At 35.4% G+C, this 113535-nt stretch overlaps 4 protein-coding genes and 1 long non-coding RNA gene across 10 annotated transcripts; 2 read left to right on the top strand and 3 right to left on the bottom strand.

Annotated features, from left to right (window-relative positions):
- Positions 1-15147: 15147 nt before the first annotated feature.
- On the top strand, positions 15148-16083 carry LOC128246400 (ganglioside-induced differentiation-associated protein 1-like). Its single transcript, XM_052964586.1, has 3 exons — positions 15148-15247; positions 15509-15715; positions 15902-16083. Exons 1-3 carry the CDS (start codon positions 15148-15150, stop codon positions 16081-16083), a joined length of 489 nt encoding a protein of 162 aa, XP_052820546.1.
- A 7602-nt stretch (positions 16084-23685) lies between these two features.
- Positions 23686-32156, bottom strand: LOC128203044 (uncharacterized). The gene is made up of 11 exons (XM_052904293.1): positions 32018-32156; positions 31244-31286; positions 30726-30743; positions 29643-29945; positions 29056-29391; positions 28472-28546; positions 27500-27853; positions 26033-26311; positions 25458-25742; positions 25047-25118; positions 23686-24864 (listed from the first exon to the last, which is right to left on the bottom strand). Exons 1-11 carry the CDS (start codon positions 32051-32053, stop codon positions 24689-24691), a joined length of 1977 nt encoding a protein of 658 aa, XP_052760253.1. The 5' UTR covers positions 32054-32156; the 3' UTR covers positions 23686-24688.
- A 4639-nt stretch (positions 32157-36795) lies between these two features.
- On the top strand, positions 36796-89574 carry LOC128246851 (uncharacterized). Of its 6 annotated transcripts, XM_052965335.1 has the most exons (41): positions 36796-36904; positions 37608-37656; positions 37944-37995; positions 49168-51779; positions 56140-56269; positions 57999-58114; positions 58652-58877; positions 59388-59473; positions 60012-60044; positions 61882-61914; positions 62637-62750; positions 64070-64156; positions 64426-64515; positions 67457-67648; positions 68245-68347; positions 69149-69276; positions 69559-69693; positions 70149-70246; positions 70739-70925; positions 71212-71316; positions 72122-72338; positions 72832-73007; positions 73334-73503; positions 74207-74357; positions 74770-74902; positions 75169-75375; positions 76236-76379; positions 77017-77219; positions 78130-78220; positions 78708-78825; positions 79485-79629; positions 80065-80155; positions 80518-80688; positions 81155-81247; positions 82756-82876; positions 83139-83283; positions 83552-83780; positions 84121-84269; positions 84497-84632; positions 85424-85534; positions 86152-89574. In XM_052965335.1, the coding sequence occupies exons 4-41, from the start codon at positions 49315-49317 to the stop codon at positions 86491-86493; spliced, it is 7671 nt and encodes a 2556-aa protein (XP_052821295.1). In that variant the 5' UTR covers positions 36796-36904; positions 37608-37656; positions 37944-37995; positions 49168-49314; the 3' UTR covers positions 86494-89574. The 6 variants fall into 6 exon arrangements, with proteins under 6 accessions (XP_052821295.1, XP_052821299.1, XP_052821300.1 ...); XM_052965339.1 differs by lacking the exon at positions 60012-60044; XM_052965340.1 differs by lacking the exons at positions 60012-60044; positions 61882-61914.
- A 1526-nt stretch (positions 89575-91100) lies between these two features.
- LOC128246399 (uncharacterized) lies at positions 91101-107625 on the bottom strand. Its single transcript, XM_052964585.1, has 10 exons — positions 107154-107625; positions 106382-106462; positions 104655-104735; positions 102061-102306; positions 101434-101522; positions 99563-99641; positions 97434-97533; positions 94695-94863; positions 92060-93191; positions 91101-91442 (listed from the first exon to the last, which is right to left on the bottom strand). Exons 1-10 carry the CDS (start codon positions 107623-107625, stop codon positions 91303-91305), a joined length of 2589 nt encoding a protein of 862 aa, XP_052820545.1. The 3' UTR covers positions 91101-91302.
- Positions 107626-108788: 1163 nt separating this feature from the next.
- Positions 108789-109841, bottom strand: LOC128203408 (uncharacterized). Its single transcript, XR_008255941.1, has 3 exons — positions 109783-109841; positions 109299-109409; positions 108789-109098 (listed from the first exon to the last, which is right to left on the bottom strand). It is a non-coding gene; the product is annotated as an uncharacterized LOC128203408 (long non-coding RNA).
- Positions 109842-113535: the final 3694 nt, after the last annotated feature.

Here is a 113535-nt window from a genome sequence, read left to right as displayed (position 1 = left end):
AACTTATGATACAAATTAGTGACACCTAATGAAAATCAAGTTAGCGGTTGTTGACTTCCTTAGTAATTTTGAATGACGACAGGCGCGTAGCTAGGGCCCGATGATTTTGGGATTAAGCAGATCGATGACGGACAGCATGTTAACCCTTTCACCCCCTATCCCCTTCGGTTTTTATTTCAAATGCGGGGGTTTGGTATGACAAAAACGTTGACATGTAAATATTTGCGCATGTAGTCCGCTACGCGCCTGGACGGTTACCCTTGTGAAAATATTGCGCAAGGCTTTCCGGGTATGCCTAGATGTGGCTAACCGTCCAGTTGACCCTTTCCATTATGCTTGCTAGCAATTCAACAGTGCATGACCATTCAAATGGGCATGCTTAGGCCGAACGGTCTTTATTCAGTGCTGCGACGGGGTAAGTCATATCTCAAAAGTATGACCTCATGAAAGTGTTAAGGCAGACAAGTGCCGCAGCAAAACAGATGGCTTGTGTTTTAGAGTTATGTTTGTATTTTTTCCTCCAATTTATCTGATAAAGTAGCTTCCAGATATACATGGCATTGTGGCGGATCCGTTGTCTAGTGGTAACACAGTGGTAACATTGTCGATCCAGGGGTCGCAAGTTGGAATCCGGCCTACCGCACCACTAAAATACTAATTCCGGTAGGGACGTTAAATGGATGCCCCGCGTGACAATGCTATTCACTGGTACACGTAATAGAACCAAGGTAGCCCTAACCAGGGTTATATTCTGTCTGTGCACTTGCTCCAAAAATTAAAACTTGCCCCGAGGACCCCGCCCGACACACACACACACACGTGCGCGCGCGTCTACGGACCCACGTGAACACTCTTGCTTAGTTAGATTTAGATCTGTATCATCGTGTTTGATATAGTAGATATACATAATACATATTGCCGATTGCTACCCATCTGTGTATGATTTTAATGTGTAATGTCTGAAGTTTAGAAATATCTTTTATCTTATTTTTTGTTATTTTAATACAAATTTCCAAATAAATTAAAAAATATCAGATAATCTACATGTATGTGTAATGTCTTAAACGTGTTTTCTTAGTTAAAATAAACACAACAACAATTGTTCATACACGAGTTTGTGTAACGGAGTATGCAATTACTTTTAAAAAGAAATTAAATCTATATGCATCAAAGACGCACAATATAGGTAGACTCAAAACAAATAATAGATTGATGCATTATCGTGCTTAACTTATTTCACTTGAATGATCAAAATAAACAAAAACATATATTTCGTGGTACAGATGATAATATATTAGCCTTTTTAAATATGTTGCCTTAATAAAAAGCTACGTGGCTAGATATATCCCAGTTAAACTCGGTAATTTTCTTTTCATCTGAACACAAATCACATGCATTTTTGTTTTGCAGTAAATTCAAACTAGTTAATGAATACACTTTTTGCACCAGCTTATAATGCGCGCATGTCTTGCGAATATTCATCATTTAGCTAAACTATATTTAAGAAATATAACACACCACTGAGGGCCATATGACATTATAAGGACCGGCCGGTAAGCCAACGAAGGTTTATATGGACCGAGGCGTAATGGGCATCATTGTCGTACTCTTTTCTTTTCTTTTGTAAACATTTTCAAAAGGTGACCATAATGTTGACTTCAACCTTAAAATATCGATAAAAAACCTCCAAAATCGAAGTTCTTTAGAATAGTTCATCATATATTGATGACGATGAGCAACGATGCCAAAAGCCTAACACAATCTACAGATATCAGCAGCCCTGCTTAATTTGAGTTGCTAAAATGTTAATAATTGTTGATAACACTGAATCCATGCTTTTCTTTTTATATTTGAAATTACCTATCAGATATACACAGAGGTCCCGGGATCGAATCCTCATGCCGACCTAAAAATATATTTCTGTGTTCTTCTACTACTTTCTTATTCAAAATTCTTTTTATTTGCAACGTTCATGTATATATAAATGTATTTCAAAGTTTCGAAAAATGGTATTGCTCATGCTTCCTTCTGAACATTGCGGTTGTTGCGCACAATGTTGTTAGTATTCAAACAACTTTTGAAATGATAAACACTCACAATAAGCCTTATTTCACCCGTTATTCCTTCCAGATCAAATCAAAATATAAAGTTATGAACGTTTGGTGGTGGTGGTGTTAGTAGTTTATACTCTGGGTCCCGGCGTGAGCACATTGAAGGGTCCCAGAGTGACAATTCAACCACTGCACACCTATCCTGGGCAGACCATCTGGCGGTTTACCAGTACTAGGTGCCTTCACCTCTGCAAGGAACTGACAACTTCTGTACATGCCAAGGCAGTGGTACAGTGCAAATGGTCGTAGAAAGGATTTCATAACCAATCACAACAGAAGTCACCTGGTCCGCCCGGGAATCGAACCCGGGTTGTCTGATTCACAGTCCAATGCTCTAGAACGTTTGGTTTCACATTGCAGGTCCTTATGTAGTGCCAGCTGTTAGACTAAACTTGGTGCAAAAGTCTGCTGTCTGCGCAATATATTGGCCGATGACGTAATCTTATACGGCGTGAGCGCTCACCGGGAGTCCATCACAAACTACGAAAATCAACTATACCTGATTAACCTTTTTTAAACGAAAAACGTTTGGTTAATATCTCTTCTCAAAACATGAAAGGTAAAATATTTCAAACGAAAAAAAATGTAGGCGTGACTTTCCAGTAGCGTTGGGAATCGGACAGAAAAATTACTATCGATAATCGGTTTCTGAAATCGATCAATGATCGATTATTAATCGATTTAATCATTATTTAATTATGTTTGGTCATGATATTTTAAGCATACATATACAGTGCATGCACCAGTTAAAAATTCTCTTACAATATTGTTTGTACATTTAAATTACATTATTTATTTAGAACGCAACTATCCATTTCTAGTGTTTATAAGTTACTATTATAGGACATGAGACCACAGGCTCTATTTTTTGTCTTACATTTAGTATACATGTTTAAAATAAACACAAATAAAGATATCAATTGCTTTTTAATAATTATTCTTTAACAAGAACAACAAGCAGTTGAATATTCTTTATGTTTTACAGAACATAACCTTTTAGAAAACTGAGAAAACTAAATTCTTAGATGGTAGAAGTAAACGGTAACGTGTTTTAAAAATCACTTTCAAACCACAAAAATGAGAAGTTGAAAACTAACTCTTTAGCAGTTAAATTGCAAAGAAACTTTGTAATAAGGTACTGTTGTGACATACTGACTTGATAAAATTATGACTAGATAACTTAACATAGTAACACTTTAACATTTCAACATTAACTAGCATTAACCAGTAAAAAGAAAATTAGTCGGTAGCGGTTTTGTCCCTTGTTTCTATAATCGATTGTTCAAATTTCACTATCGCTTGTCGCCGACGCAGGCCTTTCCGATCAATTGTCGATTATAATCGATCATCGGCACAACACTACTTTCCAGTATTAAACAAATGAAAAACATCAACACAAATTACATTTTTCCAAGGCTCGATAGGACGATCACAGATGACAACTGCTCACACGTAAGCCGGAACTGCGGGAATGCTTCGAGAAGAAACCGGACATCTCCAGTAGAAGACATGCACGTGTTCTCGATGAAAACGATGTTGGGAAATGTCTCGACAATCTAGAACTGTGTTTGATAATCTGGAAGTTAGATTTCAGAAGACAGAACGGGTGAAGTATATACTTTTAATAAGCTAATTTGCTTCCATGATTTATTTCCGGATGAGTTATATGTTGCCTTTGAACAGACTTGTATTCTATAAAGCAGGCTCGTACATGCATTATCTAAAATACAATATTTCAAGTATGTGTATGGTTTTTTTTGCCTCGGATAAAGTTGACAAAATACACGACGGGTAATCATTGGAGCCATAACATTTTGTTATGTGTTGAAAATGCTCCAACGCGTCTTCCGTTATAGTGCCAATGAGTGGAATATGGATGTAAACAATGAGTATGGTTTCTTATTTTTCATTTTTAGAGGTTTATTTGAGTAAATTTAAAAAATGGAGGATGTAGTTCCACATAGGAATGACCATTAGTTGTTCTAAATGTAAAAGTTCTGAATAAAATTTAATATCTGATCGTCTAGAACTTGCGTAACTTGCTAGACGTTAATGTTGACAACGTAAAAATCGATTTTCGTAAGAATTGTTCTCGTACCTTAGGTTTAAGCATTTTCTTTACATATGTGTGGCTTTTTTATTGACAAAAGGTTGCCGCGTTACAACTTTTTGAACTTTATTAAATAAAGTTCTAAAATTTGTAACGCGGCAACCTTTTGTTTTACCTGCTGCACTATGCTCGATATTCTGAACGTTGTGGTGCCAATGAATATGTTGTGGTGCTCATGAATAGTAATTTAGTAGGAAACGAATTGTGAAAAAACTGTAGCAATTTCATAACATAAAAATTAACAATTAACTGCATTTATATCATTTTCGATCTTTTTAAAGTATGACCTACTACCACACAGCTTCGCGGACTTTAAGGTTCATTTAGTGTCTAATTAATTAATACTTGATAGCAAATGGTCGTCGTAATTCTAATTTTGTATTTCCAGGTATTATAAGGCAAAAATCTAACGATTGTGTTTACATATTTTCAGATGGGTGTCTTTATAGGGAAAAGGAGGCGGGGCTATTCATGTCGAGAAAAAATCACTCCGTAGCTCAAAATTTGCAAGAGAAAGTATTTTACAGTCATTCACTGAAATAAACAAGCACTCCCTTGCCGTCTCAGAAAAAAAGATTCCTTCGTTTGCATTGGATGATTTCACTTTTGTGGGTAGATAATTCAGCATGTATTATCGGCGAAAGAAACCGTGCTCGTTTAGTAACTATCTTTTTTCCAATGCTGCACGGGAGGAATCTTTTTTTCTGAGATGGCAAGGGAGTGCTTGTTTATTTAGGTGAATGACTGTAAAATACTTTTTCTTGCAAAAAACACCAGTATTGAAAATGATTTATAGTACATTATGAAATACAATCATATGAAAATATATGTTTGCGTTATATGGATATGCGGTATATGTGTATAATTGTGTTTATGCAACGCTACATTGATCAAGAAGTTAAAAAAACGCATTTAGCGAAAACATGATATATCCACGGACTTATAAACCATATAGGTTAATTGGTCTGTGATATATCTAAAAGAAAGTGGAACATTCTGCTCTAAGTTTGAACAAAATATTCACAATTACCACCGTTTGTAATTGAATAATACAATAAAAAAAATACAGGGACAAGCCCAACAGTCGAAAATTCAAAGGGCCAAAACGGTAATTAACTATAGACTCATGCATATTAACCATGATGGGATGGCAATAACCTCACACTTTTCCCATCGTTTATCAATGATTTCTAAATCAAAATATAAACCTCATCAGAGCACGCATCAGCTTGAAAACAATGAAGACCCCCCCCCCACCACCACCAAAAAAATAAATAAAAAAATAAATATTTAAAAAAAAAAGTAAAATAAAATAAAATAAATAAATAAAAATAAACATATAAACTGATAAATAAATTTAAGTACTTAACGAGCGGATCGCCTGTAAACGAAGGAATCAAGCTGGAGCAACAGTGATATACATGTATGTACGAAAAGTCATTCAAAGACAACTATTAGTCTAACGTATTCATGTGTGCGCGGTCTCATCAGTATGACATTGCCCACCAATACCGATTACACTGAAGGAACCCATATGTGAATCAATATTTAATCAAATCCAACCACCCATGTGCCAACATCTGCGTCCTAATATTACAAAAGAGATTCCACGAAAAACGTTTGGCATGATCTTATCACTTTATCAATATTTAATATATAATAAAGTTTAATTGTCAACAATACCGATAACTTATAATATTGTAGCTGAACTATGACGAGATGACACATTTTTAATAAATACTTATCTACAAACTATATGGACAGAAAATTGTTTTCCCTAAATTACAACAGTCATGTCATAGCCTTCTTGGCCCTTCTCGGGTTGTCCCGACTAATGACGCAATACAGCCATAATTGGTAAATCTTGTCCACGAATGACTCGGTAACAACCATTGCTATGGCAACCAGACGTCATTTGCATACTGAGTTTGTAGCCAGACGCTGCTCTATGGCTCCTCTGAATTAAATTGTGGTCTGATCATTTATCATAGTATTCAAACGAGGTCGCCAATCCTTTAGGACTGATTCAGAGCGCTAAGGGACTTTAATCACGCAAGAAATGGAGACGATAATGGCTGGCATTGCTGACAAAAACTGAGGGCTGCATGAAAAGTATGTAACCAATTCTGGGGAAACCGCGAACCTTGTGATTATCTGTATATAGTAACTCACCAATTGCATGTCATAGGCTATCTGAGTTTGCTTGCTTGGAATCCGCAACAAATCTAATATTCAATGATGTATGACCTGCATTTCGTGGCACTAATGAGCAAGTTAAACATGCTAAGAAGCAACGATTTTAAAATCAGCTACATATTTATTTAAAACATGATGATAGTTGGTACCGATGAGAATAATTACTTAACCAATACGTCATTGTCATTGACCATTGTCCGATACAAAAATGACATGCTCAGTGTCGAGGCATGTTTGGCTGATACGTTTGATGCTACAAAAAGCTAAAATCTGGAGACCAAATGCTTCTCCTAGTTTTGTTTTAATAATTAATACAATAGCAAAATTAATATATAACCAGATTGTTGGTTAAAATGTATTGATAAACGATTTATTTAATTTGAAATGTATGTATTCTTACGTTTACATGCAGCCTTTTGGGGGCTTCTGCCTACTATCACGACCACCAACGCAACGAGAGACTCGAAAAACCATTGTCATGGCAACAAGACGTCATTTATTTCAAAACCAATAACCAGATTCTGCATCTCTGGATTAAATTTGTCTCTATTCAATAATCATGGCTGCCAAACGAGGCCGTCAACCTTTTAGAACTGTCCTGAAGTGCGGAAAAAAGATTTCAATCACGCGAGAAATGGGAAAGATAATGCTGAAATAAAGTTGTATTAGACATTCGATCAAGTTTTGTCCAGGAAATTCATTGCGTTGCTCTTTTTAACGTGTCACGAAGCTTGCATATTGAGATTAATGCCAACAGAGGAAGCATAACCGCGGGAATGTTTAAGAAACGTTATTGGCAACAAGTAGATACATGGACGTTATATAATCCTATTCCATTAATATATTCACATTTGATATACAATGTCTCCCATTATAAAGCACTTATTTTGACTTGTTAACAAGGTTACCTTAAATGTGTGAGTATATGATTTAGGAATTGGAGAAATCTCAGTGTACCGCTACACCGCCATAGGATTGAGATACACGTTTAATGTATGCATCTCAACTTTTGTGAAAAACATTATTTATATAAACGCATCAACGGGTTGTAACTCATCGAAAATTATACAAAAAAGAATATATGCTTATGTAGCCGAGTGCATGCCTTGGACCATGTGAGTTTGGTTGGTTGTCACCAAGTCGGAAAAGTGGGTTGTTACCGTCTTCTCCGATCTCCCGAACAGCACACGAACACTCATGAGTTGCTTTTAGCTATATATCGTGATAAGGATAATGCTGACAAATTGTTTCACAATCGTTATAAAAAAAAGTCTATCGTAACCACTTAAATGACCACATCTTTCCTTAGTAACAAAAGTTTCCTAAAGTTGGCTTCAAAGAACATTCCTGAAGCACTTCGAAGAATCTTGTCTACGATACTAATTTTTGTATAAAGTTTATTTATGGTCATACCTAACTGATAGATTAACAAGCGAAATCAACAAATACGAAAATCCATGTCATAACAAAGTATTTACAAAGTTTTGTGGACATTTGCTATAGATGGGAGCGTGCATAAACGATTTGATTGGCGTAATCGATGACATATTTGAAGGACCTTTACTCGGTAAAATCGTTGAATGGGATTCATATTTTGATGTATGAATCTGAAATTTAAAACAAACGGCACACCCATAATCTATTCCAATGTCTGAATTGACATACTGCAAATTACATCCAAGATAAAGATTTTAGTGCTCACATAATACATCCAAGGTAGGGTTGTAATAGTTTGGATGTAATTTGGGATCAATAAAACTTTCTGGAATTGTTTCAGTCTCGGCTTGATTGATACCAGTCATTGCTAATAATAGTTAAATGCGCAACATTTCAATGTCTCATATGTGGTTGTATATTATTGAGAACCAATAATATACACGATTCCGAAGATGTCTAACTTATGATAGATGTTTATGCATTTAGAAACAGAATTAAATATAACGACTGTAGAATTGTATTTCCATGAGCACTATACTTTTGGTGAAAGTATGCAAATTTCATTTTTAATGTAAATTCAAAAAATGCTGCTGCAATCAGTCTTATTTATACAAATACGTTCTAAAATCTGCTCGCTTTCCCCATGGACTCGTATTACAATAATACAAGATAAACCAAGTAGCCAAACCGTGGATCTTGTTTAACGAAGATACATCACGCAAATAGTCATTTGCATCAAGAGTGACGCAGCAGGAATAAAAAATATACTTTATATGTTATGCAGGGGTTCGTATAGCTTATTGTTTTAAATACTGAAAAAGTATGGGGTTTCTGTTATTATAAGGGAATGATACCAAACGCAGGATAAAATGACTTTTTTCTCAAAGTCATTTATATTAATTTCAAGGATTTGCTGCAAATGCTTGAGCAGAACACAAGCTATACAATAATCTAAAGATAAAATCTCTCAATCCCGAGAATCAGAATCACAGTCGTATAAGGTATTTTCATTATTGTATACGAAACTTTATTGTAATAAATAATAAGTAAGTAACTGTTTAATCATCAAAATTGGGAATTTAAATATACTACAAGGGTCAGTTTTCACTTGCACATTGAGTCAACAATCTCAATTTAAATGCTTCATGTTATTCTACAATTATTATTTAATGAGCAAAAATGGCCATATATGCTGCTTTAATATATGCATATTATTTACTCCAACTATTATTTACACATTTTGGTAAAAATAATCAATCAAATTTAAAATTCTCTTTTTTTAATCTGAGTCTTAAACCTAGAAACAAGACGAAAGTGAATATGGCCCAGTAGAAGATATTAGTTAATTTGAGGGGCGAAAACCATTGCATCCACAAAAACATTTTATTTGAATTTCTCAATAACAGTTACTTTTATCAACATGTTAGAACCACATTGTCAAGTTGACCATACATTTCTGACCCCGATGCTCTCCCGTCCCTCCTGTAGCCAGATTCCTATATAGGAATAGCCAGGACCTCCTAGTTTTTTACGATAACCGTTTTGTACGCAGTTAGTAATGAAGCTATCGTTTGTACATGGAAAACAGTAGCAGTACATGCGAAACTGAAAGAAATATTTAGAATGATTGCAATTGTTGTTTGACAACAACTAAGGCCTACAGCTCAAGTGACCTTGAAAAATCGGAGCTGTCGTTCCGTTGCTAGGCATTGGTCGCCTTGGCTTCAAACAACTTAGCAAAATACTCTCAAAAGTCTAGACACGCTGCGTTTGAACGGACTTAGATATTATTTAGATTGTTGTGGTCAGCTCAAACATGGGTAAACCTTTTCAACACCATTATTATAAAAACTATAACAGTTATTCTTTTTTAAACGAAAAGCTACTTTATATGTGCTCGTATCTCTTGTGTTCGATTTTACTAAAAACAACACATGGCAACACATAACTGTGTAAGGCCGATTGGTCATCTTATGTTCTATTCGAATCTGAATCACCTGACAATCTGATTCCAATTCAAAAAACGAAACAGTCGATGACAATATGCATGTTAACGAATGTAACAGCAAAAGTAAGGCGTACATGCCTAGCCATGCAAGTACCATGTAGTGCTCATTTATGACCTTTTGGGAAGCAACTCATAATTGCCTTTTAGCAGTCTGCTGGATATTATTCAAATAAATTGTGAAGACATACTAACAATGCTGCAACGACTATAGATACACTAAAGTGTAACCTTACTGTGGTGTTTGTGGTTATTAGATATCGAATTATATATAAGATGGATTGATTTGAATGTTTAACGGTTGTATAATACTCGTAAATAACTTAATATAATATGCAGGATAAAACATTTCAAATAATGCCAATAATACTTTTTGTATTGAACTAAGATGAAAGCAATTGCGTCCATACAGGGGGACACGATCACTAAATGGGTACAGATGTAAATTAAATCAAACTCGGATTCCTTCATAAGAACCATTGTTGTCGACACTTACTCATCCTTTCAGTGTTTCGAGTGGATGTTTTTATTATAATGATTGTACCTGTTTCCTTCAACAGTTTTATGTTATAAGAATACATTTCCAGCATAGGTAGACGATAGGGTTACATCTTATCATAAAACTAGTATTGAAAAGTAATAAAATAAAATTATGTGAAAATATGGGTTTAAATATTTGGATATGCGATATATGTGTAATATTGTCTTTATGAAACATTATATTCATAAGAAGCACAAAATCGAGCCTATCTAGCAAAAACATGCTATATCTAAAGTAAAGTTGAAAATATTTAGATTTAACACAATATACATCATCACCAGAAATGGTAGATAAACTCATTAAGCCCAACTAGGATACTCCTGTGTTCACGGCAACATCATGACGACATTACCCATCAGTACGGGTTAAACTGAAGTAATCCATATGTAATTCAATCTATACTGAATCATATCCAAGAATCATGTGCCAAACTCTGCGTCTTAATATCCACCAAAGATTCTTTGGCGTGAACTACAGGAACTAATCATACACGCTTTAAAAAGGAATATATATTTGAGTGCCATCAAATGCATGTAATGGGCCCATGTGAGGTTGGTTTGTAGGCACCAAGCAGGACAATTGGGTTGTGTTCGGCTACTGCGGTCTTCCCATCAGCACACGAACACTCGCGAATAAAAGCGTGGCCAGAAAGCGATTAGAACAATGTTAAAACAATTGTTCACAGGCTAATTAACATCTCAAGCTTTCCGTCCATAAACTCATTTATGGTCGTATACATCAATGCTAAACCAAATTATTCAGTGGGCGCTTTCAAGCCATAACAAAGTTTAGTTAAAATTAGTCATGTATAGAAGAAATGCATGGTGAAAAGAAGATTTGGTTTGTATAATTAATGAGATCAACAGACTATAATACGGGAAAAGCAATTGGTGGAGTTCATTTTCTGATGTACAAGTTTTCAATTTAAAGCAAACATAAGCGGAATCTGTTGATGTAGCAGTAATCGTGTTAAAAGGAACGGATGTCACGCCAAAGTTTAATATATCACTTGAAATGATAAATTACCTTCGCTAAATAAAAGGTGAACGCCATCAATAACTATGAACATTTAAACAAGGCACCGTCATAAACAGTTGTTTTGCATATCAGGTGCATGTCAGGTGTTTTGGCGTACAAAACTGGCGTCGTTATGTTTTGTTTAGATACCGGGATGACACCACTACAGACTATTGACCTTCTGAAGATAAATGAAATATTTATGAATGTCTCAAGAACGGTAATTTACAAATACCATTGAGCGTCTTTATGCATGGAGTTATCGGAGACGAAAAACGGATTGTCCGAAGTCCATAACAGAAAATGTCGCACAAAAGATTAAAACGTGTTTATTTTCTGATCGAAGGCAGACTTTTCGGAATTACAGAATTAACTGATTTAAGTAAACCTCGGTGTATCGAGTTCTTACGGACGACATGACTATGAAACGTATATGACCCAGAAGATCAACGGGTGGCAGCGTCCGTCGAGTTTCTTGCGAGGGTGGAAGCCCACAAATCCTTCACAGAATGTATTATAACTACAGACGATGCTTGACTACATACGTTGAGCCGGAAAAGAAGCAACAGTCACGAATTCCGGAACTTCACCTCAAAAACAGTATTGGTTAAATGATGCAAATATCTGCTTTAATGTAAATTCAAAACTGCTTCGCCGATCAATCTTATTTAGATGCATACTATTTAAGACTCATCAATATTTACAACTAGAACAACATCATATAAAACACATAATCATGTAGTCATTCTTTAAGGATATGAAATGTATGCTAGATTGTTTATCGTCGACTTTGATTTTAATTCCTAATATATTTCCAACACCGATATAGTAAACTCCCAAACGCAAGAACTTACATTGGACGGACACATTCAAAACACTTATATATTATGTGACACCTAGAAATTAGAAGGCAAAGTTTTCTTACAAAAAATACAGCATTTGTACTTACTAACATAAACAAAAAAATCCCTATAAACCAATCAGACGCCTCGCACATTGATAAGAATCATGAACCATGATGATTAATAAAACATCTTCTATTTTATCTGACAACGCGCACCGTGAATACTCGGTATAAATACAGCGGGCTTTCACCTCAATGTTCAAAGGTTAAGGTCAATTGTTAACACATACTGTACAATAAAATTATCAGAAAATGTCACAGAAAGTGGTTTTATATTATGCACCGGCATCATATTACTCGCAAAAGGTAATCATTGTAACGTTTTATTTTTTTTGTGTCATGAAATATGTTGTTATTGTTGATTTGTTATATAAGCTCAGTATTGATTGTATTTGTTGCAGGGTTCAAATTCAATATCGCTTCATTAATAAGTACATATGCACTAGACTGAGCTCACAGGTATAAACCGGGCCCCTTCCCCGACCCCGGTTGCATTGCGAATTTTCCTTCACCCTTTATAATCGTATCATACATAAGTTGTTAAACAATAACACTTAACAATTTCTTAAACCTGCGTAGCCCCCCCCCCCCCCATCCCCCACCACCCTCCTTTTCCCTCTTGATACCCATGAGCTCCTTAAAAAGCCGTTGAATGTGGCGGGTTAACAATTAAGCAGCCACTATGCAAGATACAAACTAAGCTTTCTAAAAAATGAACATTGTTTTTACGATCGCTGTTTACAGCGTACAGGTATCATACTTTTCACACTGTATACACTGTGTCACATCCATACAATGTTGTCGAATATTCGTAGTGTCAACATCATTTTTATTAGCAACTCTGAGCCGCGATAGAAATAAGCCATAAACTGATTCCGTAACAATAAAAATCTAATATTTGAAATATTTTTTCTTTACTACAAATCAATGATAATGATTTATTACTGCTGCGTTTTGATGCGTTGATTTATTTTGACTCTAGTTTTTGCAAATTTGGATTTCATGCGGAGCTAGCGGAGTGAAATCAAAATCTGCACAAATCCACGAGGGTCAAATACGACATTCTGGAACAAAATCCAATACCAATAATAATATATACGCTTAACATAACATATATAAATCACTTAAAACACAAACTGCATAGTAAATGGAATTTAAATGACGCACTATTTTGTTGTTGTTTTGCGTCACTTTTTGACGCCAGTAGGTTGAAATACGGTCGTGCATGCAGATTTATTATGGGTATAAAAAATAGGGGATTAACATTTATTCCTGACTCGGGAAGTTTGTTATGAGCAGAGTTTACTGCAAATCACTTACAGTGTCTGTGTATACCGCGTGATAAATTGCGTCATAAATGCTACGTCGGAAGGCACTAATTTGATTTGAAAAATACTTTAATAAAGATAACTTCACTATTTCTTCACCATTTTAAATGAAACATAGCGCAGTCTACGCCGCCTACGGAGCCACACTTTCGGTCTTTAACCAGAATTTGATTGAGAGTTTAGTTTCTTAAAACACTTCGACAAACCTTTTCACAATACGGCCGTCTGACGGAGCATTGTCAAAACATTATTTTGGAAACAGGTTTGTCAAAGTGTTTGATGAAACTCAGTGTGTGTATACCACGTGATAAATTGCGTCATAAATAATCGGAAGGCAATATTTTGCTTCGAATGAAGACTTAAAACAACAAACTTCACTATTTCTTCACCATTTAAAATGAAACATAGCGCAGTCTACGCCTCTTACGGAGACAGAGCTTGATTGAGAGTTTAGTTTCTTCAAACGCTTTGACAAACCTTTTCACAATACGGCCGTCTGACGAAGCACTGTCAATTAAACTATATTTTGGAAACAGGTTTGTCGAAGTGTTTGATAAAATTAGTCAAACTTCGGTAACAAAACGAAGGCGGGGCTCTTTAAACGGCATAGATTGCCCTTTGTTTTATTTAAAATGGTGTAGTAAAAGAAAAGTTGTCTTTGATTTAAGTCTTCATTTTAAGCAAAATCTTGCCTTCCGACGTAGTATATATGACGTAATTTATCACGTGGTATACACACACTGTATCTTAGTCTAAAACATTGAATTGTTTGAATTATGCAAAGAAGACTTAAGATAAGCTGGTTTTGAAATTTAAATGAAAGAAGGGAAGTTAAACACTTGGACTGATATGGTATTTTACTCGTTATGAAATGTTCCAGGTGTTTTTGTCCCTCTTCGAGAAAGGCATTGAATGAGCATATTATAAACATACTGGCAGAAGAACAGAATGCGGAATGGTATTTAAAGATCAACTCCTGGGGCGGGGTTCCGGTTCTCAAACTTGGAGACACATATTCCACAGAGTCAGAGAATATCATCGATGTTGTGGATTCAACATTTAATTCGGGTATCTCTTTATTTGTTTTAGATATCTTTTATGGAAATATTAATTACGGATAACAAAAGTGTGACCTTGTATTTAATAGCTGAAAATGCACAAATATTAAATGATTGGTGCGTGCTAAAATATTTACTGTGATCTACTATCATCTATTAAGGTAAAAATACCGTGTTTTCTGCACCTTTCTTTCAAATTAAACTCGGTGTCCTTCATAAGAACCATTGTTGTCGATATTTACCCATCCTTTCAGTATATTAAAACAATTGTAACAATTGTGGTAAATCTTATTTGGGAGCAAGAGTGCATTGTATCTTTAAACGTTTCGAACTATAAACCACACAGCAAGTCTATTTTTAACCGCTGTGTACTATGGGTCAAAGAAATATTTTATGCCACGTTAATAACGTTTGGTTTGCAGGCCCTCGTTTGGTGCCAGATGTGGAGACTGAACTTGGTGCTGATGTTCGCCATCTGCGCGAGCTTTTGGACGATATTCCCGTTGACGTCATCTCTTACGGCGTTAGTGCTCACCGAAAGTACATCACAAATTACAAAGATCGACCGTGGCTGATCAACCATTTTAACCGAAAAAGAATAGTTAAAATCCCTCTAGTCCGAATCTGACAAGTAAAATATCCAAAACGAAACAAAAGATTTGTTTTACAAGTATCATCTCAAATGATACGATTTTAATCCGCTTTTCCTAATATGGGTAAATACCGGTACTCATGTCCTTCCAGTAGTACACAAACGAAAAACAAAAAGAGTAATTCCATCTCAATTCTTTTCTCCGAAAGATTCTTCTTGGACCGCTCGAGAGGACGCATACAGACGACAACTGCTCACCTGTAAACCAGAACTACGGGAATGCTTCGAGAAGAAACTGGGCAGGTCCAGTAGAAGACATGCACGTGTTCTCGATGAAAACGATGTTGGGAAATGTCTCGACAATCTGGAACCTGTGTTTGATAAACTTGAAGAAAGAATTCAGAAGACAGCAAAGGGTATGCGTATATTTTAATATTTAAGTATGCTTTGATATTTGTTTGTTTTTATGAAAACGACATGTTATTTGAACTTTTTTGGAAAATAAACTAAATTTGGTACCATTGATACCTCATGCGTGTAAACAATCGTCTTGATGGTCTGTATGAAAATTTTATGACATCGAAACATACTTTATTTCGCAGAGAACGGAAGTGGACAGGAAACGTGGCTGTTTGGTCCTGAGTTTACAGCAGCTGATATTACTCTCGCCGTATTAATGATTCGCTTAGCAACAATTGGGGTCAGTAGACGCTATTTCTCGATAGAAAAGCGTAAAGGTGTCTTTGATTACTACATACGGATGAACAAAAAACAACCATTATAAAGGCGAAGGAAACGATGTATAGAATGACTGGCATTGTTGTTCGACAAAAACTCAGGGCTGCAGGAAAAGTGACCTTGAAGATAGGAGTGGTCATTGCGTTGCTTGGCATTGGTTACCTAGGTTGCAAGAAAATACTTTCAAAAGATTAGACATGATGGTCCTGTGCAGAGGCTTCAAATAATTGCAGCTTTACCAAACAAGTTTCAAAGGGTAGAATCATGTTTTAGTGATTTATGGTACGTGTAACTTTCGATCAAACTCTAGAGTTACCTTTTGTATTTCCTTCTTTGATGCTTTAGGCCTAACAAAAATACATTTGGTTCGGGTAACCCGACCCTACCTACGGAATAGGTGCCGACCCTACCGTTTTTATAGTCAGTTTGAAAAAAAATTAAAACCTAAAAAAACACACAAACCTACCGACTCTCAATATGTAGTTTAAAACCTTAAATGCTTACACTGAAGATAACTTTAACCCTATACTACTTTGATGAAAATGACATTCTTATATAAACCTAATAAAAAAAGCCTTCCGACCCTACCTATTTTTGAAAAGGATGTAACCCTAACCAAACATATTTTTTTAGGCCTTATATCGAAAATGAAAATGTAAAAATAAATCTGCCATTTGAAAAGCTTGGTTCCATCTTTTTTTTTGGTCTAAAGGTATTCAAATCTGCACCGAATGAAACTACAATCTTAAACCAATTTGTAATTGTAATTGACCACATTCCAATTCAACAGTGGCATGGTCATTGTCTAGGCTCGTTTTGCTAACACGGTTAGTTCTGCACAATCTGAGTCATCTTAAGACCCAAAGGTTATGTAGTTTTGTAGTAACATGTAATCAAATAGCAAAATACATCCATACTCTAAAGTTTACTTTAAATGTATTGAAAAAGAAGCAAATAAATTAGAAAATTATGACCTTTTCATTTACATGTAGCCTTCTTTGGGCCTTTGCCTTTTATCCCGACCAATGACGTATTGTATAGCCATTGCCTTTGTCATAGCAACCAGCCGTCATTTGCACACTGAGTTTGCAAAACAATAACCAGAACCTGCTCATCTAAAGCAAATTTGTCTCTGCTCAATATTCCTGGCCTCAAAACGAGGTCGTCAACCTTATAAAACTATTCTGGAGTGCGAAAAAAGATTTCAGTCACGCGATAAATGGGAACGATAATGGAATAAAGTTGTATTAGACATGTGCTCAAGGTTTTTTCAGGAAATTCATTGCGTTGCTCTTTTTAACGTGACACGAAGCTTGCATATTGAGATTAATGCCAACAGAGGAAGCATAACCGCGGGAATGTTTAAGGAACATTATTGGCAACAAGTAGATAGATGGGCGTTATATAATCCTACTCCATTATTGTATTTATGTTTAATATCAAATGTCTGCCATTATAAAGCAATTATCTTGACTTATTAACAAAGCTTACCTTAAATGTGTCAGTAAATATTATTTTGGAATTGGAGAAATCTCAGTGTAACGCCATACATTGGCACAAACAAGATTGAGATAAACGTAAAATTTATGCATCTCAAGTTTTGTAAAAAATCACGAATGTATTATTCATAAAAAAGCATGAACGGGTTGTAACTCATCAAAATGCATTGCTTTGGTCCATGTAAGTTTGATTGGCGGTCACTGATCCGGACAAGTTCGTTGCATCAGTTTACTCCGATCTACCGAACAGCACACGAACACTCATGAGTAGCTTCGTGCCAACGATCGTGATATCAAACTTGTTTCAAAATCGTTATCAAAAGAAATTTAAACTAACCACTCTCATACCCACATCTCTCCATACTAACAAGGTTTCCGAAATTAGCATTTCTCAAGCGATTTCGGAAATATTGTTAAGTTGAATTAAGATATAACATACATTATTTACCGAAAACAAAACCACAAAGTGAGACATTCCACGTCATTACAAAATGTTTACAAAGTTTCGTGAACAATTGTCAAGCGCCATAGATGGAAGCGTGATTTGCGTCAATCGATGATATAATCAAAGGTTGTGAACTCGCTAAAACGATTGATGGGACTCCTACTTTGGATGCAGTTTAGGACCCCAAAGACATTCTGGAATTATTATAGTCTCGGCTTGATTGATACCCCTGTCATTGATTATCATAGTGAAAAGCGCAACATTTTCTACGTTTCACATGCGGTATTTTATTTTCGAAAAACATTAAGGCGCATGGTTCGAAAGATGTTTGATTCTTTATGCATCGTAACTTAATTTAAATAGTTTGAAAGATACTGTTTTGTTATTAAAGATGACTAGCTCGTGATTGTTGACTACAAATTTATTAACAATTTTGACATATATGGAATAAACTCAATACATTTGTTGAAATGATACACATATTTTTTTATGTAAATTCAAAACTGCTTCCGTCGTCAGTCTCATTTTGACGCATACGATCTAAAACCTGCTCGCTTTCCCTTTGCCCTCGAATAACAAAATCAAAGTGCTGAAAGCACTGATGGACTAGGGCTTCATTTAGGGGAATGTTGACAACCATGTTCTAAGCATTGAAAAAATCGGCTCACATCACAAGGGGTCACTGTTTAATGGGCTAGCTTAAACTTTTGACTTAAATTGCTTGCAAGCTGCAAAGGAAATTTGAAAAATCTCGTGAAGTGTGTGTAGAGTGAGGGGGGCGGGGTGTGGGGCTAAAGCGTTAAATCAGATAAAGTCATAGTTCTTTTGAATTTCTCAAAGTCGTTTAATCAGACTTGTACAAATTAATTTACGTGTTTGGCGTATGTTAACCAAAGTACACATACTTCTTTAATTTGATCAAATCTTTTATATCAAAGGTCTGTTATTTGCAGTTTCAGAGAAGATTTTCAATGATGTAATTATATACTATATAGAAAACCCGTCACCTCTTTTTCAGGGGAGCTTTAAACCACAGGGCCATACTTTGAACAATCTTTGTAAAAGACATCTACATTGTACACGTATGTCAGACTCCATGCACAATGCTATTAGGAAGTAGTTTTTATTTGAAAAGTGAAGAATTATTTTCTCACTCTTAATTAGTGATTGGTATTCAATTAATATAAAATGTTACCATGATAACTTAGTGCTGTTGATAAATATTAGGCACTGCCTTCTGTCTCATGCTATTCTTATTACTGCTGCAGACTTTTGTACAAAGCAATTTGAGTAGACTAAGATGAGATGAATATCGTTTATCAAGTATGAAATATTGAAATGTCTTTTAAATACATTGACCATCAAATTTCATAACATGGTGTCAGCAGTTCATCACACTGCTTGTGAGAATGGAATACCAAACATAATCATATTCTTTATTATATACCCATCATAAATCCACATGCAATACATATCACAAAATACTTGAACCCATATTCCGCTCCAGTGCAATACGGCCATATACCACTCTTGTGACGTCACGTCATAACAAGTATGTTGCGCAATATTAAATTGATGTCATTAAACCAATGAGTGCATCCTAAAAATGCAATTTATTCTGTAAAGATGTGGCTTCTAAGTGATCTAATCAGTAATGTATATAATAAAAGAATTATTAGTACTGCGTTTTGATCCGGATATGGCGGAATGTCATATTCGATTCTGGTAGTTTTTGTAGATTTTGATTTTACTCGGCTTGTGCCTTGTGAAAACCGAATCTGCAAAAATCTACTTGAGTCGAATACAACCTCCTGGATCAAAACGCAGTACTTATAACCCTATTATGTACAAAACCTGTTACCCCATGGACAGAGCATCTTTAACCCACAGGGCCATTGTAACTTTGAACAATCATTGTAAAAGACAACTACATGTTAGACTACATACAAGATGCTAAGGAAGTAGTTTGGAAAAATGAGAATTATTTTCTCCGTCTTAATTTGTATGCATTAGATAACTCAATAAATGCAGCAGTTGACCATTCTTGTATTGTCCTCTGTCACTGTCCTGATAGCTCCCTATCTCAATAGTTGCAAAAGGTTGTAGGTTCATGATTCCCTGGTCCAAGATGTCATACAGAGAGATGTTGAATGTAGAATCAAGAAGCTTTCTTTTCAGGCAATTCGAATTGAATAGTACTGTAAGATTTGGAGTGCCTAGAATTTGTTGTATTCGTAGGCAACATGTACCAGGTGTTGCAGTACATTTGGCAAATACTTTTCACCCGTCCTTGTAAATCTAAAAAAGCTTTCATTTTGCAAAAGTAGTTCATATAACTATAATAAGGTTGCTAAATCAGAGTTTGAATAATTCTGAAAAATAGATGTGCCTTTAATTGCAGCAATTTGAACTCCAACTCATAATGTTAATTAAGCTGGTTAAGCAATACTGCAGTTCCTTGGTATGAGGATTGCTGTATTTACTTGAATAAACAAACATTTTTTGCGTTGGATAGTACAATGTATCTTTGATTTGGACTGTAAAATATAACTTGTATAAATAAATTTATATTCTTAACGTTTAATATGGAATTAGACAATTAGTTAATTTTTCAACTGCGCACCAAAACCCTGAATCTGAATACACAAGCTAATGCATCAGTCTATTGTAACCATGCCCCCCCGGTCCCGGAATAGCGGGGACTTTTATTTTCGGTCCAGCCAACCCCAGCTAAATTCCCCGCCCTGCGGAGATAATCCGGTGGATATGTCCCCACCAAATGCACCCGCACCCAAGGGACATTAGGTTAAGCCCCATCCACACTGTATTTTCCGGGAAGACCCGGCACTGTGGGGCCTACTGGTAAAAACATGGCCCATTTCGACGGCTATCCCCGGTATACCCCCGGATGTGGGAGCCTTGGTTTCAATTGACTGGTGCATAATGATCCTTGTGATCCAATCCCATGCCAAGACGATTTCTGTTCTAACATTGCCAGGTTAGTTATTCTTAAGCATAAAAAAGCCTGGACAGTATTTGAGAAAATTTGAGAAAGACTCTTGTGATGTTAAATCTTCATTACTTCACTGTTCCACAACATTGGGTGATAATGGAACTTTATTAAATATTTTGATTTTAATTTTGTTCCCTAAACGCCACAAGTCAACTGATTAATACAAATTAAATCAATTCTATCACCACAATATTCGGCACTGCATTGTTAAATAAAACTCAAAAGTTACACTTGTAAATTATATAACCAAATACCTTTCCCTCAAATATTTCAGAAGTTTATATTGATATATCAACAACAATGCATCACCATACTGTATCTCTGACTGATTATTGATTTTCATTCTTGGCTAGAAAACAAAAAGTGAGCACAAAGCGTCTTCAGAAAAAGAACATGTAAAGTATGCACCAGTCAATTGTAACCACGCCCCCCCCGGGAACATCAGGTACTTTGACTTTCGGTCCAGCCAGTCCCCGGTAAAATCCCTGCCCTGCGGGAACGAACTGGTGGTAAAATCCCGTGAATAACCCCGCACCCCGGGGATCTAAGGTAAGAGCAATTACCTGATATAATTTGCGGGAAGACAAAACCTCCGCAATCTCCCGGCATTGCGAGGACACTAGTTCTGGCTTCCATAACTTTAATGTTGATATTTTTTATGTTTACAATATGAACAAGTCCCAAAAGGTAATATATAATGTGTTCGCTGAAGTTCTTTAGCTACGAGGACACCTGAAAGGTTAAAACACAGCCCTCCCCCCCCCCCCCCCGGTATGTCCCCAAGGGGCCGTGGTAACAATTGACTGATGCATTATACGAGAGGAAATCAAAATTGAGCAGGCAAGATTGTTTTACCTACGGCGATGGTTTATCACAATGTCATTGAACAAATTGTACTTACACTGAGAGTGGCTCCAAGACTTTTCTATGCACATAGGTAAACAATCATCTTATTCATAAGCCAGATGCTGTGCACATATACATACATTTGGCTTCATTTAGAATGAAACTTCATAAATAAGTATGCACATATTTGATATTTTTTATCTCCATTTTGCAAAATTGAAATCACATGATTTTATCAAACGAACTTGTATTGCTTGAAAATTTACGTGTCAAATTAAAAATGCTACCCACGGTAAGATGAAAATAAATCCGTTTGATGGTGATAATCATTCAAAGGCGGTTTTATTGATAAATTTCTTCAATAAAACACGTATGAAATTCACATCATCAGCATCCGGAAGTAGTGATAACATACATGTCTGAATCATTCGGCCGCTCTGATCAGAGTAAATGAGGTCAATACAGTAGACTGGTACCCTGATTTACTTTTCCTCAAAAATATAAAGTTATACAGGTACGCGGTATATGGGTTTTAGTTAACATTAATAGTATTTGAACAATAAATACCAAAAATCATGTTGTTTTTGAAAAAGTGCTTAGTGCCATGCAATGATTAGTTAAAAAACAGAGACCGACTTCGGATTTTTTTTATTAACAATGGATATCGTTTTTATAAATAAATACCAACATTCTATACAAAGGATATCAACAATACTTTTTTAAACAAACTTTCCAGGTTGTTTTCTACTTAGACCGCACACTTTAGTCGCTTTACGTATGAATTCACAAGACATTTCGAATGCGCGAAGGGCACCGCGGTTATCTGATACTGTTTTTTTTTCGAATAAAAGAGAAAGAGGGTACCAGTCTATCAATACAGAGCATTGAACGGGAAAATTTCGATGCGTACTTTTCCAATATGTTCATATTCATATTGCATATAATCTGACCGTATGCAAGAACATTCATGTAGTTAACCCGATTAACTCACTCGCTACGTATGAATTTCTTGTGCTTCATTAAAAGAACATACGGTTAGCTTGAATTGTTAGGAGAACTATTTTTATTGGATTTTTTCATTGTAATCAGTTCTGGTACTACTTTGATTATTTAAATTCGCTAACGGCAATCCAATCAAAATACAGCGCATGAATACATTACGTCAGTAAACCCCCAGATGCGGCTTGAGAATGCAGATATCGTGAGTATCGCTATGAACTAGGCCACAAGTGCCCTAGTCCAAAAATAGGATGATAGACACCCCGCATCAAACACACCGCAGATGGAGTACGAAATGTTCGTGCATATCATACAGGGGTTCTAACAGTTGATAATTGTCAATTCTGAAAAGCAGCCGGGTCTGTTTATGTACAAGGAATGCATGTCCAAAGTAAAGTAATGGTAATTAAATCCGTTTTGATTTGCTTTCCAATGTCATTTATATTAATTTCAAGAAACGTCCTACTATTTTTTATGCAAATGTCCGAGAACAACAACAACTTTTCAACTGTACAATAGTCTGCAGTTAAAAGCTCTCAATCCAGATATCCTGTCCATATATGTTACAAATACCATGGTTAACAACTACATATGTTTTTACACATTTTTTCAAAAAAAATACTACATTTTAGATACTTAATCAAATTAAAAAATATCGCTTTTCTGAGCCTGAAACACAAACTCAGACTCAAGACGTGAGAAGGGCCCAGTAGTAATATATATATATATATATATATTGTCATTTGAGCATGAAACTCATGGCATTCACTTAAGGCTTCTATTCGAAGTTCTCATTAAAATTTACTTTCATTTAAAATATTTATATGAAAAACTACAGAAACAAGATCAGTAGCCAAAAGTTTAAGTATAAACCCCGTTGGAAGGGACAGGGTAAACGACAAAAACATAGAACACAAAAACAAAAAATCACAAACAAGAAACATGGAATAATAGCACAAAACTCCACAAACAACACGGTGCATATATACTATATATAAAGGTATGTTTATCAAGTATTGTTAGGTACCGCCTTGGAACGGTCTGTAAAATGTAAATTTACTGGGGGTTTAAACCAGTTTACGTACAAAAACCTCACTCAAATTCCAACAATCCTGAATAAATAAAAACGTAGAAGGTAAATCTTATCAAAATAAGTATGCATTAACTTGAGGGAACTAAATAATAAAACAAATAATAAAAAAAAACTTAAAAGTACACCCCAAGTACTTCAAAGATAAGGGATCCCAAATCTATCTGCAGACGAAGGAATACAATTCAAAAAAACTTTTCAAAGATACGATGCAGTTATTGTTTGAAACTATTAGCATCACACACTTCGAAAAATAGAGTTTAAGACTGTGTGATAATAGAGTTTCATAATAAAATACATCATTGTAATAATACTGGGAACAAATAAAGAAAACATTATTAAAAATAAAAACGACATGCGTTAGCTAAACTTTTCTTCCATATGATTACCTATGTAAAATATTTAAGAAAAAGATGTCAACCCGGAACATTTCTAGCCAGCCAAAGACGGTTTTAAATATAACTCTGCAAAATGTTCATAAAATCAAAGGACTGTAAGTTAAGTTATGTAAGGACGCTTTATATTTTGTTTGAAAAATTCATCTTTAAAATACAGAAGTCAAGTACCCTGTACTCTTCAAAGTTTTGCAGTTATATCCACGGTTTAAATAAAATCCAAGCGATTCATTGAGTCTATCTGCCTAACTACCTGCTGAAAACATTTTAATTTTACGAATTTTCTTAAAAACATCACCATAAAAATCGGGATGAGCAATAATATTAGCAATCAGCGATTTAAGATTATTATTGTACTACATTTTTAATGTTCTTCGATATCAAGTTGAACAGATATTTCTGATCCCGATGCCCTCCCTTCGCTCATATAGCCAGATTCCCCGGACCTCCTGCTCGTCACAATTTCAGTTTTAGGTTGGTTAAATTGCCGTTGATACATGGGAAAGCAGTCGCAAAAACCGGATGATTTGCGATTTGAATCTGAAACATACACAAGAGGTTTGTAAGTTACTCAGACATTCTGATGCTTACACATTTTATATAAAAAGTTGCAATCCTGAAGTGAATACATTCTGGTTGAGAGAATAGGCCGTTTTTTTCTATTTTAGATTTTATTATTCTTTTGTTTGGTACATAATTTTGTATCGAATGGTGCCACATACCCTTCTCTATGAGGAACTTCCCGAGGTAGGATGCGACACGCATTTGCTGTAGCTGAGCATCAGTATCAACACCTAATGAAACAGTAAGAAAGTAAGCAGAGGGTGAGTCAGTTTTCGTCACAATCCAATTTAGGCATATAAGTACAAAATAAATATTGTTACTAAAATGACAGTTTCCATCAAAAGTACTTATGCTGCTGTTGGTTCTGGGTTTGTTTTCATAGTTTCGTTTAACTCAAACTGGTACTTAATAATACAAAGAAGCAGAAAGATAAAAAACTTGGCCAATGACAAAAATACCATTATTATGATAATGAAATAATAAAAAAACCATCACAGACAAAACTGCACAATCAAAACGAAAGTAACGATGAAAAACTATCAAAAACGATGAAAACGTAAAGCTATTACCTTCGTCGTCATCTTCTTGAAGTGCTATCTCTTCTAAAAATGAAGGCATCATGCAGTTTTCTCTCAATGTGTGCACAAATCTCACAATGTCCGCCTCATTCCGTCCAATCACAAACTGCACTGCTAGCTTAGCAAGTTTTGCATTATCAGAATATCTTTCAACAAGATCCTTTAAATGGTCTTTCAAAAGGCTTGACGCCATGTAAGGTATTAAAATAGGCAGACATATTTCGCTCGCCAACTCGTGGTAAAAACGCCTTACGTCGTTTGCTATCCGAATGGTGACTGCAATATTTAATAAACATTTGTTCAAGAGTTAGATTTAACTACATGTATTTTATATGTTAAAACATGGATATAGAACATATCATTTGCATCTATATAAATGTGGTTGTGCAAATTACAGTCTATATAAAAATAAATAATTGCTGCTCTTTATAGAAATATAACACACTTTATTTTCCTCGCGCAAATAAGAAAAAAAAGGTATTAAAAAGTGCATAGAAATAATTTTGAAAAATCTATTTGAATAGCTCCAAACATACGCATAAGTAATAATGTAAGTTAACCTTTACCAATATCTGGCCATAAGTGGTTGGTCACGAAGTCGCTTTGCGTTTTCCTAATTTCATCGAAAAACACATTTAGCGCTCTCAGGTCCTTTCGCAACAAAAGATCCAGCAACCTCTCCATTCTTCTACTTCTAGACGTCTCTGACAATACGATCATTTCAACTTCAGTCTGTGTAAGGACTTCCTTGATCAGCAGAGCTTGTGTAAAAGCTAAGGCATCTAGCTCTTCCTTCAGAAATTCTCTATTCTTCTCCAGCAAATCTCTGCAGTCTGTGTACATACCTGAAAAAAACCCCAGCTGGGTTGAGTAATTGTATCGTTATTTCTTTATAAGTTCTCATGCATTTTTTCTGTATGCTGTTTTTCGGTCTTTCATACGCAGGGTTTATTTTTGAATTTCCGACTACTAGGCTTGTCCCTGTAGTTTTCTTTGTGTTATTGACTTGACATGTAATGAAACTGGAATGCTTTTTTCGAACATGTTAAACTTTAATAACAATGTATTGCTGAATTCGTACATATTTGGCAAAATACTATCAAATAATACAAAAAAGTCATAAGATAATGAATGTTCATTGTCTGATTTTTCTTTTCTTCCCATGGATGTTGTTAAAAACGACTTAGAACATTTATTGTTGAACACATTGTGGATATATAAACTTAAACAATTAATACCGAATGGTCTAAATAATAAACTTGTATGCGATATTCAATCCCGTCACATACTTGTCATAATTGACTATGTCTACCTATTACTATGTTTCATTCTAAGAAGATATTGTATCACTTTAAATGAATTGGTCCATATTTATTTTTGTTTATAGGAATGTGTCCTTATCATAATTTTGTTTCAAACGACGTCTTTTGTTTTGCTGCCTTACGACATGCCGTCAATAAACAGTCTTTAACGTTGACATCACTTCCTTTATAACATTGCTTTTTATCTACGGCTGTTGGTAAATCGCCGAGACTTTGAGATATAACAGTTTTAAAAACATAATGTGATTGTGTAAATTTTTATTATTAGCATGATCAACATACTATTACATAATCAAAAACTGTTTATATTAACATAAGCTGATCAAACTACGCACTGAATCTTTAGAACTAACATTGTTATGCTACCAATAACGAGTTCATAAGGGGCATCCAGCGCGGGTCCCCCCTAAAACTGTCTAGTGAACATTTAATGTCAATTACATTTGATGTCAGATGTAGAAAAAAATACATAAATTACACCCCAATGCATCATTTCAGACAAATATTTTTTCAATCTTTCCTTGGGGTAGACATGATAAGAACCTATTTTAGGGGTTCCTGAGAAGAGGGGCTGCGTATTCCAAGGTGCGCCCCTTAAAGTGCGCCCATCTTATGTTAAATCCTGGAACCGCACTTGATTAACTTCACTAAATGATCATAAAAAACACAAATCTGCATTTTCATAAATTAAGCACACCTGACTTTATTTACCTGCATTGGCTTTTGATTCCTCATCTGCAGTCACCGGACGTACATACACCCCGCACAAAATTTGCGATGACGGAAGCAGGACTGAAAACTTCTCAATTTTTAGCAAGGCTTCTAAAAGTGATTGCACAATTCCGGATATACCTTTTGATCTTACCAAAACGTTGTACTTTGCACCACCAATGAAATCGATCGTCAGTATAATCGATCCTGTCTTCACCTTAACGACAAGCAGTTCTGCATCAACAAGTTCTTCGTTAAGGTTTCCAAGAAATTCTTCGATTGCTCGAGCTAATTTTCCGTCTGTGTTCTTATTTCTCATTCCAAGTTTTAAGGTAATTTCAATTCTTGATGAATCTAAATACATATTAATTATAAAGTTCGTTGTGAGCTGGCTGAGGTCAAACTATCAATAAGGCAAGCCAAAAGTATGGTGGCATATAACTGCCGTAAGCTAACCTGTTAACTTTCGCGAATTGTTTCTTGGTAACCACTTATATTTTCGCGATTATTATCTAGCCATCTAGTTAATATTAGTGAACACGAATCTTATATAGTTAGCCAGTTATTATGCTACTGATTAAGTAGTATTTGCAAACCATAAACCTGTTAAACAGTATTGTATAGCTAAAAGGGGTGATAGGTGACAGGTCTGGGCATTTTCAAGCCTGATTTCAGTCTTATGATATTTATCTTTACAAAAAAGAGGTAATCTTAATGCAGTAATATGTCACCATACAATAGTGAGTATATAATCAAAATAAATCTATATAATATATAGTAATATACTGATCTTTTTCTTTAAAACTTTTCTCTGAAAAAGGAACGAAACCAGGGACCGCTCTGTGTAATGTTTTAATGTTATTAAACTGAGATTTTCCTAGAGTTATAGTACCAGAAGAAAGTGGATACGTTTAAAATAGGTTATTTTTTAAGAAAATAATATAATCATTTGTGAAAATAATTGTGTTGTACCTTGAATTTGGGCCTGAATCGCGCTTTCGTCTGTCACATTTTTGCTTTGAACTATTTTTCTCTGCGTTTCCTGACCTGAAAAATAGCATAAGTCTCTGCAAACTTTTCTAAATAAAGCGGAATTACAGACACCATGTACCAGATGTTTGACCATTCTCGTAAAATGACCTCTGTTATATCATCTTTCATCCAGCATTGTATTATAGATAGTCACTGCTATTCTTTGAAGATTTTGTTATTAAGTTAATCAAAATATCTAAATAAAAAGTCGGCATTGGCTTTGCAGTTAAGAGAGGCACAAAAGGGCATTGCTATTGGCATCATTTGAAAGAGTATTGCATAGACTGATAAAAACGTTACAGATGAGGCAGATTGTATTTTTGTTCTTTATTTAAACTGAAATCGGAAATGAAATTATCAAATTTTTTAATCTTTCAAGGTCAAACAGAGTGTTTTTAATATTGTACTATCTCTCCTCTACACCCTATTAAATTATACCAGCACCGCAATGTCCCATTCTTGTATATCGGATACCTTAATAAGTTAATATACACAGAACAAACACATGTAATTAGTAGCTTTACCAGGTGAACAAGATGCTTCCTCTGTCCCTACCCTAGATGTTCGCCCGGTTTGCAGGTCATACAATAAAATCAAGTATTTTCTTTCTTTCAGAGCGGTAACATAGATATCATAGTTCGATTCTGGACATCGAGAAATGACATTAAAAAGCTCTTCACACTTCTCGCGTGCTGTCTTTGAAGTTGACGTTATGGCTTCGTATTGATCATGGGAACATCCACCGAATGCGAACAAATATGGTGCCACTTGATCCGGATCTACATGTGTTACCATCAATTGGTGATGTTCAAGAATGCGTTGAAGTTTGGTTTCCTTGGAAAGGTTAGAATATTGCAATACTGAAAAACGACAAATTGGCATGTCATTGGTTTCGTTCTCTCAAACTTAGCTTGAGGTACAAAATGGACATTGAACATTGTAGACATAATACCCGCTTTGGATTAGATTCCGAGGCTTCGAATGCGGTAGCTGCATTGATTAAGACTTTATGTTGGCAACTTAGCTGACCAATTATACCAGGTCATAAGTAACAAGTCAACTGTATACAAGTTCTTTTAACCATTTACAAGTACCGTGTTGTTGATCTTACCATGACCTTGACCTCCAAACTTCAGAGTCTGTGAAAGGTAGTGCTTCTGTGAATCGCTTTCAATGGCTCTTACAAAGTCATCAAATGTATCAATGGGGAGGCGAAACATCTTCAAAACTACTGCATCAACCTGGTGACGCCTTGCTTTACTGCTGATCTCCTCGAAGAAATCTGATTCAACGTGATCTCTTTCGATAAAGAAATCCACAATGGTTTTCAAGTCCTCAACTGCAAGCTCTTCGCGAAGATATAAAAAATTCTTCCGAATTCTTTCTTCGTTTTCAGGTGAAATTCCTGAAAACTCTGTAAATATAAGACATTATCGAAGACCTTTTTACTCAACGAACTAGATCATTTTAAAGAAGAAATGCTTATAAAGACGACCAAGGTAGTTTTATATTATCAGAATATTCCTATCTTGAACAAGCAGATTCTTAGAATTATAACTGCTAAATAAGTTTTATTTACTTCGGCAACTATAAGTCCTTAGTTTAATCTAATGGATACAAAATAAATATCGCTAATTGTGAATAAATCTTAGCTTATGTTGTCTCGCCTATTTTGACTATTTTGATTAGGAACAAAATGGTCTACTCACCGTCCTAGTAAGTAAAACACATTCAAACAATGTATTTAGATTAATTGGGAGCATGTTTTCATTAGATAACACCAGTATGCGTGTTTATATAGGCTTAAAAAGAAAGATAACTCAAAGAGAAACAAAAGTCACAGATTCTGTTCGTTGCCCTTGTTTTTTTCAAATAAGATTTCTTCAAATAAAAAAAAAAATATATCGAGTAACGTAATAAAATGAACTAAATATCTGCAATTATTACATAATCGATTATGAATAAAATTCATTTACGGAATATTTAAACTTGAAAAATGATATAGTATATCCAATTTACACATGCTATTTTCGTGGTTTACTTTCATTTATAGATTGTGTATTTCCTACATCGACTGAATTAGCTAATTATCTTGAGCCTAAAAGATATTGAACATACCGAATGCATAAAACATAAAGTTTAAAACGTGACTCATGGACATTGAAAACAAATATTAGAGAAAAATGTCGCTTACCATGATTGTCGTGGTAACCTTAAAGACAGAAATACTGTTGAACGATTGATACCAGTAAACAGAATGAATTCAAAAATGAAGAAAAATTAAACATAATGTCATTGCACATATTTTATATAATTTTCTTTGTAAACAAGGATCACTAAAAAACAATTTCGCACAATATGATCGTCATAGAACAATGTTAGTATTTCCTCATTGTTGGAATTCGATATTGGATGCAAAAAGTTAGTAAGTTGTTTTCAACATTTCATCTTCGCCAATGTCTATCGTATGTACTAGTGTATCAATCATATTGTTCCTCTGGTAATGTAAAATCAAAATCAGAAACCATCCAAGCATACAATAGCATTTTAACGCAGAGGCAAGAAATACGAAACAAATTTAAAATTACACATATAGGACAGAACATTGAAAGTACCTTTCCAAATAAATTACTTATGGATGAAATGGCTGCAACCTATATCAGTAAGATATTATCTATGGCAAGCTAAAATCAGCATCCAGATCTGTTTTACCTGAATCATCATCCAATTCTCCGGTAGACTCAACCATTTTGACCTTAAAAGAGTATTGAAAAGTTGTATTTTCTTTTAAATAGAAAATGAGTATGTGTAATCTTTACATATACAACCACACAACAAGAGCATGTTTTCTTTATGAGAGAAACCCATAAGACCGACATAGGGTAGGCAAAATTATGAGACATGTTGTCATCCGAGACAAAGTGTATTAGTGAAATAGAAGAATGCAAATGAGTGAAATATAAGAATGCAAATTTTCTATATTACAGACACCAATGGCTATATAACAGACATGATGTCATCTAAAACAACGTGTAACAGTCAAATGTAAGAATCCAATAATATATAACAGATAACCCAGGACATACACAGGTTCTATACAAAAGTACAAAGTGATAAAGGCCATATTTTTACTGACGCTTAATTTAAAATACTATCAGTATGGTAAACATTTCTCTAGATTTCTATTCTTGAATATATCAGTAATACTTAGAGGGCCTTTTCCTTTATAACGAAAGCCACACTTTATCAATTATCTTGTTCGGAATCATTTCCCCAAAACACTGACTGGTTTTCGGGCGTCCAACCCTTTTCATACAAAGTTGTCGGTGACGTCACATTACGGCCACCACATGCTGCCATATATATTCACAATTAATTATCATCTATGTCGAAAGAATAAAGTAAATAATAAACAGTTAATTTGTTGTTACAAAATTTAAAATACAAAAAATAGTAATTGATCATAAATACACTTTTATAAATCACCTTTTTGGCTCCGCTTTTCGGTGGTAAAGATGCCATATTCTCTTTAGAAGAACAAACACACTTCCTGTTAAACAATTATTCATTTGATCACATCAGTCTCCACCATAAAGCTTATATCATTTATCTACATGAAACGTTAGTTTTCTTGTTATACCTCAGGCTGCGGTGAGCTAATTCGATACTTACTAAATATCCTATTACTGAAGTACGTTCATTTATGTATTTTATCAGTATGATTTTAAAAGCGTGTCATCAGAATTGACCTGATGTAAATCCAAATAGAACAGGAAGTCACAATTATCTATCAGTGATGTGTTGTGTATGCGTTCGTCCGTATGTGAGCGCGCGCGCATGTATGTGCGTGTGTGTGTGTGTGTGTGTGTGTGTGTGTGTGCGCGCGCATAATCCAGCGTGTATGTGTACCTGTTGCATGAAACAGACGCAGTACTCGCGGTGGCATATCAGTCAACAGTCTCAATCAAACCAGGCATGTCATTTCTCGTTTCTGCAACAAACTATTCAGGTTTAAGGCTTGAGACGTGGCTTAAATGTGGCGAGGAGGGTTTGGGTGCCCCAAATAGAAAGGGTTGGCTAATTCTCTCACAGCGACATTAAAGTTCACCTGGATATTTTAGGCATAAGGTATACCATGGTCTTTACGTGGCATGTTGCCAAGAAAAGTTCAATCAAAAGCTTCACCGGACACAACATGGCTTACACCAGTGGCCAATGTGACGGTGTGCACAGATTTGTACATGCGTATCTTGAAAATTATATGAGGTATTAAATAGTAGTCTGCATACCGAATGCTGCCAATAAGTAATACATTGTACCATCTCAGCGCTTATCGAACACTCATTTAAAACCCTTTGACGGAATACTGCGTTTCGAACGAAAAAATATTCAATATAAACCGGATTTCTTGAAGTGTCATGCTCTGAAGCTCAGCCAATATACTATAGGGTGTGTGCGAGGTTAGTTGATTGAATTCATAACTTTTTAAGTAACCCTAGTCGGCGAGTTTGAAGGCCGGAGAACTTCTCGGTCTGCACCAGCAACAGCAGTGTCCCGCAAGGAACCGTTCTCGGACCTCTCTCATTTTGGTATACAACAAATGCCTGCCTCCGTGCGTCTATTGTGTAATTATCAAGGCTACTGCAGTTATCAAGTTCAATATGAAGTATTTAGAAACTAAGAGGTGAATAAAGTGCAACCTTGGCATATGCAAGGTCCTAAGAATCACCTGAAGCTGTAGAACATCAGCGCCGAATACACCATCCATATTACAAACAAAGTGGTCGAAATACCTCGCAACGTTGCGACGATGTCACATGCGAGGCCCTGCATAGACACTTGTAGAAGAAGAAGAGCTCCGGTATAGGACACCCATTTACGTTTAGTCGGTTAATATAGTTACAAGTATGCATACATGTAGTTAAGGTTCTCGGTTCTTGCCTTACTGACATATAAAATTTTTTTTAACTAGAACTTGAACCATTAACATTTATGTCAACATTTAAGTACATGGACAACTAAAATCTGTACCTTCAATTCATATATTAAATTCTATATACAACGATATTGCTAAAGGTACGTCACTTATAATAAATTGAAACCCATTGTTAATAAAAACTGCCTTACCCGAAGTTATAGGAATCACGCAGACGCAGACCGTCAAAAACTCAATAAAAGCATGACAAAACTGCACATTATATATCAAGGCTAAGCCTATGCTACTCATGTAACATGGACTTGACGGACATACTGGCTGAAAGATAAATGAGAATATTATGATACCAGTAAATGGTCGGTGTTTTGTAGCACAACATTATCATGGGCATGATTTTTTTCTTTGTAACGTCAAAATTCTTTTGGAACAAAACTTTAGGGGATGGAGTGGACTGTATCTATAGAATCAGCTTCTACAATGCACTGGTTAATTAATCGAAAGCGGAAAAATAGTTTAATGTAGCCTTTTAAATACGGAGTTGCGTACCCTTTACTTAATTTTGTCATTGATATTCTGTTTCGGTGTCAGCAAGTTGAGTGGAGGGTATGTTATGATATGGAGCCAAACACAAATATGCTCTATTTTGCAAATCACTAAAATTGATCAAGTAAAATCATATTGCATATATCATGACTATGAGTGTGCAGTTCGTTGTTTTTTCAGTTTCACTTTCATGCCAATGCAAGAAATGTCTCAGTACTGTACCTTTAAAATTTGTTCCATCCAAATAAAAAAGTTGCAGGCTTTAGCGATATTTTTTGATTGGACAGACTTTTCCAGTCTGGTGAATTTCATCTGTCTGGAGTCAGTTTTGAACATCTTCGAAGCTTGTGAGTTCTAAATTCCACCAGGATTTGCTGAATTAACAATAGTTGTCCTTCAGATCGGCAATGAATTTCCATTCTGGGTGTTGACCAGTTAATTTTACAAACCATTTTTTTATTATTAGATATCCATCACAATGATATGTTTGTGTATAATTGAATGTGGCCCCTGATCACAGTTTCAAAATAGGTGGCAAGTCTAATCAATTTGAATCAAAATTATTATATTTTCAAAGATGTAATCTGTTTGTACTAATGTGAGTTACCAGATGATGAATGACTGGATCTCTGATGGAAGGCAATTGCAGAAATGCCATCAAGCCAGTCTATGTATTTCCATGGGATATAGGTAATCTCTGGTATTAGTGTTGTGCCGATAATCGATTATAATTGACAATTGATCAGAAAGGCCTACGTCGGTGACAATCGATAGTGAAATTTGAACAATCGATTATAGAAACAAGGGACGTAGCCGCTATTTCTGGTTAATACTAGTTTATGTTGAAATGTTAAGGTCTAACCATGTTAAGTTATGTACTCATATTCTTATAAAGTCAATAAGTCACTACAGTACCTTACAAGACAAATGTTGATGTTTGGCATCAAAGACGCGGGTGAATGGGTTTTATTGAATATTAATATATATCTATTGATGTTCATGAAACATTCTGATTAAGTTTCATAAATATTAGACCAAAGATAATGCTTCTAGTGTGTTCCAGATTGGACCTAGTCACCTAGTTTTTGACCCACGTGAAAAATAAAGTAATGTGATAATATATACAATTGTTAACATTCCGAATAAATACGGACATAGCCGAACTTTGACGGTTTAATCAACTTTCTAGATCATAGTTACTCGGTCGTCTCCGGCATGCGTAAATTATTTAGACTGGTACCTTGCATTATCACCGATAAAATTATTGGTGTCGAGTCGATTCGGCCAAGATATCATTTCGGCCTGATCCTTTTTCGGCCTACTTTTATTCATTAATGTTTGTTTTAAATCGTGTGAATTACGCTTTAAACTTTCATTTTATATCAGTTAAATTTAAATTGTGTTAATTTTGTTATTGCGACCTATATATTTGTTAGTAAAATCGTGTGAATTAATGAGAATTAAGCTTTGTACTTCCATTTTATATCACTTAAATTTAAAATAGTCAATTAATCTCGTGTTAAGGCACTTATATTTGTTATCAAATGCATAGTTTAAACTATTATTCACAATATGCCCGTAAATTCTCACTTGCTTATTTACTACCACAGCGTGTATATAAATTGTTTTCACAGAAAGTAAATTTCTAAAATAACAAACTCCTTTTTTTAATTTCCTGTTTTAAACATTAGGCTCATTCGTTTTATATGACGTTTTGGAAGTTTTACACTCATCACAACGGTTAATGACGACAAATTTTAAGTAAAGTTGAATAAGAGTTGATATCATTAACAAATCTTTTTTTCATAACTAAAATTTATCCGTATACACTTCCCAATTGACAATTGCAAACATGTATCCCTATAGAAGCAGCCTCCAGGCCGCGTCTTATAACAAATTTTGTTTGTAATTTAACTAGTTCCAACTTCTCATGTTTGTGGTTTAAAAGTGATTCTTTAAAATGTGTTACCGTTTACTTCTAACCATGTAAGAATTTAGTTTTCACAGTTTTCTGAAAGAAACTGTTCCTGTAAAAACATATGGAATATTCAAATGCTTGTTGTACTTGTTACTGACTGATTATTAAAAAGAAATTGTTATCTTTCTTTGTGTTTATTTTACACATGTACTTACAATACGAAATGTAAGACAATAATTAGAGCCTGTTGTCTCATGTTCTGTAATAGCAACTTGTAAACACTAAAAGAAAGTCGCTTTCTGAATAAATAATGTAATTCATATAAAGAAATCTGCAAACAATATTGCAAGGGGACAATGGTGCTTTAAACTGGTGCATGCACTGTATCTGTTTGCCTTACATATTATGAGGAAAGATATTCAAATAATAATTAAATCGATTAAAAATCGATCATTGATCGGTTTCATAAACCAATCATCAATAGTATTTTTTTCTGTCCGATTCCCAACACTACCTGGTATTGTAAATTCATGTTGTGTAGGGTAAACAACTCCTTGTAGAACTTAATATGAGTTTTTATGAATAATGCCCCTTTGATGTATTATTCCTACCGAAAATGATTTCAACCAGTTGTTTTTATGTTAAAATGGATTTTTGTGTTGCTATTAAAAAAAAGAAAAAAAGTTATTCTAAAAACAATAAAAAATAACAATCAATACCATATCCTTATTCAGTTTGCATGATTTATAAGTACTGTTAGTTGTTTTACATTATGATGGTATTCAGCCAAATACTTGCTACAGGAAACTGAGCTATGGTGTTATCAATTGCTTCAATTGCTTGTAATGACACTTGGTAATTTGATACTGAAGAATTGCTGGGAAAACTTGCAGTAGTTGATACAAATTGTGCTACAAAGAGAAATAGTATAGTACATTGAGAGATTACAATAACTGTAAACATCAGCGCTTGCATGGTGAGTAAATGTTTATTTTTCATTGTTTATTTGAAAAAAAGAAGTGAGACTGTTGTTGATACAGACAGGAATGGGATATTTCAGATTAATTATGTGATGTTTTCATACAAGAATGAGGAAACAAAGTCACTCATCACACAGGCCATTGAAAAGAGAGGAAGCATATATCCTGTCTTTGTTACTTACATGTATGCTTAGTTTATGATAAGTTTTGGATCCTCATTATGTCATGTTTCTTTTCATGCATCACCTTATATAATTTATGTTTACTGTTAAAGACATTCTTAGATGTCAACAGGTATTTTAAAAAGACTGAGGCCAAGAATTTCATACTAAGTTAAACAAAAAAAATCACTTTCAAGAGAGATATAGTGACCTAAGTGTAAAAAGACTTCTGATAAAAAATGTACAGGAGCATTAAATCAAACCATGATAGATTATTTATTTTGAAAGGTCTTTGAAGTTCCGTTTGCTATCAATATTTAGGATATTTTAATGCTTATCTTACGGTACATTTTATTTCCTTCTTTACAATGTGTGAAAGGCTTATTAGGAATAATCTCCAACAGGTGAGATCATTTCATGCTCAGCTATGATTTATTTTTATGCAGCTGGAATGACATTCGATACTTTTAAGGTTTTACTCAACTAATCAGAACTATTTCTTAACACAATTGTTTTAAATTATTATTTATATTTTTAGATTGGGCGCAGTTTAGAAAATAGTGTAGACAATAGCAGAACAGCAACTGGTGAGATGTTCAAGTTTTTCACTGACATGGTACATTTGCTGGTAAAGAATGCAAACTGAAATTACATATTTAAAAAATTCATTTGAAGTAATCCTGTTTTTGCCTATCTTTAATCAAGTTAATCTACTGATATTGAATTTGTTTCTGCATTCAGCAATTGCACTGTGAATCCAATCTTCATGCTCAAATGCAGAAGTCATTTTCATACACTATCTTATTCTTAATTTCCCTTAAGTGTATGAACAGCATACTTATAAACAAAATTACTTTTATCTTATCATTTTCAGATTAGGCGGCCAGTTTAAATTCCATCACCTGAGGAAGAGTGCCAGTAGAAAGGTAGATAATAGTCGTTCATAACCGGCTAATCGAGAGCACTCATGTACAAGTTGACAAATATTACCGATGAAAGGTGTATTTTCCCTTTTCATGTTTCAACAGGTAGCACTATAATATCAATGCTGCTCTACTACCGTTACTGAGTTCTTTTATGAAGGGGGTGCTAAACCTATTGAATAAATTCAACAAGATCATATCAGATAAGTTTATCTATAATATGGTGAATTGTTAAAATTTGGAGGTTATGTGTACTAGTTTGTAAGTATATTGTTTATTCCTAATTGCTGTCTGTTTTTGTGTAGGTTATTAATTTGTTTATTGAATATACTGTAAAGTTCAGAAATAGTTAAGACTTAATATTTTGTTTTATTAGAGGTTTAAATGTGTTAGAAATTCTATTCTCAATGACAGTGTGGATTTTAAATTTGTGCACTTAAACGGAAAATAATTTTGTCAAGTATGTTTCAGTGTGATGGGATTTTATTTTGAATGATTTAAAACTTTCATGGATTAAAGTCTAATCTCTAGCCAGCTTAAAAGTTGACTTGATCAAAAGAGCTCACTGGCGGTTGCCTAATTTTTGTAACTTCATAAGGGTTAAAGGTTTAACAAATTAAATATTTGTTGATATTTTTGCCATTTATTATACACATCATAATCCAATATAACGTGAAGAAAATAATCATAATAAGAATTATGATTAATTTGTACGTTATACTTTTTTTATTGCATAAATAAAATGTGATATTAGAATATTCAGACACAGTGTTTTAGTCAGCTGCTATAAACATGAAATACCTTATTGCAGGCATATTTAGGTTTGCTGAGATTGAAGATGTATGAGGTACATAACACTAATACATTAAACATTATCTAGCACCGAATCAGTATAAAAAATTGCCAATGATCCTGTTATAGACTTTGAATGTGAAATAAAGTGTGTTAGGTAAACTATTAATGAAAATCAATATGATTGAACTCAACAATATACCAAACACAGGCTTCTATTAGAATTATGTCTCCCCCTCTCTGGGGGAGACATATTGTTTTTGCCCTGTCCGTCAGTCCGGTAGTCCGTCAGTCCGTCCGTACGTCACACTTCGTTTCCGATCGATAACTGGAAAACCGCATGACCTAGGATCACCAAACTTGGTAGGGAGGTTGGTCGTGAGGTGTAGAGGATCCCTATTGTTTTTGGGGTCACTAGGTCAAAGGTCAAGGTCGCGGCGACCCCCAATATAAAAAACATTTCTGCTCAAAATCTTGAGAACAGTTTGACCTAGGTTCACCAAACTTGGTAGGGAGGTTGGTCATGAGGTGTAGAAGATCCCTATTGTTTTTGGGGTCACTAGGTCAAAGGTCAAGGTCGCAGCGACCCCCAATGTAAAAAACATTTCCGCTCAATATCTTGAGAATGGTTTGACCTAGGTTCACCAAACTTGGTAGGGAGGTTGATCATGAGGTTTAGAAAACTCCTATATTTTGGGGGGTCACAAGGTCAAAGGTCAACGTTGCTGTGACCTCTAATGTAAAAAAATATTTCCGTGCAATATCAGGAGAATGCTTTGATCTAGGTTCACCAAACTTTGAAGTGAGGTTGGTCATGATGTCTAGATGATCCCAATTGTTTTGGGGGTAACAAGGTCAATAGTCAAGGTCGTGGTGACCTTCCATGTAAAAATCATTTGCGTGTAATATCTTTATGTCTCCCCCATTCATGGGGAGACATATTGTTTTTGCCCTGTCCGTCAGTCAGTCCATCAGTCTGTCAGTCAGTCAGTCGGTACGTCACACTTCGTTTCCGCCCAATAACTATAGAACTCTTAGACCCAGGAACTTCATACTTGGTATGCTAGTTGGTCATGACTAGTAGATGACCCCTATTGAATTTGGGGTCACTAGGTCAAAGATCAGGGTCAACGTGACCTTGAGGTGAAGAAACGGTTTCCACTCAATAACTAAAGATCCTTTGGGTCCAGGAACTTCATACTTGGTATGCTAGTTGTTCATGACTATTAGATGACTCCTATTGATTTTGAGATCAAAAGGTCAAAGGTCAAGGTTACCTTCAGGTAAAAAATGTTATGTTGGCAGTGACCTTAAGCTTAAAAATGGTTTCTGCTCAATAACTAAAGAAAGCTTGTACCCAGGAACTTCATAGTTGTTCATGACTAGTAGATGACTCCTATTGATTTTGAGATCAGTAGGTCAATGGTCAAGGTCACCGTGACCTTGAGGTGAAGAAACTGTTTCCGCTCAATAACTAGAGAACGCTTGCAACCAGGAATTTCATACTTGGTATGCTAGTTGGTCATGACTAGAAGATGACCCATATTGATTTTGAGATCACTAGGTCAAAGGTCAAGGTTGCCATGACCTTGAAGTGAAGAAAAAGTTTCCGCTCAATAACTAAAGATCCTTTGGTTTCAGGAACTTCATACTTGGTAAGCTAGTTGTTCATGACTAGAAGATGACCCCTATTGATTTTCAGATCAAAAGGTCAAAGGTCAAGGTTACCTTCAGGTAAAAAATGATACGTTGGCGGTGACCTTAAGCTTAAAAATGGTTTCTGCTCAATAACTTAAGAACGCTTGTACCCAGGAACTTCATTCTTGGTACGCTAGTCGGTCATGACTAGTAGATGACCCCTATTGATTTTGAGATCAGTAGGTCAAAGGTCAAGGTTGCCATGACCTTGAGTTGAAGAAATGGTTACCGCTCAGTAACTAAAGAACACTTGCACCCAAGAACTTAATACTTGGTATGCAAGTTGGTTATGTAGATGATCCCTATTGATGTTGTGATCAGTAGGTAAAAGGTCATGGTCACGATGACTGTGAGCTGAAAAATGGTTTCCGATCAATAATTGAATAACGCTTGCGCCCAGGAACTTCATACAATGCAAACTTCGTTTACATTTTCCATGATTAATCAACAACACTTTCTTCTCTTCACTATTTAATATAATCGAATAAACCAAACTTCACTGTTGGTTTGTCTCCAGTCCAAAGTTACAAATTTCATGTCCATCATTTATTTTTTCTCAGCTACGACCACACAATAGGGGAGACAAGCGCTTTTTCAAAAAAGCAATCTCTAGTTTAAGGCTGCAATCCATTGTAAATTACCTTACAAAAAAGAATATGATATTTGTAATCAAACTAGTTAAAATTCATAGTTTGTGTAGATTTCTATATTTGTTCTATTCATGTCCAGACAAATGTTATTTGGGATGCTATCAAGAATTTTATTACACATGAAAAATATATTATATATGTTTATAAGTTTTTAATTTGCAATTATAAAGCATTTAGCAAGGCATGTTAACATGCTGACAAAATCATGAAAATATTGATATTATTTTTTTAATCATATTTAACCTGCATAAAGTGTCTTTCTTCAAAGTATAAAGACTGGCACTATTTTAGTTACAGTTTAATGGCCGATATTTGCACACGCCACACAGTTTAAATAAAATGAAAATCAAATACATTTAATACCAAAGCAAATACTAAATAGAAACAGACCATTCTTCTGTCTGTTGAATCCATGTGCGATGAAATTAAAGAATCAACATTTTCAAATGTTCATGTTATGGAATGTTTCATAATTCTTTCACAAACCTTCAGAAATCTCTAGATATTGTTATGATCATATTATAGATTTATTGGAATTTTCTGTATTTAAATATGCAATACTCTATCAATATGCCTTTGTTAAAAGATGCACAATGCAGTGGTATGGGTTAATTAAAAAATATTAGATTCCCTTCTACTGTTGAATTTCTGTAGTTTACTGAGTGCACGATGGATAGAGTGACGTTGTTTCAGAAAGAAAATATTGGTAAGGACTAAGTTGTGCATAATAATTATGGAGCTAATACATGAGATTGGTAAATAATTATTGAAATAATCTTGTAATAAGTATTGTTGCTATATATATTATGACTAAAAATAAAAAAGTTAATCCTTTACCGGTACTTTGATAGTGAAATCGTGTATAACAACATAGGCCGTCTTTTGTTGTGAATATCAGATTATTTAAAGAAAATCCAATTACTGTATTATACATTTAAGTGACCCAAAAAACTTGAATGTGCCGAGACAGGGATTCCAGCTTGGACACTTTGATGAGAAGGGAAGTGGGCTATCATTTCTGTGGTAAATGTGAGGAGGGAAGTGGGCTATCATCACTGTGGTTAATGTGAGGAGTGAAGTGGGCTATCATCTCTGTGTTTAATGTGAGAAGGGGAGTGGGCTATCATCTCTGTGGTTTATATGAGGAGGGAAGTGGGCTATCATCACTGTGGTTTATGTGAGGAGGGAAGTGGGCTATCAACACAGTGGTTAATGTGAGAAGGGAAGTGGGCTATCATCCCTGTGGTTAATGTGAAAAGGGAAGTGGGCTATCATCCCTGTGGTTAATGTGAGAAGGGAAGTGGGCTATCATCACTGTGGTTAATGTGAGAAGGGAAGTGGACTATCATCACTGTGGTTAATGTGAGGAGGGAAGTGGGCTATCATCACTGTGGTTAATGTGAGGAGGGAAGTGGGCTATAATCTCTGTGGTTAATGTGAGGAGGGAAGTGGGCTATCATCTCTGTGGTTTATGTGAGGAGGGAAGTGGGCTATCATCAATGTGGTTAATGTGAGGAGGGAAGTGGGCTATCATCACAGTGGTTAATGTGAGGAGGGAAGTGGGCTATCATCACTGTGGTTAATGTTAGAAGGGAAGTGGGCTATCATCCCTGTGGTTAATGTGAGAAGGGAAGTGGGCTATCATCACTGTGGTTAATGTGAGAAGGGAAGTGGGCTATCATCACTGTGGTTAATGTCAGAAGGGAAGTGGGCTATCATCCCTGGGGTTAATGTCAGAAGGGAAGTGGGCTATCATCCCTGTGGTTAATGTCAGAAGGGAAGTGGGCAATCATCCCTGTGGTTAATGTCAGAAGGGAAGTGGGCTATCATCACTGTGGTTAATTTCAGAAGGGAAGTGGGCAATCATCACTGTGGTTAATGTCAGAAGGGAAGTGGGCAATCATCCCTGTGGTTAATGTGAGGAGGGAAGTGGGCAATCATCACTGTGGTTAATGTGGGGAGGGAAGTGGGCTATCATCACTGTGGTTAATGTTTGAAAGGTCTGCTATCATCACTGTGGTTAATATTTGAAAGGTAGTCTGCTATCATCACTGTGGTTAATTTGAAAGGAAGTCAGCTATCATCACTGTGGTTAATATTTGAAAGGATTTAGTCCGCTATTATCACTGTGGTTAATGTTTGAAAGGAAGTCAGCTATCGTCACTGTGGTTAATGTTAGAAAGGATTTAGTCCACTATTATCACTGTGGTTAATGTTTTAAAGGACGTCAGCTATCATCACTGTGGTTAATGTTTGAAAGGAAGTCAGCTATCATCGATGTGGTTAATGTTTGAAAGAAAGTCAGCTATCATCACTGTGGTTAATGTTTGAAAGGAAGTCAGCTATAATTACTGTGGTAAATGTTTGAAAGGAAGTCAGCTATCATCATTGGACTCAGAGATTTAGGACTTGTGTACTGGAAGATGAAACTCTTAAAAAGTTTAAAGATTCTTGCATGAGTTTGATTGGAACCAAAACCTTAATCCCTACTACAAACTAAGGTTAGCATTTTATTTCCTGGTTTTCTTGGACTTCTGACATATAGGTGGACTTTTTGTAATCTTTAGAGGTAAAACTGAGGTAATACTGTTGAAATGGCTAGAATTTTTTTTGATTCAATGTAAATTAAATGTAAAGTCTTGAAAGTTGTTAGGAGTAAAGGCATGGTTGGGTAGACATTTTGAACCCGAGTACCTGATTGTCAAATACCCTCAGAGACTGGTGTGTTCATTTTACGCCACAGAATGAACATGAAATAGAATAGTCAATACACTGTTTCTTTCCTTTTTAAAAGCTCCATGAAATAACTATGCCATCTGAAACAAAGATAAGTATTGTTTGGAATTCTTTCATCATGTTTCTAAATGAAAAAACGAAATGCTATCTCTGTTCATGAGAGCTCAGTCACAAATGGTGGACAAACGTCATCTATGAAGAGGCTCATGTTGAAAAAGCATTCCCTTCATTCACTTAAACAAGCATAATGAAAAAATAATTGCTGTATTGGATGGGTACCAGGTGATAAAATTGAACCCTGGAACCCAACAAAACATACCCGGCCCACGTGTACCCGGGTACCCATCTATATATAGATGCCTTAGTTAGGAGACTTTATCATTGTCAAATATATTAAAATATAGCCTACATTTCCAGCCAATGAAATTGCCTTAGTAATCAGCCTTCAATTAGTATTGGCTTGCAGTTTTACAACTTAATTTGGATCCTTGTCAGCAGAAGTCAGTTAGAACAAATGATGTAAAATCTTAATGACTAAGAAGGTCTGTCTCGCTACTGCCGTTCGTTAATCAGTAAGATTTTTCAAAGCATCTATAACTTATGTTAATTAAGATTCATTTGTTTAATCAAAGTATGTATATTTTTCAAATTTTGGCCCACTTGGTAGACATACCGTATTTCAGTAACCAGTAAAACGCTTATTCAGTTTTGGAAGTTTATTTATTTAGCAGTGCCTTAATATTTGTTGTGTCTGATATTTATGTTCCATTAATTTCAAATAGGTTAGTCTGCAATTGTTTACTTATTGAGTATTGATTTTCACAAGATGTGAATAAAGTATGAATAAGAACACTTAAATGAATTGTCTGCTATCTTGTCGATGTTATAGATAATAAAATTAATCATCATGAAAAAAGATGATATTTCAAAGATTGGTGCTAACTTTAGGTTAAATCGTGGGACAATTATGGGTTCCTTTGATATATTGTACTGATATTCTGTCATGGATGTCAGCACCATTATCTAGCACAATTTGCACATGTATGCGTGTTCCCCAGATTGGAAAGATTTATGCAACGCTATGGGGATGAACAAGCATTCAGCTCTGAAGGTTTTAAACAATGACAAATATTATTCAGTCTGAAGCCCCCTTTTTGGGATCTTGAATGTTATTAAAGTTAACAATGTGATTAACAACATCGTTGTTAACTTTTAAACGTGGAATATTTGATGATGTGCTCACTATAACCAAGTACAGCTGAAACAGTTCTCTCAAATCATGTTAGAAATACAGCAGATCACAAGTGTAGCCATTAAACTCCCAGAGCAGTAACGATTTGAAAGTTAACAACGATGACAATGTTGTTAACTTAAACGATGTTTGGAACATTCCATTGATCTGTGGGGTTGTACCACTTTCGAATTGCTTGTGTTGAAGCCATATTGCATAAGGTCTTGTGCAATGTATCTTTAGACAAACAACAAGAAGTGAAACAACCCCAAAAATCAATGCCTAATATTGTATTTCTCCTTCTTTTACTTTTTAAAATGAAAAAAAAATGAAAAATTCTTTACAAAAGCATTTAAATCCGATGACAAACGTCCTTTGTTTTTTACACAGTATTTCTGCAGAAGCTGCAGCAGGTGCCCCTGGCTTCTGTGTGATACGGGATCAGAAAAATGCTGTGTAATACAGAAATTTTGTCGAGCACCAATTCTTTTATGTTTAAGTCATGCAATATTTTAGTCGGAAATATAACAGGAATTAGTTTAATATTATTCACTCCCCTGCCCATCTTCCTTCCCCTTTTTCCCATCATGTTATTTGATACAAAAGATGTTTAATGTCCTTGAAAGCTGAAAAGGTAACACACGTTACGTAAGCTTGTTGTTCAGAAAACTCTTTATACATTTGGCATGATAATAGCACTTAATATGTGACATTTCATTATGTAATTTATACTTTAATTCTACTGAATATTACTACATGTTAATTGGGAAATAATTGGACGTTTTCTGAAATGACATGAAATGGAACTTGATTATTTTGCTTCAGCCGTTCTTTCACACTACATAGGGAAGCTGTGTGGGGGGTGATTATTGATTCGTTACCTTAAAGGCTTAATTATCAGGTAGATTTCATTCTAAGATTATTCTTGATTGGTTGCTATGGCAACGGTTTCAGATCAACTTATTTTATCGATGATAAATTAGTTATAGACTGTGAATACAATTTAAGAACTGAGTTTGCCATTGATCATAAAATAGCATTGATTTTCTTACTATTAAATTGAGAGTGTCAAGTTTGAATACTTGGATTTTAATTGAAAGAGAAGGCAAATGGTTATGAAGTTTATGTAAAAAACACATCTTAAACCGTAGAAATTTAAGATAAATTCTATCACAATTTTTTTCATAGAAACTCACTCTGTTTGCCAAGTCAGAAATCAAATACTACATGTAGATTTGTTTGGGTTTAAAAATGGATTCCAAAATATATTTTGTTTATTCTTTTTTATAACATTGCCAGTGTCCTTGTTATCTGAAATATAAAGTAATTATATTGGAAAATTCTATTTACTGAAATATTTATGTGCTCGTAATGCTGTGTTACATATTTGAGTTCCACTCGATAATAATACTTTCCTCAATGCGGGGGATATTTTCAAATTTGTTTAAAATGTTTTAACCATACATTGTTAAGTGGATAACATGTTGAAATTGTAAGTGATTTGAGGGTCAAGTGCATATTTTAATTGACAAGTATTTAATCATTTGTGGATTTTACATTAAAACGGTGGTATGGAACCATTTTATTGGTAGTAGGAAGACTATTGGTGTGCACCAGGTGAAGTATATTGCGATCTTTAACTGAAACAATTTTTCTTTCTAATATATTCCTAAAACAGATATAATAACAGTTAACTGGTGTTTTAAAGAAAAACGAGCCAAATTGTACGTGAACGTAACGTCATTTCAGATATAATGTCTTTGAAAATGTGTCCAAGTGTGCTGACGTTTGATTTAAAATCAAGAGTGGGCTAAAATCTCAAACATTGACAAATATCAATTTGTTGTATCATTGTTTGAAACAGTGAAATAACTTTTTTTCACTGATAAATCTTATAAATCACAAGAAAGCATATAATAAGTTGATATATTTTGATAAAAAATCAAACATAAGCAAATAAAAGATTAAATGACTTTGGACTTCACTTATTTTTCCGAAATCCCAACCTAGAAAATGGATAAAATAATATTTATTCAGTATTATTTTTTATCAGAAATATATCAAAGTAAACCCACAGATTATAGGTTAGATTATGACTTGTACCAAATAAAGAAATCTCATATTTATAGTCTTAAAATTTAGGCAAAAATATAGGTTGGCTTGAGCCTAAAGTACAAACTGTATTGTCATTATTTGGTTAAAAAAGACTCGAAGATTAAACGTCTCTGCCAGATTATTGAATAGATTAAAATAGTATTTCATTTCAAAAGGTTTTTCTAGGATACCTATGAGTGCTGTGACATTTGTGTTTGCCAAATAAGTAAAGTTTTCAATGTTATGAGTATTTTTTATTTTTTGAATGATATTGCAAATCCTTTTGATATGTTTAAAGTTGTTTTTTCAATGCATTAATTTTATTATGTTTGTCTGAATTTACTGTTTAATGGTCTCACATTGAGTGGAAAGTTTTCATGCCAGATACAAGGGACATAATATGCCTAATTTAGGGTAGCATTAATCTATAACAATTCTGTGACTCAATAGACAAATCACTTGTCTTGGAATGCCTTCAAGCTGATGATCAAGCCTACAGTTAACCTATAGAGTGCAGTACCGCTTACTAAATTTCCAACACATTCTATAGTCAATTGACCAAATTGCAACAGAAATAACACTGAATTCTAGTGATTCACGACTCCTAACACTTTGACTTGTATGAGGAGAAAGTCCAACTTGTAAATAAAATTGGTTGAACATAACCACTATGTATTCGTTTAAGTGACCACATCCTGTGTAGGAGTACCAATGGTGCAGTGAAAATGTAAATAAAATAAAAAAGTAGATTAACTTCCAGCATGTTCATCCTGTTGTTTGTTGTTTTTTTAATTCACAAACCATTCAACTTCAGTACCTATAAAGAGTGAAAGTAGCCTATGGTCTGAGATGGTCTCAAGCTTTGATTCACTGTCATGTGTTATTAAAAAGAAAGAAAAGGCAATTAATAACACTGAGGAGTCACTCCCAAATTTGGAGTTATTTGCTCTAGATTCTTTATAGCGAGTAAATATCAGTCTAAATTCAATGCACTAGCTGTACTCACTGTACTTAGAAAATGATGGTTAATGGCGACCTTGGGCGACCAAGGTCATAAACAATTATTTTATTAAAAGTTGTTTAAAAATCATTCTATCCCTAATGTATATCATGGATAATCTCAGATAAATTTTATGCTAATGTTTGCATCGACTTGTTCAAAGCAAGAACAATGTTAAGCTCCCCTTTAAAGAAAAGTCTTGAGAATTGTCAGGTTCTATCAGGAATCCCTTAACACATCTTTTTCGAGGCATTTATAGGCGTAGTAATGAGACCAAGGGTGATGATTATTAATCATGATGACCTTTGTAAAGTGAGAACTAAGCCTGTTCCACATAAAAAAATGGAATATCACACGCATCTAAGAAATAGGATTTTATAAAACAAATCCAAAATGGAAATGCACTCTTAAGCGTAAGGCTTAAAATTCAGCAAGAAAGGGAAACACTCCTTTTTTGTGGTGATGTCACAAGACCGATTATTGTGCCCGATTAAACAATTTTTGCATTTTAGCATTATTTTTGACAGTAATATGTTATAATCGTTCACTAATCTGTTAACTGGTTTGTTATTTTTGAACACTAGGTTAGCAAAAGTATTAATTATTATTTATTGTAGCGTAAAATCAGACCATAAATGTTTTATAATGCTTTGGAAAGAAAGGAAAACTGTTAAACACTTAACGGATTAATTTGTATGAACTTTTTTAATGATTATCAACAGTTAATGGGGATAATCTTTTAATGATCTAAAGGTGTCAAAAGGGGTTGTATAAAATGTTTCCTCTTATTTTATTCATTAAGTGTCGATAAATCATAAGTTTCTATGCATGACTCTCAGATTTTGATGTTAATAAACAAAAACTGAGGAGTCTGACCAAGCTGAAAGCTTGAAAAGCTAAAACAATAAGCTATACATTCATTGTAGAATTTTGAAAGATTGTGCAAGTATGATGGTTTTGTTAAATATTTTCAGGAAGATGTGGAGCAGATGTTGAGAACAAGTGGAGATGCTGAAACAGGTCGATAAATAATTCCTGTTATTTGAATCATGATGGACTTCGGCTAGTTCTGAAAAATGGGTGTCATATGATATGAATAAGAAAGAATCCATCTGTAAAAAATGGCAGAAACTGTTTCAGAAGCAGTTAAAATTTCCAAACTCCTTGGTCTGAACTCGGAAAATGATTACACCAAGTATGAGAACGTTAAACTGGCGGCTCAGAAAAGAAGACTGGCCGCAGAAAGTAACAAAACAAAGTCCCATAAAATTTTGGTCACCCCTGTTAGAGCTTATCCAATCATAAGCCACTCGACACCTAACCAACATCGTGACCTATTGCAGAGTAGCTCTAGAAAAGCCTCAGATCATGATCACACTGACTTGGTTAATGCTCGGAGGTGTAAAAGTGAAACAAAAGAGATAAGGACATCTCATAGACATAAGACAAGTGAACGCCATGTGGAGAATGATAACATTAAGAGAGGTGAATCTGCTATAGACTTTAGACTAGATAGAGTCAAAGAAAAAATACTACAAAGAGATCCACCCAATGTTGGTGATGTAGGTGAACTGAATGGAAAGAGAAAGGAAGTGAATCAATCTCCTAAAGCAACAAGAAGTGAAAAAAGTAGAATATTGGTCAGAAGAGAATCACCGAGTGTAGCAAAAAGTGGTAGAATAGAAACTAACAATGAAAATGCCTTAACAAATGGGGATGTTCATAGCACAAAAGAAACGCGGAGTTCTGTGAAGCGTGGTGTATCACCAAGCTCACATGAACCAGGGGAAGATGCGAAACATCACAGAAGACAGTCACCTGTAATAGATAAAATCAATGCGCAGAAATTGTTGAAAAAGTCAAATTCAGAACACAAATTTGTAAGGAAACGTAAAGATGAGTCTAGTGAAAGAAAAACTTCGCCAAAAAATAAACCAATGGAAGTAAGAAGACGATTAGATTTTGAAAAAGATGAAACTGCAGATGAACTAGGACCTCTTTCTAGGGAACTAGATTTTACAGACAAAATAGCGGCTCTAAGGTCTTTGATGAACAGAGGAAATGGAGATGGAGATTTTAAAGATATTTCTGACAGAAAGGCTTACTACAATGAATATCGTTCAGGACATAGGAAGGTTATGGTTGGTCGAGCTGACTTAAGGAATCATGTTGATAAACATGATGAAAATGTGCTTATTGATGGTCAGTTAGATATAAATTTCATTAAAGGTCACTTAAAAAGTCAAAGGCTAAGACAGGTTCATAGTGCAGATATTTTTAGCAATGACTTAAAAAACATTGATGGTAGATTATCGGCTGTTGAGTTACAGCTACTAAAAGACAGGCTTGAACTTAGACATGAAAATGGAAAGGACACTGAGACTGAACAATCTAGAGATGCAAAAATAGATACAGAAGATGACTTGTTTCATGCTGGCAGTGGAAGAAAAATATTAAGCAGTTCAAAGAAACCTCGTAGAAAATCAGAACACAAAATGGAGACCGGGGAAACAGACAATAGAGAAAGCAGGCCTAGTTCCAGGCTTGACTCGAAAGAAACTCAGGCAAAACTGTTGAATAGTTCTATACGGAGTGTACAAAGTAATGTGCCTTTTTTTGAAGCCCTAGGTCGACCTATGAGTGCTCCTCTTTTCAATTGTGAAATTGCTGTAGGTAAAAGGAATGTTTACAAACAGAGGAGTGAGCAGTTTGAAGGTATTGAAAAGGGAATTCATGTTAATAATGTTGAAACATCACCTGGTGCTGAGGAAAGACAAACTAATGTTAATAACTTTATGGGAACAAGTGTCACACCAGAAAAACAGAAACATAGACCTAAAATTATTTCCAGAAGTAGGGATTTAAAAGCTGAAAACAATAAAATCCAGCAAGTGCTAGATAACGATGCATTAAAGCGTGACTCTGGAAACCATAGACCCAGCTCAAGGAATAGTCAGGTGGCTCTTGATGATGAAATCAAAGGAATTACTGGTCAATCTAACAAGCTACGATCTTGTAGACACAGTAAAAGAAGTGCTAGTACAGTTAATGGTGTTGATGTAGATAAACACAACACTGAGAGAGAAATCAGTAAGAGTGAAAAGAAGGTTAGAGAATGGATTAAAAAGCAGGAAATGTTGACTAAAGGTAGACCGGCAAGTGCTTTTGATTTTAACTCTGGGCCTGTTATGATGGAAGAGCTGAATATTAGTATAAGTATACCAACAGATCCTAAGGCGGAAATGAAACATAGTCCGTCTGACAGCTGTGATAGAATTCCTGTTAAACTGGAGAAAAAGAAGAATGAAAGGACTCATACCCTCGGGCAGCCGACTACTGCCATTGGATTTTTAGCACCGAAGGATGTGAGTTTAGGGCCTCTTTCAAATCGTCAGGCAATATTTGATAGACTAGAACGGATCACTATGGCTGTGACAACCCAGCAGCATCAGTTTGAAGTTGATATACCAGTCGGTGAGGGAAAGGGTCGCACCAGTACACCCATGCAAGCTTTGTCTGGGCGGGTTACCCCAAGGCGAGGGAAAACTAGCCGTAAAGTAGAGAATTCCGACAGTGCCGATACAGAGTATGTATATTATCTTTTATTTGCTGTATTTATAAGGATGATTATTTTGTTAAATTAACCCAAAATAATATTTGAAAAAAACAAAAGGTGTTTTAAGTTGATTCTATTGTTAATCTAACCTTAATAATTAATCAGTTTGTTTGTTCCTTATTTAATGGTTGGTTTTTAATTTTGGCATGTATTTATGTCTTTATGTCATTCTTTTTTTGTAAATGAATTATCCTGAATTTATTTTATTTGCACACCTCAATTCTTTAGAACTGCACCACCAAAAAAAAAGACGACTAGGTAACAAATAGACACGGCTAGGTGTTTGAAGTGGGATTTTAGAGCATTTTGTTTTCTTTATTTCCATTTTTTCTGCGCAACATCATTTTGAACTTTCTTTCATTTGACCTTGGTAGTTTTCTGCATCATATCATTTCATATGGTTTTCCAATTTTGTATTTGAACATTATAATTTTATATGTTTATTCATGTGCATATTATATGTGTATTTAAATTTGTAGTGCATGAAATATAATCTTGATATTATAAAACAAGTGTTTCGGGGAAGCGCTGGTATTCAATGATATTATGTTATAATGTTTTATAAGTTTGTTTGTTTTTTCAAAGAAAAAAAGGCGAATTATTGTGATAACCTTCAGGTCACAGTTGTTACTATATTATCATTATGCAAAAACCTTATACCTTGGCCATAACTCAAAAAACATTCAAGAAACTCAGATGAAACTTGGTACAAATGTTGTTAGAGATAATTGGCATAAGTATAGCAAGGTCCAAAACTTGGCTTAAGTAATTGTAGAGTTGTGCCATCTTTTACAACAAAAGAGCATTAGAGTTCAATCCGCAACACTTGTATAATTAATTAAATTCGTAAGTTATACTTAGAATATATGGCTTTTTTAACCATCATCCATAAGAATCATGATAGATTAATAATTTTTTAACTAGCTTCAAATAAATAAAATGCACCAAGGTCAAAGACTGATTTATCACTGTTTGTGTGATCTTTGCCGGCACTTTTGAAAATAAGACCAATGGTTATTGAACACGCAGATTGAATGCTTTTTTGCAAGGAATTTCCCAATTCTTTATATTTCAGAGTTTGATGATTGTATATTGATTGATTCAGGACACTACACAATACATACTGAAACTTGATATTTTTAGAAAGAAATGATTGTAGCATTGTACAAGCACTCTAGTTTTCTAGAATAGGTACTTTATGATAAGCCTATATGTATATAAGTCATAGCCCATACGGTAATCTTTATATTTCATAATTATTCATAATTATTTTATCACATCAAGGGACCCTTTTTTTTCTATTAAGAAACTTCAAGCATGGAATTCTATATATCCTTTATACCCATAAATTCCTTACTCATCACGTTGTCAGGTTTAACCGCCCGTTCGGTATTGATTCCAAATTATTTATTACTTGCTTCAGAAGTTTAATTGAATCATTTCAAGTAAGGCTATTGTTGTGTAATCATGTATTCTGATATATTTATTTCTTGTATGGAATGTTTTCATTTTATCTTCAGTGAAGTCAAACATTGATTTTGTTTGTATTTCTTCAGTATTGAATATTGATTATATTGGTAATTTGATTTTGATAGCATTTTCTATGCCCATATCAAACTTTCTGAATGACGCTTTAGAATGTTTCATTAAAGCCATTTAAATTCACTTGGTATGCTTTCACACTTGGAAGTCAACTGCATAACGACCTTGCTAACAAGAATGAAGTTTCAAGTTGCAATGGGATGTCTTATTTGCCAAAATTTTTATTGCTAGCCTCAAGTTTTGGCCTGATGCATCGTCATTGTAACTGACTTAATTTTTTTGGAGCCTGCTTGCAATGGCGGTTCCTTGCATATGTGTGCATGTGTGCGTCTGTCCTGACTGAACTTTGTCCAGGCTGTATCTTGACCTTTTATTATTTGATTCTCCTAACATGCACGATGAGATGGCGCATTGCACACAAGACTGGGATCTTTACTCAAACGTCTAGGACATGCTTAGAGCTCAAAGGTAGAAATGATCAATGTCTTGGCTGTATGTCTTAACAATGTATTATGATTTTCAAAAAACTTGCCATAGAAGGTTCATTATGTAGCAGCAGCGTGTCGCGCACAAGCCTTAGGTCTCACAGAACCTCAGATATAAAGGTCACACTTAGAAGTTCAATGTCTAAATAGTACTGTTGATAGGACTGGTCTGGACTGAGCCTTATCCAAGCTGTATCTTTACCATGTATTATAGGATTTTCAAAAAACTTGCCATGCTGAGGCATTGTTTTACAGGTACAGGTATGGTTCATCTCCATGTTATTCTGTGTTTTCAATTGCCTTATGTCTGTGTCAAAGTTTCTTTTAACGGGCTCGGGCTCGACATGTCACCATTTGGCGTCTAGTTTAATGGTAGTTAGAAGGATAGTGCGCCCATGGAGCTGTGAAAGCACTTCCATTGAAAGAAGGCTGTTACGCACAGTGGACAAATTTAGCATAAGCCCAATTCATTTTGGGCTTGCTCAACTACTGGATGTGGAAGAAGCAGGGCTTGTTAAAAGCACTAGTGTAAGAATTCAGCCTTCTTCATTCAAATCCCTGATTTCAATGTCATTGTACCGGACAGTTTTGCTCTGTGCAGAACAATTATTATTTGTGATTATTGCCATGCTGTAGAAAATAATGAATAGGTTTAGCTTATGTTTGTATTGATATATTAATTTTTAAACAAGCCATTGAGTCTTATTATTATTCTGTGTGTCTTTCTTTCTATGCTAATATTGAAGTTTTAGATTGTGGGCATTGATTATGATCAGGTCCCAGTGAAATTATTAAGTACTGGTATTGTTTGTTTAAAGTTGATTAGATCAGAAACTGTCCACAGAATATTGATTTTTGTTTCAGCTTTGGCTTTGTTTAAGATTTAGCATTTTTTTAAAAAATATTTTTTTTGTGTTTTTTTTTTCTTTTGACATTAGAAAACAGTTTCCTATGAAGCTGTATATATAAAAGCCTTCAAAAAAAAGTTCTTACATATACCGGTACTCAAAACTTGAAAACAATTACTATGATAGAAAAAATCATAACAAAATACTATTGTTTGCAAAAACCTGGTAGGCGAAACGAGCGTTTCAATCAGTTAAACCATGCTGATCGCCATTTTGCACCTGAGAAACAGTCAAATTCTACTTCTGACTATCAGTTAATTAAAATTCAACTCTTCGAAGGGTTTCGTTTGTCATGCTTGTAAATTAAAGTGCATCCTGACGGCAGACCCAGCACATTCATAACCTACATGATATCATATAGGTTATGAATGCACTGGAGTACCAAGGATCAAGTGAAACCAATGCAAACTGTACATGTATGTAAGCTTTCCATGCTTAATGAGCCTGCATTTTAAGTAGGCAGTTAAACATGATATAATTTGCAAAAGACTACACTAAATCGCCGTTGGCGGCAGTTTTTTTTCTTTGCTGTGTGAAGTTGATTTACAGTCAATAGATGTCGCACTTGATTCCAAATGCACTTCGAGTTTTGGGCTGAGCCTTAGCCACAACCATTTAATGCATACATGTCATATCCCCTGGAAATCCCACCCATCCCCTTGGCCCCCGCCGGGGGATCCAGATCCCCTGGAATTAAGAAACAACAACAAAAAATCATTTTTTATTATTTTTTTAAAACAAGCTCAAGGTTGACAGTGGACAGCATCCATAATGTAATGGGTGTGAAAGGACCATGATGTCTAAATCCAACAATTATTGTAATATGAGTGTGTTTCTGTATTTATTCTTTAATCATAGATGTAGATATTGCGCTAAATATTGCTGCATAAAAATCCCCTGATGTAATATCAAAATCCCCTGGAATTTAGACCAAAGTCCCCTGGGAAGCCTCTCAGAAATGTGGCATGTATGCAATGCTTTAAAACCTTGAAATGCTAGTCAGTTCATTTGCAAACAGAGGTGTGACATGCATTTTTTCAGATTAGGCCTTAAACCAGATTACAATAGCAACATTATATTTTATTTTTTAAGAGTATACAACGGTCATTTAGTTCTTTAAAACTATTGCCTCAAATAATTGATAAAATGTTTCCCCTCCAACAACTAACAGAATGTTTTTAAGGCTCAACCTATATACATGTAATATTATTGCTCAAAGTGTGATAAAAAAATTTTTTTATCTTGTACAATACAGCTATAAACAAAAACTAACTGTTTTAACAAACTTTAAGCCTATTTTTTTCACGCTCGCTTCACTTTGATGCATATGGGAAACGCATTGTGAACAAATGTAAAGAGAGTTCCTGATTCGAATCCTTTTGTTTCCATTTGCAGGTCATCTGTGTTCAGTCTTCCATTCTCGATTGATTCAGGAGATTCCATTTCATCAACTGTCCAGGCTGTCAAGTTGCTACGGAAACTCTACAATGTTGACACGGAAACTAGACAAAATCTCGTCCTTATGGTAAGGACTGTTTAATTAATTGACTTTCTTTTAAGTTCAGCATAAAAGACAGTGTTTTTTAACAATCTATTGTTAGCCTCATCAGACTAATCAGTCTGAGATGCGCAGGAGTTATAGGAGAATATGAAGTATGTATTTCTTTAGGAAACTGGAACTTTACTTGTAGGGCTAATGTAACTACCATCTAAATTCAAATTCACAAAGACAGAAGTCAAACCCCCAACACTCTGGACTGATGAGTGTGTTTGACCTTTAAGATTTACTTATGAACAAGGCTGGTGCTGCATTTTACTATAAATGGATACATTAAAGGTTAAAAAATATACTATATAATGGGTTTCAAATCAGCTATTCACATATGATTAAGAACCATTTTTCTCCCACCTAAGATAAGTAGATCCATTAATTTAACCATGCTAGAAATTCTTATCTTGCCCACGGGGGAAGATAAAATGCCCGTATGGAACTTCTTTTAATGGTAACCATATTGTAATTACCTCCCTTGTTGAAGACTGTCATCTGTAGCGCATCATGGAATCCTTGTCTTGTGGCAATATTTAGAATGCTAGTTAATTATTTCTCGCTTCAAATGTCACCAGAAAAAAGTTTTCACGCACCTTTCAAGAAATAATGTTTCACTCTTCTTAGAACTATTTAAAGACCGATCAGACCATTTACATACTCTGATTCACTGCGCGAATATCCATGACAACCACGAATTATCGCATATCTGTACGCAATTATTTTCACTAAGCACAAAAGAGTTCCAGCAAAAAAATACATTTTTATTTAATTTTGTTTAACTGAGGTGGGAGAAAAAGCATCTACCATAGCCGCTCGGTAAACCTCGTTTCCGCAAAACACCCTACGCTCGGGTCGGAATGAACCTATCTTTAACACTCCCGGCCATGGAAGATACTTACAACCTTTCCTGGGCTATAACCACTACAAATCATTGACAATTATTCAACATCTACTGATGTTACTGCTATATTCACATCTACTGATGTTACTGCTATATTCACATCTACTGATGTTACTCCTATATTCACATCTACTGATGTTACTGCTATATTCACATCTACTGATGTTACTGCTATATTCACATCTACCGATGTTACTGCTCTATTCACATCTACCGATGTTACTGCTATATTCACATCTACTGATGTTACTGCTATATTCACATCTACCGATGTTACTGCTATATTCACATCTACCGATGTTACTGCTATATTCACATCTACCGATGTTACTGCTCTATTCACATCTACCGATGTTACTGCTATATTCACATCTACTGATGTTACTCCTATATTCACATCTACTGATGTTACTGCTCTATTCACATCTACTGATGTTACTGCTATATTCACATCTACCGATGTTACTGCTATATTCACATCTACTGATGTTACTGCTATATTCACATCTACTGATGTTACTCCTATATTCACATCTACTGATGTTACTCCTATATTCACATCTACTGATGTTACTCCTATATTCACATCTACTGATGTTACTCCTATATTCACATCTACTGATGTTACTGCTATATTCACATCTACTGATGTTACTGCTATATTCACATCTACTGATGTTACTGCTATATTCACATCTACTGATGTTACTCCTATATTCACATCTACTGATGTTACTGCTATATTCACATCTACTGATGTTACTGCTATATTCACATCTACTGTAACGTGTATCCTATTTGCAGGCAAAGTGTTTCCGTCGTTGGTTCAACAATGTTCTCCATGCCCTGGCCAGAAACCAACAGATTGAGAATGCAGCCAACCGTGTCAGTCCCATCAGCTATGGTGTCATGCTTAGAAAGTAGGTCTTATTATTACTGTTCATAAGCTACTAAAAAACACTGCCATTGTTCAATTTCACTACAGTCCCAAACATGAGTGATGTTTAGTTTAACCGGTAGTCTATTGAGGTATACTGTTAAGGATAATAGTTAATGTAACCTTTGCATGACAATAGGAAGAATTTTTGACTGCCACTGCATCATGCGAATTCAAAGTGAGTGTAACAAAAGTTTGAAAGTATATAAGTATTGTTTATTTGAACCAAAAAACAATGGTTGAAACAAGAGCACAAGGTATAACCATCAAGGCTGCTACATACAATCTAGAATCCAGATCTCACCTTTAAAACTGCAATAAAACCTTTTGGTCCAGCAGGATTATTGTAGGACAAAGATGTGGAGGAGGAAATAACACTTTATAACATGGTTAAGTCCATACACTCCACAAGGTATTTACCATTTGTGTTTTAACTTGCTATCATATAGCATGGTCAGATCCATACACTCCATAACATAATTGGCCATTTTATCTTTTTTACCTTGCTATCATTTTCCAGAAGTGACACCTGTTACAGAGACTCACTTCTCAGCCAGTGTTTTGCCAAATGGAGGACAGCGCAGAAGCACTCATGCTTACACAAACGGGTGGCGGAGCTACGCCGAAGACACATGCTCAAGAAAGGAATGAATGCTTTCCGGTGGGCAATTAACCGCTCAAAGCTCCAACAGGGGATCCTACAGGATCGGATCAATGTCATGCTTGTTCAATCAACCTTTGTTAAGGTATATTATACCCACTGGTTTTCATCCAGATGAGTTGTCTCCATGACAGGCTCTAGATAAGATGTAAATGGGAGAAAAAAATGCTTGGAAATTGCTCAAGATGCTTAAAATACATACTTATCTATATGTTAAACATTCACAGGCTTTGAATAATTTACTTATGCATTTTTTTTTACATTTGCAAGACAATGCATATCTGATTTAAAACATTTAATTGCTCCTTAAATAGCTATGGCTTATTTAAAACTGATGAAGACATCTGTTTTCAATGGTCAGAGCATGAATACAATTGAGATTACCAGTTTGTACAACAAGTCTTTCTACATTTATGCAGAAGAAAGAAATAGAGTTTAATCAGAAATGCATTCATTCCATGTATAAAAAGGCGAAATATTTCCTGAGCCTTCAAGCCTTCATACACTGGAGAAACTAAAAAAATGCTGATTGTATTAAGTCTGTAATATATAAGGCGTACTCAAACTTGACAAAGCCCTTTCCCATGTTTTTTAGTGGCGAGATCGGGCTCTAGAGAACCGTCGATTGAGACTACAGCAGGCTTTCCTACGCTGGAGACAATTCACCAAGGAGGCACAGAAGTATGTTACCTTTCATGAACGACAGATTGTATTGAAGTCTAGTAAACATGTATGGTTTATATTGTATACCTGGTTGCATACCTGGTCTGTGTTATCGTTTCAATTGGAAATTTATTGGCCTTATATAAGACATTCATTGGTAGAAGTGACAGTTTTGTCATCAGCAAAAGCAAGATTGATTTATCAGCTATTAGCTTTACTAGAAAGAATGTTTTTTTGCAGATTATATGGCTTATCAGTAAATAAGGGGGGTTTAATTATATATGTTTAATAGGAGATGATTTGGAATAGTTTGGTATTGGCTATTTAAAAAATATATTACTTTACCGATTCAATATTTTAGATGAATTTTCAAGTAGTTTGAAGTTTCGCTGAAAACATTACTCATTATTCAAATGCCTTTATTAATTACAATGTTAGCTTTTATGTGTATTGTTTTAGTACTGGTATGATATTGAACTATTTATCAGTTTGAAATACTTGTGTTTCTTACGCTGTTATGTAATGGTGTGTACAAAATTGTCAATATAATCAATAGCAGGAGAAACAAGAATTACATGACCATATCGGAGTAAGTTCAGAAACCACTATTGCAACTGGCCCTGGCCCCCTACATCATCGTCATTGTTTTTACATTTCCCTGCATTCCATCATGACAGTGTGTCTCATATCAAATTATTTGGAGCTTATAATATTTATTATAGTTTGTCTGTTCTTAGACAATTATGGTATTGTTAAAGCTTTGGTGTTGTCTGTGTTTTCAACGTCATCAATGTTGAAGTTCAAAATCTTTTCCTTTTTCTTAACGTATAAGAAACATTCAAGATATTCAAATGAAACTTGGTAGACATGTTTCCAAAGATAATATGCACATGTATGGCAAGGCCCATAACTCTGACATTAATAATTGTCGCATAGGCGTTCACTCAGCAGCACTCTTGTTATATTGATATAATTATGCCCCCACATTGAAGAAGAGGGGGTATATTCCTTTGCACATGTCGGTCGGTCAGTCGGTCGGTCCGTTGGTAAACCAAAGCTTGTCCAAGTGAAAACTTGACATGAAGGTTGGGCCAGACCAGTAGATGACCCCTACAGATTTTAGGGGCCATCGGGTCAAAGGTCAAGGTCACAGTGATCTTAAACGGGAAAAAGGTTGTCAAAACTTGTATGAGTGATAACTTAACAATGCTTGGACCTATGGTCATCAAACTTGACATGGAGGCTTGTCCTGACCAGTAGATGAACCCTATTGATTTTACGGGCAAAAGTGTTGGCAACCACTTACGGTACTCTTGCTATACTCAGGCATACTATCTGATCTTCAATTCAGAATTCAGCATTTCAATCAATTCATTGCTCATCTTTTCATTTCTCATTGTCTTGTGGCTAACAATTTTGCCATTGTCCATTTTGAAGTGTTTTGTTGACTTGAATTCTAATCACCATCTCTTTCCTTCATAACGCACCCTGTTTAAAAATAACTCCATGGTGACCCCTTTCTGACTTCTATTTCAGATCAAACTCAAAGTAAATGTGTTTGGTATTTTCCTAACAAAGAAATAAATTTATTGCACAATAATTGTTTTAATAATATTGTGACCAGAGTTTTGATGCTTGTGGCTTATTATGTTTTATTTTTTTTATAATAGATGTGACAGATAATTATTTTTTCTGAATGTAAAATTTATTTCTTTGTATTTAATGTCAAACCATATTCAGTTTTTCTGACATGTAACTTTCTTTCATAGACTATTAAAATGTTCAAATTCTTATCTAGTATTAACATGTGAAAGATTTTAAAAAGTCTGAAATTTTGATTGATTATTTGATTCGATTAATGACCAAGGTCCAGCTGAGGTCAACAGTTTGTTCTGCCAGTAAATATAAGATATTATTGTATGCTTAGTAGGTTTACACCCATTTCATTGGTCGAGAGGATTTCATAAGGTTGTCTTTGATATGCAATAGAAAGTGATATACACTGTCTAAATGTGATACTTCAGTGAACCAAACCACACATGTAGCAGGAAGTGACATTATTCCCATAGTAACCTAGATAAGCAATCAAAATCAGAATATTAAGTGATTTTCAAATTCTGTCTTTTGCTGTTAAAACTTCCCAAAAAGTGGATGTTAATATCTCATTAGAATTGTACCTCAACATTATTTAGAATTTAGTCAGAAATGTTTATAAAAATAAAAATATTCAGAGTGTTCATGTACATGTAGGATAGAAAACTTTAATAACACCATGTTATATTTCCCTTTTCCAAACTGCAGTAGTCTTATCCTCATGTTTTTGGTTGAACACATCATTATTATGTGTTTTAAACACAATTTAGAAATAAAGTGAAATATAAAATGTAGTTACGAAGATATAATTAATTGTTGTTGATTTTTAAAAGGCTTGAAGACTTACCAATCACACCGATACAGAGGTAAACTACAACAAGCTCTTTGATTGGTTATTGTATTGAACAATTTCATTGGTTGTCATTTGTGTTTCATCTTGTGATTGGTCAAGCATTGTCTGCACAGTGACACCAAAATGTATTGTGGTAATGAGGAATTCCTAATGTCAAAGCATGGTTACTGTCAAAAACAATAAATCTCATTTGAAAAATGTTGTTTTGTTTGCAAAAGTCTTCAGGATGTTGGTGGTGGCGCAGTTTGCTTCTTATCGTTTGAACATTTTCATCCAGGAACTGACACTTTCTACGTTCTTTGATAAATTATACCCTGATATTCCACAAGGCAAGTTATAAAATAGCACTGGCAACATAGCATCGTGATTTGCCCTATCAAATTTTGAAAGTTAAACAAAACATAAATGGGCTATAGTAGAATGTGTCAGTTCCATATGACTACTTTTGTTTTGTTAAAACTTATTTGTGTGAGTTTGTTATGAGCAATTTCTTACTTTATACCCTTTATACTGCTATTATATTGATTAGTATGTAGTATGTAGTAGATATTGTAGGAAATTTAGAGCATTATTCATGCATTCGTTCTGCTAGCTTTATTCATTGTTTATCTCACTATGGCATAGACATACATCCTTGTTAACATAAATATGTTGCTTAAAATAAGGTGAAAAACATGTAGTAGGGAAATTCAAGTTCACCAAAAGCTGAAATAACATATTATTCCTGTGTTAAAGGATACGAATGCTGCGAAACCAGACAAACATGAAGCTGAAGGGCCGAATGTTCCAGGACTGGTGGGAAAACTACCAAACACGTCTAAAGGAGCATAGGGCTGACCGACATCATAGGTGGGTGGGGTAATGTGCTGTATGACAGACATCGTGGGTGGATGGGGTAATGTGAAGTGGTATGGGAAATGTGATGTTTGACAAACATTATATACATTGTGTGTTGGTAGGGAAATAAATGCATGTCACATGACAAGTTCGTAGTAAAATCTGCCAGACATGACCTAAGAAATCTAGAGCTGATACAAATTACAGGTGGATGGGGTAATGTGAGCTCGGCAGTGAAATATGAAATACAACAGACATCTCTGGTGGGTGGGGTAATATGAGATGAGAGGGTAATGTAACACAACAGACATCACAGGGGAATGGAGTAATGTGAGGTTGGCAGAGTTATGTGACACATAACAAACATCACAGGTGGGTTTGGTAATACAAGGACAGACATGCCACACAACAAATGGCATTGATGTTTTGGGTAATTTGACAAACAACAAACATGGTTGGTGTAATATGTCACATGACCATAAAGACATTCCATTATTTAGGGTTTACTAACTACACAGGAGAACAACAATACATGGCTGAAAATGTTGGTATAAGGTGGTTAAAGATTGCATATGTGTTTCATAATTAATTTATTGATTGCAACGATTGTATTCTTTATTCCTCCAATATGTTTATCCCTGCAGTGTCTTACATGTAGTTTTGATATAGCACATTGCTGGGATTGCACACAATTTTCTTGCATACCGAACGTGTGTTTCCGGTCATGTGACCAGTGCTGGAAAAACCCATCTAACATACCCCATGTAAGATGAGTCACGCGCAACAACGCGCCACTTCTTATTTCATTTATTGTATGGTTTATGAAAAATATATTATGCCATTTCAATAAAGTGCAATCAAATATATATGTTAGCAAGACTTTTAATTGAAATTGAAAATTAAATAATCGTTATTTAAAATTACTGCGCTCTATGACGTCAGTAAACAACGTCGCACGCGCTTTTTGGTGCAATTGTACAAAAGTTCGTTTTCTACGTCATTTTTCCACAAATTGATAAATTTAGATATGCAAGAAAAAATATCAATCATGTTTTTCCGGTCCGGATCGAAAAATCCTACCCTCGAGCACGCTGCGTGGCCGGTAACTCAGCAAGCCTCATTACCGGCTTACCAAGTGCCCTCGGGTCGGATTTTTCTATTCGTACCGGAAACACATGATACATACCAGTTTTGGGTCATTTTACTTGATATTTTTTATCATTAAGTAACGCAGCTCCGACTGACATTTGATTTAATCTGAAATCAGGCAACCAAGAATTCGTACTCAAGTACACCGACAATAAATAACACAGCCACTTTTTTTTCTCCAGACTTGTAGTTCTCTCCCAGGGCTGGTTTGGGTGGCGATGTTACACCATCACTTCTGTGGAGAAAAAGACCAGGGATGCCCTCGGACAGTATGTATTATGTGTATAGTATTGAATGAACATACAGAGGTCTCTTATAGTGTATTGAATATTTTTTCATTGGACTATGTTTATTAACCAATAAATTCCATGGAACAACTAAGGCCTGTCTGAAAAAAGTGTTATCATGACAGTCCTGCAAATTTTGTATTTGGTGCCATAAAGTAATTATCTGCCTGTCTGTCTGTCCGTCTGTCAGACATGTCTTGAACTGTTTGATAGATAAGAATATGTTGATTTGGTGATATGCACAATTGCAGAGAGCTGTTCAGGATGACTCTTCAGAGGAAGATGTTCACATGTATGAAGGCGGAGTTTGCCAAGTTTTCCATAGCCCAGTCCTTTAATAGGTAAGCATAGCAAGAAAAATAACTTATGGATTTTCATCAGGACTTTAGAAAAAATATATACATCAGTTTCATTAATTAAAGCTTTGTTCAAATAGAACATGTCATTCGTTTGTAAATATTGTATTTGGCCTTAATGAGAGAATTTACTCTGCTAGAGTTAAGTCAATAGACATTTTCAGCAGCTTTTATGACCATGCAAATCATAAGCTACACCTGTGCCTTTTGTCAAGTCCACTTAATAAAGACAAAGTTCCCTGAAAGTTCCCAGAAATTGGGTTTCCTCCTATAGCTAATGGAAATTGTGTATCCACAGGTAGATACACAAAGTCCATGATCATGCTTGTGGCAAGTCCATGATCATGTTTGTGGCTAATCCGTGATCATGCTTGTGGCATGTCCATGATCAAGCTTATGGCTAGTCCTTGATCATGCATGGCAAGTCTATGATCATGTTTGTGGCAAGTCCGTGATCATGCTTATGGCAAGTCCATGATCATGATTGTGGCAAGTCCATGATCATGCTTGTGGCGAGTCCATGATCATGCTTGTGGCGAGTCCGTGATCATGTTTGTGGCAAGTCTGTGATCATGCTTGTGGCAAGTCCATGATCACACTTATGGCAAGTCCATGATCACACTTGTGGCAAAGCCATGACCATGCTTGTGGCAAGTCAATGATCATGCTTGTGGCAAGTCTCTGATCATGTTTGTGGCAAGTCAATGATCATGCTTGTGGCAAGTCTCTGATCATGCTTGTGCAAGTCCGTGATCATGCTTGTGGCAAGGCCATGATCATGCGTGTGGCAAGTCCATGATCATGCTTGTGGCAAGTCCATGATCACACTTATTGCAAGTCCATGATCATGCGTGTGGCAAGCCAATGATCATGCTTGTGGCAAGTCCATGATCACACTTATGGCAAGTACATGATCACACTTATTGCAAGTCCATGATTACACTTATAGCAAGTCCATGATCATGTTTGTGGCAAGTCCATGATCATGATTGTGGCAAGCCCATGATCATTCTTGTTGCAAGTCCATGATCATGCTTGTGGCAAGTCCTTGATCATGCTTGTGGCAAGTCCATGATCACACTTATGGCAAGTCCATGATCACACTTATGGCAAGTCCATGATCATATTTGTGGCAAGTATGTGATCACACTTATAGCAAGTCCATGATCACACTTATGGCAAGTACATGATCATGTTTGTGGCAAGTATGTGATCACACTTATGGCAAGTACATGATCATAATTGTGGCAAGTCTGTGATCATGCTTGTGGCAAGTCCTTGATCATGCTTGTGGCAAGTTCATGATCATGCTTGTGGCAAGTCCATGATCACACTTATTGCAAGTCCATGATCACACTTATGGCAAGTACATGATCATAATTGTGGCAAGTCTGTGATCATGCTTGTGGCAAGTCTCTGATCATGTTTGTGGCAAGTCAATGATCATGCTTGTGGCAAGTCTCTGATCATGCTTGTGCAAGTCCGTGATCATGCTTGTGGCAAGGCCATGATCATGCGTGTGGCAAGTCCATGATCATGCTTGTGGCAAGTCCATGATCACACTTATTGCAAGTCCATGATCATGCGTGTGGCAAGCCAATGATCATGCTTGTGGCAAGTCCATGATCACACTTATGGCAAGTACATGATCACACTTATTGCAAGTCCATGATTACACTTATAGCAAGTCCATGATCATGTTTGTGGCAAGTCCATGATCATGATTGTGGCAAGCCCATGATCATTCTTGTTGCAAGTCCATGATCATGCTTGTGGCAAGTCCTTGATCATGCTTGTGGCAAGTCCATGATCACACTTATGGCAAGTCCATGATCACACTTATGGCAAGTCCATGATCATATTTGTGGCAAGTATGTGATCACACTTATAGCAAGTCCATGATCACACTTATGGCAAGTACATGATCATGTTTGTGGCAAGTATGTGATCACACTTATGGCAAGTACATGATCATAATTGTGGCAAGTCTGTGATCATGCTTGTGGCAAGTCCATGATCATGCTTGTGGCAAGTTCATGATCATGCTTGTGGCAAGTCCATGATCACACTTATTGCAAGTCCATGATCACACTTATGGCAAGTACATGATCATAATTGTGGCAAGTCTGTGATCATGCTTGTGGCAAGTCCGTGATCATGCTTGTGGCAAGTCCATGATCACACTTATGGCAAGTCCATGATCACACTTATGGCAAGTCCATGATAATATTTGTGGCAAGTATGTGATCACACTTATAGCAAGTCCATGATCACACTTATGGCAAGTACATGATCATGTTTGTGGCAAGTATGTGATCACACTTATGGCAAGTACATGATCATAATTGTGGCAAGTCTGTGATCATGCTTGTGGCAAGTCCATGATCATGCTTGTGGCAAGTTCATGATCATGCTTGTGGCAAGTCCATGATCACACTTATTGCAAGTCCATGATCACACTTATGGCAAGTACATGATCATAATTGTGGCAAGTCTGTGATCATGCTTGTGGCAAGTCCGTGATCATGCTTGTGGCAAGTCCATGATCATGCTTGTGGCAAGCCCATGATCATGATTGTGGCAAGTCCATGATCATGCTTGTGGCGAGTCCGTGATCATGCTTGTGGCAAGTCCATGATCATGCTTGTGGCAAGTCCGTGATCATGTTTGTGGCAAGGCATGATCACACTTATGGCAAGTCCATTATCATGCTTTTGGAACACTTCATGAGGTCCTGATAAAATATTTCTGGTAAAATTTGTTTTAAAGTCAATTGAAGTAAGCTGTGACCATCGATTTTAAAAAGGAATCTTGATAAATCCACAATGAGGGCCTGTCCTAAAACTGCCTAATTCCTTGTAACAATAGATATTTACCAGTGTTTTTATGGTTATCATTTACATTGGAACTGTATCTCTATCCCTAGGGGTAGTCAGCTAAGGTTTGCTATGCGGGCATGGCGAGAGGGAGCCCAGGTTAGCCATACGGAGCGGCAGAATGACCTTCTGGTCGCTGAAGCCCACTGGGAAAGGTCAACACTCAGGGCTCACTTTTCGGCCTGGAGGGATGGGCTCCTCACAAACAGGGCTTGTGCGCTGTATAACAACAACATGCTAAGGTGAGCTAGTTAGTGAAACATCTTAGTTACACGGTCTGAAAATCATTGTATCATTGATTAAATTGCAATATTACACAAGAATGTCACTGTACGAAATGCCTTAATGTGTAAATAAAAATATTTCTACTAGTATATTCCTGAAATATTATTTAGAGTTTAAATGTCCTGCGAAGTTATTTCATTATTTGGAGTTGCACAAACTGAAGTTCTGGCCCCAATTTCTCGAAACTTCTTAAGCTAAACACGCTTAAGTAGCTTATTTCAATTAGCCAAAATACATACTTAAATTGAATTTTGATAATTCAAAAATGGTTTATTGTGATTATCATAAAGATAATTCCTATTTTAAGTAGAAAAACTCTTAAAGAAGTAAATATAACGCAAATTATTGAAAAACAAAAATAGTGAGCTTAGCTTAATCCTGTTATAAGGGACTTAAGAAGTTTCGAGAAATTGGGGCCTGCACTCAGTTTAACTCTTCTCAGCTATATATGTACATTGTATGAGTACCGCCCGGGTATATTGTAAATGGCATAATTAACTCACTAGTTGAAAGGATGATTTTTCAATATCTGATGTATACCTTTTCTCCACAGGGATGCGTTCATTCTGTGGCGTGAGAGATACACAGATCTTGTCCATCGCAGAGAGGAAGTGGATACATACCGTCGACACAGGGTCATGGCACACACTTTCCAGGTTACACAATACTTATAACTGTCTGCATTAAAATTGTTATGGAGAGGCATTTTCTAGCATTTAATGTATGTTATAAAGATAAAAAGATTATTTTTTAGTTAAAGCTAATAAATAAGTGATCAGGCACATTGCCTCTCATAATGTTAACCAGGTGAATCAACTTTTATCCATGAAACAGACTGTACAATATTCAAATCATCCCAACAAAAAAATGTTAAGGGGATGGGGGTATTGGAGTGAGTTTGTCATTTCATTAGTCAGTCAGCATGTTTTTTTTATGGTTAACTCATGAAATGGTCGTAAGATATGAATAATCATTGTAAACATGTTTACAACTTTAAAATACAGGTTAGGTTTGACTTTGGTTACAAACTTCGAAATTTTGATGGAGTTATGGCCCCTTCTAGACCTAATATTTGCGAAAAAATTCTGTTTCCAGGCAGAAACTCACGAAGGGTTTACAGATTTAAATTTATTTTGGGGTACACATTTCAAACCCCATAAAATCCAGGTCAAATTCGACTTTGGTTAGAATATATTTTTAATGATATTATGGCCCCTTAGTGTTTGCCATAATTTGGCAACCAGACAATTTTTATCATCATAAAAAAAAACAGATCAAGTTCCACTTAGGTTATTTGGTTTGAGCCAATCTAGAAATCGGGACATATTCGACGCCATTATTTAATCACAAGCAACATTAAATTGAAATCTTCACTAGGTTTAAAATTAATATCAGAGAAATAACAAAAAATATAAAACAATCAATAGTATTTACTTTACTTCATATCTCTTTTCTAGCACTGGTTCGAGTTTGTTCTTGTGATGAAGAAGCGTCGGGCTGCTGCGGTGGAGTGCATCCACTCTGTGTTACAGAGACACGTGTTTGATCTGTGGCGATGGTACACCGGATATCAGAAGAGGCTACGGTAAGACACATACTTTGTGTATTAACTTTCTTATTAAGAACAAAGTCAGCATTTAAATCTTTTATGTTAGTCTCAGGAAACACAGATTTTCTAATGAAATGTGGTATACATGCTCTTAAAGAGTGAGTCTTATGAGAAGCAAATTAAAGACTCTTTACACACGATTTGATCAGTTATGCCCTTTGATTAGTTATGCCTTTGGTCAACTGGGTAAAATCGACTCAGTGCTCATGTTTGATCTCAGTGGTATGTGAGATAGATAATGCTGTTTGCTCGTTCCAGAAAGCGCCTCCTGCTGCATGTACGCAAGACAAGCCTTGACACAGAGCGACGATACCTTAACATCTGGAGGTCAAAGTTCAGGGTTAGATGTGACGAGAAGAAAGCACAGCAGCTCTGGTCAAATGCCTGTGCCAGGTAGGGAAATATATATAATTATACACCAGTCCTATTTTTTCTTATTGTTTATTGACAATGGTGGATAAAAAGCATGTGAGTTTTTCAAAATTCTTTCTCTTTGTTTCGTCAAACATAGCAATCTTGAGGTGAAAGTTTAGGGACATTTGTGCCAGTTGCAAATGGTATTTATATCAATGGATTGAAAAAATAGACAAAATATGTATGTTACATTCTGCACCTAAAAACTGACATCTTCAAGGTTACTGATTTTCTGCTTTTTTGAAATATCAGAAGTACATGTTATTCTAAAAAGGACAATATATAGCTTAACATTGTGCTTGACAAAATGGTTAACATGCAACTATACTATACCATAGTGCTGTTGTTAAAAACATCTGAAAAAGTAGACTAATGTTGCCTGCATTACAGGTCTTGGTTAAGAATTTTTCAAATAAAAGCTTTTGCAATTCCAGGAAAGCTGCAGACATTTGGCGGGACTTGTGCCACAGACGCAATCTTGCCAGGTTGCTTATTGACTCCGAACCGGACAGACAGCTCCAAACTCTAGCTGGTATGTTAATCTTGATTCCATATTTGGTGTGATATTCAATATTGCATGTGCCTTGTGCCATTGGTTTAATATCAATATTACTAGATTACTGAGTTATGCTTCCACCCATCTTGTACATGTTGCTTGTTGTAGGTGTAGGATGGCCTATCCCATTTTTCGGTCATGGCTCAATACAATCATTAGAGCATCTTACATCACAAGAGTTCATCTCATTTGATTGCAGCGTAATTTTAAAGTTGTTGAGTTTAGTACACTGCAATCTGATTGAAGATGAAAAATAGGAGGCCCTAAAGTGCATGCCAGACTTCATTAGTTCCCTGGAATATTATTTTAATGTTTACAGTGTATCATGGCAAGCAATGCATGGGGTATTAGCTCTTGTAAGATTCAAATGGAGGTCCTGATAGTTTGCACTGCACTGTCCCACAATTGAGATTTAGGTTTGACCCTGAAAGGGGCTTCACCTCACATTGCTTTTTCTTACATTTACAGTGTATTTCGGCAAGTGGCGTGTTCGGTATGGCCTCATTGAAGATGAGAAGCGTGAAGCATTAGAAGTGCGTGCCAGACTGGACCTGTCCCAGTTGAGGATAAGGTTTGACACATGGCGGGGCCTCACAAGACAACTGGTGCTCATCAAACCCATGGTGCTACGCTACAGGCAAAGGCTTGTCACTGAGTATGGAGCTTGATTGATTGGCTAAATACGTAACAACTTAATTTATATATAATCTGCATCTTTAAAGACAATATTTACTATTCAATTGTGGTGACATTAGTATTTTCTTAACAGAATCAGAAAATTTTGAGTTTAATTAAAAGTGTTTCTATATTCAACTCACACAGACGTTTGCATTGAGATTTATCCCTTTAGTAATTATTTTCAATCCATAACAATAAATTTTAAATTGCAAAGATTATATGACTTTAAATATTTGCCCCTCAGTATTCCTTTCTCTTTATAGTTGTTTCACTGGCTGGCGACAATACGTTGTACACAAGGCCGAATGTCTCAAGAGTCAAGAACAAGTCACCACTGTGCTGCTTAGGAACAAATTCACGGCTTGGAGGTAACATAACAAATGTAGAAATGTTAATGAGACAATTCTTAATACTACAGATCAAAACAAATTAGAATAAATTGGGTAAACTTAACAGTGTATAATTACCTAGCTGAGTAACTATCACGGGTTCTAACAGCTGATAATTGTCAATCAAGAAAAATAGCCATGGGTTGGTTTAGTATGAGGGATTTATGCCCAAAGCAGTTACAGGGGCTAAGACCCTTTTCGAAATTGTTTCCAAAGTCATTTATATCCATTTCAAGGTTCTTCTTACTGTTTGTGATGCAACTGACCGTGCAAAAAGCAACCTTTTCATCTGAAATTCTTCTTTAAATTAATGGTTTCAAGTATTTCTTATTAAGACTTGCTTTTGTTTCCTGGCCTGGGCACATGTCAGTTATGTAGGGGGTCCCCCAAGCCATATAATCTTGTTTCTTCTGGGTGCTTTCCACTGCACAATACCCCCCTCACACATCACATTGTGTTAGTTTGATATGATGTTGCTCTTGTTTCCTGGCCTGGGCACATGACAGCTATGTCAGGGGTCCCCAAGGCCATATAATTTGGATTTTTCTGCACAATACCCCCCTCACACATCACATTGTGTTAGTTTGATATGATGTTGCTCTTGTTTCCTGGCCTGGGCACATGACAGCTATGTCAGGGGTCCCAAAAGCCATATAATTTGGATTTTTCTGCACAATATCCCCCTCACACATCACATTGTGTTAGTTTGATATAAGGCTGTAATTACTCATTTCACAATCCTTTAAATCTATTGTTAAGTTTAAACTTAAATCCGACTTTTCAGACGCCAATATGAGGCTCATCAGGTTGAGAAGAGGGTGAGGCAGACGTGTGAACAAAGACAGATGAGCCGATGTCTGCACGCCTGGCATCATGTGATCCGCCGTAAACATCAGGTGAAACACTTTCATGACACAAACCTGGTCAGGAGAAAGTTTACTTACTGGAGCACGCTTGCCCGCAGACAAGTCAGGGAGAAACAAATGCAGAAAATGGAAAGGGTAGGTATTATGAGTCATGTTGGCTGTCATGAGTTGTTTCCCCTTTTGTATGTTGAATTAACTGTGACAAAGATGTTTCCAATTTAAATGGTAAAATATTATTAACAAAGCTTTTTTTACCAGGTTTTCACAAAATGTTACTCAAAATAGAAAGATAGTTGGTACTGATTAACTTAAGTCAGAGTTGATATATTGCGACCAAACTTGGTATATAGAAAGAGTTTATGGAGCCTTTCATGGGTATTGTATTTGGGGACCTTAGGGTCAAGGTCACTGTAAGTAAAAAAAGAAAAATTGTTGGCACGGAATAACATTAGTTAGGGTTGTCATATGTGACCAAACTTAATTAATTTATCATGATAAATTAATTTCATGTATTATTTTTAGCGCTATGTACCTATAGTTTGCATTTCTTCATGAAATTATTTTTTTTGTTCCATTATAAGCAATTGGTCCTAGTGAAATAATTGAATATGCCTCCTTACATTTCCAGGAGACAGTTATGTCCCTACTGCGTGAGTATTTCTCCCGCTGGCGTGAGTTTGTGTATAAGCAGCAAGGGAGAGAACTGGAGGTTACATCACACCTTGAGGGCACAGTGAGGTTAAACATGGTCAGAATGTCATTTACTTTCTGGAGAAGACACTTCAGGGCTACTTTGGTTGCTAGGTAGGACCATGTGACATATGTAACTTACATAAAAAGATTATGTAGTAAATGTAAAATGGATACTGAACAGAACTTAAGGGCAGAAGAGTATAAGTTGCCTTTGAGAAACCTCAAATTTTACAAGGATTCATGTATTTATAATAAATATGTTATCAACTGTTCTGTCAAGAAGACAAAGACACTAAAAAAATATCTGAATGCATCTTTTTAAAATTATTCAATAATGTATTCTCACAGATCTAAGGTCTGATGTCTTATTTGAGTACATGTGCTTAATTACAAGAATAATTTTTCATATTTCACCTTCCTCATTCACTATATTTTAGAGAGAATGAGAAGTTGAGAGTGCGCCGCCTGGCCAAACATGCCCTACAAGCCTGGCACCAGCATTCCAAGGATTCCCTACAGGAAGCTGTGGAAAGATTTGCGGCTGCCATTGGTCTACTTAAGGAGGAGAGTAGTCAAGGGGAGATGATTGATGCTGAAGGCAAGGGAGGTAAGAACTGGTTTGTGTTTAATTTCAAGGCAGGTAACAAAAGGTGTTTAAGGTGTCAACAAGGTATAAAAGAAGTAGAATAATGTGAATATACAATGTTAATCTGTAAGTTACATTGGTGAAAATGGCATATGTTCTAAGTTACCAATACATTTCGCATGTACATGTATAAAAATGAGTGAGTAATGTACATCATTCAATAAACAGCAAACAATTAACTTGAAAGGGGCACTATAAGCTTTCCTCATGCAATCAAACATAAACATTTCTGTATAACAACTAATTGGTGACACGTAAGGATTTAACGGTTTCTTCTATAAATATAATAATAAAAACAAAATATGGCTGCAGGGATCAAGCTCCTTTCTGCCATCCAGCACCTTATCCATTAAACATAGATCATGGTAGACAGATGTACTCGAAGATTGATTATTATGTAACATATAAACCCATCCTTGAAAAAAGTTAGCATTTGAATGGTTAGTGTTTTGAAAACTGTTGGGTACTGTTTGAATGTGCTTAAAAAAAGTTAATATTTTTGTCTGCACTTTTTGCTAGTAGATAATTGGGTACTGAGAAGTTTTCAAGAGGCCTTATTAAAACTTGATTTATTTGCTTATTTCTAATTATAATATAAATTCAAACAAACCATCCAAATCTGAATATACCCCTTTTATTCATGGATAAATGTACTTATTTCCAGACAATTATGAAGATGACTTTGAGAATGGACTTGATGACCTCGATCTTGCATTGACCCCGAGGTCGGTGGGTTCATACCCGACCACTCCTCGAACCCCCAGGACCCCTGTTACACCAAAACACAGTTCTTCCATACACACACCACTCAGGAAGTATGTAGACAGAATGTTATTAATTCTTGGGACTTGAAACATGTTTAGCATCGTCTATATCTTATTTCAATCTTCAATGGTTTTAAACAAAACCTAACTTATGCTGAAATAATGCTGGTACATAGTTTCGTGTTATGTTCATATCTTAAAAATATATTCTTTAAAACATTGAACATATCAATTTCAGTCACCATTAAAAAAAAAAAACTTCAAATATTGTCTTATCATTAGTTAGAATATGTTGAAAACTATAGTCAACTATAAACACAACTAATTAAAACAATAACAAAAAGTGTTGAAGGAATCAAAATATATTTGACTATGAAAAAAATGAAGACATTTGATATTTTTTTTTTATGAAAATGCAGGCCCTTATTCATAGGTTTAGTATCACCTCTGTTTCTATTCTCAGACTGTGTTCTCCTTCACTAAGCAAACTCAGTCTGGCTCAGTCCCTAGAGTTTGAGGCAGGCAGTATCATCAGTTCTAGCTTCCTGGACGCCCGGTTTGAGATGGAACAGGCTGTCAAAACAGAGAGCAGGAGGGTGAGTAAATTATAAGCGAAGATAAAAAAAAAGTACCCGGAAAAGTCAATTTAGCATTTTACAGGCATTGTACTGAGGTAAGGCAACATGAAACTGGCTTTTATTATTGAGAACAAGTCGGACAGTAATTAAATTTAAGGCATGGTGGATAAAAGAAGGAGGATTACTCATCACAAATTAATGTATTGTTAGGGTGAACTAAAGTTAGAGGAAAATAATTTTGTTTTTTCCACTACACAATAAGGTATTAACTTCCTCAATTCCAGGAAATCGTTGTCACTGTTGTTCACCGACTACGCCATTGGCCAGTGGCCATCATGTTCGACCAATGGCGCGAGTTTACTTCTCGACAACGCGAGTTCAAGCACCTGACAACACAGATGACCAGTGTGCAAGAGAAGCTTGCAGTGAAGCAGTATTTTGGTTCCTGGCTTCACTCATTTAGAGAAATGAGACTTGCCAAGCAACATTATGTACGTTAGGGCTTTAAAGTTACTTTTGTCTTTGCATAAATCATTAATTATGCCCCCGCAGGTGGGCATATTAAAATTGCACCGTCTGTCTGTCCTTCCGGCTCAATAACTCGTGTCCGGGCTGTAACTTTCCCTTGTATGGACAGATTTTAAAATAACTTGCCACATGTGTTCCACATACCAAGACGACGTGTCGCGTGCAAGACCCGTGCCCCTACCTCAAAGGTCAAGGTCACACTTAGTCTTTATTCACAATGGAGTGCTGCATATTGGACATAGAGTATAGGTTGTCGTGTCCGGGCTGTAACTTTCCCTTGTATGGACAGATTTTAAAATAACTTGCCACATGTGTTCCACATACCAAGACGACGTGTCGCATGACAGACCCGTGTCCCTATCTCAAAGGTCAAGGTCACACTTGGGTGTTTATTCACAATGGAATGCTGCATATATAAGGACATAACAGTGTCGGTTGTCAACTATGGGTGGTATTTTTTTATGTTTAGAGGCAATTTAAAATTACTTGCCATATGTATTTGACATGTAAAGGCAAGATCAACTTTTCATGTACTGACCTTGTTCATAGGTCAATGTCACAATCGGGGGCATTCGTCACATACTGTGACAGCTCTTGTTTTGTAGAATGAGATGACGATAATCATGTTATTAATAAATGTGGAAATACCAGACTGAGTTATGACAGTATTTAGAGTGACTTTTATTCAGAATGGTATTTAGGTCTTGTTTGAATATTCTGAATAAGTTTGATATTAAGAGAAAAAAATAATCGTTTGAAATTGTTTAAATATTTCAATCAGAATAATGTTATGATGTTTGCAACATTTTGTTGTTTTCCTCAGGACCAAGTTCTACAACACAAGGCCCTGCTGAGCCTGATTCTGTACAGAAACTCGCGGAAACAGAAGAAATCCCGCAACCAGATAGCTAAGGCCCACTTTGCCATTAAAGTCTTCTCAAAAGTCTTCCCCTTGTGGCAGACCAAGGTGAGTCACTTTAATGTAATGTTTAATGGCGTTTTTTTTCCGAAAGTGATTCCGCATAATTAATGGGGTACAACCCCAATGGACTATCCATTGGCACCGGCCCTATGCAGTCGGAGAATCTGTCATGTTAGGCTGTGAAGCCACTGACAAAATGTTACCCTGGTTAGAACTTCCCTGGTTTTTTAAAGCATACTAGTGTATAGTCCTGCTGACATCCCCTTCTAGTATTTTCAGTAATGAGGCAGGGGATGAAACCTGTGAACCTAGGTTAATAGTCAGTGTCCAACCACAAGACAAGATAGTTCTGTTTCCAAGTCTGAATCAGATTTACACTTATAAGAAGGCATTTCTGGCATCATGTTTTGCTTTTGCTATGACAAATATGATGTTTCTAAGTTTTAACTGTAATGATGATTTTGAATTATTGAAGCATTTTCACTCTTTGAATGATTTTATGCCAAGTAACCCTAAAATTATGGGCAGAAACAAAAGCAGAAAGTAAAGATATCATTCAAAAATATGAATTTTCTAAAGATTTAGCTGTGCGAAACATCATGATAATACATAAAAGTACTGATGCAAATGGCTGCTTTTTAATTTTCTGTGGCAGTCATATTTCAAATGTCATATATTTAAGGCACAAGAAAAACAGCAATCAGAGAGGATAGTGCACTTGTGGACGAACATTACGGACGAGGAACGTCAACTGATACCACGGGAGCGGTCCTTCCGGTACAAGCAGAACAGGAAAACTCTACAGGAGTGTTTTGGGCAGTGGTCAAGGCAGTACAGGAAGGTGGAGAAACTGAAGAAACTATACCATAGGATCATCCTTGAAAGGTACGCAAAATAAAGAATTATATCATTTTTATTTCCAGAGGTCCTTTTTCTTAGATTTTTTTTACAATACTTGAAATTTACAATGCAGTTGTCAAAAAATCATTTGCAAAATCAAGTAATTAATATTTCACAAGGTATTATACTTGCAGCCTGATTATTTAATTATATACCAGGAAAATTATTTTGATTTGGTTTCATCTTTAGTACATTTTAGTGTAGATTTTGATAAGACTGTCTATTACTTCGTCTTAAAACCTTATTCTTGATTTTTTTAATTTTTAAAACAATCTCAAACAGAAATACGAAAGATTTGCGAGTGTATGTGTGAATAATCTGTTAACTACTAGTGGCAATAGATATTCCTAAACTTTCATGTATGATGCATAAAAAGCTGAAATGGATTTGTAATGAAAATCAGTAAAAGATGAATCTAAACCGCTTTAGGTACAAGTACTTTTTGAAGAAAGCCTGTAAACATTAACTAAATTTTCCTCAATTTCGATTATTTTTTTCTATAAATTTTCCAAAGCCTCCCTCAGTTTCCATTATGTGTATGCAGGAATGTGTCAGACATTCTGTGACAACAATTTTTTTTCGCATGAATATTTCCAAAAGTTGATGTTTTTATTTTGTCACCTGCGAAGCATGGCAGAAACATGAGGATTTCTTTGTCAAGAATGATTGATGTCATCAACATCATACTTTTGTTTCCGATCAGTAACTTTTGAACAACTATATGTAAAGTCTTCAAATTTTGTATGCACATTGGTTGTGGTCCTTAGGTCAAAGGTCAAGGCCATAGTGACCTTAAGTAAGGCTTGACCTGAAAAATGGATGGGTACTCCCAATAGGTAACACATCTGATGAAGAGAATGCTAGTGATATTTAATGTTGCATTTGTGTACTGCAGGTATTTTGGAGCATGGTGCAACTGGGCTCTGGAGAGACATGAGCGGGCCGTGAAATGTCAGACATTCTGTGACAACAGGATACAGAAATTGGTCAGTGACTTTATGTTTTAACCAGTTTGTTTTAAGCTTGACTGTGTCAAAATTGAAAGCTATACAAAACTAGAACTTGCATATAATAGGATGCATTCAAAAAGTTCACAAGTTTGTGGTTGCAACCTTTACATCCAAACCAACAGTCATTGTTGCATTATGATAATAAATTATTACATTTACTAAACCCCCATATAATTAAATTAGGGGGCTATGTAGGAGTTGCATCCATCCAATCATGTCATGTCCCTGAATATTCAGTATTGCACCTACACTCATGAAACTTTGTAAGAATGTTGGTTACTATGGGAAATTGTACACCTGCAGTTTCTGACATTATAATTTTCTAACAAGAGTTAGAGTTAATACAAGAAGAGTACAACTGTAGGTATTCATCACTTCGTGGAACACTGTAGTTGAACAAGTTTGTCAGCAGTTAGCACATAAGCCAACTAAGTACAGCTATTGCATCTTCTTCACTTATCAGGTGTTCAAGACCTGGTGTACTCGATACCGTCAGCAGACAGAGATAGAGCAGCGTTACCATGACACCTGGCATAACTACCTGGGAATCATCTTTAACACCTGGCGACAATGGGCTAAAGGTATGAGTAAGAAAGAAACTAACAATATGCTGTCTTCTGTTACCAAATAATCATTTAAAATATAATTGAAGCTCAATCCCTTTTCAAAACAAAAAAGTTATTGTCATAAGATAATTGGATTGTGTCTGAGAAAAGCTTTTATGTACAAGTGTAGTAAAAACGTAGTCCCAGGAGTCTGTCAAGTTAAACAAACAAACAAACATGATATACAAGGTCATGTTAACCATTTCATGCAGGAATGCAAACCATTGAGTTAATGCATATTTATTTTATACTTTCTGTCTGTTTATTTAAAAAATTAAATGTAATTAAATACTTAAGAAACTCACCGTTCAAAACAGTCAGTTCATTGAAATATAATTCCACTTTTTAATTTTGTCCATTTCACTGTAAAATTTGAATGTAGACCCACACATTGCTAGTAAGATACCTCATTGACATCATTTCCTGTATGACATCATTTGGTGCAATTGTTCAATTAAATATCAACTTTATTGTTCATCAAAAATAATACCCGGTTATTTCAGTGTAAGACTGCAATGTATTTCACCTTCTGAACACCAAAAGTAAATATTTTACATTGAAACAAACAAAATTCCTCTTCATGTTAAAGTTAATATCACCTCATGAGAAATACCATCAAAATTTGCATATTTCAGATGAGAAGCGCTGCAAGCTGGTCTCGACCCATATTGTAGCCACAAGAAGCACAAGGACAGTTAACAGGCTGTTTCTCACTTGGAAAACTGAACACCAGAAACTACAGAGGGCCCAGCGCTGGCATCAGACTCAACTTCTCACCAAGTATGTAGGAAAGCAGAATGGCTAAATTTCGCAAGGATTTCGTATTTCTTTGTTAATCGATTGCCAATTGAAAAATAAACAAAACTGATTAAAAAACAACCTAGCAAAATAAACACAATCTACAATTTTGTACTGGCTTGATGTTGTGGTAAAAATTATACTGTCAGTTCACAACAAAAGGTGTAGGTGTATGGGTCCAAGGGCACAGCTGAGGCATTTATTTACTTTCAACTGACTGCATGATGTTAACTAGCTTATATCTCTTAGCAGTCAAGTTACATTACATGTCCATTTTTCTACCCATTTAGATACATACAAATACGTTAAAAACATGTGTACATATGGATCAAAATGCTCTGCAAATTGCGCTTTAAAATTTGTCTACACAAAAAAAAGAGACTATAAGTGCAGCTAATTCCTCGATACTCTTTACAGGGTGGTGTATTCCTGGCGTTGTGTGGCGGTGTGGCAGAAGGACCTGAGACAGAGGCAGCTCCAGTGTCAGCTCATGTCCTACACATGCTTGGTATGTAATTCTAAATATACCAGAACAGTTTGGTTAATCAATATTATAGATCAGAAAAATGGAAATGGGACGTGGGTGGGGGGATTAAAAGTTACATCATACATGTAATACAGCAGATTTATCAGGGTTGGCATAAGTTTCCATGGAATGCAGAGATAATAGCTACAATATACCTTGCAAATAAGCAAAACAGCTTTTCTATACAAATTCTTCCATTGTATTTAAAGGTGCATACTAAATGGTTAAATAACATTTGTTTAGCTCTTTAACAATGGTATAACATATGTATAGTTAGGTTATGAATACCTTGATTTAATTAAATTTGTCATCATTCCAATAATTAAGATACAATTTTTTCCCAGGCAAAAAGAGCATTGCATCAATGGGTCGGGTGTTACCGTGAGCGCCAGTCCCAGCACGCTCGCCATGCCCATGAGGTCAACCAGAGGGTGCTGCGTATTGCCACACACTGGAGGCAGCAAGCGCAGACCAGCAGGGGTGAACAACTGGTACAGACATTCCAGAGGCAGGAGGTGAGTTACCTCTCTTTTATTGGCTACTTTGTTTTTTAAAGGAAAAGGTTGCATTTCTTATAGCCTTGGCATCTTCGTCAATATTGGTTGCATATAAAAAAAGTAAACTTGGTCTTAACTAAAAAAAAAAAGCTTGATTAACATGTTGCTAGCAATTATACACACATGTTTAGCAAGGCCCATAGATTCGGATATAATAATTGAATATGCCCCTTGAAAATAAATGTTGACATCCTTTTGCAGTAATCTTTTTGAGTCCTTTTGATCAAGATTTCTAGGAGCATTTTGTACCTAGGAGAGCTTTTGAACAGTAGTATTGTGCTGTTGAAAATCCTTCCTATTTATGAAATTGCTCCAAGGATTCTTGATGAAACTGCTCCAAGTTTATGTAGAGTTATCCTCCCTGTGATGCTATTTTATAGAAATGTGAGGAAGAATTAACAAAGTGACATTTTATTTGTTGCAGATGAGTCGATTGTTCACCAAATGGAAGGCTGCCCATGCCAGAAATGTGGAGAGAGATCGACAACTACAGCTCCATCTGGCTTCAAAACACCAGGTAGGCTCTAGTTTATATATGAGTTATCAACCAATGTAGTTTAAATAACCAAAATAGAGTGCATGGAATATTTCACTCTAAAGCCATGCATTATAAGCATGAAATCAATCTGTTTGTAAGGTTTTGTTTGGTGGCCTGATCAATTCGCAAAATTAAACTTTGCTAAATAAAAACTACAACAAAGAAATGAATCTTGGAAAAGAGGCAATATAAATTTGTGTTTTATAATTAATCAATCTCAGTGTGTGTATACCACGTGATAAATTGCGTCATAAAAGTATACCACGTAATAAATTGCGTCATAAATGCTACTAGTGCTGCAAATGGATACAAATATCTGGCTTATTTCTTGTACTAACCGGTCTGTGTCTGTAAACAAGGGTTTCTATATATCAATGTAACGGACTAAGTCTGTAGTTTATGAAAATGCATGTTGCAGTTGTGAACATAGTGGTACAACATTGCTATCCAAGATGGCGTCCAAGATGGCCGCCGAAAATCATTGTTTTGACTATAACTGTCTGTACAACCAAAAACAAAATAATTTTCTGTAAATTTAGTGATATCACAAAAAACTTACAATCAAAACATTCATACGTCTGTAGGCAATATTTGGCTTCGAGTGAAGACTTAACAAAGATAACCCTCACTATTTCTTCACCATTTTAAATGAAACAAAGCGCAGTCTACGCCACTTATGGAGCCCTGCCTTCGGTCCTTTACCATAGTTTGATTGAAAGTTTAGTTCCTTTAAACACTTCGACAAACTTTATCCCAATACAGCCGTCTGATGGAGCACTGTCAAAACATGATTTTGGAAACATGTTTGTGGAAGTGTTTGATGAAACTGATGACTTTATCAAATTTCGGTAATAAAACAAATGCGGGGCTCTTTAAGCGGCATAGACTGCTTTTTCATTTAAAATGGTGTTGTAAAAGAAAAGTTATCTTTGATTTAAATCTTCATTTTAAGCAAAATGTTGCCTTCCGACGTAGTATATATGACGTAATTTATCACATGGTATACACACACTGAATCTTTAGCTATCTGTGTCGACATAGGTATTTCATCTTAAGCTTAGAAAGAAAACAATCTTTGACAAGACCATATATCATATCAAAGCCAAATGGTGCTTGGAACTCTATTTACCAACGTATTGACAAGTGACAACAATTAATTGTTATGCTATTTCCTTTTCCCTCTATTTGTGCTTTTACACGCTATATGCATTGATGTCTCGATGCCTACATGTAGGTATTTTAGGTGATAAAGAATGTCTACGTCCATTTATTCACCTATTGACAGATTTAAGGCATGTATATATCAATGCCTTGACCAATCATGGTTTGGCTTTTGTTCAAGATAGCAAATAATTAATACCTCCTTTTATCCGGGTGGTGATATGCATCTTTGGAGTTGATGTCCGCCTATCTGGACCAGTTGGATGTTCTAACTGATAATAGAGAATTTCTACGTTCATTTATCAACATGTCAACACATATTTCAGGTGTTGATGTCCCGCTGTCTGGACCAGTGGAGGTCGGAGCTAATGTGTTTGCAAGCAGGGAGAGTGTTCAACATGAAGCTAATCACATCGCTCCTATCTGCATGGAAATCAACTGCCAGAGGTAAGGGTTAGGATTCTAATTCTAAGATTCTTCATTTCGTTTGGAGCAAGACATGCAAATAAAAGGGCATGAAACTGTTCCTATAAACCGAACTTTTTACATGTGTGTTTCGTGTTATGTGTGGAATTGGCAATATGTTTAATTACTGAATTATCTATACAACAGTTTATTGATAAAAAATAGGAAATCTAAAAAATATAAAAGGACTCGGGTTATACTTCAATATTAAGCAGAATTGAATAAAACCATTTTCATATTGCAGGAATCAGGGAAAGACGACAAAGCCTGATGGCTTATCAGGAGAAGAAGGATCAGCAAGTACAGAAGGTGTACTATCTGTACTGGTTCAATGTGGCCAAGGCAAGGAAGTCTATACGTGGGCATGCAAACCTCAAAATACAACTGAAGTAAGTGAATGACGTGTGTTTCTTTTTTTTGCAGTTTTAAATCTTTTTTAAATGTTGATTCTTTAGCTAGTGATATGTATGGAACCTCTGTGTACCTACATGTGTACAGTGACAACTATGCAAGACTTGCATTTACTTAAATGGAGTACTTGATTACAAATGAATTCTAAAACAAATATTAATTTAATGTTCTTCAAAGAAGATACGGTAAAAGACTTACAGTACCTTATGATTAAACATTTCAATAAAATATATCTGTCTGTTTTAGTGTGTTCAAGGCATGGCTGCTGTACACTCGCAAACAGATCAATCTGCGAAGACTAGAGGTGACCTTCACAAGGAAACGCAACAAGCGTATTCTTGAGAAATACTGGTACCTTGTCAAGACAAGATTTGACTACTGTGTGGAGCTGGGAGACATGGCAAACAGGGTTATTCACGAGAAAAATATGGTGCTAATGAAACAGGCCCTTAGCCATTGGGATTTCAGACTTAAGGTATTGTGAAAGTTTTAGATTTTTAGTCCTTTTTTTTCTGATATAATTAGGAAATTTAAATCAAATGCAGAACAATAGACAGGTACCAAACTGTGTAGTTTTATAGAAAGCATTTATTATTTTTTACTCGTAGTTGAGACACACGTTTTTCTTAAAATTTAAAAAAAAAATATCAGGAACTTGACATCACATTAAATTGAGATGTAACGAAACTTTACTTACTGAAACTTCATTTTGTAAAAAGATTATGATACACATGCAGTCAAGCTCATTATTGGTCAGTATTCAATTTTTATATATAAATATTCCTACCGACATTGAATACCCTCTTTGTCACCAGATTGTGATAGCGGATGAGTGCCATGAACACATTCTTGCCAAGCGGACAGCAACGCGTTGGCACCAGTTTGTGTGCCGACGCCGACAGGAGCGTCAACACATGGCCCAACAGATGGAGAGGGCAAGCAACTTCTACAACAAACAACTGTGGTAAGTAATTCTTTGTGAAAATAAAACCTCCCTGTTGTGCTGAGGAGTGTTTATAATTATTTGGCGAGTAAAATGGTTATTTGAATTCATTTTTCGCCTTTCAAGGACTGCTGAATAATTGGGTGAAACCCAAAATATAGCAGTTCTGAATTAAGCGTATTGGTAGTTTTTCATCAGAATGGTTAAGGGCTAAATAATGCTTCTGTAATTATTTGATCCTATTTTAGCAATAAGGTACATCGTAGCTGGTTCAATGAAGTGTTGGCCACCAGACATGCAGCCAAGAGACGACAGAAGATCTGTGCCAAGCATGCTCGCATCTGGAAACACAGGGTGGATCTCGCATACACTGCGAAATGCCTGGTAACACATTGTGTTTTAGATGTGTGTAGTGTGGCAAGACAAAGCACCAAAATTTGACTGCGCAATCTTTAAATATCTCGTTGAGCACGCCAGTTTCTGGGGCAAATCATAGTTACAAAAATAGCAGATTGATGATTGATTTTTTTTATTGTTTCCCCGTCTTGGATAATTTTGTGTACCTTAAAGAACTTCTAGTAATACATTTCATACTTAACTTTCATTAACAGTGTGTGTATACCACGTGATAAATTGCGTCATAAATGCTATGTCGGAAGGCAATATTTTGCTTCGTATAAAGACTTAAAACGATGATACCTTTTTATTTTCTTTACCATTTTAAATGAAACATAGCGCAGTCTATGCCGCTTACGGAGCCCCGCCTTTGCTATTTTACCAAATCTTGATTGAGAGTTTAGTTTCTTATAACAATTCGATAGACCTTTTCACGATACGGCCATCTGACGGAGCACTGTCAAAACATTGTTTCGGAAACAGGTTTGTCGAAGTGTTTGATGAAACTAATCACCTTATCAAACTCCGGTTATAAAAACAAGATTGGGCTCTTTAAGCGGCATAGACTGATCTTTGTTTCATTTAAAATGGTGTGGTGAGCGAAAAGTTATCTTCAAGTTTTTATTTTAAGCAAAATATTGCCTTCCGACGTAGCAAACATGACATAATTTATCACATGGTATATACACACTGTTTAAGGTATCTTTTAATTACTTAATTTATCTTGGAAGCTAGGTACCCTTCATGCACTGATGAACTATTTGTCCTGTTTATTCCAGTATCGTGAGAAACTCATGACGGAGGCGTGGCGACGCTGGCATCTTGAATTTGCCCGTTATAAAGCCATCAGAAAAGTGGAAGCCTTTGAGAAGAGGCAGCAACTTTCAATGGTATGGAAGAAGTTTACTTTGTCACATTGCACATGAACTCTCTAGTAATGTTCATATTAAAGTACTTATTAATCTTTAAACGTATATATTTAAATGTATATATAATGTTTCTACAGAAAGTTTCTATTCCAAAATTAGTCATTTTAAGAGTTCAAAGAGACTGGTAATATGGCAATATTATTAGCTTTCAGCTATCTGCTCAATCCTGATGGTGTGAACTATATAATTGACAAGTTGTTTCAATGTATTTTTTCATGAGATGAATGTTAAACTAAAGAAATACCTTTATGCATTGATAGTATTTGAAGAAAACGGTGGTAAATTTAAATATTATTGACATTCTCTTATCAGCTGGTGGGCTTGTCATTTCAGTTGCAGAAACTAACCTTGGCAATTACTTGAAATACTATTCTAGACATTCAATTTGATACACATGTTGCCTGAAACAATACGCACATGTATAGGAGAGCCCATAACTCTGGCTTTAAATATTGTTGAGTTATGCCCCTGTTTAAAAGAAAAGTTTCCAGGAATATCAAGTATAGCACAATTTTGCCTACTGGCAGCTTTTGTCATATTGTACTTAAAAATAAATTTGTTAATTAATCTTTGCACAGGTGTTTGTGTCATGGAAGAACCTGATCAGAAAGCGTCAGCGCAAGATTTCCATGATACCTCTACCAGTCTCTCCCGCGGGAAACATGCCCTCTGTGGGAACCAGCATTTCATCTGCGGGAACCAGTGCTTGCTCAACTCCAACGGATGAGCTATTCCAGAGCTCCATACCCACCTCACCCGTTTTCATGAACCAGCCAAGTCAGATACCCACACCAAAATCTGCTCGCGGCTCCAAACCTACAAGGCTTCATTCACTGAGCGCAAGAAATTCACCAAATGGCTCCACTGAGAACATCAAACTTTCAACGACGAATACCGGGCGGAGGGGTTCTATATATTAAGCTAATGGATCAAATTTTCCTATACAGTCAAACTTTCTACAATGAATATGTGATAGAGTCTTTGATTATACTGACCCGATACTCAAGTTTTGGTAAACAAGACAATATTTCTAAAATAGAAAATGTTCCTGAAAATTGCATATTTAGTAGGAAAATGATCTGCATGTTGTAACGATAAGTGCATAGTGTTTAACAACCAAGTGCTACAGGTTAGTTCTCAGGGTCTACTATGTATGCTGAGGGATGGTTATGCCAAAGATAAAGTCTTAATATTTTATTTAGATGAATTTTGTTTAGACATAACAAACAATTAGGTTGTTTCCGGATTCCTGATATACCCTTTTATTTGTATCCAGTCCTATTGTATTTTTATTGCCATGAACAATACTTTCTAACTCCCGTCCTTTCTGGTATTTTTTTTCTGTAGCATTTTGAACCTGCATGCTTAAATGTAATGTTTTTATTGAGTCTTCATTCAAAAACATCGACCCAGTCAACGGTCAATGGGGTGGGGTGGGGGTATAAATGTATAAAGTAATAAGAATCAAATTTCTACTGACTTTTTACATACGGCAGATTTCACAAAAAAGGCAATTATTTGGCCCATTTGCTTTCATTTATTGTTATTGCATGTCAACGTCATATATACAGCAATTGCCTTTCCCAACCCAATAAGAACACCTAATAGAAGTGATTTGTATTAAAATAATGAAAATATTGTGTTAAATAAGGTAAAAAAATGTAAAAATATGCCGATATTTAGGACAAAAAAGACAGAAAATCTTCCCGGTACCAATATACCACTTTTTTGAGGATGCTTTTCAGTAACATCTGGTAAGTATTTTATTCTTGTCTGTTGAATAATGTTTGCAAGAAATGTTAATTAAAACAATAATATATCTAAAATGATTGCATTTCGTTCGTAATATACTTAAATTTTCGGTAATTGCGCATGGTGATAACGTTACGGTAATCTGTCCTCGAATTGTTGTGTAACATTAGCAGACATGATCCACTGCTAACTGTTTTAAGCCTAAACACACCTTTATTAAATCACTGAAAACAAAGACTACGTGTCGGATAAAAACAGTATTGCATGTAACAAGAAATAGGTCATTCCCGATCATAAAGTTTTTTAGGTCTAAAAATGTGTTAATGTTACTCAAAATCGATTCTGTCCCATTTTAGCATGACGATAGCACCTTTTCTATTCGTGAATAATTTACACCGACTGAGGGTTAACATCCGGGTAGCGATTACTTTTATATTGGACTGGTTCACAGTTGACATTGAAATGATAAAAATAGTGGTGAATACCGTTGATAAAAACTTAATCCAAGTTTGGCTCATTCTGTCCTTCGATGTAACGTTAACATTATGTCACGCTAGCATTAAGACAAGCGCTTTATTAAGCAAGAAAATCGTTGAAATTTGATGACTTTCCCAGAGTCAATTATTCGAACATAACAATGTCGTCTGTAAACTATCGTTTGTAAGTATTCATTCATTAGGTACGTAGTTTATATTGAATTCATACCGCTTTTGTGTTTGATATCGTTATTTATTGGACAGAATTAAGAATTTTTGTGATTATCAATTGACCGTGTTTATCAATCATTTATATAGTTTGTTTTATACTGTATCAAGCTCAAACAGTCTGTGGTAGGTCTGTATTTTAATTTGTTGTGAAACATTCTGTCCAACTGCTAATGTGACATACTGCTAATGTTACTCATTTTGTTTTGTGGTAACACTAGCACATACTGCAATTAGCAATTTATTATATATATGTTTAATATCAAAGGTAATGATAATTGCACCATACTAGAGACATTTATATTACCACAACAAAACATTTATGTTTATAGCTTATCTGATCTGATATAAAAAGAAAACCTATGTTTGCAGAAAGCATTTTCTGTCTTGTTGTCCAATTAGGGTTTGTTTCAATAAATTTATTTGAGAAAAACGAAACAATCTTTATTTTTTGTCTGTACAATCTGTTTTATAGATAAATGAACCATTTAGTGCAAGACAAAATACTTCTTTGGATCAAAATATTAAAAAAAAACAAGTTTTTACCGGCAATATTGTAACACTAGCACAAATGGTATGGTGATACAAAATTCTTTTTTTTATAAAAATGCATGAATAAATCATTGCAAATGTTCTAAAATATGATAGATAAGAAATTGCTGTAAAAGATTATGTTGAAATCACAAATCTGCAATAAATTTTAAAAATCAATATTCACCGGGAACTTTTTGGTCACCAAAACGTGAAATCTGCCATACATTGCATGCAAATAAAAATATTTTTGAAAATGTATTTTTAGCACAGCATATTGATTTTACTTTGAGCACCAATTTTGATGTTGATATATAAATCACTTTAATTTATTAAAGCATTGTAGCTTTGGATCAAGTTGATATTTTTGTTGTTTTGGGCAAGCTATGCCTGCGTTGTTTTGATATTTTCACTGTTTGGTTTGCTAGTCATAGTTAAGTGTACATAAGGTGTTATTTATTTTTTCCCAAGAAGAGAGAAAAAAGTTGTATAATATACTATTCTTGATATGTTCTGGCCTGAAAGGCCATTGTTTTTCTAAAACTGAACTGGACAGATTATTTTATTTGCTGTGGTTTCTGATGTAACAGGAAAATGGTTGCTAAGTGCCATTGATTTGAGAGTACTACTATAAAATGCTTTAAATCCATTGGGTATTTTTTCCCCAACTTCATTCTTAGACAACTTTACATGAGGTTTAGTATTCACAACATGATAGAAAATGTAAAAAAACTGTACTTCAAAAATTATAAATTAATTATGGTAAACAATGCTTGAATTCATTATGCTAAATAAACTTGAAACTGCAGCTTCAAATGGAATGTTTATGATTGTTCAGTTGTCAAGAAGTTTTTCCATGGAAAGTACATTGTTAGTCATATATATCTACTGGCTGTTTTATATTTTTGCATTTTAGTTATAGTTGCTGTATGATGTTGATATTTTATTCAAAGAGTATTAAAGAACTGTGATAGTTTTATATTGCTAATGCCAAATAAACCATTTTTAATGCTTTTTGGTGTTTTGTTATTCTCGCCTTAAAGCCAACAAAATATTATGTAAATCTCATTTTGAAATTGACAATAGACATTAGCATATGCCATGTGACGTTTTATCTGATGTACATTGTGTGTGTCAAGTATCAAAGTCAATCCTACCAAAATAAAGGACAGACAAGCTTTATCAAACTACAAGTGATGATAAATTATGAATAGTGACAGGCAGAGTTGTTTCCTTATTTAATGCCATTCAGGTTTTTTTTTAAAACTTAGGTATGTTTGAACAATTTTGATAAAACGAAGATAAGATTCACCTATATTGGAATGACCCTTTATGCCAAATTATTTTGAATCCCGACTACTGCCAAATGAGGGGAATGTACATTGTTGTATTTAAGTGTCCAATAATTTTTTTTATCTTTTCCATTACCATAGCAACGAGAGTTCTGCATGGAATTACTATTGGTTGAGGCTCACTCATGAAAGATTCCTCTACAATACTGGCCAAGTGATTCCATCAGGGTCGTCTTCTGAAGCAATCATTTATGGACTGACAAGGGACAAAGAGAGGAAGTTATCAGTCAAGTCAGCTTCCAAAGTCTGAGCGAACCTTGCCTAGACTTTCAGACTGTTGCGGGAATAAAAAAAATATGAATGAACAAACATTGCAAGTATGCTTGCATTAATTTATCAAATAAGAACACATCAACTTTTTTTATTGAATCGTTACTGGTAAAACCTAAAAGTATACTCAGAAAAGGTTAAACTGTAAATAAAACTAAAGGAAATACACATAATAAATTTGAGCATAAAACAACAATTTAAAACAGTTAACTCAAAACAAGAACACACCACTAGTGGATGCCAACACTTATCTGTTGTTGTTGGGGGTGGGGGTGTAGGTTGGGGGTGAAGGGTAACAATTTAAAGCCAGAGTTATTGACCTTGCTACACATGTGCAACAACGAACAATATGATGCGTTCTAATCTTAAGATTCATTTGAATATCTTGATGTTAGAGTTATGGCTATTAGGCTAAAGATTGTGTATGCTTACATGGCAGACAACATCAAGGTTGACTACATGGTTTTCACAAAACCTCTACTTTTTTGGAACATAAAAAACAAATGAACAAAAAAAGGCCCTGAACAAAACAATTCAACTACATGAACAGTTACATACATATAAGATGCAATAATCAAACACTGAGTGAGATCTTTGGACATGCATAGCAAGTTAAAGGTTAAGGAACATAACTGATTTTACATGCTTGATAAACTGATTTTACATGCTTGATAATGAAGAAAGACCAACAAACAAATTTCAGAATAGGAAATCATGAATTGTTTTCAGAAAATTTCTCTATCCACAAAACTCAAAATCCATAAAAGTCCTTAAGCTTAGCATTTCACAAAACAGATTTCATAATTCCAACTATACTAAATTCAATATAAATGAAACCAAAAAGATGATAATTCATGCTAGAAAATTCTTTAACTCAAGGAAATAAAATTGCATTCAATTTCACATAAAAATGGATTAACATGCAATTCAACACATATATTTCAGTTATTTCACCAATATGAACTTTCTATGGAGACTTGGAAAGCTAATACTAAACTTTCTTGACTAGGTTTCAGCCAGTGCAATCCGCCATTATAAAAATCAGTATGCAGTTCACAGGTATAACTTCAGCAATTTTCCTGTCCATATGTTCATTCCAAGCAATATTCATCCTTATTTGCTACAGAGCAAGATTTGCCTGGTTGTTCATAGCCTCACGCTGGAAATAGTAGAATGTGTCCTCCAGGATGACCTGGGTGGGTCGTACATCTGTATCTACCTCCATAGGCTGGTCAGCAGGTGGAATGATCGGTTTCCTACCTTTAAGTGCCAAAACCAGATAAAGTTACATATTTTTGTACAAGTTTTATTGGATGGCCTTATTGTTATGAAGTTAAAATGGTTGTAAAGGAATTTCTCAGCTTGTCTTCGAATAACTGCTCAATAATGCTGTTTTTAAGTGACATCTTACATTCTGCATACCCTCAACAGCTTTAAAAAGACAAGCCTATTTTTTTTGTAAAACTGTTGACATATGGAAATTTCCATGATAAAGTAAACAAGAGTCCTATACTCAATTTTCAAACCAGGGCCTCCCATTTCGAACTAACAATTTATTTTTTGAACACCCACAATAAACGTTCATTGAACACAAACTACTGGGACCCCATCTAATTATCAGAAATCTCAAATATCTCAAGAGAAAAGGTCACAGGACCTCGAGTCGGTAATTTCCAGTAAAAGCCCTAATGATATGATGTCAATTTCACTTAAGCCATAATTTGACTTGCAAACTCAGGGAATACAATGCAGACTGACCAAGCAAAGTATTAAATGCAATTAAACCGTTAAGTAGTCAAACATTGTGAGCATTACAATGGCAGGTCTTATATTTGTATGTAGTATCACATTGTATCTAACTAGGCCGGCATACCTACCTTTGAATTTCATCTCTTTCAATTCCATACATGGGTAGAAGTTGGACACCCACTCCACAAACTTCTTACTTGGAAATGGGATCTTAAACTTGAGGCTATCCATGAAGTACATGTCCTCTGTGACGTATATGTCAACGGCAGGGTTAGTCAGTTTGCTGATTTCCGTGATCTGCTCGTTCTCCTGGATAAGGAAGTCAATGTACTTAGTTATCAGGGTCTTTGGGGCCATGTTGGTGACTTCAGACGGGTTTACAACAAAGTACTTGTGTTTGGCTGGGGGGATTTCATCTCGTCCACAGATGGGCGGATATTTCTGCATCATATCATCAAAGAGTGGCAACTGGGGCGGCACTCTCAGATCCTCCGTACTGTACTTGGATGTTCGTCTCTTCTTCAATGGTTTGTTTTTGTCATTGTTTGCCGCATATCTTTTCTTGGCTAATTCTCTATGTCTCTCTGGCGTAGTTTTCTGATATCTTTCCCTGGAATTCTGATCAAATAGAGAATCATTTGATTGCTGTCCATAAGGGTCCTGGCCATTTTGGTTGAAGGAGCCACTGGCTGCTCTTTCAATGAAATCTTTAGATGGGTAGATAGACGGGCAATTAATGTCTGAGAGAGCCTGCTTTTTTGAGTACTGATAGTTCATTTTGTTGCTCAGGTGCATTTCCATGTGTTCTCTGCTGGTAAATGTTGTCTTGGTAATCTCTCCTGGCTTCCCAGTCGGAGAAACCATAACCTGATTGGTGTGCTGGTAGCTTCTGCCCTGGTCGCTGTTTTGGGGAAATCCTTGTTGGGTGAAGGTAACAAGAACTTCATTCTGTTGTCTACCATTAGGCCTGTCGCTGTAATATTCCTGCAAGTCATGAATATCCGTCGTTGGCATGGCCCCCATCTGCTGCTGAGGAGGAAAGGGATTTTCCAATGTTTCTTCAATACTATGACCATACATATTGGTATTTGTGGTCCATTTGCCACCTGATGCATGTTTGTACGATATAATGTTCTGTTGTTTGAACGAGGGCCCGTTTTCATGCTGCCCATGTTTGTTGAAGCTGTCAGGAGTAGAACAAGACTGTGGAACGCCATACTTTAGATGACTTGTCTGGTACTCCAAGTCTAGGTCTGTTATCTGTGAATTGTAACATAATGGTGCTGCCAAACAGTGCACAAAAAAAACATGCGTTTGTGCTGTGAAAAGTGTAATGTTAAAGAAATAAACAAAATAGTACTAACATATTAGTCACAAGAGGATCCAGGGTTTAGGCACAACCAGCCCACACCCCCCATCCCCAAAATTTTTGCCCAAGTGACCATTTTATTTCAGTATGGCAGAAATATTAAGCGTTTATACACAAAAGAGCACCATTTACAACTAAATGAAGTCAAATACTTCCTGGATAAGGACCCCCGATATGCTTAAAGCGTATTTGGGGGTTCTGGGGAAAGTGTGCAAGATGCATCCTTTCCTGCTGGTTTCCACTCCTGTAAGTTACAGTTAAAGAGACTCGCTCATGTGTTTTAAATGCACTTTTTTTATGATGAAATAAAGTGTTGCAAATCATTAGGAGTGTTAAAACTTAGATACTGACAGCCTGAACCATTCAACAAATGTTGATATATGCTCAATTATTGTATTTGATGGCCACCATCTTTAATAGTGTAAGTAATGCTTGCCAACAAAAGGCTTAAAGCTCAGCATATGTAAGAGTCCCTCAGGACGAGTGATTTTGTTGTTAGTTCTATTTTTTTCTTGACTGTACCAACGTAGGCTTGCTCCAAACTAAAACCAGGGGCCATTTTACAGAAGGATCTTAAGTTAAAATTTTACCTTTTCCTTAAATTCAACAATTTTCTCAACAGATTTATTTCATTTGAAGATTGTTTTATGCTAATTGCATATTCTGCAATTAAAATATGGACATTTATGTTTTTAAAAATGAAAACTCCATTTAAAAAAAAATAGTTTGGGAAAGAAATATAACAATTCCAAATTTTACACTTAAGTTAAAATATTTTAATCATTTCTTAAGATGCTTCTGTAATACGGACCCAGGTGGGGTTTTTTCAAACTTAAAATTGTATTTTTTTTGTGCAATTACGGCCCCAAAACATGAGGGAGTCCCTAAAATGACAAATAATATGAACTAATATGACAAATAATATGAACTAATATAAGCCTATCTATGATTCATGCAAATTTAAATCAAAGTAATTAACTAGAAACTTTAATGTGAAAGACAAGCAAAACAAATAATACTGTAAAAAAATAGTGTGTTCTCTTTATAAATGTTGCTTTCACAACTGTTTGCTACAAGCAAAGCACCTTCATAAACCTTCAGAAGCTGGATGAAATTACTCAAGAATTAATTGCATACAATGCATCTAATTGTGAACATATAGGCACAGGCCTGCCACTATGAAATCTCCACCATTTCTTTTATAAACCAAGTCCGACCCATTCATCAAAGTTTCAATATGGATGGCACCCAAAAGGCTTAGAATGTGAAACTTTTCTTTTAAAAGCATGTAGCCCAATATATATTTTCAGCGACAACATTTAAATCTGAAGTAGCTTTAACAAATAGCCTGCCTAAAAACAGTACCAATCTCATGATATGCAATTCCCACTTACCTGCTTTGGAGTACTGAGGACATCTTGTATCATCTGAGGCGTGGAGTACTGCCTGGGAGTGCTGTACTGTCTGGGAGTGCTGTTGGAAGTTTGGTCATACCCCGGGTACGTGTAGTCTGTACTACTATCATCATGTGGTGCTACGCTGTCCTTCAGTATCTCATTGATCCTGCATAGTAGAATTAAGGGGTATTAGATAGATGTCAAATAATTCGATGAAGTCCTATAATGATAAGAATATAAGATGAAAAGAGATGTTTGGGAGAGCTCAATAATCCTACAATGGGTCCATCCATGGATCAGCCCTGTCCATGAGGTAAGTTTAATCTTCACTTTCATTTGATGCTTCAGTACGTCAGTTCTTCTGTTTTTGCGCGACTTTTTATATCAGGTCCTGGTTCAGTACAAGTTTGGTGTTGCCCTACTCTTTATATAAGGTTCTGGTTCAGTACCAGTTTGGTGTTGCGCTACTCTTTATATCAGGTTCTGGTTCAGTACCAGTTTGGTGTTGCGCTACTCTTTATATAAGGTTCTGGTGCAGTACCAGTTTGGTGTTGCCCTACTCTTTATATAAGGTTCTGGTTCAGTACCAGTTTGGTGTTGCGCTACTCTTTATATAAGGTTCTGGTTCAGTACCAGTTTGGTGTTGCGCTACTCTTTTTATAAGGTTCTGGTTCAGTACCAGTTTGGTGTTGCGCTACTCTTTATATAAGGTTCTGGTTCAGTACCAGTTTGGTGTTGCGCTACTCTTTATATAAGGTTCTGGTGCAGTACCAGTTTGGTGTTGCCCTACTCTTTATATAAGGTTCTGGTTCAGTACCAGTTTGGTGTTGCGCTACTCTTTTTATAAGGTTCTGGTTCAGTACCAGTTTGGTGTTGCCCTACTCTTTATATAAGGTTCTGGTTCAGTACCAGTTTGGTGTTGCGCTACTCTTTATATAAGGTCCTGGTTCAGTACAAGTTTGGTGTTGCCCTACTCTTTATATAAGGTTCTGGTTCAGTACCAGTTTGGTGTTGCGCTACTCTTTATATAAGGTTCTGGTGCAGTACCAGTTTGGTGTTGCGCTACTCTTTATATAAGGTTCTGGTTCAGTACCAGTTTGGTGTTGCGCTACTCTTTATATAAGGTTCTGGTGCAGTACCAGTTTGGTGTTGCGCTACTCTTTTTATAAGGTTCTGGTGCAGTACCAGTTTGGTGTTGCGCTACTCTTTATATAAGGTTCTGGTGCAGTACCAGTTTGGTGTTGCGCTACTCTTTATATAAGGTTCTGGTGCAGTACCAGTTTGGTGTTGCGCTACTCTTTTTATAAGGTTCTGGTTCAGTACCAGTTTGGTGTTGCGCTACTCTTTTTATAAGGTTCTGGTTCAGTACCAGTTTGGTGTTGCGCTACTCTTTATATAAGGTTCTGGTTCAGTACAAGTTTGGTGTTGCGCTACTCTTTATATAAGGTTCTGGTTCAGTACCAGTTTGGTGTTGCGCTACTCTTTATATAAGGTTCTGGTTCAGTACAAGTTTGGTGTTGCGCTACTCTTTATATAAGGTTCTGGTTCAGTACCAGTTTGGTGTTGCGCTACTCTTTATATAAGGTTCTGGTTCAGTACCAGTTTGGTGTTGCGCTACTCTTTTTATAAGGTTCTGGTTCAGTACCAGTTTGGTGTTGCGCTACTCTTTTTATAAGGTTCTGGTTCAGTACCAGTTTGGTGTTGCGCTACTCTTTATATAAGGTTCTGGTGCTGTACCAGTTTGGTGTTGCGCTACTCTTTATATAAGGTTCTGGTGCAGTACCAGTTTGGTGTTGCGCTACTCTTTATATAAGGTTCTGGTTCAGTACCAGTTTGGTGTTGCGCTACTCTTTATATAAGGTTCTGGTTCAGTACCAGTTTGGTGTTGCGCTACTCTTTTTATAACGTTCTGGTGCAGTACCAGTTTGGTGTTGCGCTACTCTTTATATAACGTTCTGGTGCAGTAACAGTTTGGTGTTGCGCTACTCTTTTTATAAGGTTCTGGTTCAGTACCAGTTTGGTGTGGCGCTACTCTTTATATAAGGTTCTGGTGCAGTACCAGTTTGGTGTTGCGCTACTCTTTATATAAGGTTCTGGTGCAGTACCAGTTTGGTGTTGCGCTACTCTTTATCTTCAGGTCCTGGTGCAGTACAAGTTTGGTGTTGCGCTACTCTTAAATCAGGTCCTGGTGCAGTACCAGTTTGGTGTTGCGCTACTCTTTATCTTCAGGTCCTGGTGCAGTTCCAGTTTGGTGTTGCGCTACTCTTTATCTTCAGGTCCTGGTGCAGTACCAGTTTGGTGTTGCGCTACTCTTTATCTTCAGGTCCTGGTGCAGTACCAGTTTGGTGTTGCGCTACTCTTTATCTTCAGGTCCTGGTGAAGTACCAGTTTGGTGTTGCGCTACTCTTTATATCAGGTTCTGGTGCAGTACCAGATTGGTGTTGTGCTACTCTTTATATAAGGTTCTGGTGCAGTACCAGTTTGGTGTTTTTCGCTACTGTTTACATCATGTTTTGATGCAGTACCAGAACTGTGTTGAACTACTTTTTACAGCAGGATTTGGTGAAATGCCAGGATGGATTGTGATGTCTATTAAAGTCCCTAAAAGGAACAGTTCAAAACAAAGCATTAAACTTTTTCATTCATAATTTCCTCCCCCTGTGACACACACTTATATTTACTTGAGAAATGATATTTTTATTTGTGACTATGTTAAATAATAACACACTGACTTACATATGCGAGTTTTGCCCACCAAAGTTCTGGACCAACTGTGAAGCTAGTTCATCTAGGAGTCCTTTCTGGCCAGGGGAGAAATACTGCTTCCCACTGGATGCTTAAACAAAAGGATGAAACATATCTTTCTTTACCTGAAGGTCACAACGACTTTGACCATTGACAAAATTAATAGGGTAATTTTCAGGGCATGACCAACTTGCATACCAAGTAAGTAGTTCCTGGACCAAAGAATCTGTAGTTATTGAGCGAAAATAGTTTTTTTAACCTTAAGGTCACAGCAACCTTAGGATCTTAAAATCATTAGAGATCATCTACTGGTCATGACCAACCAGCATACAAAATTTAAAGCTCCTGGGACCAAGAGTTCTTTAGTTATTGAGAGGAAAAGTGTGACTGACGGATGGACTGACAGAGTGCAAAAACAAAAATTCCCCCATTCTTTCAACCTAAAAACAATGTTATCTTTCTTAGTTGAATTTAAAGGTTTTTTAATGATTGACATAAGAACTTCAGCATTCATTGTAACATTCAGTTTTCTATTTTTAGAATTAGTGACCTTGACCCCCAGGGGTCCTTAATGCAATCTAGTGACAGGGCTCCTTTAACTCTTCCTAAATACCAAGTTTAGTCAAAATATTTCAACTCTAACTAAGTTATTCAGTTTAATAGGTGAGTTTTTTAGTTTTAGTAACAGTCACCCTTGCCTTGACCCCTCGGGCCCAAATCTGACCCCATTAAAGTTATCCATAATCTCTTCTTATATATACAAAGATTGGTTAAGATATGTCAACCCTAAATAAAGTTATTTAGCTTCATAGGTGAGTTTGACGCTGCCCGCCGCACAAACGTCATTCTTTATAACCAGGTTATACTATATATTAGGGATGCAAACGAATGGCAAAAGTGATATTCGAATATTCGGTAATTCTTTCGATCGAATATTCGAATATTCGAACACCAAAATGAACCTTTAAGAATTGTAGTAAACTATTATTATTCACTAACGTAATAGCGGGAGCCCTGTTACACTTCCTGGTCGTATTCGGTACACGCGGCGGACCCTTATAATTCCACAAATTAGCCTCTGAATTTCCCCATTTTCAAAATATATCCCAAGAAAAAGCGATATATCTTTAACAAAAAAAACGAATTGTACCAATTCCTCTGCGTTCATTTTTGTAAACAATGCAAAATAAGATCAGGGAATTGTGTTTTTCCCGGTTAAATGACGATATGCGCCAACGTGGGACTTGCAGCCTCGTTCTGGGATTGATGTTTACGAAATATATTTATAGAAAACGACACCATGTGTAAACGTCGCTTTTGCCTTAGGTATTGTACAACAATACAGGACATATATCCTTAAACGTCAAACCATACAGTTAATTTGTGTACGCAAGAGCGTTATATTGAAAACATGGAAACAGTTTAATGCACATAACTAGCACATGTCCTTCATATCATCAAGGCGATTTGAGCAATATCGCCAAGCTTGATTAGCAGTGAAGACAAAACATTGGTATAAAGGCCGATCTCTTAAACCCTTAATTGGCATGGTCTTTAAAATGTACCCAAAATAATTGGAATGTGTTTTATTTCACTTGTCTAACATCCAATAAATGCAAAATTACGGGGACCATTTATAGTTCCCGGCGATATATCCGATATGACGCGTGTATAGTGTCATCAAGTTCACACCTATGGCATTAGGGGTCCATCGTTGTAAAAACAAGACAGACGAAGATGACAGTTCTAGGCAAAAAGTATATTAATTTATTAATTCAACAAAAACATCGAATATTCGAATACCTATTTTGACATTCGAATACCAAACGTTCGATCGAATATTCGAATATTCGAATATTCGTTTGCATCCCTACTATATATATACATGTGAAAACCTGGTTCAAAAGGTCCAAATAATTACTGCATTTGAATAAATTTTAACAAGTAGAGGGTATTTAGAACATGCATAATCAAATTTTCACTCAGTTCAAAATGTTCACCAAGAGGCTTTATGAATATGGTCCCTGGCCTTATACAGGAAAGTTCATGACAAAACAGACCCAAGATCTTTGATAGGGAATGTTAAAAAGACTTTCTAACAAAGAATTACACCAACATACCAGGTGAGAGGAACTGGCCTGTATGAGAGTTCGGGACTGGTGACAAGTAGTTTTGCGTCTCTTTGCCACAATAAACATCCTGAAAAAGAAATCCATAAACATGTTTATAGCGCATGTATTAGCTATCAAACTAAAGCTCTTTGAATCAGTTATGGAGATATCATTTTTTTCTCACTTAAATAGTTCTGGAAAATGAAAATTATGTCAAGCAATAGTTTTTTATTAAATTGTACCTATGCCATTCTTGAATTAATTCATAATACAATGGCCCGTCACAAACTAAACTAGAAGCGCCGCAATGCGACGAAACCAGGTTTTTGTTATGGGCGATAAGAAATTATAGCCAATTAATTTGTTGTATGACTTCATCTTTACTTTTATGAAAAAGAGACGTAACTGAAAATTACTGTTGGTGGAAACCATTTTTCTATTTTTTGTAAAAGTGACCTTGACCGTAGCCCCTCCCCACTCAAAAGCAATTCCAAGCTAGCTCTTCACATAAGCTACCTACACACTAAGTTTCATCAATATCTATCAATGCTAACTTATGTTATTGGGCAGAAACCATTTTTCTATTTTAAGTAATAGTGACCTTGACCTTAGCCCCTCCCCACTCAAGAGCAATCTCTTCACATAAGCAACTTACACACCAAGTTTCATCAATATCTGTAAATGCTAACTAAAGTTATTGGGCAGAAACCATTTTTCTATTTTAAGTAACAGTGACCTTGACCTTAGCCCCTCCCCCCTCAATAGCAATCCAAAGTTAGCTCTTCACATAAGCTACCTACACACTAACTTTCGTCAATATCTATCAATCCTAACTAAAGTTATTGGGCAGAAACCATTTTTCTATTTTTAGTAACAGGCGACCTTGACCTTAGCCCCACCCCCTCAAAAGCAATCCCAAGCTAGCTCTTCACATAAGCTACCTACACACCAAGTTTCATCAATACCTGTCAATCCTAACTAAAGTTATTGGGCGGAAACCATTTTTCTATTTTTAGTAATACTGACCTTGACCTTAGCCCCTACCCACTCAAAAGCAATTCCAAGCTAGCTCTTCACATAAGCTACCTATATTCTAAGTTTCATCAATATCTATCAATGCTAACTTATGTTATTGGGCAGAAACCATTTTTCTATTTTTAGTAACAGGCTACCTTCACCTTAGTCTCATCCCCCTCAAAAGCAATCCCAAGCTAGCTCTGTACATAAGCTACCTACACACCAAGTTTCATCAATATCGGTCAATGCTAACTAAAGTTATTGGGCAGAAACCATTTTTCTATTTTAAGTAACAGTGACCTTGACCATTTTTCTATTTTAAGTAATAGTGACCTTGACCTTAGCCCCTCCCCACTCAAAAGCAATCCCAAGCTAGCTCTTCACATAAGCAACTAACACACCAAGTTTCATCAATATCGGTCAATGCTAACTAAAGTTATTGGGCAGAAACCATTTTTCTATTTTAAGTAACAGTGACCTTGACCATTTTTCTATTTTAAGTAATAGTGACCTCGACCTTAGCCCCTCCCCACTCAAAAGCGATCCCAAGCTAGCTCTTCACATAAGCAACTTCACACCAAGTTTCGTCAATACTTATCAATGCTAACTAAAGTTATTGAGCAGAAACCATTTTTCTATTTTTAGTAACAGTGACCTTGACCTTAGCCCCACCCCCCTCAAAAGCAATCCCAAGCTAGCTCTTCCCATAAGCTACCTACACACCAAGTTTCATCAATATCTATCAATGCTAACTAAAGTTATTGAACAGAAACCAATGTTTGACGCCCGCCCGTCCGCCCAACGACAACCTCATTCTAATAACCCGGTTTTCGTTGAAAACCTGGTTAAAAACAACCATGAACCTTCTGCCTGCTCTGCACTTGGATGCTGGGTCGTATTGCATCAAGTTCCTGTAACACTGGCCCTTCGGTCTCCCCACATCTCACAGCCGCTGAAGGTCACATAATACTATTATTAAAATGGCATCACAAATTTTAGTTTTTATGAAGGTTACAAGTTAGCTAGAAATGAAATCTTAATTGACAACTAGCAACACAATTATTTGCTTTATATTATTTAACATTAATGCATATTTAACATTAAATCTTGAACAGTCCGTCCCATATCTGGCTTAAATTCAAAGCAATGGGAACATGTGACTCAGTTGTCTAGTTTGATACGATTTTTAGTTCAACACTTTTGCAGGGCATACAGTCAGCTGCTGAAAGCAGGCCTGGCTGATACCTTTCCATTACTGAAGTCTGACTTAGACGTTCCCAAGGCTTTAAACAAAAGGGGTCAGTTCATGAAGGCTCATTGTTGGCCCTGCAAATTCTTTGAACAATCGATTATATATAACAAGTACAAAAGAGATTATTTTCTCCATAAATTATTCTTATTTATTAAAATGCAATAACATCTGCATTAGAGTATAATTCATGAATGTATAAAGACCTGTACATGTATGTATCTGTATAAAGCTACCAGACCTGTATAAGGGCTATTCTGGAAGCTACCAGTCGATGGAGGTACATTTTCTAGTGATGTCTTTGTGAAGTATGCAATGGTATCTCCTGCATCCTGGTAGGTCATCTGTGTCTGTCTGACCTCCATTTCATTGCTAGATGTCGGGGCTTCAGCGTGTTGGGACTGATGGGACAAACTTTCAAACTGTCCCGAGGCCACTTGGACCAGCTGTTCACTGCTGACTGATGTCTTGTAGTTGCCATTTTCATCTGCCACAGTGAGTATTATAATTTATACAAGAGTTGTTACTCTAACTATAATTTATACAAGAGTTGTTACTGTAACTATAATCAATACAAGAGTTGTTACTGTAACTATAATCTATACAAGAGTTGTTACGGTAATTATAATCTATACAAGAGTTGTTACTGTAATTATAATCTATACAAGAGTTGTTACTGTAATTATAATTTATACAAGAGATATTACTAAAGTGTTGTTACTGTAACTATAATCTATACAAGAGTTGTTACTGTAACTATAATTTATACAACAGTTGTTACTGTAACTATAATCTATACAAGAGTTGTTACTGTAACTATAATCTACACAAGAGTTGTAACTGTAACTATAATCTAAACAAGAGTTGTTACTGTAACTATAATCTATACAAGGGTTGTTACTGTAACTATAATCTATACAAGAGTTGTTACTGTAATTATAATCTATACAAGAGTTGTTACTGTAACTATAATCTATACAAGAGTTGTTACTGTAACTATAATCTATACAAGAGTTGTTACTGTAACTATAATCTATACAAGAGTTGTTACTGTAACTATAATCTATACAAGAGTTGTTACTGTAATTATAATCTATACAAGAGTTGTTACTGTAATTATAATTTATACAAGAGATATTACTAAAGTGTTGTTACTGTAACTTTAATCTATACAAGGGTTGTAAATTACTGTAACTATAATCTATACAAGAGTTGTTACTGTAACTATAATCTATACAAGAGTTGTTACTGTAATTATAATCTATACAAGAGTTGTTACTGTAATTATAATTTATACAAGAGATATTACTAAAGTGTTGTTACTGTAACTTTAATCTATACAAGGGTTGTAAATTACTGTAACTATAATCTATACAAGAGTTGTTACTGTAACTATAATCTATACAAGAGTTGTTACTGTAATTATAATCTATACAAGAATTGTTACTGTAATTATAATTTATACAAGAGATATTACTAAAGTGTTGTTACTGTAACTTTAATCTATACAAGGGTTGTAAATTACTGTAACTATAATCTATACAAGAGTTGTTACTGTAACTATAATCTATACAAGAGTTATAATTTATACAAAAGTTAATTTATACAAGAGTTGTTACTGCAGTGGTCGAAATTAGCACAAGCCCGCAAGCCCTGCACTGGTAAAATGTATTTCGGGCTTGCTCAAATTCTGAATTTTATATAGCAGGGCTTGTTCAATAATTTGATGCCAAGCAATAGTATAATAATTCAGGCTTGTTGATCCAAAAGTCTAATTTCGATGACTATTATTGTAATCATAATTTATACAAGAGCTGTTACTGTAATTATAATTTATACAAGAGTTCTTACTGTAACTAAGTGATGAATGCTTTCAAAGTGCCAGAAATAGCCTACACATTCATGAAGAGCTAACATAAACTATAAGCATATATATGCCCGACTGCATGTTTGTTGACTTCAAGTAGGGGGAGTGATGAACTTAGAGGTCCTGTACTGGGATATAAGGACTTGCAAACTACACCTGACATGTAACCTTAAGGTGGGAAGTGATGAACTAAGAAGAAGGAATCTTGGACTTGCACAGTCTGTACAAAAGTTTGTCGGACCTTGGCACGGTAATAAATGGCGAGGTCCGGCAAATGCATGTAAATTGTTTGCGGCAGCCCGACAATAATTTTTTGTTAAACCTGTTGTGTTTTTATTGAAAAATCATCTAAAAGCTGTAAGCTTTGATTGATTCCCATGTTTTTTTGTTTGAAATAATGTCGTTGATTGTATTACGAGAACCGCCAAAGTATCCAAAGTAAATTCTGTGTCCCGATCGTTTTGGGTTGTTGATATATATGTGGCTTCCCTCACTTAAATGTATTCGTTAAATGATTGGTGATCACAGTAACAAATGTTGTTTTTTATTTAGTCAATCAAAGGACATGACTCAACATTTTACAAGCCTCCCTACAAATGTGTGTTTTGTCAGTGATAACATCAGTGGTCAAAATTAGCACAAGTCTGAACTGGTAGAATGCTTTCTGGTCTTGCTCAAGTTCTGGATTTTGTAAAGCAGGGCTTGTTAAGAATGTTGATGCCATGCACAAGTGTCGGAATTTTGGCTTGAGTACCAAAAGTCTAAATTTTGAGTATTGTTACATATATTTATATATATTTTCTATGTTTCAAGTTGATATCTTGAAGGCAATTTTAGCTAGGAAGATGCTATGGCTTTGGCATTATCTAAATCCTTTCTTAGAAAAACAAACTGTCCTCTTAAGATATAAATTGTGCGTAATTTTTTTTTTTTAAATATTAAGAATAAAAATCATCCAAGTCATTTACCATGTTGCTGCAAAGTGGGGATATTTTGGCCTTCAGTCAGTAATTGTGAAGGCTCTTCATAGCTCGAGTCGTTGTCAGTGCCTAAACAAACATATGGACCTTACATTTAGAATAATGAATCTTCTTTTATGAATGGAATAAATTTACATGAATAAACATGATAAAAATATATTAAAATCTATAAAAATGATTAAATATATTAACATAGAAGTCTATATAATTGATTGAATATATAGTATAAAAACAGAATATATTTACATTTGCAATTATAATTACATGTAAAATAGACAATATTTGAGCATAATATATTATATCAACATTTGTTGGCCAGTTCCTGTCAACAGTATATTAGTTTTAACATTCCTAATGATTTGCAGTACTTTATAGGCAGTACTTTAGTTCATAAAAACAGTGCATTTTACATAACATGAGCGAGACCCTTTAGACCTAAACTAGAGCTGTCACAGGAGTGACGAATACCCCCAAATGCCGCCTGGACACAGGAATGGCAAACCATTTCTTTGAAAAGAGGCCATAACTCCAAGGATACTGCCAAAAAATGTTCAAATCTGTCAAGCCTTTCATGAGTTATCGTCCAGAAACCATTATTCTATTTTAAGTAACAGTGACCTTGACCCCACCAGCCCCAATATCGACATTGATCTGTATCTTCTGATGTTACACCTGTGTACCAAAAATTGTTCAAATCCGTTTAGCCTTTCATGAGTTATCGTCCGGAAACCATTTTTCTTTTTTTAGTAACAGTGACCTTGACCTTGGCCCCACCAGCCCCAATATCGAACTTGACCTGTATCTTCTGATCTTACACCTGTGTATTAAAAAATTCTCAAATCTGTCAAGCCTTTCATGAGTTATCGTCCGGAAACCGTTTTTCTATTTTAAGTAACAGTGACCTTGACCTTGGCCCCACCAGCCCCAATATTGAACTTGACCTGTATCTTCTGATGTTACACCTGTGTACCAAAAATTGTTCAAATCTGTCTAGCCTTTCATGAGTTATCGTCCAGAAACCATGAAAACCGACAGACCGACCGACCGACCGACCGACAAGCTCACTAACTTGATCTGTATCTTCTGATTTTACACCTGTGTACCAAAAATTGTTCAATTCCGTCTAGCCTTTCATGAGTTATCGTCCGGAAACTGTTTTTCTATTTTTAGTAACAGTGACCTTGACCTTGGCCCCACCAGCCTGAATATCGAACTTGACCTGTATCTTCTGATGTTACACCTGTGTACCAAAAATTGTTCAAATCTGTCAAGCCTTTCATGAGTTATCGTCCGGAAACCGTTTTTCTATTTTTAGTAACAACGACCTTGACCTTGGCCCCACCAGCCCCAATATCGAACTTGACCTGTATCTTCTGATGTTACACCTGTGTACCAAAAATTGTTCAAATCTGTCTAGCCTTTCATGAGTTATCTTCCAGAAACCATGAAAACCGACAGACCGACCGACCGACAGACAGACCGACCGACAAGCTCACTCCTATATACCCCCTCAAACTTCGTTTGTGGGGGTATAATAATAATGATTTAATATGACATATAAATATATATATGTAAAATCTATGTGCCTGTTTATAGTGTTTCCCATATTCAATTTCAATTTTCTTACCCCTAATCTGTCAAAAGCTAAAGAAATTAGACTTTGATTAAAACTCATATTTTTTTTTAATTACAAAAAACACTTAAATTAGAAATACCATAAAGACTGGCTTTCACTGTGTGCTGCACAACATTGCTGGAACAAGAGGATTCATCATACACAGCAGCATCTAGATCCCCTGAATGCAATAAATATAATGATAACTATGCAGTGATTTGTGTTAGTACACTGAGCAATGCCTATTTTCTTGAATCTTTCTATGGTAGATTTTACCAGACTTGGCTCCTCCAACTCTGGCCCAAATTTCTAGAAAATTTTCACATTAAATGCTTAGCCATTTTTATTGTAATTGTCCTCAACATGTTTTCCTTTTAAGCTCCCATAACTCTTCAATGAGAAATTGTGCAAAGCTTGAGCCTGTTGTATTACTGACGTAAGTTTGTTCGAGAAATTGGGGCCCGGTTTGAAGTCTTGAAACATTTCTGAAGGCCAACTTTGCTCTTTGCCCTAAGTACATGTATGACTACATCATTTTAATTTTATATAGCAAATATTTAAAAAAAATGTTTCTGCCCAGTGTTCTCAGCATATGATTGGTGAAGGCACAAAACAACTTCAAATCCATATTTTGGATTTCAAAGTCAACTGGACAGAAAAATTAAGTGGTATAGGTGTCCACTCTTACCAAAACAGTCAAGAGCAAAGGAGTACAATCACAGGCCCTCAAAATGAATGTCAGTATTAATAACAAACATGGAAGCAGACTCAATCCTAATTCAAATCAGCTCAGAGCTCAGAGCTGTCTCCACATTCATGCATAAAATGAATACAAATTAAGGTAACTGGAAAACCAAATGTTTGAGCAGTACCTGTTGTTTGTTCATCTTGAACGGGTTTGGGTTCCTCTCTACGGTTCTCAAACCCATCTCTGGCATTCTCCTGTTCAGGAACCCCACCAGGCACTCTCAACTCAATCAGACACTTTCCCTCAACATATGTAACAGTCAAAGACTTTTCCTCATCACCTTCTCCTCTTTTATCATCATTTTCATAATCTGTACCTTCAGTACCATCTGTTTTCAAGTACCGGTAAGCTCCATGAGATTCATTTCTCTCTGTCATTTCATCCTCTTGGTCATCATTTTCCACTACACTATCTAAAACAGTGACAGTTCTTTCACTGTCATCCTCCATTTCTGTATATTCATTGTCCAATCCTTTGAAAGTGTCAGTCTTTTCAATGTCATTATCAGCCCCAGTTTCAGGTTTTGAGTTAGGACTTTGGGACTTGGTTCTTTGTTTTGCAACTGGTGATTTCCTATTTTGTGCTTTTCTTTTCATATCTACCTTTTTTACATCTGAATCAGAACTAAGAAGTTAAGAGAACTAAGATTAAAAATACCTGGAAGCTACGAATATATTTTGAAGATGTTTTCTTTCTTCTTCCACTTTATAGAATTAAACTTTGCTTAACTGACCAACAAGTGTATCAGCGTTATCCAAATACTGCTGCAAAAATTCACAAAGATCGCATGAAGACTTTCAAAGTAAGTTGGAACATGAGGCCCTCATCATGAGGCCCATGAGGGGAGGGCCTAGTATGGTTCTTTTTACAGCATGTAACCAATGTTTCAAGGGGAGACAAACACTACTATAATACACAACTCTTTGTACAAAGTTGTCTCCCTTAAAAAAACTATTTTGCATTTCAAGGGGCATTATCCTGTAATTCATTGGTATATCAGGCTTTCAAAAGGAACTGAGCTCTCATGGTTATCTAACTTCTGTATAACTTTTATTCAGATATGTACAATTAAAATTTAAAACTTTATCATGTTCACTAGCAATTGTTTACAGACGCACAGAGGGATAGTGGACACCGCACCATAACAGAAACTCTTTTTGCCTATGGCCAGCAGAGCTAAAAATGATATCAAATAAATGCTGTGATCAGTTAGTCCTAAATTAAAATACCGACCATAACCAGCAAAACCCCTCAACCTGTACGAAATTTCTAACTGTAAAAGACCTGTAAAGGACCTGTGATTTTTCATGATTTTACATCTGTAATTCTAAGAATTACAGCTGGAATTCACTTTAATCGAAGTTCATTTACAGGTGTAAAAGACCTGTAATACAGGTGTAAACGACCTGTAAAATTGCGCAAAAAATATTTAAATTAGGCGTAATTTTCAGCAATATTTTACAGGTGTAATTTCCAATTTACAGGTCTAGAATTTACAGGCGTAATTTTAGATTTACAGGTGTAGAATTTACAGGCGTAATTTCATATTTACAGGTGTAGAATTTACAGGCGTAATTTCAGATTTACAGGTGTAGAATTTACAGGGCTACAATAATGCAGTTAAAACATTTAATATTGTCTAAAATTTAAAAAACAACAAATAAAAACAACAACATTACAGTCATAATTTTTTGCATGCATTTAACAAGAGCATTAATCTTTATTGAATTACAAAACTTAAAAAGGTAAAGGAGCTCACACAATGAAATTAAACATCCTAAATTTGTATAAGCAAACAAAATCAATGGCATTTCTTATAGTCACTTTTTATAATTGGCACTACACTTTTAAACATTTTTCTAAAATCTATTTATTCGCCTAGCAGAGCGGATCAAGGCATAACTCATTGGATAATGAAAATCCCAGACGAGATCATTATCAAACAGAATGCATAAATGTTAAAAAAATGTTGGTCCACTTTTCAGTTGAATGCACTGTCCTTGCTGCAGAGCATGCCTTTCTTTAAGATCTCTGTCTATCAGAATATGACCGTGTTCCAGGAGTTTGACCTGCAATCACAAACAACTGCAACGCTATAATTCTTATTACTACTCATTTACTGCCATGATATATAGCTAAGTACATAAATTAAAAATGTTACTGTTATAAAAACATTTATAGTTCTACTTCATGCCTACATGGGTTTATAAAAAAATATAAGAGTTCACAGTTGAAACTAAATGAAATAACAGATGATTAAGCAACCCACCATGTAGCAGGGACTGCCTTTCATGTTCTTAAGCTTTCCAATTTTCCCATCATATCTTGTCTGGTCACACGGGATCCTAGTCTTTGTCACCTTGGGCACAACATTGGTCATCTATATAGTAATAAAATCAAATCATAAGGCATATATACATACACACCCACATGATCACCAATGACAAATAAAGATGGCTTAGTTGAAAAATTATATCATTAAGAGTACATTAAAGTTAAATGCAGCTTTTACTGATAAGTTATAGAACTGGTGCAGGTATTCATATAATTATTCACACCTGTATTACAATCACGAGGCTTCAAAGCATCCCAGTGAGACATTGTGTTAATGGAGGTCCAGAGTCAGCATAACACAGACATTAGTTAAATGCTTCCAGAATTGCAGAAACAGTATACTTAATCACAACCATATTGTATTTATGTTCTTTTTCCCGTGTCATATTATTAAAAATACATGTTGAAAGTGTTCTTACCTTAGGAAAAAGGTTTATCCATCCAAAATATGAAATCTTAAGAAACCACCATGTTTACATGAATCTTCTCCATTTCTTCTACATTTGAATTTCCTACACAGATGAATGTTAACCTGATGCTGATTGGCTTAGACTCTCCAGAAAGCTATATTGCCTGACCTTTGAATGAACTGACAATAAGCCAGGGTGTGATATACCTGTTCTGGTCTCATGGAGAGAAAATTTTGTTTAACATGTAACAATGGTAAACTTTAAAGCACTTTACCTATTGTTCATTAAGATATAGATGTACATTGATATAAAATTAGGATTTTCTATAATTGATATAAATTAAATCATGATTATATTTAGAAATATTACCAAGAAATTACATTTAGTAGAAATATAACAAAATTGATTTGTTGTATGCAATCATTTATTCAAGCACCAACAGTGTTAATTACAAAAAAATAATCATGAAATTAAACAAAAAAAAATTCTCCATTTAAGTCATATTAAAAGGAGTTTGAATTGCAGAATATTTTAAATTTAAATGTTTACTTTACAATTAATTATTTTTTAAAAGATATTCTAATGCAGTGCTACTATAACGATATAAGTATTTTAAAACTTATTTTCCACTTTCATCATTTATTCTCTATAAAAACACCTTTCACCTAAGTTTAAATTAACAGCAGTGTAGGAAATAAGTTAACTACATGTATTTTTTCTACACAATTAGGCTCAGAAAATTTCTATGTTCAATTTTACAGTTGTAATTTGTTTTACAGGTCCAAATAGCTCTCTGATGTAAATTGAGTCATGAAAGTATTCAAAGTTGAAATTTACAGTCAGAATTTTTTACACCTGTAAAATAAGAAATTCCGCCTGCACAATGAGAAATTACGCCTGTAAATATAAATGCTTTTCCTGCTCAAATTCATTTTCCAGGCGGTTAACACCTGTAAATGTGACTTTACTCCTCATTTACAGGTCTATTACAGCTGTATTACAGTTGGAATTTTCATACGGGAACCCTAGAGTTGCTTTTTTTCATCCCTAGATGATAAAAAATTCACATTTTCCGATTATTAGTTGTTATTTTCCTTTCTTGTTGATAACAATTAGAAGCAAAGTATTACAAATTTAAAACATAATACAGCAAAATGTTATAGTAATCATTCTCGACTTGCTTTGCTGTAAACTGCTGTCCCTACCCTACCTACATGTAGCATTTTTGAGACCACTGCCCTTAACTCAGATATTTTTGTTTAGGCCTATTGGTAAACGCATTTCGTATCTTTTTACGTGGAATGTTCTGTTTGGAAAACTGAAATCTAATGTTGTTGAAGCTATAAAAGTCAATAATAAACTATCAAATCAACTTTGAGAAAATAACAAACTCCAATTGTATACATCTTTTTTAAGTGGGACTCACAGACATCTGAATAAATACGAGTCATAATTATATGCTTGTCTTCTGACAATGTTTGTTTTGCCAAACCCTTATCGGGAAATAAGAATGTCCAAATGTTTATTAAAAATCTCTAAACACACATTACTGACCAACCAACAACAATAACATACACTATCAATCATACACACCACATCAGATTGACAGACGGATTACCAAAATGTACACTGTAACACACCTACTGTAAAATGAATCATGGCATTATTTAAGGGGGCATTATTAACCGAAGACTACAACTCACATTATCAGCGAATAGCATTTAAATATCTATAATTCGATTATTGATAATCATTGAAGTGTTTCCATTTTCGGATACAAAAAGGACCATGACACACTAATAATAGAATTAAAAATCAGTGCATAGAAAGTCATTCTTCCTCATTCTCTAACAAACGTTAAATTTAAAATCTGTGACCAAAACAATTCTACTCCGAGCTATATATCGAAAAGGAGAACATTCAAATTGGTATAGAGAAGGGTTGTTTCTGTACTATAAATAACAAAATCCGAACACACGTAAAAGCGTCTGCAGCAACTTTGCACGACGGGAAGACAAGTGCGCGGGCTACATTCAACTATTAAAATTTAATTATCGGAAAGAAGCAAACTCGGAACTAAAACGACGTGATATCGCTCAAAAGTGCTATAATGTATAACCCGAGCGGTCTAAGGCTGCTAAAAAAAATAAAATCTTTAAACAGAGAATTATTGATTGTTATAACCAAAACTGGTTTGAATCTGTAAGCAATTCTAGTCGCTGTTCTCATTACAAAAAATTAACACTGTTGAATGTTGAAAGATACATGTACCTATCAGTAGCTATACCATTTAAACAGAAGATAGCAAAATTTCGATGTTCAAACCATAAATTGAGAATAGAAACTGGTAGGCATCTAAACATACCAAAAGATTATCGTATATGTACTTTTTGTTATGATAACGAACATTTATCTGTCTTAGATTGTGAATATCATGCATTTTTTTGTCTGTAGAAAGTATGGCAATATAAGAAAACAATATTTGTTTAATTGGTACTCTGCTGGTATAGATTTAAATGACATTTATAACCTATGAAAACAACTAATTATGAGACTCTAAGTAAGTTGTCTTTCTATGTACATTGTATATCATCTACAGAAATCAACAATTAAAAGGAAACACTCATGTTCGGATATATGCTTAAATTCCTTTTCTTGACACAACTCGTATATTATTTATTTTGTATGTCACGTAATTTGGGCCGGTGGTCTTTAATTACTTAATTTTTTTTTTTTGACTTATTATCAAAAGTATACATTTTTACCGGACCTTCCAGGATAAACATTATACGTATACATGTAAGTGCAAACTACATTCTACGCTTCCATGTTGAACTTGGCCTTATCGAATTTCACTGCTTAACAAAATAAAAACGTTTTCAAAAAAGTAATTACGCATCAATATTCTTATCAGACAACAAAAAATGGTGGAACGAGTGTATGCGTGTGTGTGGTTTTTTTTTTTTTTTTTTTTTTTTTGGGGGGGGGGACCTTATTTGAAACTCATATAGAGCATTTTCTATCAATTTCCAGGTTACAGTGCAAACTAATTGACCCATTTCAAGAGTATTATTTGCTTCCAAATGTTAGGAAAAATCCAATCTTGAAACATTGCAAATGGTAAATTACAACCAAAACTAACATATATCTTTGTATTTTGTTCACGAAATCATTTTAGTTTTTAATCAATTCACATTCAAAGTCAATTCAGTTACTAAAGTTGTGTTAGCGAACACGGCCATTGTGTTTTTGGAGTGCGGTAGTGGTGGTTTTGAGTTTATTTATACTCGCACTCGGGCAATTCCCATTCGCCAAGTGCTCCGATTTGTCATATTAGGTTTTTGAAGCATAGTGCACAGACAGAAAGACGATAAGTATTGTTTCAGTGATGCGGCGTGGAATCGAACGTGCGATCCCTGGATTGATAGTCAAGTGCGTTACCACTAGACAACGGATCCACCACCTAGGAGTTCGGTGATTCCGTTTGACCCCTTTCATCCATTCCAATATCATTTGGAGCAAAAAATGAACCAATAGCAATGTTTAACCTTTTCCGAAGTAACAATGGTAAATACGTTTTGACATTTTCCCCCGCTCCAATTCAAGTGTGGAGAAACTACTGTAACATTGTGAAGATGTTTTGTTAGTCTTCAAACGTCTCAGCTGGGGTTTTATTCATATTTCAATGTAGCTTAAAGTTAAAGTTATAGTAAAATACATAATTGTTTATAGTAAGATACAAATTAAATCACATGTACAAAA

Source organism: Mya arenaria, chromosome 9 (genome assembly GCF_026914265.1).
Source record: "Mya arenaria isolate MELC-2E11 chromosome 9, ASM2691426v1".
Classification (NCBI taxonomy): Eukaryota; Metazoa; Mollusca; class Bivalvia; order Myida; family Myidae; genus Mya; species Mya arenaria.
Note: the sequence above shows the minus strand (reverse complement) of the source record. Positions and strands in the feature narration are given on the sequence as shown.

Bases quoted from the DNA above. Each gene is read 5' to 3' on its own strand.
- LOC128246400 (XM_052964586.1), top strand. From the start codon at position 15,148: ATGTGGAGACTGAACTTGGTGCTGATGTTCGCCATCTGCGCGAGCTTT. The intron at 15,248-15,508 runs GTACATCACAAA...TTTCTCCGAAAG, and splicing joins GGCGTTAGTGCTCACCGAAA to ATTCTTCTTGGACCGCTCGA. The intron at 15,716-15,901 runs GTATGCGTATAT...TTTATTTCGCAG, and splicing joins AATTCAGAAGACAGCAAAGG to AGAACGGAAGTGGACAGGAA.
- LOC128203044 (XM_052904293.1), bottom strand. From the start codon at position 32,053: ATGGCATCTTTACCACCGAAAAGCGGAGCCAAAAAG. The intron at 27,854-28,471 runs GTACAACACAAT...ATATGTATTTAG, and splicing joins GATTCAGGCCCAAATTCAAG to ATTCATCAAGAATTGAAATT. The intron at 26,312-27,499 runs GTAAATAAAGTC...GGTTTTTTTCAG, and splicing joins GGAATCAAAAGCCAATGCAG to GTATGTACACAGACTGCAGA.
- LOC128246851 (XM_052965335.1), top strand. From the start codon at position 49,315: ATGGCAGAAACTGTTTCAGAAGCAGTTAAAATTTCCAAACTCCTTGGT. The intron at 67,649-68,244 runs GTGAGCTAGTTA...TTTTCTCCACAG, and splicing joins TATAACAACAACATGCTAAG to GGATGCGTTCATTCTGTGGC. The intron at 74,903-75,168 runs GTGAGTAAATTA...CCTCAATTCCAG, and splicing joins TCAAAACAGAGAGCAGGAGG to GAAATCGTTGTCACTGTTGT.
- LOC128246399 (XM_052964585.1), bottom strand. From the start codon at position 107,625: ATGAAAAGAAAAGCACAAAATAGGAAATCACCAGTTGCAAAACAAAGA. The intron at 97,534-99,562 runs GTATGTTGGTGT...CTTTTGTTTAAG, and splicing joins AGGCCAGTTCCTCTCACCTG to CATCCAGTGGGAAGCAGTAT. The intron at 93,192-94,694 runs GTAAGTGGGAAT...TACAATTCACAG, and splicing joins TCCTCAGTACTCCAAAGCAG to ATAACAGACCTAGACTTGGA.